Source organism: Drosophila innubila (genome assembly GCF_004354385.1).
Source record: "Drosophila innubila isolate TH190305 chromosome 3R unlocalized genomic scaffold, UK_Dinn_1.0 2_E_3R, whole genome shotgun sequence".
In the NCBI taxonomy this organism is placed as follows: Eukaryota; Metazoa; Arthropoda; class Insecta; order Diptera; family Drosophilidae; genus Drosophila; species Drosophila innubila.
Window position 1 is genome coordinate 27,534,477 of NW_022995380.1, and position 144,179 is coordinate 27,678,655.

Here is a 144,179-nt window from a genome sequence, read left to right on the forward strand (position 1 = left end):
TTTGCATTGTGCCGCCAGTTTGTTGTCTATTTTAATTTGTTTGCTTTTGTTATTGAGCTGTCCGTTGTTGCTTTTGTGTGTGGCATGTTTGATTTCATCTGTCACAGGTGCTTTTGGGGCTTCTTTTTTTTTTCTTTGGTTGCAACAGCTGTCCGTTCACAGCATTTGACTTTTACTTTACTTTGGCTGTTAATTGAAATTCATACAAGACACAGATCAAGATGTCACTGGCAGCAAACTAAGCTGCTGTCTGCTGTCAGCCCAACAATGTTCTTAATGCTATCAACAATGCTATCAATTTGGCCATGACAAACACAAAGGCACGCTCAATACTCATTTAGCAAATTTTTAATTTTTAGCTATAAGCATAAATATAAAAAACAGGATACGGAAACAAAAAAGTAGCCAGCAGCAGCTGCTGCTGTTTACGACGATGCTGCACTTTACATTTTACGAATAGATTGCAACTTTAACGTCATCATCATCATAAGAATGAGCAGAAGTAGAAGCAAGAGCAACAACATCGTCATCGTCATCGACATCGTCATCGACATCGATGTCGTCATCGGCAATAGCCTTTGCCTGGCACTTGGTAACTTTGTCTGGCATAAATAAAACGCTTCTGTGGGTCCAAGCCGGACAGCCATGGCCATAACTCTTTGTCCTGCTCAGCAGTTATTGAACATTTTCAATTACTTTCAGTTGAGAGCATAAATTTTTAATAATTTGAAACATGATAAAGGGAAATTAAAGGCGAAACTTGTCAAAAACGGCCAAGGAGCAAGAGCAAGAGCAACAGCAGCAACAGCAACAGCAACATCAGCAGCAGCAGCAACAGCAACAACAGCAACATCGACGGCAACATTGACGGCAAAAGCAAAAAGCGACCCACAAAGTGACGACTTCTGTGTCCGCTGTGTTTGGCTGGTTGCAAAGGCAGGGAGGATGTTACAGGGGGGAGGGGGGCGTGTCGTGCACGATGTTTTACCAAACTATTATAATTACGTTGGAAAGACAAAAATTTTAATAAATGATAACTTTTTTGTCGTCAGCGCGTCACAACTTATTAAAAGTATAACGCATAACGCGATAGGGGCCAAAGAAATGGTAAATGCGCTGGTGAAGATACAGGGGTAGAAGGGGAGCTGAAATGTTGCCAAGAAAATTTTTGTTATCAAAGTTTATAATGCGATGCGACGGATGGCACTGTTCCGTTTTGCTCCTGGTCACGGCTGCAACGTGAATAAGTAAATAGATATTTAAAATAAGTGGACATTATTTTGATGAAGTTGATCGAAATAAGTAAGGAAACTTAATGACGCAGCTATTATACAGAAATCAGGGACATTAATGATAATTTTTTTTTTTTTTTCATTTGAAAATATCATTCACTTCTAGTAACTGTAAAAAAAAACGTGAAATTTACCAAAATTTTCCTTTCTATGCAATTTTACCATGATTTTAATTATTTTACTCATAAAATAATCATTATTTTTGAGCAAAATAATAAAACTTAAAAAATAATCGTTATTTTTAAGAAAAAAAAAAAAAATAAATAGAACTCATGGCATAATGATTATTCCTAGAGTTTTATAAAACTCATAGCATTGTAATTATCTCTTTAATTAAATTTTTTTGAATCAAAAATAAAACTCAAGGTGTTATTTTTACTTTTTTTATAAGGAATGTATGGACAAAACTTATATAAATTCCTAGTCAGTAAACCATTTTTAAACTTAAAAAAAAATCAATAAAATTTGAAAACAATATTTCTAATTACAAAATTCTTAATTTAATTTTTTTTTTATAAATACAAAATAGCACCTTCAGTTTTATTTTTCATTCAAAAAAATAACACTCAAGAGATAATCTTTATTCTATGAGTTTTATTTTTTTGATCAAAAATAATGATTATTCCTGAGTTTTATATATTGCTCAAAAGTAAAATAATAAATCTTATGGAATAATGATTATTTTTTGAGTTTTATGATTAAACTTATAATGATTACAGCCCCTGACATAAATAAAATAAAAACATTTTTGAATCAAGTGAAAAACTGCTGATTTTGAAAGACGTACTCAGTAAACGTATGGAAGAAATTGCTAAAATAAAGCTACAATTCCCGCAAACCACAAACTGAACCTGTTCGCTTACCGCAATCCACTCTATCCCCGCCCTCTCACACACTCAAGCACATTCGACCACATTCATATATTTTTAAATATGGCAAAACATTTGGCCAACACATTTCTTGCCTTAAAATTTCTAAAATTGTACTTCGAGTGCTGACAAAATGGCAAAACTTTGCGACAAATTATAATGGCGGCCGCTGTGCACACTGAGAAATATATTTGAATTTAATTTTGAGACGTCTTTTGGGAGCTTTGAGGCAGCTGCAATGGCGACAACAGCTGTTGAGCTACTTTAACAGTCTGCTAGCTCATTAAGTTTTCCTACACACACACGCACACACTCACACACACACATTGCTTGCAATATAATGCGGCACACAAATAAATTTGTCACAGAAAATTTTGCAACTTTGTGTAATCCGTAGGGAATGAATGCGATGTTGGGCGCGACGACCATGGCCACCAAAGGCAACCGCAGCGCACAGAATCTAGAAATCAACGAGTTTATCTCATTAAAAAGTTATTTTCCGCAGCAGCTGCAAATACACACACACACACACACACAACACACACCGAGAATTATTCTGAAAGTCTTATCCTACACATGCCAAGACGAGAAAGCGTTCGAGAGAGAGAGAGAGAGAGAGAGTAGCGCTAGCATGTGTACTTAAAAGTGAAGGCAGGCAACGAAATATGTAAATCCACTTCATTTAATTTCGCATTTAGCCAAAATGCTAACAGTAAATGACAAATATTCTTGTTAAGAGGCATAAATGCAGCGGCAGCAGGAGAAAGGCAGTGGCAAAGAGGCAAGACTTTGACTTGGCGTCTGTCCAAAAATGTGGATTTCCCCGACCGGCAAAATCAGCCCAGTTTCTTGGTTGTCTTTGTTGTAGCATTTGTTGTTAGTGCAGCTCGACATACTTTGCCTCAAGTATTTCGAAACAGCGTCGCTTTGCCGCCAAAAAGACAAAGTACATTTCCGCTGGCAGTTTCCGGTTTCCGGTATTGTTTTGATGCCGTTATCGTTGCCACACTGATAAAAAAAATGTTTAATCTCGAAACTAGGAAGTTTGGTCTATAAAATGCGTTGAGAACATAAAATTCTTAAATTAAGAAAACACAACTTGGTCTTAAGAACATTTTAAATAAGACCAAGTTCTTATTTTAAGAGAAAATGTTTCGAAAATTAAAAAAAATAAATAAAAACAAATTATTATTTCTTTAAATTTATAATTTCTTTTTTTAATTTCAATTTATAAACATTTTATTCTGTGTTGGTAATTTTTAAAATGTTATTTTAATTTGTTACAAGTGGGATTCGAACCGCCGCCTACTGCTTAGCAACTGAAGCGGCTTCTCTAACCAGAGCGCCACGGGTCCCTTATTTGTTTTATACGATATGGTACATATTTATACTTTCCTAAAAATGTAAGATTTTTATTCATGTATCAAGAACTCTGATTTTAATTCTTAGTTTTAGTAATACGGTCTTAAAATGTTCTTATTTTAAGAACAAAATATTTAAGATGAATGTTCTTGATTTTAGAAGTTGTTCTTTTTTCAGTGTAGCCGCTTCGACAATACGACAATACGAGTACGTTGCATTAGGTTGTTGACGTACAAATCGAAGCATCGTATGGCAAATTAATATAGCTGAGTGCAACTACAAGTGAGAATTGCAAATTAAGTTAATAATCCACCACAATACATTGAACGTACATATGAGTACTTGAGATTGCTCCTGGCATTCAGTTTAATACTTCACGGTTTCATCAATTGTCATACTTGAATGTATGAATCAAAGTGGATCAAAAATCTGACCAGACGTTGTCTGTGTGATGGCATTGCTGTTGTCCATTTCAGAAAACATACAGAAATTTTGGTCAATATTTTTGCTCTGCTTTTGCTTTTGCTCTTGTGGGTTGGCCAGTTCAAAATCCTGTCGGTTACCTCCGTTGGCCTTGCATATGCATATGTCGTAGCATGAAATGCTTTTAGCCAGCCCTTTTTTTTATTTTTTTTTGAAGTGGCTTTCTCCATTTCTCTTTTTACTTAACAACAATAAAACGTGCTTACAACACACATAACCACAGACAAACTCTTTCTCTCTCTCACACACACACACACACACTTGTATCTTTGGTTTTAGCAACTAGATTTTAGTGTTTGTATCGGTTTTTCGTAATTTGGTCATCCATTAGATTTACCTTATGCTGCTTACTGCTGACTCTGTTTGGCATCGGCTTTTCCCGTCCATTTTCATTTCTCTCTTTGCAATTTGATTGCAATTTTCATTTTAGCATATTAAACCAAATCTATTTGTGATTGTTGTTGCAACTTGCGGCCTTTCAGCCTAAATACATCAGTATCCAATTTAATAGTTGAGATTGCAAGGATTTGATTGATTAATTTCTTGGTTCAACATTTATATTTCCTTTTAGTAAACTACCATAAATGCTTACACTTTTATTTTAACTTAATCATTTAAACCATTTTACTATCTTAAATTGCATGCATCATTTGCAAGGCAAACTCTTTGATAATTGTTAACTTGAGAGTTAGCTAACAGACCTTTCATTGGGATTTTCAATGGAAATCAAATTTCTTAGATGTATAACTCTGACCAATCCCTTGACCCATTGATCATTCAAATGTTACGCATCGCACAACATTTACAACTTCAATCTGACATTGGTAATTTGTCTTTCGTTGCTTTCGTTCACTTTTGTATTATTTACTAAAAACTTAAAGGGCTCAATAAAAGTGCCCAGGGATACGTGTGCTGCCTCTCCTTGATCCTTTGCAAACAAGCAAGCAAAAAAAGTAAGCCCAGAACCAAACTAGTCTTACTGGATGACGGACTGAATCACTGGGCGACATGCCAACATCAGTCCGAGTCCGTTTGTATATATGTATTGGTGTGTGTTGTGTTGTGCTTGTGTGTTTGTGTGTGTAGAAAGGTCAGCCTTTTATGTTTGTTTCGTATTTTGTTTATGCAAAAATTGCCAGAGCAATTTCATAATGGGTCAAAAGAGAAATCAACTTTTGTTGAAAGTGCTTTAAAATGCACGAGGACAACAACAACAACAACAACAATAGTGGCAGCAGTAGCAACAACAACAGCACTAACAACAAGAGGAAGAAAAATATAAAAGCAAGTGGGAAAGGCTATAGTCGAAATCCCGAGCAAAGGATACCCGTTACTTATTTCAATATTTATGAAAGTCCTTTATAGAAGTTACTAATTAATAAAAACTATTGCATACTTTTAGGTGATTGTCTTAAACTAATTACTTTATTATTTACTTTGGTGAGCTATTACTCCTGTTATACTTGTCCGATCTTGCTGCGGTTAAGTGAGATAATAGACATTATTAATGGACAACGTTATTTACCATAAAAACTGTATTATCCTAAAATCTGTGGGTGTGGTGGTTTTTCGCGATTTGTGGCAGCGCAAAGGGGCGTGGTCTAATTTTGAAAAAAATTTGATCTGCATGGGGTATATAGAAATCAGTGTGCCAAATTTGGTTACTCTATCTTTTTTAGTCTCGGAGATCCTTTTGTTTTTACAGACGAGCATACGGTTTTTCGCGATTAGCGGGGACGGAAAGAAACGTGTCAAGAATTTTGAGTCTGTAGGTGAAAGTTTGGCATCTCTATCTCTTATAGTCTCCGAGATATAGGCGCTCGCACAGACGGACAGACAGACAGACGGACAAACGGACATGACTCGACTCGGCTGTTGATGCTGATCTAGTATCTATATATACTTTATGGAGTCGGAGATACCTTCTTCTCCTTGCTACATACATTTAAACGAACACATTATACCCTTTTACTTATTTTTTAAGTAACGGGTATAAAAAGTAACAGGACATGCGCCTGATTGTTGCCAGGTCGTCGCTCAGTCCATTGACTAAATGGAGCGGATGTCAAAAACTAAAGTTGCAAATTTTTGGTACGCTTTTTGTTAGTGGCGAGGTCGAGGCACACACACACACACACACACACACACACACACACACACACACACTGTGAGCTACCCAGGCACGTCACTTGCATGCATCGTCGAGGATGTCGACAAGGACGACAACATTGTCCTGGCACTTAAGCAACCTTTCCAGGCGACGTCTCCTAACCGCCAATTGTTGTTTGGACGCCGGATCCGTTAGGTTCATTTCATTCCATTTCAGTTCGTTTCGTTTCGTTTCGTTTTTGGATTTGTTTGCTGCCCTCAGGAGATTTGCCTTTTGGCCCGTTTGCTGTTTGACCAATGAAGAGGTTTTCTTTCGGATTTGTTTAGCTTTGTCCGAACATGTCATGTCAGTTGACATAGTTGTACGCATAGTTTAATGCTTTTAATTTTTGACATTTCATTTGCCAAGTTTATATCACGCAGGCGGCAAAAACTATTTAATTGTCTGGTGTGAAAAGTTTTTGCAACTGCTTATGTGACAGTACCCATTTCCCACTCTCCAGTCACCATTGTAAGTCCTTTCCATTCAATTCGGAATTCTGTGGAGTGCTCTACTTTTTAGTAAATTGACTACAAATTTGCATGACTGAGGTTCTGTTTGGTTATTTGCTTGGATTCAATTCAATATCTTTTAAATCGAATAAACTCGTAGCTGCAAATGTAATGCATTTTCCATCACTATTTCCCTTGACATTTAAGGATGGCACTTGCCAATGCTCTATAAGGCTGTGAATGGTACAATTACTATGACATGAACTTGGGAATTGACCAAGTAGATACAAAAATAAGAATTTTCAAAGAACTTTTTAATTATTAACACTATTTTAAATAATTAAATTGGCTTGAATTGCAGTAGGTTTTTATTTTCTTGACATTTAATGATAGATTATGTCGATTCGCAATGCAAAAATGCCAGCAACTTTGGCAATTGACTAAGGAAAAATCCATAGTAATTAATTGACTTGATATCTCGAAGAGAATATATGCAGTCAATGTGGCAAAGATAGTTTCCATTTTGCCAACCATCCATCATGTTGCTGGCAAATACGTACTTGTACTTAAATAAGCATCTCATCATCCATTAGCGTAATCAACTCAAAGCTTAATTCATATTAAAAGCCAGGACAACTTCTTATATATGAGGCCAAGATGATTCGCAGCACAGCACAGTGTGTGCAACATTTTACTGTCACTTATGTGTGTCCACTTGTCACTTACCTGCTGCACAATCTGCACACGTACAGCGTGTTTATGGTACTATTAATATCCGCTGGTTGATTGGCTGGCCGGCCACAGAGGCCAACATGGTGGACTTGCCACACGTGGCGTGATCCTTCCACCAGTGAATTAAATTGTTGGCATTTCTCTTGTTTTCCATATTGGGAGCATTGTCTGTAATTTTTGTTTGTCAATCCCAGCAGCTTCAGTTATTTTGATTTCGGCGAGTCAGCATGGTGAATTATTGAAATAGCTTTTGGTTTCATGAAATGCAGCTACAATGAATGAAATGCACTCGAATTGGTTGTGTTTATTAATAACAGGTAATTAAAACGGTGAGACGAACCGTTAAGCCAATTAAGCGAACTCACAAATGAATATGCTCGTATATAAATTAAATCAAGTTAAAGTCAGATATGTATCTGATGATCTGCATTTGTAGTGCGTAGCTTTGATTAAACTGACTTGAAATAGTAGAAAATAGCTGAAAGGAATTGCGAAACTTTGTTGGCATTGCGTAATTGACTTGATGTTGTGCAACATTTGGCTGTCTCCTGTCTCTTTCCCCTTCACCATCTCCACCCCTGCCCATCTGCGGATCTTCCAATCTCCTGGTAGATCTGTGGCAAACAACTCTCCCCTTGCCAGGAGCTTCCATGTCATAGTTTTCTACGCTGTGCTAGTCAACTCAGCAATAGCTGACTTTACCTTATAACTTGGCTTCTTGTTCTCTCTTTTTATACCCGCTACTGAAAAAAATAAGTAAAAGGGTATATTGTGTTCGTTAGAATGTATGTAACAGGGAGAAGCAGACATCTGCAACCCTATAAAGTATATATATTCTTCATCAGCGTCAACAGCCGAGTCGATATAGCCATGTCCGTTTGTCCGTCTGGCCGTCTGTCCGTCTTCCCTTCGTGTGAGCGCTTGTATCTCAGAGACTATAAGAGCTAGAGCAACCAAATTTGACACACAGACTTCTAAAAGCAGGTCAAGTTTGTTTTAAATTTTTGACACGACCCCTTCCGTTCCGCGGAAAACCAACACAACCACCGCTTTTAAGACTTAAGACTATTTGTGTTAATGAGCGTTGTCTATTGTAATAGATCAACATTTCCTTAATTCAATAATTGATAGCTCTAAAACTACTGGTTTAAATCTTAGACTGTGTATGGATAAATTATAGATATAATCATTAGCTTTCAGAAAAAGTAAAGCTTTTGAATATTGCTTTTGGCATTCCCAAGTAATGATGACAAAAGTGGACGCACCTCTAAAAAACGGCAAGAGAAAAAAGCCAAATTTTGTTTTTTTTTTTTGTGGTTTTTATGTTGCCACCGTACAAAAACAAGACAAATTTTAAAAAATTCTAAAAAACAAAAAAAATATCTGCCTTTGAAAAAAAAAAAATGTTTTTTGTCGTACGGTGCCCCATATCTTTTCAAAAAAGTCCAAATTTGTTGCCAATTGTAATTATTATCTATCATCCTACTTAATCGCAACAGAATCTGTTAAACAGATAGCCGAAATTAGCTGTTTTCATTTTTAAGACAATTTATACTCCTAAAAGTATGTAACGGGTATTTCTGTAGTCGGGATATAGTCGACTATAGTCTTGTTGACTAGTTTTTTCTTTACTTTTTCTTTTGCTTGTTATTTTTTTGGCTTCTTCTGTTTTGGCGCTTACTTACGATAACTTTATGACGCTTATCGCTACAAATGTGCTTGTATCTGGGCACTCTGTGTGTATCTCTGTATCTTTATTTCGCCTGCAAGTACATTCCGCGCGCGCCACATAAAAGTAAAGTGTAGCCAAGTTGATGCAGCGAACCAGAGGGCAACATGGGGTGGGGGGCGGTGGGGGTAAGAGAAACAGGGCCAACTTGCTTCTAAGTAACTTATGCCATAATTTCGTTGCCAGCGCTTCCCGCGCGAATTCTTTATTTGCTGCTGCTTCGCAAAAAGGAGTCTGGCAAATATTATTTTTTATATTTATTTGAGTTTTTTTTGCGCCTTGCTTGCTTAATGCTTAATGTTTATTATGAATGTTACTCATGAGCGTATTTAGTTAATTTTATTTCACACAAGAGAAGTCAGCAAAAACCCAGGCAAAGCAACCCAACCACCTAATCCGCCCACATTGCCTAGTTGCGCCTCTTTTTTGGAGTTTTTGCATAGTCGGGCAGAGTAGAGAATGCTAGCTGAAAATTAAGTTGACGCCATCAACACTTCGCCAGTGTCTCTCTGAGTGTGTGCGTGTGTGTGTGTGTGTGTGTGTGTGTGTGTGTGTGTGTGTGTGAATGTGCGATGGCATCAACAAATTAGAAGTCAGTAAACCAGGCAAAAAGCAAAAAAGCAAAAAAAGCTAGCCGCTTATCTGCGTTAAGTAGATGAGAAAAGTTTTGTGCTGCGAATGTTGATAAGTTGAATTACATGTTGCCATATTTCCTTCAACGCAATGGCAAGAAGGGTGATTTTTGTTGGCTAACTTGGCTGCGAATCTGGACAGAAGCCAAATACATACTCGTGTACTTATACCCACTGTGCATACATATGCATTAATGGGTTTATGTGCCAGTTTTAACAAGGCATCTCCGCTCGGCAACTTAAACAGTTTTACGGCCAGTTGCGATGTTGACAGCATTAAATTGCTGACACTGTTGCCCAAATCTGCGCTCTACACTGCGTAAATGCAACCTGTCCAACATAGTTGCACTTGATAGGGTTATTCGCTGGGAACGTGCTCTCTAAAATGACCTTCAACCAAAATGAGTCTGCAGGGAATCTGCGTTACATCCCTCAATAAGATAAGGGGAAATCAAGAAAGTAATCTCGTATCTTAATTAGATTTAAGATACACTATATTTGAGACCATCGATGTTCTCAAGTTTCAGCAAGTTAGAATGGAAGCGAAGCAAAGTTAAAAATTGTAAATATTACGCATTCGCCACGTATGCTATAAGAACATTACTTACAAGTTACCGTTGCTAATTTATAAAAACACTACTGAAAAATTCCCATTCAGGGTTTTTAAACGTGCGTTTACTCGAGAATTTGCCGTTAATGTGTAACAAGCACTTGGTGCAAATTTAAATTAAGCTAAACTAATTGAGAAAAGCACGAGAGAGAGAGAGAGAGAAATGAACAAAAACAGTTTTATTTTTTTGTGTGGTTAGCTCAAAGCATTTGATACCATCGCTTGCCTGTTAAGTAGCGTTTGTTTGGATAGCGACTCTGCTTTCACCGCAACTTCACCTGAGAGGCTATTTTTTTACTTAATGAAATCAAAATATATGTTCCTGCTGCTTAGACCGTTGTTATCTGTGCAAAATGCGAACGATTTTGGCGCTTCTGCTGCTTGTTGCCAAGTCTAGATATTCCACTTTTATTTTTTCTTAGCTTTAAGAGAACTACAACAGAAGAATAGATTTAAATTTTCATTTTTTTTCAGAAGTGTTTGCTTGAAAAGTGCATTTAAAATGTGCTCTAAGCTTAATTCGAGATTCCACTACACACACACACACACACACAGAGACTCTTGACAGCGGAACGACAAATGCATTTGGTAAGAAAAGCTTTGGCCATGACTTTTGCTTTTGGTTCGTCAATCACCTTTTTATCTTGCAGGACATTACCAAGCAAACCGCAGAGCTTTGCTAGCATTATGTTCATGTCCTTCTACGAACGAGTGTTATATTTTTGTGTGTCGCGTGTGTGTGTGTGTGTGTGTGTGTGTAGTGTCCTTGTGTGCGCACAAATTTATTACAACCTTTGGGAATTCTTTTAAGTAGTTGCTCGATTCAAAATAATTTTCCATTTATCACTGTGATAACAAAACAGTTTTTCCTCTACCAAACGCGAAAATGGCCAAAATAACATCAGCAGTAACAACGACAACAACGACAACAAGAACAGTGCCAACATGCAGCATTATGAGCACGCCTGGTTTGCTTGCTTGGGGGCGTGGCACTGTCCAGGATTAAATAAAGTACTCTGCGCAAATCTTGCGCTTGTACTCGCAGCTATAGCAATCCAGGGAGTAAAGTTCTCTGCTCGTTAGGGTGTCTTGGCCTCGTTCCTTGACTTGCTGACGAGACGAACAGTGAACAAGGAGCTGGCTGCTCTAATGATAAATGCTGGGCAGCAGGTGATTTAAAATAATTTCAGTCAGCGTCTCGAACATTTTTGTTGTTTTGTTTTCAAATTTGTGAAATTTATGAGCTGCCGTTTGTCCCAAGCCCTCAAAAAAAGCAGAAACTGAGAGAGAGAGGGAATAAAGCCAAGGACAGAGAAACCACATGTTCGCAAAAAGAAACTTCAGTTTTGGTCGCGACACGTCTTTGCACTACCTCAACTTGATGCCACAAAGGAGGTTAGAGGCTAAAACTTTGCTTTTGCCATTCGGCCAACTCATTTACCACACTCGCTCGTTGCCAGTTTCTTTTGTGTGGACTTTTGGTGAGTTGATTTTATAAAGCGCATGGTCCAGGATACTGTAGCCGATGCCAAACGCTTGTCAGTGGCAGGGAGGCATTGAAACAAGGCTCAACATTGTGCACCGCAGGCTGCAATGTTCGTGGCTTCGTTGGCCCACAAAACTTTCATTTGTGTTCGAACCAACTTTGATGAGCTGCCTCTGTTGCCTCTGTTTGCCTCTGTTTGCCGTTGTTACTGCAGTGTTGGCCAAAAATTATGTGCTCGGCCCATTGAGCAGGCCGTGTTGCGCCATTAAGCAGAGAACGAGTCAGACAAAGAGAAGATGCCGTGTCCAGTCAACTAGTGAACTAGTCAGTCAGTCAGAGCGTCAAACAACCCGGCAACATAGTCAAGTGCATTTGCATAATTTGCTGCGCTGCGTAAAGTTTTTGCATATTGGCCAAGTTTTATGGCTTAGCCGGCTTGTTTATTTAGCCATCAATTATAAAGCTGGCCGTAGTACGAGTATATTGATTCTATATACTATATATGCACAGCTTTTAGTTGATGCTCAAGAACAGGTGTAGTGGCTGATGTAGCACGTGGGTCACTCAGTGATCGGCCAATTGGCAAATATTTGATATTTGGCCATGTGTATGTGTGGCTATCACTTGAGCAGCTTCATTGGCTACAACAATGAATGTCCTCGGTTTACTGAGTGCTTCAGTGGAGTGCTTGATAAATAGATTAAATGGCTGTGGAGTGGCGTTAAGCAGCAACTTGGCCTGTAAACGATACCCTTGTTTACCTTGCTCGCTGCCAAACTCATTCATATTGCGTTGTGCTTAGCTTGTTTCCTATGCAGATGGCTGTTTTGCCAGTCTGTCTGTGGGGGATGCTTCCACATTAAATTTAACGACATCGGAAACCGATCGAAATGTTGTTCGATAGTTGGCTTCGACTGTCGGCAACATTTGCATGCATACTTTAGGGGAATTAAGATGAATATATAAATACTATATTCGTGTATATGTACATTTTTACATAGTCGATATATATATATATAGAATTGTAAAAGTTTAGCATAAAGTTTGGGGCGCTTTGCATGAAAACTTGCAGTTTGCTAGTTGTCAGAGAATCGTGCAACATTCTTCTGGCTGCCTCAAAGTTTCTGTAAGCTGATAAGATTCTTTGCTTTAACGACTTAGTTTGCGGTCACTGTTCGCCACTTCACACACTTTACACGCTTCATCCCTTCATGCCCTTTATGCAGGTACAACTTGCATTGCTTTCTTCAGTAAGAAATTTCACATTTTATGCGTACACTCCTTCATTATAATTAAGAAAACAAAGTCTCATTTTCAACCTAAAGCAATAACGTCTAAACAAACATATATCTCGCAAATTTCCGAAGATTGTTAATCTGTTAATGTTTCAGTGAAAAAATATTGTAATCATTCTAAAGATAATTTGTAGAAAATCGGTCTGGTTTTTGACTTTACTGAATACAAACTCATTTTTTTGGGGTATGCTTGTGTTATTCGACCACATAAGAGATAGAGATACCAAATTTGGCACACAGATTTCTATAGACCACACGCAAGTCAAATTTGTTTTAAATTTTTCACACGCTCCTTTCCTCCCCAGAAATCGCGAAAAACCACCACAACCACAGTTTTTAAGATAATACAGTTTTTATGGTAATAAAGGTTATCTATTAACATTATCTATAATATCACTTAACCGCAGCAAGATCGGACAAGTAGAACGGGAGTAATAGCTAACCAAAGCTATGAGTAAAGTTATTATTTCAATACAATCGCCTAAAAGTATGCAGTAGTTTTTATTAAGTAGTAATTTCTTTAAAGTACTTTTGTATGTATATATTGAAATAAGTAACGGGCAACCTATGGTCGGGATATTGACTATAACCTTTGCCCACTTGTTTTGTATTTATTTGGAAGGAGAGTCGAAGATGGCACCTCAGTACATTCGCGGATATTACGACTATAGCCTTTTCGACTAGTTTTACACTTAATAAAGCAAAGCTATGCACTGTTTATTTGATTAACGATCTTGCCCTTGTCCCATCTACATCTAGCTTGAAACTATTGAATCCTTTCAGTGGCAGGACATTCGCAATGGAATGCGTGTTGGTGTCCTTAGTGCTGCTTTGTCCCAATTTCACCTGTGATGACGGTCACAGCTGTCGCACGTCGAGGTTGCACTCTGCGTGTGGTTGGTGCTTTCAATTAAAATTGCAACGTGCTCGTAACAACTTTTATTGAAATTACGCTTGCAGTTAGCTGCAGACAAACACACACACACACACCCGCACATACTCACTCATAGATATGCATATGTGAACAGTCAAACATGTCCATTTACAGAGCATACTTCATTGCAGTCCTTGGAGGACACATAACACAGACAAAGCTGTACTCTGCCATTTGTGGCAACCGCATCTAATGAAGCCCAAACACAAAGCTGTCTCATCAGGATATTCACGAGTTAAAGCGCAACAAATGAATGTTTTGTCATTGAAATTCCATACAATCATAGGTCAAAGGGGAAGAATTTTGGCATTGTGCCGTCAATTGCGATAAGAGATGTTTTGGATATTTGATTAATGTCATAGGGAAAATGGCTCTCCTAAACAGTCAAAAAGCGTGAAACAAAACCAACAATAGAACATCAACTGTGACAATAAAATGTTCCTTTCTTTCTATTCATGTATTCACATAATCCAAGATGAAAAATAGATTTTACCAAAAAATTTTACTGCGCAAAATGCTGACAAGGACATTCCGCCATACTGAGCTCAACATGCTGATGGTGGGCAGCTGGGCGGATGGGCAGCTGGGCGTGACCAGGCGGTCTATAGCCGGGACTGAGTAGTTGGTTGCCCGCCAGGGATGTTACATCAGCTAAATGGTTAAGCGCACTACTCCGAGTGTAAAAAAAAGGGCTACAGTTTTAGAAAAACAAAAAATTCGAAGCGACTTGCGACCGGCAACCGACGACAGCTCTGAACATTCATAGAACTGAATTTCGTGTTGCTTTCTCTGATTCGATTCCTCACTCGTTCTCTCAGCATTTTACTTTCACTTCCCTCGTTCTTGTCCGCTGACTTTGCTACATGACAATGAAAATCTGCATTGCTTTTATATGGCGGCCTTTTGATGCTCTTGATCTGTTTCTGTTAACCAAGGCTGCAAACCGGTTCTGAACCGAACCTCGAAGAACCGGTTCTGAACCGAACCTCGATGAACCGGTTCTGAACCGAACCTCGAATAACCGGTTCTGAACCGAACCTCGAATAACCGGTTCTGAACCGAACCTCGAAGAACCGGTTCGGTTCGGGTTTTTAAGCAGCCCGAACCGGATCATGAATTGAACCCCTGAAATTATTTATTTTGTGAACCCAAACCGTTTTCTAAAATAAATTCGGTTTGAGAAAAAAAATAATTACATAAATTTTATAGTTTTCTAATATTACGAAATTATTTGAGACTTCGGATTAAAAAAAGTCATATTTAAATCTTTACATAAATTTAATTTATCATCAAAATTTAATTTCTTTTTTTAAACAAATTTAATTAGTTCAAAATGTAGAAAAAAAGTATAACATTAAAAGTATTTAGTTGTATAAAAGTGAACCAAGGCTCGAACCCAAACCATGGGTTCAGGTGGTATGCAAACCAATTCGCGAACTGAACCGATGTCGTTCTCTATGGTTTAAACCACCGAACCGAACCTCTAACAAAATTTTGAAGGTTTGCAGCCTTGCTGTTAACTATGTAGTAATCTGTAGCATTAGTTTGTTAACAGTTAATTTTAGTTAGTCATGACTATATATCTAAATTTGTATTTTGATATTAATTAAAATTTTTTGTTTTTAGTAGGGTATTTGAACTTCGTTGGGTTTCAACTGAATTTGGCTGTCTGTTTTTCTTAGCTGCCGCTTCGATGCTTCGTTTGGAAATTGTCATTTTAGTATTCCGAATTCCCAGCTCTGCTGATTTTCTGCTGTCTCTGCAGTTTTCCAGTTTCCTTTTTTGCCCACTCTTCGTCTCTCACTCCACGTCTCTGTCTGCATTTGGTTTGGCATTGCTGAATTAAACCAATCACTACTATTTTCACACTTAACTTGCAATTTGCATAAAATATTACCCAAGACCCAACAGTCAAGCAGACGTTGTCGCTGGGGGAAAGCACTTCGGGTGGCGCTTTGTGGGTGTCTAAGTGGGATGGTGGAGGGGTGGTGCGGTGGTGCCAAGGGTTTTTTCACATGCTGTTTGGGGTTTGCAAATAAGTACGCAACCATTGACAGTTGCGTGCGAATTTCTTTTATTTCTTTATATGTATTTACAAACATACACAAGCTACACACACAAACAAATTCATCGATACATTGTGTTTAATTTTACTTTTTGCTTATATATTTATATTTTTTATATATTTTAAGGTACTGCCGAGTCCTTTAGAGCGCGAAAAACATTCCGTTTTTATTTAGTTTAATACAAAACGATGAAGTTTGAGTTGGAGAAGTGTATTTAAATAGTACACACTGATTTATTCACTGGGCGTGTGCACTCATTAGTGCGAATGTTGGCCAAAACTCAAAACTACGTAGCTTACAAGTAACTAAACGCAATTCGAGACGAACCATTACGCTACATTTAACAAATGGGTTAGACCCAACCAGGCCAGATGAGAGAAACGGCTTTGGCTTTAATGTGCGCCTTTGACGACCTCTGACAAAGGAGCTGAAGACTTTTAATGCCCGTTTTGCACATGTCCAAAACAGAGAAATAGTCCTCTTGCCCGGCAGTGTCATAGACAAAGGTAAAGTGCTTAGAAATCGGTAGAGAAAAAATGTGTAATAAGAAGGATTAAATAAAGTTAGGTCAAAGTGTACTTAGTAACTGTGGAACTGATGTAATTCTCAATCTGCTAAGTACTTATAAAGTGAAACATCGAGTTTATATTTCTGTAAGGAACCCAAACGAACTCTGTTTTAATAACTTTTAAGTGTGTTAATCAAGGCTACAAACCGGTAGAACCGGTTCGGTTCGAGTTCTTAAGCAGCCTGAAACGGATTATGAACCGAACCCTTAAAATTATTTACTTTGCGAACCCAAACCTAAGCTGAACCGCTTTCTAAAATATAAGGTTCGGTTCGAAAAAAAAAAATAATTACATAAATTTTATGGTTTTCTAATATGACGCAATTATTTGAGACTTCGGATTAAAATAAGTCATATTAAAATCTCCAAATAAATTAAGATTATCATCAAAATTTTATTTCTTTTCATATAAACAATTTTATAAGCTCTAAATGTAAAGAAAAATGTATAACAATACAAATATTTTATGCATGAAAATTAACCAAGGTTCAAACCCAAACTTTGGGTTCGGGGGAATGTAAACCAATTCACGAACCGAACCGATGTCTTGCTCTATAGCTCGAACCGCCGAACCGAACCTTTAACAAAATTTTGAAGGTTTGCAGCCTTGGTGTTAATGTAATAATATTTTATTTGTTCACAATCACATTAGATGTAATGATTGACATTATCTTATGCAAATGATCAAAAGTCGAGAGTTACATCAGCAGCACAATTGGCTTTGTTCTGTGTTGTTGCCGCCCCGTCAAAACACTCTAATACAAACATATAAACATAATACATGCATGCACTTACACTTAGCAAATACTTTGGCCAAACACATAATTTCGAGTATTTAACTAAAACAAACAGGGTGTAAAACATTTTATTGCATGTGATGTTCCCTTTTTCCTTTTTTCTGTCAGTTCTGCACATTTCTTTTTTGCTTGTTTTCACATTGCTTTCGCTTTGCATTTGAACAGTTGCACACTCGTACAGACAGAGACAAACAATCGGACATTCACACACACTCACACACACTCACATACACCCGCACAATATTTGCATTTCAGTCACTTGCACTTTTGACTGCTGCTTTTGCCCCTCAGCTAGACTGATCCTTTTACTCTGCTCTGTCCGCTGTCCTCAGTCTCTCAGTCTCTCACTCGTTTTTCACTTGGCACTTTAGCACATTTCCATTTGCAATTGTTATATCCTTCTTTGTGCTGTCTGTGTGTGAGTGTGTGTGCATGTAGGGTGCGTGCCCGAAGCATTTTGCTTTCTGGCATTTTATTTAAACAATATGCCGCTTAAAGAGCACGCGTAAATATTCATAAAAAAAAAACGCTTGGCATGCGGCTAATTAAAAGAGCTGTAAATTACGAGGGATGTGAGGCAACTAAATGCAAATGCAAATGTATAGGAAACTCAAACCTCAACCCAAACCCCAACCCGAACTTTGCCTAACCGTTGGGCGGCACTTGTGCGTGGCGTGGAACGGTCACCTTAATTAAAATGCACAATTTTGCACTTTTGGCCAACGCCGCGATGCGACGCGACGTTTGTGCTGCATTTGCATGAACAGCCCGCTTGCCGCTTGCCACCAAACGTTGCCAGCAATACCAACAACATGCACGGAGCCTTGGCGACTTCGCTTGCCACTGTCATGCAATTTATTTGCCAACTACTTTACACTTTTTGCATTTTGCAGCCGCTCTTAGTGTCCTCTTCACTTCTCGTATTGGGTTTCATTTTTTATGCACTCCTGCTCTTCCCTTTTGCTGATGGAATTTTGTTGCGGTCTGCGTTCATTTCGCGTATGAGCGAGCGGTACCCCCTTCTCCATCCGCTCGACTGTCAGGCATTCACAATTAAAAAGCTCAACACAAAAATATACATTGTCGCTTGATGGTCTGGCGAGCAAAACTCGGCACAGACCAGACAGAACAGTGCAACATCAGTTTGTCAGTCTGTTCACAGACTGTTGCAACTGTTTAACTGTTGTCTAATCAAGGTTTATAAGTCTTAGACTTCATTTAAGTCCAGAATTTGTCTTAGTTTTATGTCTTTATGTCAAAAATAATATAAATATTTAACTGTGATTTACTAAAAATTATTATAGGGTATCTTTTTGTCGTATACTCTAAAGTGTTGCCTCTTTAGGGTTCGCCTCTTTGGTTAGGCCCGAATATGACGTTGGTGCGCCATAAAATTGTAACGCTACTTTATGCGTTTTATGCTTTATGACCGCAAATGAGACACTATCTCCCTCCCCTTCCATCTCTCCCTTCTTCCCCTCTCTCACCCACTCACCATTAGGTGCAACTTTTATGCACACACACACATACATAGCATTTGATTATGGCACACTTGGCATTTGCCTCGGTTTAACAGTTTTTTTACTTGTGTTTTTGTGTTGCATAAATGCTGAAGTTTTTAATTTTAATTGTTAAAAGCTTTTTTGCTAGAAATGGTCAGGATACGCTGACTGCATTTCATTCGGTTCGCTTTCTCCCAGTTCTCTTCGCTGACTCGCACTCTCTCTCACTCTCACGCCTCGTCTTTGGCTATAAAATTCAGGCAACATTAATGCAATCACAGCTGCCCCAACAATTGAACTCCCCCCTTTGCCGTCTCTTTCTCTCTGCGTGTGCTTCCAGCTGGTGTCGCCCAATTCACATTTCCAAATGACGGTCAGTAGTGCGGCATGTGCAACATGTGCAACAGTTTTGTTCACTGATAAATTAAACAAAAGCACAGACCAACAGACGCGACCCAAGCCAATCCGCGAACAGTTAAAGCATTGCCTTCTTTGCAGGCCATAAACATTGCACATGAAGAGGTCCACCTGCCCACATCCCAGTGTCTGTTTGCCTGGGTAACTGGCTTATGCAATATTAAGCATACGCCACGACTGTCTGCCATTCATAGATAAATTGCCATTGCGTTTCATATGAAAAGTTATGGCACCTACAATTAAAATAGCGCGAATATGACAAAACACTTTAAAGCAAGGATCCTTTTTTAAATCGTGCCAATAAAAAGACTTAAAATAGTAAATCAAAACCAAAGAATCAAACCGAAACCAATAAAGGTTACGCTTTCGGTTCCGGTACGTTCCCACAAAACAATTTCGGTAAAAGGTTCTATTTCACTGTTCTTCCTTCCGGTACGTAACGGTTTACCAAATCAATTTTAAAACATTTTTAAATGATAAGGACAAGGATAGCAACTTTACAAGTCAAAATATTTATTTATTTACATGATTTTTTACATATATTTGAAAGGCTTCAGAATAAAGTTTAAAGTGTCGTTTTATACTAATTACGATATAAGGAGTTGATTAAAAGTAAAAACTTGAGATTTAAAACTTTGAATTTTCAAAATTTCAAAGGGAGGACCCTTACCATCACATAGAACCATGGCTTCGATAGTCGAAAAATAATAACATTTTCTAAATGATCAAATTTTAAATACAGAATTAATAAAGAGGCCAAACCATGATCAAAATAACATTCCGCTTGAAAATCGGCTAAGTTTTAGCAAAGTTATAAAAAATCAAAGATTTCGTAAAAATGTCAAGGGGTATGTATGGAAAATTGGATGATAGATAGCTTAGAATCGAAAATTTATCAAATTTTTTAGATGACAAAAATTTAAATGCAGAATGAATTTACAGGCCAAATCATGATCAAAATGATATTCCGCTTGAAAATCGGTTAAGTTTTAGAAAAGTTATGAGAGATCAAAGATTTCGAAAAAATGTCAAGGGGTATGTATGGAAAATTGGATGATAGATGGCTTAGAATCGAAGAATTATCAAATTTTTTAGATGACAAAAATTTAAATGCAGAACGAATTTACAGGCCAAATGATGATCAAAATGATATTCCGCTTGAAAATCGGTAAAGCTTTGCCAAAGTTATGACAGTTCGAAGTTGCTTAATTCCTGACCTAGCAACTTTACAAGTCAAAATATAACATAACAACTTTAGCACAAGCAAAGAATTAATTTGAGTAACGGGTTTTTATGGGTTACGGTGTTATTCCCTGATCAATACTAAATAATTTTCTTAAAATAATAAGCAATGATTTTATTAACTAATTAAATAATATTGTAAATAGGTTTAAAAATCATTATTTTTGTTATACGATAAATAATAAGTGAACTTAATACTTGTTGTACTGAAAGTCATTAAAACAAACAAATATTTAAACATTTTTCTTTAGTAAATATTAAATTTAAGCAGTCTATCAGCTGAACGATAAACTCTGCACAAAAGTCTTTACTTTTGAAACAACAATTACAAATTGATACGATTGCGTTTGCCTGCATAATTTACATATTTCCGTTTTTTTATGTACTATATACATATGTATATATTATTTCTTTTGTGTCCATATGGGAACACAGTCGCTCAGCCACTCGCTCAACAGGGGCCCGCTTACAAATTTTGTAATCCTTTAACGATGCCAACAACTTCCGCCATTTGCTTTTGCGCACGACTCCACGGGCGACTGCCGGGCTGCTGGGCTGCCTGACTGCCTGGTTGTGTCATTGTCTTGTGTTCTTGCGCCTCATCATGGCATAATTAATCTTCAAAAAATCATCAGTCGTCGCAGGCATTAATCTTTGTTAAAACGTTTCACGCAACTTTTAGTCCATTGTTACACATACGACGTGTGTGCCGCATACAAAACGAGTTTGAGAATGCTCTTGCTGCTTCCCTCATATCATAATTGTGTAGCATAGTTGCTGTTGCTATTGTTGTTGTAGTGTTTTGGCGTCGCTAAATATGAGTGCTTACATTCAAGCACACTTTGTTTTTTTTTGCTTAACAATTTCCTTGGTTAAAGACTTAAAGCTAACTGATTCAAACGAAATTTAAACACTTTATGAGCATATATGCTATATGTAATACATGAGTCTGAGTTTATGTGTGTGTGTATGTGGTATATACTCACTGAAAGAACCTGCAATGGAGTCAACTGAGTTCACTTCACTTGCAATGATAAATGATGGCCTCACATACTCGTAATGCAACTGCTGACAGCGTCAGGCTGCTTGGGAGCAAGGTATTGGCTGGTTGGGTGCTTGTTTGCACAAGTCGGTGTCCTTATAATAGAAAATAATGAATGATATGTTTCTGACACGTTGCCGCTGTCATTGTGCCCGTTCAATTTTACATTTTGCGTCATTTTATCGCGGCGCTTTAAGTTTCAGTGTCGACGCGTCTCGCGATTCGGCTATAACGAAAGGCATCTTTGGCATTGACACTGCCGACTGCTGACTGCTGACTACTGACAAAAAGCAACAAATACTTGCTAGCAGAAGTGGAAGCGACAACAGCAACAATAACAATAACAAAAAAAAAATAACAACAAAAGCTTGTGCTCTTCATCATGCTCAATTTGCGCGAATTGTGTTGTCTTGTCTTGTTTCATCTCGTACTCGTTTGTACCCCCTCTCCTTGCTGCTAGTCTGTGCGTCTGTCCGTCTGTCCGTCTGTCGGCCTGTCTGTCTGTTGCTCTGTTGTCTGCTCTGTTGTCAGTTGTCGGCTGTTGCTTGTCTTGTTTTCGGCTGCTCTTGATTTAAATATTTTTGACACTTGGATCCAGATAATTGCAAACATTAATCATTACTTAACAGCAACCATATCGAGCATATCTTGCCTTTCTTTATCCTGCCCCCTTTCACGCTCTCCTTTTGTTTAATCTCTTCCGCTTAAACCTTCCCTCTAGTTCTGTTTATTTTTTGTTATGACAATATTTATAATTTTTGTAGCATACTTTTAGGCACTTTTGGATTTGCTTGTTCTTAGTGCCGTTCTCATAGAGTAATATAATCCAAAAAGGCGTGTCAGACTTAAAAATTATATTTATTTTTGATCAACTTGAATCTATTCTGTAAACAGAATGGATTGAGTCATATTATTCTATAAGAAGCGCTCAATATCAACCTGACTCTGAAAGGGTATAAACTTTTTGGCCAACCGCTGATTTTTCTATTTTCTCGCCTATTTGTTTTGTTATATTAATAGAGATTTCCTTTTTTTTTTTTTTGGGGCTTTGATGGTTACCTAGTCATGGACAGAGGCTTGGCCACGCCCATGTAGCAATTAGGCATCTCTCTGTTCTTTTTTTTTTTTTTTTTTTTTTTTGAAGCACATCCATCCAAGTGCCAGCAATCTGTTTGGCGCTTCAATTGCCGCCTCGTCAATTTATCACCAAATCAATCAAAAGACTTAAGCACGTTGACTGTCGCTTGGTGCTGGTCTAGACTCCAGAATCCAGCATCCCGAATCCAGACTCCAGAGATGCTGCTGGCTGTCCTTTGCATGTGTGAAAAATGCTTTCAAATTGGGGGGCAAGAGGTCGCGCGGTGTCTCTCTCTGCCTTTGACCGTTTGCCGTGAAAATTTATTTGATTGTAGGCCATAAGCAACTGCTAATATGACACAGGCTGATTCCCTGCTCTTGATTTTGTGAAGCTGATGCGACAAACGTAGCTCACGTTGCTATTTGAACAGTCGATGTTCGGTTCAGTGACTAATGCTTGCTCTGTGTCACTGTGTGTGTGTGTGTGTGTGTGTTTGTATGGTTGTTTGGGCGTGTCTGGACCTTGAGCAGATACCGCTGCTGGTTTGGTTTTATGAACTGCCTGTGAAGTTGTGCACAGTTATTGGCACAGGGACACGCAATCTCAGCACTGATGCTCTCTGCTATGTTTGCTGGCCAAATTGCTTGTGATGAAGACAGTCAAGCGTCAATCAGTCAGTCGTTGGCTCCGACTCCGACTCTGGCACTGTCTCTGTCGCTCCATCTCCATCTCTGTCTGTGTTCCTGTCTCTGACATAGTCTATGTCTCGCTAGCCGTCTGCATGTCCTGCTCTGCTCCAACTGTGCGACTGTCCGGCTGTCCGTCTGTCCGGCTGTCTGTCAGTTAACATGCCTTTTGCGTTTGCCATCTCACAGCTCTCTGGATTTTTGGGGGCCATGGGCAAGGCAATGTCAGCCTCTCAGTCGCTTCGTCGAGAGATAATCACTTTGGGAAATTGCTCATGAATGATTTGTTGGCATAAATCAATTTGATTGATGAGCGTCAATATACTTATATGCCGCTTTGATGTGGGCAATTCCACAACTCGCACACACAGACAGACATACGGGCTGCCGTACAAACGTTACATACCTAAGTGTGTGTGTGTGGGTGATGCTCATAGGGCTTTTGTGTAGGCCAAATAATTGATCAATTAAGCATCAATTGCTTGGCTGCCCGAGCTGCGGGTCGACGTATTCAGCGGCCCTCAGCTGCAGCAGCAGCAGCAGCAGCACACTTAGTGGCCAATGTGGTGCAATGTGGTGGGGTCGATGATTTGGTGGGTTGGTTTGATGGGTTGAGGGGTAAAAGTTAAAACAGTTTCAGTGCAGAAGCAACAACAGCAGCACGCTCTATAAAACAAGAAGCTGGCGTTAACTTTCTGCTATTTCAACTTGAGTTGTTATGACACTTTTAATAACTTTATTATTGCATTTACATAGTAGCTGGGCATGCAAGCCACGCCTCTTTCAGACGCTTCGCCTTTCGTGCAACCAAACAACAAGCAAGTTGGCATCTTAAGTCTGTGTGTGTGTGTTGTCAACTTTCCTGCTCCTGCATATGCTGCAAGTTTACTCTATGTGTGTGTGTATATGCTTCTCTGCTGTCTATGCAATTAAAAGTTTAATATAATTAAATGGTTTTATGACTTTGACTGTGCACCGGGCGACAGTAGCTCCTTAAGCAGCTTTTGCAGTGTGGCTGCCTCTGTCGTTGGCTTCTGGCAATTGCCCCACGACACGTTTTTGAGGTCGCCAGTAAAGCTGTAAAGTCTGTAGCCGGTAAAGATGCCCCATAAGAAAACAGATAGACTGCAAATTGAACTTGCTTTTAGCTCAGCTTCTATCAAAGTGATTAAACCATCAAAGTTTGCACTCGACACGCAGCATTAACGCTTCGTCTTTGCTTAGGGACTGTAACTGCGATTCCCGTCTTCCCGTCTTCCCACTCCCCACTCCCCACTCTCCACCTCCGACTTTCGATTCCAAGTGCAGTCATCACTAGGTTGTGCACAAAGATGTCGATAATTACTTGGCCAGTGCGACATCAGCAGAAATTGGCTGACAGTAGTTACGGAGTCAGGACAAACGACACAGGACAAACGACACAGGACAAAGGACACAGGACATGGGACACCAGCGATGAGCAAAAAGATTTTGTCCAAATGTCGTCGCCACAAATCTCGTGTGACAGCTTCAACCGACAGCAGCATTCGGACCTGGGCGTTACTTATAAATGATACCAGCGAGCACGCCCCATTGACAAATACGAAATTGGACTAATTTATTTATGGCCAGCACATGTACATGTTACACTTAAATACAGGCTGCCAATTGGCCATCTACTAAGCCTTATCCTCTAATTTGAAATGTGTACATATAACTATAATACAAAACAATATACATATATATATATATATTTCTACATTGACTTAACTATTTTGCTCTATTATTTAGCGTTAAATACGGATTTAGCAGAATTAAGTGTAAGCACTTTCAATCGAAAACATATATGAATATATTCAACTTAAATATATATCATATTTAATTTATGTGTTATAATATTTAAAAAGCAAACATGACATTAATTTTGCATTTGAATTCAAGTGAAAAAAAATTTCAAATATAATTTGCTTTATTTATTTTGTTATTTTTTTGTATTTTAATTTATTTTAACTAGTTTTTACGGTTTTTAATTTTTTAATTTACTTTATTTATTTTTATTTTTTAATTTACTTTTTAATTTATTTTATTATCTATTTATTTTATTTTTTTAATTGTTTTTAAATTTATTTATTTTTGAAATACATTTTTTTATTTTAATAAATTTAAAAAGTTTTTAACTCTATTTAATTTTTTCCAGACTCTTCTCCTTAGCATGGCATAAAGTGGGTTTCGAACCCAGGCCTTTGAACTGAAAAAAGTTCCGTCTGTATCACGCCGGCCACTCTAACCATTAAACCACCGGACTTAAAATTAACGTTTTCCTATTTTTTGTCTAACAACGATGTACTAACCGGCTCCAATTCTATTTTAAAGTTTATTATATTTAATTTTAGTACGTTTTCTATTAAAATTTGACATCAATTCCAATACGATTTTTTTTAACTTTTCGCATATTTTTAATAAGTATGATTTAAATTTAAAAGAAATATGGTATTTTTAATTTGAAGTGTTTTTTTTTTGGTTTTAATATATTCCTAATAGCTCTGACGTTTAAGTAAGTTTTTTAGTTAAATTAAAGTTTATTATATTTAATTTTAATACGTTTTTTAGTTATATCAAAAATAATAAAATCAAATATGGTTATATTTGTTTTCACTATATGTTTTTTCTATTAGTGTTGGACATATGTAGTTAAATATCCTATATACTTATTATATATTTCTTATTTTATTATTTAATGCAAATCTTCCCTATAAATTATTTTTGTACTTACCAAAAAAAAAAAAATACATGTAATGCACATTTAACCACAATTTAAATTTTGTACTTGTTATAGAAATAACAGAAACATGCATAATACAAATTAATTGCCATCAACTCAAAAGTTCGTAGCAAAAACTTTCCGTCCGTTTGGACCATTTTCTTGTTGGCTCTAATGTTGAACCCGTCCGCCGCGTCGGTTTATGGTAAATTAGTAGCTCGTGGGCATTTTAATTGTGTTTGTAATGCGACGACTTTGACGCTGGTCAGACCCAGCGTAGTGGGAGTTGTGTGAGTTAAAAAATTAAATGAAAATGAATTCATTTGTACCCTTTTCAAAGCGCCATAAAAAATGATAACGAGCGACGCTTTGTAAGATGTGGCACGAGGCCCCAAAATGACTTAACTCATTTAATGCGCCTCTAATGGGATACAATTTAAATTTAATTGATTTGCCCGGCAAGCTTTTTATAACCGCAAAGAATTTCTCTAAATTAAAAATGCCTTTTTTATTTGTATTTGTATTTTTTTTATTTTTTGAGAAAAATGTGAAGCGCTTTAAAAGGCCATACAGATTAATTTATGTCTTATGCTTTGACTATTGATTAAATATGCACTGGAGCCGAGCCAAGTCGAGCTGACAACGATAGTGCTTCAAAAACCAGGAGCCTGACAACACTATGTTTTTCAGTGGCTCGCTGATTTATTGGTTTAATGCACCCGTGTGAGGCAGAGGCAGAGACAGAGGCAGAGGTCAGAGGGCAGCATGCAGCAGGCAGCGGGCACCTTGCCACCCGCATAAACATGGCGCAACAAACCGCAGCTGGATCGCATAGCTGCTGTTGGTGGCCATATCACCGAGACACCAACTGGCAACAATGGGAGCAACATTTGCCAGCCGCGAGGCGAACCTTTTGCTGCCCATAGCCATTTCTTAGCTTGGCAGCTAATTTATGTGCGCACGCCGCAAAGAAAATGCTGGCAAAAGGATACGTACTGCTAGTCCGTGGAGTAGAGAACAAGCAGCAAGGAGGCAGGAGCCAGGAGCCAGGAGCCAGCAGACGGAGGACGGCAGACAGGAGTTAGAAGCCAGCAGTCAGAAACCACTCGCCATTTTCATAGTGAGAATTATGCGAAATGTGGGAGAAGGAGGTGGTGGGACGCTTTCGTAAGGCGGCATCGCGCAAATGTCAGCGTGTATAAAAATTCGCATTTTAATATTTGCCAGTTAGCTGCGCAGCGTTGGCAGCTGATTTGCCAAAGAGCAACTCCACCCTATACTACACTGAAAAAAATATCAACTTTTAAAATCAAGAAAATTCATCTTAAATGTTTTTATTAATCTAAAATCTCTTAAAATCTTAATATGAGAATAAAATCTTAAATTGTTGGGAAAGTATAAATATGTACTATTTCATATGAAACTAATGGTGACCCCTTGACACTCTGTTTAGAGAAACTGCTATAACATTAACATTACTAATGGCCTATTTTAACGACAGCACATTTGACTCATTTGACGCCATTTTCATCATTTGGCCCGAATGTGGACTTCATTTCAGTACAAAATCCGAATGATCATTTAGGCACATTCATAATGAATGTGAAGATTTTTTGCCATTCGCCTCGGCGAATTTATGTATTTTTTTTATCGAACACGCGATGTTTATCGATAAGCTCGTGAAAAAAATGCAATTATCACTTTAACCAGCTGTTTTGTTCAATGAGTAAAATTTGCGCGAATTATAATTGCAAAATAGAAATTAAAATGTTACTTTTTCAGCTTTTATAATTTTTGCACAGAAATGGAACTGCTGATTTATATCGGGTGAATAGAAATTGTTTTAACAGTTTCACATTTGGTCGTGGAAATCCAAAAATCTGACACATTCAAATGTGAGCAAATGTGGCAAATGTGAGTGGCCGTGGAAATAGCCTATAAAACAGGATAGAATGTATATAAATTCAAAATGAAATGAACAAAAAAAAAATTATAAATATAAGAATTATTTTTTTTATTTTTTGATTTTAATTTTAAGAACATTTATTCTTATTTGAAATGTTCTTAAAACCAAATTGTGTTCTCTTAATTTAAGAGTTTTATGATCTCGACGCATTTTTTAGACCAATATTATTAGTTCTGAGACTAAAATTTTTATTTTAGAACATTTTTTTATGAGTGTACATAGCTCGAGCTGAAGGTCTTCGGGGTGGTCTCTTACACTCTGTCCCCCCGGTTATTTGCCAGCCATTTTATCTGTGCCCAACAGCTGGCGTTTGTTTGCGGTGCCGACGACATCGCGTGTTGACTTTTTGCGTCTGAGCCACCTTTCAACTGCAACTAATTTATTTTATTTGCAAGCCGGCGTTCTAGGTGAATATGATTCAAAACAAGCATTATATAATGTATTGCATGGTGCACAAAGGTGCACGCCGCTGCCTGCTGCACTTGATATTAAGTGCTGTGATCTCCAATGTTGTGGGCTGCCTAGGTGCGATTCTGCATCATCATCATGGACACGCTGTAAATGAGTTTTGTAATCTGCAAACAAATTGCATTATTCGTTGTGCCAGTGGCAGCCAAACAGAGCCAAACAGAGCCCCACCTGGAGAGCCGTTCGCACACTCAATGGCAACATGCCGAGCATCATGATGGTTTGCGAATTCTGAGCCTCCTTCAGCATCATCCGGAACATGTTGCGTTGCGAGCCGTTCAGTTCGTGCCAACTAATGCTGCAGATGCTTTCATAAACCTGGTCATACTGTCGTGGAGTAGACAGGAAGGAAATCGAATTAGTTTTTGGCTGTCGCATAGTTTGAGGCGCAGAACTAACAGCGTATTCAATTTTAGTGCCCACAACGCAGTAGACCAACATTTTGTAGCCACTGACCACAAAATAGATGACCGATATTAAATGGAATTCGCTGATGCTCACGCAAAAGGTGCACAGCATTGAGATGGCTGAGGACATCACCTGGCCGGCGATCAGGATGTGATATATATGGTCCACATTGTGACAGTATCTATGCAAAGTAGTTATTAATGCATTTTTATTTAAGTACACTGAAAAAAAAGAGCAGCTTCTAAAATCAAGAACATTCATCTTACATATTTTGTTTTTAAAATAAGATTATTCTAAGACCAAATTACTAAAACTAAGATAATTAATCTAAAAAATCTTAAAATCTTAATAAAAGAATAGAAATCTTAAATATTTAGGAAAGTATATAAAAATCTAAAATATTTAGGAAAGTATAAATAAATCTAAAAAATCTTAAAATCTTAATATAAGAATAAAAATCTTAATATTTAGGAAAGTATAAATAAATAAAATGGTAACACCGTGGTTAGAGAGTCCGCTTCAGTTGTGAAGCCGTAAGCCGTAAGCGGCGGTTCGAATCCCATTCGTAAAAATGTCAAAGACCATTTAAAAAAATTATTAAAAAAGAATAAAATGTAAATAAATCAATATTTAAAAATAAAAAAAATTATGAATATAAAAAATAATTTTTATTTATTTTATTTTTTGATTTTAATTTTTAGAACATTTATTCTTAAAATAAGAACTTAGTCTTATTTAAAATGTTCTTAAAATCAAGATGGGTTCTCTTAATTTTAGAATTTTATGTTCCCGACGCATTTTTTAGACCAAAAATCTTAGTTCTGTGACCAAAATCTTGATTTTAGAGCATTTTCTTTATCAGTGTATGGACTGATGGACTTACTCAGTCAACCACTGATGCCACTTGATTGATTCCAAGAGTCGCATTTGTGGTTCGCCGTATCCGTCTCCGTCTCCGTCAATTGTTGCACCTACCACGGCCGTGCGTCGTTTTTCTACCTTTTGGTCAAGTGCTGCGTTTAACTCGTCGGCTTTTACCTGTAAGATGTCGGAATAAGTGAGAATCTGCATCAGAGCGAGGCAGCCCATCAAATCGCCCGCATAAAACCCGACGCCAGCGATGAACATCGACACCAAGTGTGATAGATATGTGAAGGCGTAACCGTAGTTGTTGTCCAGGGGCACACCTGGCAGCTCGTACTGTACGATTGTGACGCGAGTGCCATTGTAGATGAGCAAGATTAAAGGCACAAGGCACATGACCAGGTAGGAGACAATGTAACCAAAGCGAATCATTTTCAATATATCAAGCAGTCGATCAATGCCCAAATTGAGAGCCTTACAATAAGCCGCATTCCGTTGCTCGTAGTTCTCAAACAGTTGCCGAGTGTTGATCATCAGACGCCTTATTTCCGGTTGCCTTAATACGATGGTAACGATCTCAGTGGACCCATTCAACATGCCCCCCATCATAATGCTGGCCTTTAAGCACTCGGTCCAACTGATCTCCGCCTGCCTGATCATCCAGTGGACACTGAAAATGCCGTAGCACGTAACGGCAATGACTGTGATCCAGGTGCGATAGTTGAATTTCAAGCGAGAATTTAAAATATCAAATCCAATGAGTTTCATGCAATAGTTCATGTTCTTCGTTAGCTTCTGATATCGCTGAGATGGCTTCATGTTGACTATTTTCTCTGTACTCCTATCTGAGGACTTTGCTGAAAGGACTTTTATATGCCGCCGAGTAAAGCATGTGCTAATTATTGTTGTTGTTGTTGTTGTCTTGCCAATGATAATTGCATGAAAGTGTAATTAATGCTGAAATTAATGCGAAACGAGTACTTTGCAGCTGTCTTTTGTCCCATGGCCAAAGGACAATATACATTGTGCATGCAAGGTCGAGCCAGAAAATCAATGGACCAATTGGATTCAGTTGTCGACCATGGATTCCTTACATATGCCAATAATCTACGTATAAATGCTGTAATTGCTTAATTTGCACTTAAGACCTATTATTGATATTTTATTATAATTACTTTATTTACTTCACAAAGTTGAAGTTGACAAACTTATGTTGTCTGTCAATATTCTCTTGTATATTCAAGTAAGCTAGTGTATATGGGATTTGTAATTAAACAAGACTAAAAAAAACATGCAAATAATAATAAATTACCTTTAGAATGGCAAAGTCGTTGATCACTTCACTCCCAGCTATTGTTCCTACTGTTGATTTTATTAAAACAACACAAGCAATAACGATGCACTTAATTACATCTGCATTATTATAACGTTAAAATAGTTATTATTACATTAACCAAGCGCCGACGCATCGCATTTATATAAAATGCGCATTAAAATATGGCTTGAATGCAGTTATTATGGCCAGAAACAAAATGCTGTAAGAATTGTAAGGAAGTGAGAAAGTGGCATTTCAAAAATAAATTAAAATTTTATGTCCATGTGCGATAAATTTTATGTTTTGCCCAGAAGAAACGAGAAAACTTTTTGAACAGTGACCACAATTAATGCATGTTTTATAGAGATGATCACATTTATTACTTATGCCAACAGTAATTACTTGCTTCGAGTTTATTCGAGCTAAAAACCAATATCAGACTGAATACAATGCTCTTAGAGAGCATACAAAATTTGTAATTTTCGTTTTACTATATTACGATGACACATGTGACATTACATTAAGTTAAATGCTTTTATCAATTCATAAAAATGTAGCTGATATTATGTTGAATACATATTACGTATACGCATCGTTGTCACACGTTGAATGCGCTTTGTTATTTAGTGAAACCCTTCGGCCATTATTCGTTCCACACACACACACACATCACTATATTTCTACGGCACTTCATTGTGCTCTCATCATTATTAATTTCCAAGCTATAAATTTCACTTTGCCACATTCCTAAAGGCCAATTTCTAACACAGAGTGCTGGGTTCTGTCTTGTCTTGGCTTCGGTTCGACTCACTCACCTTTTTCCACGCTCCAATGGGTTTGGTGGGGAGTGGGGGGGAGGGAGTTTATTCTATTTTGTCAGTGATGTTTTGTTATTCTGACCGATAGTACTCCTTCTTTCAGTCTTCGCTTAGACGCTATGCTGCATCTTTTGTTTATGCCGCACAATGGTGTTGCCGCAGGTTTTTAGTGCCTGCCATTGTGTTGTGTCTCTCTCTCTCTTCTGCTCGAGCCCATAAAATGCAATGGAATTTCATATAGCACCATTGTATATGTAAGCACTTAGGTTCATGTGTGTGTGTGTGTGTGTATCGCAGCTGGGTTAATGCTTTGTATAATATGCTTAAACATTTTTCGTTGCGGCACGTAAAAAATGCAAGCCAAACTTTGCAGCAACACACACAGACACACACACACACACAGACATACTCAAATGAATGTACAACTGTGTGTGTGTGTGTATATAATATGCATATATGTGCTCGTCTTTGAGTATATTCTTGCAAGTGTGTGTTTATTAATATCAATAAAGTGTATGTCACTGCATTTGATGTTTAATCAATTGAAAATTCAAGTGTGTCTATGTGTATGTCTGTGTGTATATACATATATGCATGTACTTACAACGCAAATCGAGTCAATTGTTTGGCCTTAGACCTGAGCTCACCTCCTGCTGATCCTTGAGCTGCTTGACTTCCGCATCTGGCGACTGTTTGCCCAGCACAAACTGCCGCCTAGTGCGGCAATCTTCAAGGTGCTTAGGATAAAACATTATCCGGATTCCAATGTGCGTATGCGGCTTTGACTTTGTCGGCACACCTACAGCTACAACTACAACTACAACTACAGCTACACCTACACATGCAGATAGATGCTTGACTCACTTTAATGGAAATCTATCGTTCAGCTTGACTTCGTCCTTTTGCATAGGCGTTGGCTGCTTTTGTGACTTGTTGAAGCGTTTGCCATGAAAGAGGAATAAAAATGACAATATTGACGCTGCAACGCAGGCCAACAACACATGCACACGCACGACTACACACACACACACACACACACACACATGCAAAGCAACAGAGTGAGAGAGAGTGGGAGTGAGATGGAATAGAAAGGAAGGAAGTCTGCTGATGCGAGCAGCTCTTTGCCACATGACGTTATTGTAAGGCGCTTTCAATGCGTGGTGTGTGTGTGTGTGTGTGTGTGCACTGATAAAAAAAATGTTCTAAAATCAAGATTTTGGTCTCAGAACTAAGATTTTTGGTCTAAAAAATGCGTCGAGAACATCAAATTCTTGAATTAAGAGAACACATCTTGATTTTAAGAACATTTTAAATAAGACCAAGTTCTTATTTTAAGAATAAATGTTCTTAAAATTAAAATCAAAAAATAAAATAAATTAAAAATTATTTTTTATATTTATATATTTTTTATCTTTAAATTTTGATTTATTTATATCTTATTCTGTTTCAGTAATTTTATAAATGTTATTTTAATTTGTTACGAGGGGGATTCGAACCGCCACCTACTGCTTCACAACTGAAGCGGCCTCTCTAACCAGAGCGCCACGAGTCCACCATTTGCTTGATACGAAATAGTACCTATTTATACTTTCCCAACAATTTAAGATTTTTATTCTTATATTAAGATTTTAATATTTTTTAGATTAATAATCTTAGTTTTAGTAATTTTGTCTTAAAATAATCTTATTTTAAGAACAAAATATTTAAGATGAATATTCTTGATTTTAGAACTTGGTCTTTTTTTTCAGTGTGTGTGTGTGAGTGTTTTTGTTGTTAGCATTGTATTGAAACTTCCTTTAATGGTTTCCGGTTATCATTTTTGGCGTTACCCGCTTTGCAGCAACTCTCTCTCTCTCTCGCTCTCTATCTGACTCTATGGCGCTGTCTCTTTCGCTTTGTGCTGCGTGTCAATAAAGATTAAGCGCATTGTTCTTTGCTGATTCCTTTCGTCATGCAAAGAAATTAATATTCGCAATCCATTATGTTTCTAATAACAATCCATATGCACACACACACGCACACACACACACGCACACACACACGCACACACATACAGCACAGCCTGCAAAAATAATTCAAACAAAAGGGCAATTTTTAATAACCTTAATGGGCAGCTTTAAGCCTTAAAGTCGCTGCTAGCTGGTGCTTTTGAAGCTTAACCACAGTCCAACTGACCCTCTTTTTAATACTTTATCAACATTCACACTCACATTCATACCTAACCCACCCAACCACCCACTCACATATACGTAATCAATCAATTTAACGCTTTAAGCTTTTGACAAATATTCGCAGGCAGCAAAGGCAACTGCCGCACAATCTTTTAAAGAGTCGCTATCTCTCTGTCTCTCTCTCTCTCTCTGTCTCTGTTTGTCTCTCTCTTTCTTACACACTGATACACTGATAAAAAAAATGTTCTAAAATCAAGATTTTGGTCTCAGAACTAAGATTTTTGGTCTAAAAAATGCGTCGAGAACATCAAATTCTTGAATTAAGAGAACACATCTTGATTTTAAGAACATTTTAAATAAGACCAAGTTCTTATTTTAAGAATAAATGTTCTTAAAATTAAAATCAAAAAATAAAATAAATGAAAATTATTTTTTATATTTATATTTTATTTATTTTTAAATTTTGATTTATTTATATTTTATTCTGTTTAAGAAATTTTATAAATGTTATTTTAATTTGTTACGAGTGGGATTCGAACCGCCGCCTACTGCTTCACAACTTTAGCGGCCTCTCTAACCAGAGCGCCACGCGCCATCATTTCATACGAAATAGTACCTATTTATACTTTCCTAACAATTTAAGATTTTTATTCCTATATTAAGATTTTAAGATTTTTAAAATTAATAATCTTAGTTTTAGTAATTTGGTCTTAAAATAATCTTATTTTAAGAACAAAATATTTAAGATGAATGTTCTTGATTTTAGAAGTTGGTCTTTTTTTTCAGTGTACATACATCCAATCCTATGTTCAATGATACATGATTCCCCCTTCCCGACTGCCCGTCGTCGGCTAATGATGACAAATTTTTTATGGGCGTTATGAGCAACATTGCGCTGCGCTGCTCCAAAGTGCACGGGCTGGCACATGGGATCATTGAGAGTCCTGCCATTGTCACAGTGCCATTCTCCCTTCCATTCTCAGGCAATACCATTCCATTCTGCCCGTGGGCTCTTTATTAATTTGACAGCATCAACAGGGGCTGCCCAACTCGACTCTCCACTCGCATCGACTCGACTCGACTGGACTCGACTCTGCACGCTAATGATTGAAATGAACTCCATGTCATGTCTGGTCTTAGGCAAAAGCCAGCGTCCAACGAGTAACGCCTTCCTTTCATCCAACAGCTTGATTGATGGTTATCACTCACTGGATTCACTGCTCCTACTCCTCCCCCTCCTCCTCCTCCTCCTTCTCCCTTCTGCAGCAGTTAACGTCGCCCTCAGATTAAATGCTGTAGGTGTGTCATAACTTTTTGTTCCTTTGCCTCTGTCGCTGTCGCTTTCTCTGCCTCTTCCTGTCATTTATTGTATTGCTCTTTTGTTGCGCTTGAATTGCCTGTCCAACTGTCCTCTTGTCAGCTCCTGGTCTCCCAGTGGCCGCTAAGTATAGAAAGTAAAAATCAAATCCAAAAATAGCTATGACAATCATTACACATCGGTCATGTTTAAAAGCAAATAAGGCCAATTAAAAAATGCAAATACGGCTAAATAAGACAGGCGTGTATGATGAATGATTTTTAAGTGCTACACTCTAAGATATCCTTGACCTTTCGAATGACTCAACTTTTCACAGTCATTCTCAAACATCTTTGAATGCACAAATCAGAGGAACATCAATTTTAATGTAAAGTATGGTCTAAGATATATTTAAATCAAGGCTGTAAGCCTCCAAAATTTGGTTAAAGTTTCGGTTCGGCGGTTCAAACCATAGAGCAAGACATCGGTTCGGTTCGCGATTTGGTTTGTTGTTATTTGATTCAATTTCATACAAATTATATTTATAATGTTATACAATTTTCTCTACATTTTAAATTAATAAATTTTTTTTTCCAAATGGAAATCAAATTTTGTTTGTATTTCAAATTTATTTGAAGATTTAAATATGCCTTTTTTTAATCCAAAGTCTCAAATAATTGCATAATATTAGAAAGCCATAAAATTTATGTAATAATTTTTTTTTGAACCGAACCTTTTATTTTAGAAAGCGGCTCGTGTTTAAGATCCAGTTCAGGCTGCTTAAAAACCCGAACCAAACCGGTTTTACGAGGTTCTGTTCAGAACCGGTTTGCAGCCTTGGTTTAAATAAAAAGCATACTCTCATCAACTGTCAAACAATTATTATGTTTCAGCTATTATTATATTTATATTATTTTGCTTTCAGTCAAGTATTTGCTCCAAGCACATTCCATTGAACAGTCTGCGGAAATGGCATCGTTTAGCTGCCTCCGTCTATCAGTTAGCAGCTTTGTGGCCAGCTCGCTTGTGCGTGTGTGTGTGTGTGTGTGTGTGTGTGTGTGTGTGTGTAATGAGCGCCAAGATATTTTTAAATCCCAGACCATGCTGGGCCGCGACTCACCTGCTCACCCCCAGCCAAACTGGCCGACATCTCACGACCCATTTGTCGGGGGCGTTGTGAAAATTCCCACTCACTAAAAAGTCAAAATCTCAAACAATTGTAGGCCACAAACGATGCCTGCGGCTAAAACAACAACAAAGTCTTGTAATCTTTATGAAAAGAGTAAAAGTACCGCACAAAACGAGCAGAAAGAGTGAGAGAGAGAGGGAGAGTGCGCTCAATTCCAATGCGAGTCAAGCTCAAGGGAAATTTACTCTTTTACTTAAGGGGAATTTCTGCTGAATGGAAGCGAGTATAAGAGTTCTTTGGAAAACACAAGGGAACTAACTGTGGGACATTTCGCTAGAGGGAATTGTAATTTGAAAACGATTTAACGGAAGAGGCGTTAATTTGGCAACAGCTTTGCACTTGTTGCCAATTCATAAATACAGATGACAATGATGACAATGCATCAAAGTAATTCGCTGACTTAAAGTCTGCATATCAGTAGTGAATATTTAATTAAAATGATTTTTATTATTTTCTTTTTATAACGGCTAACGAGTAGACGGTAATGGGCAATGGACGCCAAACGGAAGCGGAAAAATGAGATTTATGATGTGCACAATGGGCAGAAGTGAGTGAATTGTGGAGATGTGGGACAGTTACAGGTGCTGACGCCGGTACAGGTCGGTAGGGGTCGGTAGGGGTCGGTAGAGGTCGGATGGGTGGGGGGAGAGTTCTGGTGTTTATATACAAATGTGTATAAATAAAAGTATCTGTGTGCATGCCATAAATGCTATATGAATTATTAAAATAAAAGTAAAACGGAAACATAACAAAGGTTCAGCAACATTTATGACAGGAAAACGCGAAACGCGTAGCCCAAAATACAACAACAACAACAACAACACTGCCACAAAGAGATTGCCGTGGCACGCATCTAAAACGAGATATGCCACGCCGGAAATAAGCGCCGTATATACATAGTAGCCAAAATGTTCACACACATATAGACACATAAGCACATACACACACACACACACACATATAGTGTTTACACACTGCCAATTTAAGATCCCCTATAAGTAGGCTTCATTTAGCAAGCAAACGAGAGGCAAAGCAGAACCAAAAACAAAAAAAAAACAATACAAAAAACACATTTTTGAGACTGGCTGACTATGAGATACCCAGCAGCATAAACTGCTCACTTCTTCTTCCTTTATCCTATACTTTTTGAGTAATTCCTGATCTAAATTTGATTTCTATTTTTATCTTTTATTTTTCGGCCTATTTATTTCTAAATAACTTTTTACTCATTTTTTATTTATGTATATAATTTATTTATAGTTTAAACTGTTTAGTTTTCAATAGATAATTGTTTACTAATAGAGTTTCAATGTATATTTTGATCTGTTCAGCTTTTAATTTACGTTTGCAAATAATTTTCTTTGTTTAACTTAAAATCGGAGTTTCTAATTTAATTTTTAACTTAAAATCTTTTATTTATTTATTTATTGCTGTGCATTATTTTCCCTTCTTATTTTACATTCATTAAAGGTATATATAATCCCACAAAAAAAACCTCTACACGAGGTAAAAGTCTAGTGACGAAAGCAATTTCTAGCCCCAAAATTTCTGATATCCAATTTTGTGACGAACAAAATTAAGTTTAATCTAAAAATTTTAAATAAAAATATAAATTAATAAAAAAAAGGCGAAAATTGGCATTCGGCACTGCGCAAAAAGTAATTTTTATGTACAAAAAAGCTCACCTATTTTGCTCAGTGCACAATGCCAATTTTCACTTTATTTTATTAATTTATATTTTTGTTGAAAATTTTTAGATTAAACTTAATTTTGTTCGTCACAAAATTGGATATCAGAAATTTTGGTTTTACATTCATTTAAGCTATATATAATATCAATTTTTACAGAGTTTAGAATTTTTTTTACAACCGATATATTTATTTTACTTATTAATTTCTTTTTATAATGTTGATAACGTTTATTATAAAAAATTTTGTTTTTCACAATTTTACATATATTTTTGCGACTGCTTTAAGTCGAGGTTAAATAAAATAAAATATGTTTATAATAAAAAAAACATTTTTTAGCAAGTTTTGGTATCTTCCATGGTTTTTTTACTTCTCTACAGGGCATATTAAATTGGCAGGCTGTACAGGCCGACTAAATACGCCAGGTTGCTTCCTGCTGTTCCTGTAGTTGTAGTTGCTGTTGTTGTTGTTGTTGTTGTTATTGCTGCCAAAGTTAAATACAAATATGCATGTAAACAGGCAACTACTTAAGCAGCTTGCCCCGCCCATATTATGACCCCACCCTTGAAATCCCCACCCCCTTCGATGTCTGCCTGTTCTGGCAGTGTATTAATGTTCATTGAAGCGATCAAAATCAAGTCGACTAAGGCTAATGCCACGCACATTTTTTGCTCGATCCTGTGAACTTTTGCTTGTTATTTGCAATTTGCTTTCACAACAACAACAGCAACAACAACAAGTACAATCGAGAATAGCAGCAGATTCTGATTTTATACTACTCTGTATGTGTGTGCAGGCAGTTTTGTTTGTTTTTCCCCATCCTCTTTCGATTTTTTAAGGTCGTTTACAGCAAACATTTCGTCGAAGGCAGTGAGAGATTGAGGGAATTTGAGGATTGGGCAAATGTCTGTTATTATTATGGGGCATGTTGTTAACTACCCATACGCAAAGCTCACATTTTGTTCTTGTTGTTGTGGTGCAGGTTTTAGCATAAAACGGATTTGGGAAATCGCTCGGAAGAAATATAATCAAAATTGTTTTCAAATGACTTACAATTGCTTGGCGAGTGTGTGTGTGTGTGTGTGTGTGTGTGCTCGTCCAGAAACAGGCGTAATTATGCTCTTTGGGGTGTTAACTGTCAGCCAATCGGCATCCGTTGGCTGCACCCGTAATTTAAGCCACGCTATTGCCGTTGACAACTAGAAAAATTGCCTTTTTATGGCCATTGCTTGTTGGTGGCGATCCTGGCGGATATAACGGGTCCAACTCCGCCCTATTGGAATGTGTCCACTCCGCTCAACAACTGGAGCTTATATACTATTTTTGGTATGCGTTGAGTTAATAGCAAAGCGTGGAAATACCAAGCGACTTTTGTTATTTCGCAGACCAGGGCCAAAAGGGAGGGAGGAAGTCGCAACTCCATTGGCAATTACTTTTAGTGCCATTGTTTGTCCTGTGCTTCGCTTTGCACACTTTCTAGATCTAATATACGATATTAACTATTGGCCTCGAATCATCATGGAGAGCACCGATAAATATAGAAGCCACTACAGTCAGAGACTTAAGTCTTTTACCTATATATGGAGTACTGAAAATCAAGGCTGCGAACCGGTTCTGAAAATAAAAGGTTCGGTTAAAAAAAAAAAATTTTACATACATTATATGGGTTTCTAATATTACGCAATTATTTGAGACTTTGGATAAAAAAAAATCATATTAAAATCTTCTTAATTATAATCAAAATTTGATTTCTTTAGAAAAAAAAAATTGTGTGGTCCCGTGGCTCAAATGTCGCCGACCTATCACATAACTAACACTCCAGTTTGAAAAATAACTGGGTTCGAACCCTGCCATGTTAAAAAATCTGTAACTTACCTGTTCTGTAAATTCTTGAATTTGCACTGAAAATGCTTTTAGAAGCATGTAGCTTGCTCAAAATATAAATAGAATGTATCAAAAATGAAATATAAAAATTTTATTAGTTCAAAATGTATAACAATACAAATATATTTATTTGTATGAAATTAAACCAAGGTTCGAACCTTGAGCCTTGAGTTCAGAGGGTATATAAACCAGTTCGCTAACCGAACCGATGCTTGCTTTATGGTTCGAACCGCCAAGCCGAACCTTCAGCAAAGATTTGAAGCTTTGTTTAAATAATTATTTATTTTTTTCTTTGCGCTCGTAATTATTTGCATACTTGTTATTGCAAACAGACAAGTTTTATTCAATATTTGATTCAATTGCATATCAAGAGTTCCTTTATTGATTCAATCGAACGAACGAACGTTTCTTTACTGTTTCCTTCTTGAATACTCCTCTCTCCATCTCTTATTCGAGCCATGTCATTTTCAATATTTTATGACGGCTGCCATTGAACTCTCTATAAAGAGCACATAAATTTGCCAAATGTAGCCAATGTATTGGCCAAAAAGTGCCGCGAAACTGGACAACGCCGTTCGTTTCTTGAGATGCCGTTCAGCAATGCAGCAAAATGTTGTAGAGAATTGCTGCCGTACTCGTTGCCACTGCTCGACTGTCCTCGTTCTTGGCATAAAGGGCAGCGGAGACAAAAAAAAAAACTACGTACACATCATCATTGTCAATTGCCCGGATGTGGGCCAGTTTCAGTTGCAGGGAAACTGGGAGCTGGGAACTGGAATCGGGAATGGAAAAGGGAGCAAGCGAGCAATCGCTGCTGCTGTATTCATTGTTGCCACGTAATTGCATTTCGCTATCGCAGATATTTATAGCTACACTCGGTCAAGAGCAGCTCCAGCCAATGGCCAATAGCTGGCAGCCAGTTGCCAGTTGCCAGTTGCTCCGAGAGTGGCCATACTTGGCAGCAACAGATTTTTTTGTTCACAGCAAATGCGGTCAACCGCAAAAGCGCAGCAGCATCAGCAGTAGAAGCGGGAACAGGAGCAGGAACAGAAACAGGAGCTGGAGCAGGAGCACCGCCAAAGTCGTTACAAGGATAAGGGATAAGGGCGTTAGAGCGCATTGCTACTCGAATCATCTGTTGTTGTTATTTTTGCTGCTGCTGCTGCTGCTTCTGGTGTTGGGCATTAGTCCTGGCCAGGCAAATAAAAATAAGCAATGACTGGCCACGCTTTGTCATTGCTGTTGTTGCCGGACTTTTTTTTTTTCTTTCTTGTGATCATCATGGAACACATTGAACAGCAGCGAGTACTGAGTACTGAGTACTGTACATTGTCATTGCATTTCGCAGACAGGAGCCATACAAGTTGAATACAACTATTTTTTTGTGCTGCTCTTGCCACTTATGTATACCAAAGGCACTTGCCAATTGCAGCGCATTAGTGGCCTCCTTTAACAATGGCCGGCAGAGGCCAATTTTTATTGAAAGAGGCGTCATCATTCTCGAGAAGCCCGATTGAATGACGGCATGTGCTCTGGATTGTTGCCTGTTGTGCCAGTGATAAGCCAAGTCTCAGCTTTAATCCCGCAAAAAATTGAATGCAGTTAACTCAACGCTACGACTACATATCAGAGGAGCAAACCGTAGGAATTATCTGTTTCGGTACACTCCAAAACAACTATAACAAGTTAATTTTTCAAAAAATTTTAAAATGTTAGTGTTTTTTTTTATATTGATAAAGAAATATACAATTGATTAACAGCTAAAATTTGAGTTTTAACACCTATAAAGTATAAGACACCATTAATTTTTTTGTAATAAATCATGTGAAATTGAACAAAAATTTGCACTTGTAAAGTGGCTAAATCCGAAGTCTGGCCAACTTCAAACTGTCATAACTTGATCAAAACTAAACCGATTGTCAAATTGAATGTCATTTTGATCATGATTTGGCCTCTTAATACATTCTGCATTTAAATTTTATTAAATTCTTAAAAAAAAATATTTTCCTCTAGATTCTACTAGATATTGATTTCGATGCTAAGGGTCCCCCCTTTGAAATTTCGAAAATTCCAAATTTTAAATCTCAAGTTTTCACTTTTAATCAACTCCTTATATCGAAATTAGTATAAAACAACACTTTAAACTTGATTTTGAGACCTTTCATTTTCTTGTAAAAAATCATGTGAAATTGAACAAAAATTTGGACTTGTAAACTGGCTAAATCCGCAGTCTGATCAACTTCAAACTGTCATAACTTGATCAAAACTGAACCGATTTTCAAGTGGAATGTCATTTTGATCATGATTTGGCATTTTAATTCATTCTGCATTTAAATTTTATTAAGTTCTTAAAAAAAAATGTTTTCCCCTAGATTCTACTAGGTATTGATTTCGATGCTAAGGGTCCCCCCTTTGAAATTTCGAAAATTTAAAATTTTAAATCTCAAGTTTTCACTTTTAATCAACTCCTTATATCGTAATTAGTATAAAACAACACTTTAAACTTGATTCTGAAACCTTTCATTTTTTTGTAAAAAATCATGTGAAATTGAACAAAAATTTTGACTTGTATAGTGGCTAAATCCGCAGTCTGACCAACTTCAAACTGTCATAACTTGATCAAAACTGAACCGATTTTCAAGCGAAATGTCATTTTAGTCTTGATTTGGCCTCTTAATACATTCTGCATTTAAATATTTTAAAATTCGTCAAAAAATTTATTTTTGTTTTCGGTTTGATTCCCTGAATGAAACTATTTGTTTCGGTTAAAGTCTTTGGTACCGTTTTCAGTATTATTGCCTGGTACATATGTTTGTTTGAATAAATGATAATTGAATTAATAATTACATCATAAATAAAATATCAATTAAATTGAATAAATCTATTAAAGACATTGTTAAATGGTCCTAAAGTTTCTGTCCTTTCGATGCACATTCGACTGAAATGAAAATTTGACCTCTGCTGGCTGTTACAGTGTGCAATTGGTGTATAAATTTGGCACACAAACATTCAAACACACTCGTCCAAGCATGTAAATGTTATTGCAAGCATAATTTCCTTGGCTTCCGAGTGTGTGAGTGTGTGTGTGTGTATTGTACTTGTTGTTGTTGTTGCTGTTGTTGTTGCAGTTGCAGTTTTTGCACGTTACACGTTACACGAGCCATTTGCAGTGGAAACTACATGCGACTGCATTGCGGCAGTTGCTGTTGCCGCTTCGAGCAAAAGAGCTAGAGTCACGGTAATTGCTAGTACACCGTTGCTCTGTTTGCCAGCAGAGGCCAAGTTAGTTTTAGGTAAAAATTTCTAAAAATAACAATGAATAATTTACATTTGGCCAAGTGAAGCACTGTTACGAGTACGTGTATACTCGTACAGTAGCAGCTGGCAATGGGAAAAGTATGTGTCGCCTGTCAAAATAATAAATGCGAGTACGAGAGGGCAAAGGATATGTTGACCAAAGGCCGTTATTGCTCTTGGGTTTTCTTCTACTGCTGCTGCTACTGCTTCTGCTAGCTGATGTTGTTGTTGTTGTAGCTGTTGTTGTTGTAGCTGTTGTTGTAGCTGTTGTTGTAGCTGTTGTTGTAGCTGTTGTTGTAGCTGTTGTTGTAGCTGTTGTCATTAGCCGTTGTGCAAATAATTTACTTTACCACATTCACTTCGATAACTAACCATTGTGATGTTGCTCCTGCTGCTGTCTGGCTGCCATTATAGCCACTGTCACCCATACTGAACGGAGGATCGCACAAAGGACACCGCACACAGCACTCACTAATATCTGTGTGTGTGTCTATGTATGTGTGTGAGTTGGTTTGGAACTGCTTCTTACACTCCCTCTGCCATTCACTCCCGCTTGTTTCACTTATTGATTTCAATTAACATGCAACAGCATGTCTCTTTTGTGTATAAGTTTACACACACACAAACACACACACACACACAGATACACACACGCACAAGCGTAGATAGAGGCTGCATTGTTGTGGACTCGTGCTGCATGCAACATTTACTCGATGTCGTCGCTGTTGGCATCGTCTGCTGCTTTTCAATCTTTTCGTAGGCTAATGTTACACTTGTGCATCGTTACAATTTTGCAGTATCGAAAGGGTCTGTCTATATATAAATGGATGCCATATGCTGGATGCGAGAGGTCACTGCTGTTTCTCTTCTTTCAATAATTATCAATTTGTGTGTCTGTCTCTCTCTCTATCTCTGTCTCTGTCTGTGTATGTGTGCATAGATTTTGGTATACTTTGTTTATTTACTTGTTTTTTGGTTTCAGGCATTTTGCTGCTATTTGCTAGGCAAACAGTGCGTATGCGTACTGTGTTGTACAGTGTTAGGTTGTGTTGTGTTGTGTTGTGGTTGTTTGCTCTTACTGCTCAGTAAATTGTCCATTAAAGTTGGACTATAAATTGTGGGCCTAGCCTTTGACAAACTCGATACTAAGAGCCTTAAGCCGTACAGTTGCAGTATTCGAAAGTTGTTCAACTGATTTAAATATTTGTTTTATGTTTGTTGTACTATTGTTACTATTTCGGGTAACAAATGCCAGTGCATTTGGCCATGTCCAATTTGAATGTATAGTGAAATCGCTAGCATTTGGCAATTTAGAAATATTGCACTTTAAGTCGACTTATTTTAAATAAATACGCTGCATTTATACTTTATTTATATTTTATTAAACTTAAAATGTAAATTGCAATTATTTACATTACATTACATATACTTATGTTCCTGGTTGTGTGTGTATTTATTTACTTTTTTTTTAACATTTGGTTAATAAGTTAAATTTGACTTTGCTTGGAATTTGGTCTGTATCATTTACGACTTTCGGGCTTATATAAATGCTAATGAAGCCAAATATCTATTTGGCATACAATAGCCAGTTTCCAGTGGACTTGTGGTTTGCACTTATTTACCGTAATTAAAGGAAATGTCTTGAATATATTTTTCAGGTTTAGTTTGTATGTTCTTTCAAGCCATTGTCTTGTTAACTCCTATTGTAACTTGCCTGTTTCATTTTCTTTGATATTTAATTGAAGGTTTTCAGTATTTTTAAGGCTTCTCCTCAATGTATCTATGTTTGTTCAGTCTTTAAAGTCAACTGTTTAACAATATAAGAGTATTTCTTAATATTCTTTGTGTGGCAAGCCTTTAAAACCCGCTGGTATGGCGGCTCTTTCTGTTTTTTTTTGCTCTCGTCTGTGCACCATGCGTCCACGATTCTGGCATCCCAGCTGGCATGGCTTTTGTGTGCTGATTTTGTATTTTTAAAAGCCCAGTTTTTTTAATGCTTTGAGGTCTACATCACCATAGTAATCCTCGCTATAAACAAGAAATACAAGATATTAAAAAATATATATGCATGCGTTAAAGTAAATGTGTTTTGTTTTTTTTTTTCTCCCTGCGTATACGTAATATTAACAAGACGTAATGATCTTTGCTCTGGATTTGCTTTGATTTGCTTAATTAATCTTTTTGAATGCTGTTTTGCTTTGACTGTCACGCTTGCGGATTAACGGACCCGTGAATGACCGTTGTGTGTATTTGTGTGTTTGTGTAAAAGAAGAGAGCATAAAAAAATAGTGACTGTATTTGGTTATCAAGTCAAAGTTGCACGAATCATAGTGGCTGGGAGATGCTTTTAAGAGTTTTCAGAATGCCACCCTATTCTGATTGCTATTTTTTTTTTTTTTTATTATAAAGTTATGTTCCTTTGCGGGCTACTAAATCAACAAAGAAATTTTTATGAAAACCATAATTAAAAATAATTTTGTTAAAAACTTGTTGGAAGCGAGATGAGGGCTAATGAAAGAGCAACTACCACACAAGCGTTTGTGCCATTGCTGGCTGAATAGAATAGCAAGGGAGAGGCAACAGGACATCAAGGATTAAAAGGAGCTGCTCTTTGTTTCCTGACATCCCGCAGTGGCAACAACATCAACTGCTATGGCCACAACTAACATACACTCGGACATACACATAAACTATGGGTCTGGGTATGGGGAATGAGCAAATTGCCTTTAAAACGCAGAGCACAAGGACAAGGACGAGAACGTGATGTCAGGCAGCAGCAGGACATACTCATATATGTTGAGCTTCATACAAAATGCGCGATGTGGCAAATGACAAAAAGCGCAAAGCTATTAAATTAAATTCAATTAAATGGAATTGACCAAAAACATTGAGTCAATGTGTGTCATGTAAGATACGCAAGATGTTAAGTAATTATATTAGTTTTTTTTTTTTGTTTTTAGACTGTTTATAAACCCAAATATAATCTCGCTGTATCATAGATATATGAAATGCTTTATATAGTATAAGTCTGCTGCAGCATTTGCTTTACACTGTGCTCGCTGTGCGTTTATATCATTAAAATTAATTAGAGTCAAAACGTTAAAAGGATTTTCATAGCCAGCACAGCAGCTGAAGGTAGTCGGACAGAAAGCGCTTAGCCTGGTTATTATCCATCAGAAGCAGGAGTTCTGGTTGACCTCAGGACATGGTTCTGCTTCCATCTTTATACCAAAACAGTTATTGTTGCTACACTCAGAAAAAAATCAAGATTTCCATCCTTAAACAGGCGATATTCAAGTACAAGCAGTCTAAAATGTTGTCTAAGTTCAAAATTTATAAAGTTGAGAACAATAATTATTTAAAATTCGGTTTTCGCAAGTACGGAAAACTTAAAATAAGATTTTTCGGGGATAATTTGGGTACGTTTTGGGTTTAGTTCAAGTCTGTATAAATTTAAAACATACGATTTTAAGTACACAAAAATCTTGAGCTGAATTCAAAAGGTACTTGTAACTTGTATAAAACATTGTCAAAATTAATTAATTTTAATATTAAAACATACCCTAGTATGTAAACTAAAATTAAGCAAAATAGCTAAATTAAACAGAAATATTCCAAAATGTACTTGTTTTTAGTACGAAACGTTCTTATTTTTAACTTCCTTTCAATCTTAAAAAAATATATATATCAAGTAAAAAAAAAATCCTAAGATAGTTTAGTACAAATAACTCTCTTGTTTCTGGAGGTATCTTAACGAGACTGACGGATTATATATTTGCCATGGTCTTAAATATTCTGACTAAGTTTGGGTAAAATCGGACTACTATATCGGACAGCTGCCATAGGAATGGGCAGTCAGAATTCTAAAATTAAAATCGATTCATACTTAATTCCAGATTTTTAGTACACAGCAATCTTAAAATTTTAAGAACGAAACGATATAATTTCAAGTACGGTCGTACCTAATTTTCGGATGGCATATTTTTCTGAGTGTACTGGATGGACAGTTGTATAACTTTGCTTAATCATTTTTGTTTATAAAACACTTTTATGTGCTCTCTCCATCACTTCGTCACCATTCCCAGCACTGATCAAATCTGCTAACCTCAGTCAGTGCTCAGTGCTTGTATTGCTGACAGGGCAAAGTAGTCGCTGCAACTGCAGATGCTTGCAGCAACTTTTAATTGGAGATTGCTCACTCACAGTGCAACAACAACAACAACAACTGCAGAGCTGTGTAAAGCAGGTGAAAGGAAAAGATGACGAAGAGCGGTTTACAAATGTGTGCTGTTGTTGTTGTCAGGATTTACGTCTCTCTCTTTCTCTCTCTCTCTCTCCTTCCCTTTCTTTTTTTCTGTGTGTATAAACTGTTTCTGTTACCGCACTCTAAGTAGACCAACAGCAACAAGCAGCAATTGCGCCAAGTACGAATTATGTGCATGTCGACCACTTTGTGCTAATTTTCCAAAATGTTGTAGTCCTTTGCGCGGGTTTTCATGCATTTCCCGGCAAGCTTAACCCACACAAATACACACACAACACACACACAGAGAAAGACTAAGACTGAGGCATGCAACAACACACAGCATTGCTGGAAATGTCCTTTCAACGCTTAGGCAACTTGTGCAACGCCTGCGCCTTGAGTTTTGTATAGTTTTATAATTTTTATTTAATTAGTTTTAAAACTTTTTCAAAAATGTGGCTGTGTGGGTGTACTCACACACACACACACACGCACACACACAGACACATACGCACACACAATCATTCACAAAAGTCAATGTGAAACTAGGAAAAGTAAAGTTTGTCGGCTTTTATGATATAGCATCGTCGTACCGCATCCCATCAGAATTTCTATTGCTGGTACCATTAGCGAGGTACCACTGCCCACGTGGTAGTACCCATACCAATACCCGTACCGTTCATTGTGCGCTTGTATGTGTACATGTGTATGTGTGTGCTGCTTGGTTCTGCCTGCAATTGTGTTGATAATTTGAAAATTCATTTAAAGTTTTTGTATCGCGTTTTTGTTTATAGAATCTAATGAATAATTAACAAAGTTCTTGTGCATTTCAAAAGATGTCAACGACGTCGACAACATTGGCAAAGACTTCCTGGGCGGTCGAAAAGGCTGCCAACTTTTCATTTGCGACAAATATGGCTGGCGTCGCAAAGTTTTCTGTTTACTTATTATTTACAGACTCTACGACTTCACACAAAAAGTCAGCCAAGAAGTAGCACAAGAACACACTTCGGAAAACCCCCCACCCCCATATCCCCCATTTCCAGTGCCATTCTCAGTACCAGCCTCTTTCCGAAATACCCCAATGGCAAAAATTATAAATAATTTACGAGTGTTTACAACTTTGCTATTTGCTGCGCGTACTTTTGCCAGCCGTGAAGCCCCAAAAATTGTTTGACATTTAGTTGCATAAATAGAGCTTTAAATCGTGGGTCTGGCTAAGCTTTGACTATGTGCTGATTGCTTTCCCTTTCAGAGTACGTTTTAAGACATGTTAGTTATAAAAATGATGCAGAAATAACGATATAGATTCATAGCAATTAGTTTGGTAGACAGAGAGACAAATTAGTAGAGCTTTAGTAGGTATGTAAAAGAAAGAATAAGAATGATAGATTATTTTACTATTTTTTTATACTCAACATTAAGGATTCTGACTGTTCCAACCTGTCGATAAACATGTTTCAAAAAAATAGACTTGTTTTTTTTTTTAGGTTTTTGTGTATATTTTTTGTTTTTATGTATAAAATAAAATTATAAGCTTATAAACAAAGATCACTTAAATGTAAAAATCTCTCAATTTTACTCTTCAATACGAAAGATTTTTTTCTCTCTCCTCGATGTTATTTTCTGTTTTTATTTGATTACAGTTTTTTTTTTTTTTTTTGTATTTGGCCCTGAATGGACTTTAGATTTTGAATTTGGAAAACAGAAACCAAGAGATTCATATCAACAATTTGACTCATGTTTGGAAAGAGCAAAGCAAATACGAAAATTTCAGGGCATTGAACTGATATGATTAAGTTTGTTGATTTTGAGGCTGGCTGAGTATATAAATTTTGTTAGGTGACTTTGTGAAGTGAGAGTAGGAAAGTTGGGCAAAGGAATTGAGTTGATATATTTGTTGTAATTGTAGTTGTTTTGTTTTGTTTTGTTTGTTGTTGTTATTTTCATCTCAATCTTGTTATAGTATTTGCTGTTGTAGTTTAGTTATTGTTGTTGTTTGTTTGTTGTTATTATGTTTATGAGGTGGCAGCTTTGGTTTTTTGCGCGTTCTTAGTGCGACCTTCAGTGTTCAATCCAGCTAGAAGCTCGCTTTTGCGGATGCTCTTCAGATCCAGATCACCATAGTAGTCTTCGCTGCAATTGTAAAGGGACGAGGTAAAGAGATATGTGAGAATAGGCCAAGAGATATGTATGTAAATGTGTGTCAAAGCGTGTTCATGTGAATAGTTAAGAGTGAAAGAATGCAACAGAGCTGATTAGTGATTTTTAAAAGAGATTCTGCAAGAGGTCAAAGGTCAGTGGTCTGTGATCTGTAATCTGTAATCTGTAATCTGTGGTGCAAGCGTGGCAATAACTCAAACTCAATCAGCGCTCCCAAGCAAGCAAAGCAAAACCCAGGTGCTAATATTGTGTATACTACATATTGATAATTGCAATTGATGAACTTACCAGCCGGGAACATCCTCGGGATCCTCGCAGTTACCAGTGCCGTCGCTATCGCCAATCTTGAACACAGTGCCAATGGGGCAGCCATACTCACGGGCAACACCCTCCAAGCAGATGTAATACTTGCGGCAATCCTCGGGATGTGCGTGACGTGAGAAGGAGCCAGTATTGGCCAGCTCACCAGCAGCAGGGCAGGCAAAACCGTTGGCAACCTCTGTAAATGTGAGAGATTAGTTGGTTGCAAAAACACTCCTCTCTGCTGTCCCGAACCTACCTTCGTTCTTGCACTCGGGCACCTGATCGGCCCACATGCAGACACGAGCTTCACGATCGTAGGCCAGACCGGGTGAGCACTGATATCTGGATGGTTCGCCGTTCCAGCAGTTCCAGAACACATCGCACTTGTTCTCATCGGGGAAGATGCCGTACAAGCGAGAACAGTGTGGTGTAGTTATTGGTGGTTCTGCATAGTAAAAATACAAATTTATAAGCAACCTTTACAACAGCAACATTCTATTTTAGCAATCTCTGTATTAGCAACTTTTTTGAATTCAAATATTGAATACAAGCAACTAGTATTGTTTTTTTTTTTATTAGAATTCTATACTTTCATAAGATGGAAAAATAAAAACAGAAAAAGGATTTCTTTAAAAAAAAAAAAATTTTTATAAATGGCAAGATGACAAGAAATCATCAGAGTTATGCAGAAGGTTTAATATACATAACCTTAACACCAACAGAATCTTCTTTTTGCAATGAATCAAAGAAAAACTGTTTTTATAGACCTAATTGATATTATTTTTAATAAATAAAACTTCTTAGTTATTTTTATGTCGTAAAACGCATTAAATTTAAAACTTATACTCTTTTTTTTTCTATATAAGCAACTTTTTGTATATAGGAAACTTTTTTTTTCATAATAGGTTTAGGTGAGTTGCTTGTATAGAATGTTTACTGTATATATACATTGTATATACATTAGACACACTAGACAATTACCCAACTCTGACTATTTTTAATAAATAAAACTTCTTAGTAATCTTTATGTCTCAAAACGGATTAAATTAAAAATTTAAACTCCATTTCCTTTATTATATAAGCAACTTTTTCTATATAGGAAACTTTTTTTTAAAAATTGTTTTATGTGAGTTGCTTGTATAGAATATATCGTATATATATCGTGTATATATTAATTAGCCGTCATTCCCTAATTATGCAATCTGAATTCTAGACACTTACCCAACTCTGTGCGTTCACCGCACTCCACGTTGTGCAGATAGTCGCAGTTCTCCGTTAGGTATTTGGAGTCCGTAGCATCAAAGGCGAGTCCATTGCCGCAGGTCTTGAGCTCGGAGACGCCATTGTCGCACTTCCAGTATTTATCGCAGGAGGTCTCATGTGGATAGAAGCCAAAGTCATCGGGGCATTTGAAGCTCTGTTGGGCCACGGCTGCAAATCAATAGACGAGAGATGAGAAATGGCAAATTGGTCACATGTGTAAATTCAAATACAACACAATGCACTTTCCAATTAATTGAAACGCATGTGTTGATCTAATTGTGCATCATTTATAAGCTGCACACACAACTAGTTCCCACGGTTGCGGCTAAAAATGTGCGAAATGGGGCACATAATAATAATAGGCCCCACAGTGCCAATGGGCAATAACTCAAATGGGCAACATTTGCTGGCCATGTTGTAATTGCATGGCTTAAACAATTGCCAGCGGGCGGGCACTTGTTAAATGTATGCGTATGGATTTGTATTCGAGTACTTATATACTCTATATATATATATGGGTTTGATGTGCACAACAATTTGTCATCTTGGCCAAAAGGCATTCACTTTAAAAAGTCGCATGTCTGCCAATAAATCTTGTTGGCAACTTTCAACTCAAGAGACCCGAGATTCACAAGATACACACACATACACGTACATGCATATATGCAGAAGGACAGCAAGACAAACGGCATACATACAGACATACATACATAGCTATGTTTATATGTTAAGCGTTGACAGCTCAGGGCCAACTGCATTTACTTTTTGCACAGCTTTTTTTTTTTTTTTTTTTTTTTTGGCGATGAAATTACAGCGTCACCAACACCGCCAACAATATCGACAGCGACAGCGACAGCGACATCCACACCGATGCCAAACCCTGTGGCAGAGTTGAAGCACCTGAAACGTGCCACCAAGGACTAATCGCTGCCTCTCACTTCTGTACATCTGCCCACTCACTCTCTCTCTCTCTCACTCTCTCTCTCTTCTTGGGTCGCACTGAGTTGTAGTGCAACCGCAAAGCGTAACGAACTAAATTGCATTTATACACCTACTCGTAACTAATGTGGTATTTCACTGGGTTGCAATGCATTTTATTTAATTTCGTTTAATTTTGTTGCATTTCAAATCGAAATCAAATGTCAGCAGGCAACAAATAATTATCCAAGTGTGTAACACAGCAACCATTTCTGTTGAAATAAACAAAATACAAAACACATGACCCCGTAACCGATCCCAATCCCAATCCCGATTCCGATCCCGACCTGGCCTATTCGCTGTGTGATAATCTAATTGCAAAGCCGCAAAACTGCGGTCACACTTCAAATGCTCAATCAAAAGTGAGCTGCATTGCTGTGAGCCTGCCCTTCCCGCCATTCCCTTATCAGCCATCTAAGCGCATCAACGGTCACCGCAAAAACAACAACAACAACAACAACAACTGGCAAAAACACAAACAAAAACAAAATATTAGCCCCCTACCTGGGCCAAAGCAGCTCTTGCATAAACGACGTGTAATTTCACGTTGTGTGAACTAATCAAATATCAAAAAATGAGTATGTTGTGCACAGTCTAAAAATCAAAATCGTTGGCGCTCATAAAATATTTGGTTGCATTTAATTAAAAACGTTGATTTTACTATGGAATTTATTTTTTTTATGTACATTGCTATAATTTGCCGCTCAATATTATTCTCACTTTCATTTAGCCCGTATCAGCCAGTTAGTCAATTGAATGTGATAAAAACATTGGGTTTTTATATATTTTTTTTCAGCATTCTGTCTTTGTTGTTGTTCTATGTTTATAATGCAGATATTGCTTTAAATTGCAAATTGTTTAAATATATTTCAGTATTTATTTTCAATTTACAATAAAAAAAATAAACAAGTTTAATAGGGCAAGCAAAATGATATAGGAAAAATATATAAAATTAAATTATATTATTTTTAGTCATAAGAAAAATGAACAAAATAAAATTATATTATTTTTAGTCATTTAATAATGTAAGAAAAATATATAAAATAAAATTATATTATTTTTACTCATTTAATAACATAAGAAAACAGAATAAAATCAAATTAAATTACTTTTAGTCATTTAATAATGTAAGAAAAATGAATAAAATACAATTATATTATTTTAAGTCATTTAATAATGTAAAAAAAATAAATAAAATAAAATTATATTATTTTAAGTCATTTAATAAGGTAAAAAATATAAATAAAATCAAATTAAATTATTTTTACTCATTTAATAATGCATGAAAAATAAATAAAATACAATTATATTATTTTAAGTCATTTAATAATGCAAGAAAAATAAATAAAATAAAATTCTATTATTTTAAGTCATTTAATAATGTAAAAAAAAATTAAGATCAAATTAAATTATTTTTACTCATTTCATAATGCAAGAAAAATGAATAAAATAAAATTATATTATTTTTAGTCATTTAATAATGCAAGAAAAATAAATAAAATCAAATGATATTATTTTTGGCCATTTAATAACATAAGAAAAATGAATAAAATCAAATTAAATTACTTTTAGTCATTTAATGGTTCATTTAGTGGATTTATTAGCAGTCGGAGTCTAGCCAGCAATGCTCAGGTGTGCTACCAAACAAACATTTCAAACAGCCAGTACTTTCAAGCACTTAGGAACACACACATGTACATGTACACACAACATTTAACAACTAACAAACAAAACCAACTCTCAGAGTGTACAAGCCAACAGTTATAATAATTTAGTTTTGTTGCAGCCACCAAAGCAGCGCACAAAAAGCGCATTCCCCTTAAACGGGAATGGAAAAGGGAATGGGAGTGGAAATGAGAAAGGGAATGGGAATGGGAATGGCAATTGGCATAGGTATGGGTATGGTTATGGGTACTGCCAGCGGCGGCAACTCTGGCAACTCTGGCAACTCTGGCAGCCACAGCAGCAGACCGCAACACTAATGCGCTTACATATGTATGTACATAGCTTTCCTGTGTTGCAGCTATGCCCACAGTGATGATTACATTAAGTTATGTACATAAGTATGTCACTGTGTGTGTGTGTGTGTGTGAGTGTTCGTATGTTTGCTTTTGTCGCGCAGTGTAAATACCACATGTTAACTAAACAATTGCCTCCGGCCAGAAGTTGCAGGCTAGCCAATAGTTATTACTAACCGCTGGACTAACTGGGCGTATACGCAATAAATTGTTGCACTACAGAAACACAGACGGAACCCATCTAAAAAAAAAACTAATCGAATTGACATTAAAGATGGCTAATATCAATATCTAACTAGTAATCGAATTAAGTATAAATATTTCCTTGATTTTGATTGACTTAAAACAACCTTGGCTCAAACTGATGTCATTTGAAATTCTCTAGAATATTTAAGCTGTTAATTAATTCGTTCTAGAAGCAGTCTGCTAAATGAAAACGAAAGCATAACAGTTTCTAGGGAGTGAGGTTTCTGGAAACCGGTTAAACGAGAACAGGCAACAGGCACTTACACTAAACAACTCGGTTGTGGCTAAGATCGCTTGTGGATTGTTCTTTACGACGGTTTCAACCGGCACACCTTTAACTATTTTAGTGTTTTCTGATCCATTCACATGACAATCTCATAAATTAACAGCTTTAGTTAGACAGATTGCCGCATGTTGCATGTTGTTTAATTTGCTGTTTGCAATAATTGTTTTATCTATCAATTTAGCGCGCTTAATTACGTTTTTTTCTTATGCTGCCATATTGCGTAAACAATACAATTGGTGTATGTATTTGTGCATTTAAATAATACATTTTTATTGACATTTTAACAGTAAAACCGCCAATTGTATTGGTCTTGTCGGTTGAATGAGCATCATTGCCACTCTGTTGGATGTTGGAAGTTGGATGTTGCTGTTATTGTTGTTATTGCTGTTTATCTACTGCTGTTCATCCGGTCCGTCCATTAACATAATCATTTAATTAACCAAAACTGTACACATGCACATACTAATTATATACTGGATAAAGCGACTCATAATGCAGCAAAGGAAAAAAGAAAAATGAATTAATTTATGTTTCACCTAAATGACAGACATTGTCAAGATGCAAATATAAAAAAATAAATTAATTATTTAACTTGAACAACAATTTGCAGCTACATTATTTATTAACAACAATGCAAAGTGATATGTGATATTTACATGGCAGCACATTATAATAACTATGGCCAATTAATTCTCAATTGTCAAGAGAGTATGTTTGTAATTCAATAAATGCTACTTAAAACTCTGCTATCAAATTACTAGCATAAACGGTCTATGCTCCGAAATGTATGGTTATCATTGATATCATTCATCAGTGCTGTCATTCATGACGTTTCTCCTTGCTAGATCCCTAACATGTCTCCTTGGCTACGTGCCTGCAAAATATCATGACAAATAATGGCAAATTTGCATTTGCATTTCATGTCATGCAGTCGGCGCAACAGTGACTCATAAATTTGAATATCAACAGCACAGCGAGCATTGAACTCCGGCTAGATGTGTACACACTGTACAGTGTGTGCACACTCCCACCAAGTGCTTGCAATTCCAGTGAAAAACACTTGAGGCAACTGCTAGGACTTGTTTTCTAGACCTCTGTCTATACTATATATGTATATATGTATTCGTTTTCAGACTCATAATCGTTAACAGCAATAGCTGCAATCACAGCTTTTTCTAGCAACCAACTCACAATAGGTGTCTGTGGCACTTGTAACTATCTATCATTTGCTTGTGGCAAACTTTGTTGCTGTTGTTGTTGTAGTTGTTGCCATTGTTGTCTGTTCGTGGCAGAGCCAAGACATCGCCATATAAATCAAGAAAATTGCTGACATTTAAGCACGTTTCATTTCATTTCATTTCGCTTCATTTCGTTTCGTTTCGTTGGTTTGGGTTCTAGACTGGATTGATATTTACACAGCAACAACAACAACTGTTTAACAGCATTTCCGCTTAATGTTGTTGCTGTCTTGGTCGTTACCAAAAACAGTTGCTCCCTTTACATTGTATACATATTCGCATATAGCCAGGCAACGTAATGATATTTAAATATTTACCTACATTGCTGGCGGCATGCAACGTATGTAGGTTAATCTGCGTTTGAATTGTTTGCCTATTGTTGGCTGTTGTTGCTGCTTGTTGTTGCTGCTGTTGTTGTGGTTGAAAGGTAGCGCGTGCAGCGTATGCGTCATCATACTGAAATCCCCAATAGTTTTTGAGCAATAAATCCGTTTAGCCTCAGAGTTATAGATTTATTTTCAAATTTACCGCATCGACGACAGTCTGAGTAGGCGCCAAAAATAGCTGCCACCAAAAGTGGCATGCAAATTGACTTTCGAGAAGCGTCAGCGCATTTTAGAGTTGTGTTTTGTTGCTCTACCTCCTAACAAATTCACACACACACACACATTTAAACGTATCTGACCCCATAAATCAGCACAGATACCCAGTGTATGTGTGTGTGTTTGTTTTTTTTTTAAACTCCTAATGCAACCTATAACAGGCCGCGCAGCTGTATGTGTTGGCCATTTCATTTGATTTTGTTGCCACAAAATAAAAACTTTTCAAGCGTTACTTGCTGTTGTTGTTGTTGCTGTTATTGTTGTGGTGTGGCAATAACAAAATGGCAAAATATACATGCATATATTGTTTGTATTTGCTACGCTTTTTACTGCCACTGTTGCTGCTTGATACTAAACCGCAGCAACAGCAGCCAATGCAAAAAAAAATAAAGAAAATATTTGTTATTTTTTAACACAAAAAGAAAAATAGTAGCAACTAAAAAAGTCGCGCAACGCAACCAAATGCGGAAATTTATTGTGTTTTTCGTCGCTTTTCGGAAATCTTTTGAACGCTTAAATTGTTTATTGCTGTGATTAGCATGTTTGCGGCAACATTTGTGGGCCCAGCTTCAGCTTCACTTGGTCCAAGTGTTTGCTTATTTGGGCCGCCTTTGGGTTTGCCATTCAAGCCGAACAAGTGATGTTGCATAATTTATGCCAACAGCAATAGTAACAGCAGCAATAATAGCAACGACAACAGTAGCAACATCGGCAACAAGCAACTTGAACTTGACAATGCGCTGCATTCGTTGTTTAGGCCCATTAAATGTTTATGCGGCCAACTCAGTTGTTAAGTTTAATAACTTTAAAATTGTTGGCAATTAAAAATAAGCAGCGAAATTGCCTTGCGGCCAAACAAAAATGCATAACACGCAATTAGCTAGCGGGCAAAGCAAATTTATTTTCAGTGTGTTGTGAGTTGAATAACCAAAAATCAAAAATAACGTCAACAACATGACGGCAACTCACTTTGATGGAACAGTTAAAACGAGTTTTATTAATGGGTAATTGGGCGCGGCGACATACTTAAGATTCCTGTGCCTAACCCTCTCTCTTATCTTTCAATTAGCCGGCATAACTTAAATATATATTGTTGGCAATTTAATAAATAGAAAAAAAATACCTTTCAATGTCAATGTCAAAATGTGAGCGTAGAAAATATGATTGGATATGATATTGATGCCCAGATCCAAGTATAATATTTAAATATTATATATTTATAATATTTAAAGTTACAACAAACTCGACAGCAACAAGATCAGCATTAGCAACATTTGATTGTGAAACTTAAGCTGAAACTAAACAGAGCAACCAAGCCGAACCAGACAAACTCTGTTGCAACTTCTTGCACTTTTAAAGGCGTCGCCGTCGATGAGGTAATGAAATCGAAACGAACCAATAGATAGAGATACAGCACCAGCTATAGATACAGATACGAATACGAATACGAGTGTATGGGGCACTAAAAATGCAAGTAAACGTGTCGGGTTGCTGCACAACATGGTCGATCTATTGGCTGGCTGACTGTCCGGCTGTCTGACTGTCCGGCTGTCTGGCAGTCGAGGTCTGGCGTCGATTACGCTTATGGTTTGCATTTGGATATGTTGGCTTTTTTTTTCCGCCTTCTATTGCAGTAAAAGTGGGGCAAGCTGGGTGATAGTTGATCATTTTGTTGCACAAGCAGCGCTTAATGTTATAACACTCTCGATTCGAACACATTTTAACACTGTTGCTGTTGCTCTTTGTGTTGCATTTCAAGTGTCCTTCAATGAGTTGCAACTCGTTGATTACGCAAGCGGAAAAACAGTTTTCTCTCTCCTTATATTATTGTCGATCTCGTTGTCGTTGTCGTTGTCGATGTTATTATTGTTGTTTAGGTATCATCAAATAACTATCAAGTAATACATACCGGCTCCGAATAATGCCACAAACACAACTAAAAATTTCTTCATTGTTTTTGCGGTTTTTTATTTGTGTGTATTTGGTGATTTGTTTATAGCGTTTATAGCCGTCGTTAGTTGTTGTTGTTGTTGCTGTTGCTGGTAGTGCTGGTGACGAAACGTAACCGAATCTGAGCGGGGGGGCGGACGGTTCAGCACTTGAACAATGAACAAAACTTGACTGCGCACCACTTGGACCGACGACTTGAACTGTGTGTGGCTGTGGCTGGTGCGGGAGCTTTTTATACCGCTGCGCACGCGCACAAGCCGCGAACAATCCACACGACGCGACGCTGGCGTCAACGGCGCCGCGGCTGACGCTGACGCCGATGCCGACGCCGGCAGCGCAGTTCATGCAACGGTACAAGCGCAGTAAAGCTAGGCTCATAGCAGTCAGCTTTGCTGTAGCTCACATTCACATTCACATTCTCCCTCTCACTCTGTCTCTTTTATGCTTTCCTGCTCACTCTTTGTCTATTTATCTGTCTCTCTCTCTCTCTATCTCTCTGTAAGTGTAATTGTCAGCGTCGCTTTTAACTGTAGTTGCTTGTTTTGTATGCAAGCAGCGAACTGTCGCCGGCAGCAGCGTCAGCAGCGCTGCCAGCGTCAACGTCTGCGTCCAAAAATCTTAACATTGTTGTAGCTGGGGCCTTAAACCATTCGTCAATTGATCTGCGGCTTTATGTTTTGCATTTTGAGGCGGGGGTTGCAAATGGAATTTTTGACTGAAAGTTTAGATCAATGTGTGTGTGTGTGTGCGTGTGTGTGTGTGTGTGTGTGCGTGTGTAAACAGGCAGCACAACTAGCATCAAATTTGTGTTATTGCTGTTGATGTTGTTGACGCTTTAAGCTAATTATGGCTTGAGATTTCGTTCAAGTGCCGACCTGAGGGCACGGCACTTTCTACACAGAAAAAAAATACATTCAAAATTAAAAAACTTGTTTTTAGTTTGAATTTTGTAAGTATGTATTCAGGATAAAATTTCTAAATTAGAATAAAACGTAGATAAAATGGCAACGTTTTAAAAAAAATCGATATTAAATAAGTCAAAGCAGCCTAAATTATTTGATCTAACTGAAAACAAATATTACAGAGCGCCAAAAATGAAAATATTGTTGAGAAAAACCGGGCTTGATTTAAGTATTTCATATTTTGTTTATTAGAATCCGGGATTAGCGTATTTCTGACACCGCATTGATTTGATTTTAGCCCGAAATGCCGAATTTTTATTTCTGTGTACCTAGCCAAAAAGCAAAATTCATAGTTGAACTTCAGCTCATTGTGTATGTATATGTGTGCCTTTATGTGGGTGTGTATCTTTGTGTGTGTGTGTGTGTGCTGTGCCTGAGTCATGCGACTGGCATTTTTGCCAACGTCTCTAGGCGTAAGCGTATTGCGTATACGCCACGTTGTCTGTGTTCTTGGTTGTCTGGTTGACTGAGAGCCTTATTAAAATGAAATCAGCGCAATTAATATGTTTTCTTAATGTATGGCAAAAGCAATGTGATGGTCAACCGGTGACCGGCAATGTAAGCAATTGAAATAATGCCGCCAGCGTGCATAAACAAATACGCATTCAACTGGCTGGCTGGCATTAAAAACAGGCCGTCAACTGTCGATGCGTGCAAGTAAAAGGTAGGCCAGCGAGTTGTAGTTGCAGTTGCAGTTGTTGCAGTTGTTGTTGTGGCAGCAACCACTATTAAAACTGACCCAGCACGGCGGTCAACGGCAGCCACTCGAACGGCACCGTTGTCGTATTTAAAAAAAATGGCTGCAATATGTGTGCAATTAAATGCAAGAAATGTGATTCAAGGTTTCGGAATGCAGGAAGAATATGAAATTACAGACAGAGACGGCCAGAACAATTACAACAGCAACTGAAACTGAGACTTTAACTGAAACAGAGACAGAGTGAATAGTTGAGCTGACATGTCTTGACTTGACTTGGCCAGGTATTTGCAGTGTTATTGAAGTGGTCTCTAGAAAACTTGAGGCTGCCCACAACGCCAGACAACGAACCAGTTTTAGAAGTGCAAAAAAAAAAACGACAGCAGCAACAACAACAATAAACACAAACTAAGCTACCTTGTCAGTTATGCTTTCGCTTTCAATAGCTACTGCAAAATGCATGAGCTGTTGCCGCTGCTGCACTCTAGTTAAATATGCAACCACACATACTTATTAAATAAAAAAAAAAACAAAAAAAAAAGGACAGGTTATGGCCGCTGAAATGTTGCCTTTTATTTTTTATTTATTTAAAAAAATTGTTGTACTTTGCAGGAGCTAAGAGTGAACATTTTTAGGGTTTGTTTGGCTAGCCCAAAACTGTTAAACTTGTTTTGCCATGCAGCTGTCAGTTGTGTGGTTTTGTTTTAGATTTGCTTTTGGCCGGGTTTCTATTCGGGTTTTGGCTTGGTATTTTGGGGATTGTGCTGCCGCCGTGTTTAAGGCGGTTCCAATCAAAATTGAATGCCAAATTGTGTCAAAAATTCTCTTGCAGCCAAGTCGCTGTTTATGTCTAAGTAGTAAATAGTAAATCAGTTGGCCAACCGCTTGTTCATAGTAATTTGTAGACAAGAAATTAAAAGTATTTGAAAAATGCAAAAATTGCATCAGAGCGCCGCACACTTTGTGTGCACAGATTGTGAGCACTGGTTTTTAATTGTTGACTTTTGTGGCCCATTTGTGGGTGGGTGCGGCGTTGACGTCAGCTTCAGCGTCAGCGTCTGAGTTGCTGCCACGTCGCCGTCGCATGTGCAACGCGGAAGAAAAGTTGTTTGGCCTGGCCTACTCACTTGCCACCTCATTCCGTTCACCCTGTTGAATGCATGCCATTTGTATGCTATCTGATTCGTCGCACACCCATGCAGTAAATACCACATGTGTGTGTGTGTGTTTGGTGTGTGTGTGTCGCTTTCAATTAAGCAAAGACCAACGACTTGGCCAGTAGTTTTAGTAACTGTCTGATTTGGCTCTGCGAGTTCTTAACTCGTTTTTAGCAAGTGCATTTCGAAACGGTAATTTGTCGTTAACTGTAGCTGCGGCAAGTTCGTGAGTGGAATCTTTTGTTCCTCATTGTTTGGCACCTGAAGCTAAGAATCCGTTAAAACTGTTTTTTTTATTAAATTTTACTGCATTTAACTTCAGCTTTGAGTTATATAGATACTTTGGAAATTGACTAGCCGGTAGGCCAAGTGTCTAGCAAATTGTAAATAGATTTCAGAAAAATTAAGGTTATATGCAAATATGTAAATTATTTGCATAATTATCAACAAGGTTTTGCAATGTAATCATTTTAAAGGACGCAACATGAACACTTTTTTTTTAATTTTTCTTAAATTAAATTCATTAGTCACAACTACATTTTCACATATTGATTCTTATGCATATATATTTATTTCAGTTTTTAATCTATTTTATTTTATTTGGATCACATATTGATTTTTATGTAAAACATGTTTATAGTACATTCTATCTATTTTATTTTATTTTATTTTAATTTTTGCATACGAAGTGGTGTTATATCTTTTTCTAAAGCTTCTTTTATTTTTTAATTCATATTTTTTTGTATTTTTTTTTTGTATATTTTATGTTTTTTAAATGCATAGTTTATTTAATTTTGTATTTTGGTTGCAATTAAATTTAAATTCTATTAAAGAAACATTTAATAACAGTGTAGTAAAAAAAGAAAATTTTCTCATTCTTATCATTTTCTATTGTTACTTTCATTTTTTAATTTACATTATTTTGAATTTTTTTTACATTTTATGTTTTTTAAATGTATAGTTTATTTAATTTCGGATTTTGTTTGCAATTATAATTACATTCTATTAAAGAAACATTTAATAAAAGTGTAGTAAGGAAAGTAAATTATTCTCATTCTTATCTTTTTCTATTGCTACTTTTATTTTTTAATTTATATAATTTTGTATTTTTTTTGTATATTTTATTTATAATTAAATTCTATTAAAGAAACATTTAATAAAAGTGTAGTAAGGAAAGGGAATTTTTTTAATTTTTATACCATTTACAAAATAAACAAGTAAGAGGGTACATTGTGTTCTTTGCTTTTAAATTACTTATATTGATAGCAGTGTAAGATTCCCTTCACAAATAAATGCGTCTTTTTAGCGACAACTATTTAAGTAAGTTTAGTATGTTTCCTTCTAATTTTCCCCTCAGAAAGTGCAACATTAAGTGAAACCTTTGAGTTCATATAAAATTGCACTTCGATCTGCAAAGTTGTGGTGCTCTATTCAAACGTAACGGCATGATTTCTATGTATTGAACAATACTATTTCACATTTCTCATTTCACAGTTCACAGTTTTCATTTATTAACTAATTTCGGATTTACGTAATCCCCAAAGTGTTCAGGCCTCAACGACGCTGTTTACACGCAACCACAGTCGAGGTCAATGATCAGTGAAATTTACTTTCAAAAAACAAATCTGCTTTTCAGCTTTTCTGTTGACTGAAAAGCGCTCAGCTTGAGCGGAAGCCTAAGCGTTATTTAGATTAATTTGTAGGTAATATCGAATGCCGAAAAACAAGCCAAAAATATTAATGATATTTCTATCTAAGAGATCATTTGTAATGTGGCTCAGCTTTTGACCAGCTTGTTGAAAGAGTAGAGTCATTATAATCACCATCATTATCATTGTCTGCCTACAACTACATACTTAGGTGTGATGGTATGTAAAGATATCCATTAGACGTCTATAGTAAAGCCCCAACCCAATCAAATCACGACAATGGGGCGCTGCATTTTACCACACTTGAAATCGCAATATAATGAATACATCTGCATAATTAATTCCCACTAACGAAGATGTTGAGTTAATGAGTTGGATGGATGTTTTGCACCAAAATTGAAGGCAACACAGACGCGCAGGTTGTTGACTTATTCGTCTCCATCTTCGTCTTCTTCTTCGTGTACGCCTTTATTGTTAATTTCTGGGAGTAAGTTGAGCCCACTTTCAGTTTCAATGCGCCATTGTCTATGCACTTGGTAACAGCTGTCACATCAAGCGGTGCCGCATTTAAGCCATTTGCCACACAGATCTATTTTTAATGATGGTCATTTTGAGGACTTGATATTTGCTTAACATTTGGCACAACAAACTTACCATCATTTTCAATTTGGCAAATGAAGCGTTGTTTTAAATCGCCACTGATGTACTTTTAATTATTTATTTGGAAATGTACTTAATTATTCAAAAATAAGTGTATCTTGTGCACTTATCGTCAACGTCCTGCAGCTTCTACCAGATTAAGACTCTAAATAATCCAAGGTTGACTTATTGTTATCTGATAATCGTGTGGCTTTTATCAGAGGTGCTGCAGTTTCATTTAATGGATTCAACATGCACGAATCGAATCGATTTCAGCTCATTTCTCACCATTAAATATGCATTGTTTTTTGCGTCAGCCGAACGCGCCTTGCCAAAAACTAGGTTATAACCTTGAAATATACAAAAGAAACGTTGAACATTTCAAAGTTATCAATAAATTCATGGCACAGCGACACAAAGGGGACATCGTATCAAAAGAAAGCCACACAAACCGAGCTAGAAGAGACAAAAAAAAAAAAACAAATAAATAAATATATTTAAATCCATGCTAAGCTTCATTAAAATGCTAAACATTTGAAGTCACAGTTGCCGTTGCGCAATACCACTAAAAGATATTTCAAAAGGCCGGGAAACAGCTTAGATTATTGCATTTGAAATTGCCAAAGGTCAGGCGGCATCATAACGGTGCAGCAAGCGCATCCCAGACAATCTATGTGTTAGTCTTTGGCCGTGTCAACACCATCATCAACATCATCACAATCATCATCATCGTCATCATCTGCGTTGTTGCTACATACGACGCCTGCGTGGCGACTTAAAGTTGTTTGGCAACAACAAACCGAATGACAATTAACTATATAACGAAAAAAAAATTTGTACAAATTGACAACGGCCGCTGTGAGAGTGAAAGAAGAGAGGAAACAAGCCGAAAAACTGGATTTATAATTTCAATGGCCAAACACGCAAGAAACCAAGCCAAGGTCACCACAAAGCAGCGAAGCTGCGAAAGAAATTGTGGAATAATTGGACGACTATTAACGTGGCTTGTCTCTCTGCCATTCAGGATTGCTCACAGAATCACTTTGTGAGACTTGTTGTAACATGTACACTTGCAATTATCGAGACGGTAGCACATGTTGCTGATAATGATGATAATGATGTTTGCCGAAGATGAAGATGAAGATCTTCGCATTCGCAGAAGTGACTGCGACGTGTTAAACATGTTTTCAGCGCTCTGAAATCCGGTTGCTCAAAAATGCGTAAAGTGGGACGATGTCGCTCCTTTGCAAATATTGCAAACAGCAATAACAACACTCGCTATTATTATTAAATGCCCGACAAGTGGCCGGGCAAAATGCCAAAATACAAAAACATCAAATCAATTAACAACAGCACAGAAATGTTCAATCCAACGATCGCAGCTCTCATATTAATATTGCTGTTGTTGTTGTCGTTGATGATTTTTTTTTTTTTTTTTTTTTTTTTGGCTGTTGCTGTCTATTTGTTGTGGCCTCATTGGGCAGGTGTTGATCAATACCAATAAAAATGCAACTAGCTGGGGACTGGCCCATTGCGTAAATTGAAGCATCAGCTTCAGTTTCGAGTTGTGCCACACCCCACCCTATAAAATGATCACAATGAGAATAAGTTGCCACAGCAGTTGCCGCAACTTTTAGGTGTTGCGTAAGCGAGGCCTAAACTTGAACTACATTGCGGACAGCTGATAATGCTTATCGCCTGTAATGTGAACTTGAGTTAGCCCGAAATGGGTTATCAACGAGCAAGTAGCGAACTCATGTCTCAAAATTCATAAATTCATGTTGCTACGAATTTGGCAGCTAGTTAGTATTTGTTGGCACCTAGAACTGGAAAGCAATTTACAAACATGCGTCTGCTGCTGCTGCTGCTGGCAGCATGCCTCTGGATGACAGTGGTAAGAACAGACAATGATGCAGACAAAAACAAAAATGTTAACTCTTAACTAACAGGCTGTGAGCTCTACGATGTTGCAAGGCGAACAGCGCAGCATTCAGAAATGTCTGCAGAACTTTGGCGGACTTAATGCGGCGAATGCGGAGCGTCTGCAACGGTACACACAGTGGTCGGACAGCTATGAGGAAGTGCCCTGCTTTACGCAGTGTTATCTGCTTGAAATGTTTGACTTCTATCACGATCAGGCGGGCTTCGACGAGCGTCGCATTAAGCAGCACTTCGGAGCTGCCGTCTACGAGGCTTGCAGTGAGCGTTTGAAGCTGGGCGACCTCAAGCAGAGCAGCTGTGAGCATGCCTATGCGGGCTTTCACTGCATTGTCAGCGTGAGTGTGATAAGAGATAAGCGATGAGCGATAAGCGAGCAGTGACCTTTTAAACTGATTACATTTGCAGCTGGAAAATGATCCGTTCATATTGATTGAGAACATGCAAAATGCGACGCGTGCTGCCAAGTCCGCCATGAAGAAATGCCTGCAGCAGATGGACCAAGTGGAGTGGAATCGACTTGGCGACTACGCGCGCTTTCCGGTCACCGAGCCCATACCCTGTTTCACGCGCTGCTTCATCTCCGAGCTGCAGCTGTTCGATGAGCGCACTCGACGCTGGCGTGTGCCCGCCATGCGGCAGGCTTTGGGGGTGCCACTTGTGGGCGCCCATGTGGCTGGTTGCGCCCAGCGTCGTGGTCGCAATCCCTGCTCAACCATGTACCAGCAGTTTACCTGCTTTGTGCTGGCCATTTAGTAGTCATAAGTTACATTTACAATACACACAATCAGCGCCGTTGCTACGAAAAGTTGCTCCCGGGGCAATTTTTTTTTAGCAACACATTTTTTAAGCAAATAAACAAAACAAAGATAATTCCTTCAAAAACATATTAAATTGACAACTGCAGTGTCAAAAATTTTTACTAAAATTAATTAAATGTAACTACAATAAAAATTTATAACATTTTATAATTAGCTAGTTAGCAGTTTGAACACTTTTATCTCCGAGACTATTCGAGTTAGAGGAACCAAATTGGGTGACAATACTCTTAGGATGTTGACCTATCGGAAGTTAATTTTAAAATTTGGCCAGGACCACGTCAGCCCTTGTTTTTTTTTAGTTAAATCAAATATTTGAGACTTCTTTGACTTTTAAAGTGCTAAGTCGTTGCCATTTAAACCGCATATTGTCAGAATTTAACAATACCATCCTGAATACATACTTTAAAAATACATGATAAAATTAAGAATTTTAAACTTTAATTTTATAATGGTTTGCTTTCTCTAAAATTGTAAAATTGATTTAAGGTCCACCAAATTGAGGTAATTAATTGTTAGCTTTTATGAAAGCAAAATCATAAATTACTTTACCCATATTTTGGAGATATTCGATTGATAGTCTCTGCTTAGTCTCTCTTGTAAGAGATCGTAAGTGGTTCAAATTCATTTGAAGTTTGCTAAATAAACGATGTACTAATGCTGATGTGATGTGAATCGTTTAAAAATCGTTGTCAAATTCATTGTATGCTTTTCAAGTTCACTGTCCAATTTGGATTTAGTGTTAAAGTCCTGTTTATTAATTCAAATCATCAGAAACAATAAAAAGTGCCTCAAATCTCAATTTTAGTTGCTAAATGATGGGGTCGATTGATTCTAAAAATGGAATTCGAAATGTAGCAGTTTCTGGTATGGTTTTGCTATCATCTGCAGCCACATATTAAAATTGTTTTCGCACTTTTCGCTGTTTGATTTATTTAATCTCAGGCCCAACCCCTAAAATTTTTTCTAAGCTCAAACTCTTTTTGAAATATTGGCGCCCCTAATATCTTAGCGCCCGGGGCGATTGTCCCCCTTGCCCCCCCCTCGAAACGGCGCTGCACACAATGTTGCAGCTTGGACAGCTAAAACTAAACTAGTTTAATTTGTTGCTTGTTGTGGTTGTTGTTGTTGCAGATTGCCATTATGTAGCTCCCAGCAGAGATACTCTGCGTACATCCAGGCGCACTTGTTGCCAGCCAGACTTCGCTGCTCCTGGCTAAGACGGCAGCCACTGTAATCCGGCTGCAGATCCTGTCGGCTGGGGCCAAAGGCTTGCTGCCAATTTAACAGCTGCCAATTGCCGGCCTCGTCATAGAAGTGCAATGCATCAGCGAAGCATTGAAACAGACAGGGAATGGATTCCTTTGAGCTGAGTTTGCTGTACTGCAGCAGCTGCACATTGGTGGCATTCAGCTTGCTGGTGCACTGCAGCAATGTGCTGATGCTGTTGCCGGCATGCAGCTCCGCCTGCTTGAGGCAACGCAGACCACGATGCGCATAGCTGCAACCGTCTCGAGATTTGCGGTGCAACTCGTAGTTGCAATAGTTGTAGATGTCAGCGCCCAGCTCGTCGACCAGTCGCTGCTTATGCCACTTGTTGGCCTCAATGTCGAACCAGCCCTTCTCGCTGGCCAGACAGCGCATCAGACATGGCACCTCCTCGCTGGTCCACTCGGCATAGCGCAACAGCTTGGCCAGATCGCTGCCAATGCGTTCGGGTGTGCTGAGCTCATGCAGGCATTTGTCCAGTATGTGTGCATCAGCTGTTAAATCAGCCAGAGTCTGTGAAATTTGTGAGTTTGTGAATTGAAATTCATTGGTTAAATGCCACTCGAAAACGCACCATGCCACAAAATGCCAACAAGATGATAAGCAGACGCATCTTGACACTCGGAATGAACAGTCTCAACTGCTGAGCGTCAGACACTGCCTGCCACATGACATGCAACTCGGCTTATCAGCAGCGCCTTGAGATAAGGCCAATGATCGCGAGTTCAACGAATGCTAAATGCAAAGATTGTGTATGGAAGTACCACAAGTACCACAAGTTCCACTCTCTGTTTCATTTCAAGACTGCATTTTATTCAACATAATAATAAACAACTTAATTAACCATAGATCATGCGCACCACTTGGCGATTGATGGGCAGCCAGCAGGAGAAGACACGATGGGCCCAGGTGCACACATCCGACTCCGCCTCATTGTGATCGATGCATTTCTCCAGTCCATGACGCACTTTCTCCGCATTCTTGAAGTTGTTGTACGTGAACTGTGTTATCATTGCATTCTCCAGGAATCCCTTGCGATCCGCAAAGAGTCCCATTTTCTCCACAAAGCACTTCACATAGCACTTGGTGTGACGATGCTCGGGAAACTCGTAATTCAGGAACTTCTCGTAAATGTCATCGGGCACTTGATTATCCACACGGCACTCCTCGTGCGCCTCCACAGCATCATCATGCGTGCGAATCTGAAACTTGGCGGTCACCTGCAACATAAAACAGCAAAGGACTGTCACATGAAAGCCCAAGGACAAGTGAGTTGGCTACAATTACCTGGGCAACGGCCACAGCAGCCACTGCAACGCCAAGTAAAAAGCTGTAGAGTTTCATTTTATCGGATGCTGACTTGACTTGACTGACTTCTGGCAGGGCTCGTGTGCGAATGTGCCAAGCGACTAAGTCGCACCAAGATTTTCCATAATTTGTATGCAGCCAATCGGCGCTGCCAGCTCTCAAGCCAGATAAATAAAAAAAAAAAAAAAAAAAAAAAATATTTATATATGTACAAAAAAAGCGAAACCAAGACGCTGGCTGAAAGCAGAGTAAATAACATGCCAAACCCGTTGCGAACTGGGCTGGATTGTCCAATGCTGCAAGTGGTGCGGTGGGGACAGCATTGCACAGTGGTCGATTCTGCTTAACTGGGTGGCAATAATACAAAATTAAAAATTTTAATTTTGTTGATATTCTTTATTTTCTTGCAAACTAACACTCCGTCAATATTTATTCTAGTGTTCACATATATTTCCTATCGATAATCAAGCAGTCGTGAGCGTGCAAAACTTACGATAGTTTTCTGCCCATATCTGAATTCATATTCGCGCTTTTTTAATGTTTTCATAATTTTATTGAAATAATTGTTAAACATTAACAAAGTTGGTATGTATTTAATAAAAAAAATATTCGTGTGTTCTGTACATGTATGTATTAGTGGTAAATTGATGTAGAACTTAACATTTGTTTAGAGTATTTTCTGACCAACACACCCGAGACTTTCTTGGAACAGAATCCTTATACCTTATTATTTCTTATTAATTCCTTATGTGTTTCTTACTATGCTCCTTAGTGCATTGTCCAGTGCCAAAATGATCTGCTACTTTATGCTCATCTTGAATATGTTCCGATTTAAAAAGCACGCGTATTTTCACAAAGGAAGAGGTCAAGAAACTGATAGAAAATATCGTCGAATAATTATTGTTAGTACCTATTTTTCATCTTCATATTTTTTTTTACTCTAAATAATTTAATAAACAATTCTAAAGTATTAAAAAAATAAAATCTTTTAAATTTTTTAAAAAAAATGTTTTTTTTATTTTAAAAATAAAAAAAAGATCAAGAAACTGATAGAAAATATCGGCGAATAATTATTTTTAAACACCTTTTTTCTTCTTCATATTTTTTTTACTCTAAATAATTTAATAAACAATTCTAAAGTATTAAAAAATAAAATCTATTAATTTTTTTTGAAAATATTTTTTTTATTTTAAAAGTAAAAAATATAATTGTAGTAAAATTGGCTTCGATTATTTACAAATTTATAAAAATATAAAAAAAAAATATTATATTTTTAGTTTGCAAGCTATTAATAAATGCTTGACAGATTGACAAAATCGACCACTGTGCGGTGGTGTTGGCGGTGGTGCTGCTGCTGGCTGGCTGGTTGTGCCTGTGGTGCTTGGCGGTACCCTTGCGTCAGTTTGCTCTTAAAAAACGAGTAAGTGAAGCAGCGACGTCTGCGAAACTAGTTTGGGCTTGGGTTTGGGTCTGAGTTTGCTTTTGTTGGGACGGCTTCGCTGTCAACAGCATTGTTGGGACGCGTTGGCTTAACTGGATTATATAATCGACGTTAACGCTGACGCCGACGTCGACGTTGACGTCGCAGTCGCAGTCGACGACGACTGCGTTGGCGATTTAGTGCAGTGGTTACGTTTTGTTTAAGCCAATTAAACGATTTGTTTTTGTGCCACAAAATTCACTTGGCCTGTGCCACACATTTATGGCGCCCAGATGTTGTTGTAGTTGTTGTTCTTGTTGTTTTTTGAAAAATGTGTGTATTTTGGTTGTTTTTTTTGCAGCCATTTTACTACGGCAAATTCTAACACCTCGTCGTCGGCAGTTTGCCGCACACTTCCGCACTGAAAATGGTGGCCTGGTTCGCTCACTGGCAGCCATTTTAACCTGCCACATAGCGGTGCAGTGAAATAGAGAGAAAAAAGAATACGAAAATAAATACGACTATATTGTTTGTTTACTTTTCGTTTTTTTTTTTTTTTATTTTATGTCGCGCGACTGCAGACCCCAAATAAATTAAATAAATTATTCAATTGAATTTATTTATTACCAACCATTTTGGTGGCCCAGCGGACTTTTGCATTTGTGTAATTAACGGCAGGTGGTGAAAAATGCACAGATTGCCAGCATTCCAGAATTGTTGTCCAGGTTGACGGTTGTCAGTAACGCTGCCTTGGGATTCTTTTCCGAATGCACATATACATAGGCGTAGAGTTACAAAGGAACCGAGTTACCAGGCAACCATTTTAGTCAGATAAATAGATAAAGATTGTAAGCTATTATATGAACGCTTTGGGTCTCAGCCTCTGTTTTTTGGCTGGCACTCAAAATATAAAGGTTGAAAAATATATGAATATCTGCTTTTCATTTTGCGTGCTACAATTTTATGTTGAACCAAACCCCAACTGTTCTAATGGCCACCATTTTCAGTCAACTTTTAACCTTTGATGCCATAAATTGAACAAACTGCTGCCACCAATGGCTCACACCAAGAGAAGTGTATAATATTTATATAACAATTCAGAAATATTTGCAATACACTTTACGACTGAATTTTTTGTGAAGCTATTTATTGAAAATTCTAATATGTGAAATATTAAAATATTATATTTAATTGAATTTTGTTAGTATTGAAAACTCTTATATGTTTAATGTAACAAAATTAAATTTAATTGAATTTTGTAAGTTTTACAAATATTTAGTTTCTGAGAGCTTGTTCAACATTTTTTATAATGTGATGTGATGTTTAAAAATGTTATTTTCGTTTTTAATAAGAATTGTGAAACTATACTTTAAACATCAAAGTAAGTGCTTAATTACAATTGAGAGCTAATAATAACAATAAAATATTGCCGGACCTTTTATAAAGTTGAAAAATATTATATATTTTGAAAGTTGTGTCTTTTGGCTGACACTAGGTGGATTTATTAATGTCAATATGTCAATATCACAAGCAACTACCGACAAAAAACTTGGCAAAGAACATTTAATAATTGATTGGGTGAATCGTTTCTGTTAGCTTAATAGATTGCAATTCTTGAAGTTTAAAGCTTTTAACATTGTTAGACTTTGGTAAAAGTATCTCAACAAGCCAAAAGCATAAAGTAAACATCATAGAATTTCATTGTTGTTCCATGGTGCACTACAAAAAAAAAAAAACCAAGTCCCAGTGCAATTAAAAAAACAAATTCCAAAAAAGTTACATGCAAAACTACACGGTGCTTTGTGTTGGTTTGCATGTCAGGGTTTTGTTTTGTTGTTGTTGTCTCTTTGTTTTGTTTTTTTATTTTTTTTGTAGCAGAAACCAAATGCAAATTCAATTGCACGTCGTATGCATGCTGGCTGTGTGCCACAGGATATCCGACTGGCAGCCATTTTAGGCATATCGAAATCCTTGACCAGCAGCGACAGCCAAAACTTAACATTAAAATTGCAAGGCTTTTGCAAGGCCTGGAAACTAGCAATAGCTGCACTGAAACAACAAGCAACTACAACAGCAACAACAACAATAACAACAAACAACAATCACACTTGCTGGAGAAAACACTTATGGAGTTTTGCAATTTTTAGGTCTTGTTTTCTTCAACGTCTATAAATCACAAATTGAGCTTCATTACTTCCCAAACGCCTATTCCTGTTTCCATGCCTGTCCCTCTCTCTGTCTCTCTCTCTCTCTATATATATATATATCTGTTCCTTTTCTGTCGCTGCCTCTGTATTTGGCTCGTATATTATGAGCTCATATTAAAACATTTTACACACAATTTCGTTGCAGTCGCCTGGTGAGCCTGCGGTCTGCCTGCCTGGTCCAGTCATGAATTATTATGCACCTAGGCGTATACGCAATGTTTAATTTTCAACTCGAGCTGCAGAGCGCGCGCGCTACACACACATAAATTCTACGGCCGCCGACAAACGACTTGTTCAATTTCTCTATATTTTTGCGGCCTTCCTTTGCCAAAGAAGACTTACAATCACCATTGCCAGAGCAAGAAAATATGTTCGAGTTTGCTAAGGAGCAGGCACAATTTTTTGTGTTTTGTGTTTTTTGTTTTTACTTTTCAGAATTTTTTTATGCAACTCTCGCCGCTTGCCTAGAAACTGATGCAGGCCAGCCACGTACACATGTCGAGAAGTAACTGCAGTCGAGCCAGCGAGGTTACCGATCCATTGCCATTGCTGTTGCATTTGCCTTTGCCTTTGCCCAGTGGCATTGTTGCTCTGCTAGTTGTGGTGGTCATTGCCCATCACCATCATCATCATCATCATCAACAGCGACGCAGCAGCAAAAATTTCAGCCATTTGTCCTGCATGCTTGCGGCATAAAAATATGCCAGGGCCAGCATTTTCATGCGGGTCATCTACTCTCAGCTACAGTTCCCAGTCTCCCAGTTCCCAGTCTCCCAGTTTCCTAGTTCCTGCTTCAACTTGCAGCATTTGAAAGTCATGTGCCGCCTTCCAGCGTCCATCGTCCATCGTCCATCGTCTATCGTCTGTTGTCCTATGTCTGGTGTCCACTGGGCGTTGCTTGTGTGGCAGAGAGTTTTGCACTTTTTGGCCAGCTTCTCAGTCTCTTCAATTTGGCTAGTCTGGCTGGGCCGCAGCCGGATTCAGAGCCTGCAAAAATCACACAAATAAAAAATACTGCTTGTTGGCCCAGCATGTAGTGTAAGTGGGAGGAAGGGGGTTGTAGCCGACAGTACGTTTAGCAAATGGACTCTGGCCTCAAATGCTGCTGGCACTTTCACAAAACATTTGAAATACAAATAAAAATCTGCATCATGTGTGTGTGTGTGGACGAGACGAAAGCTGCAGCTGGAAAGCATTTCAAATGCAAAATAAAATTTCATTTTGTTTTACTTTTCAGTTGGTCAGAGCAGCCCCTTACACCCTACACTTTACACCCTATATCCTACACCCTATACCCTAAATTCTACACCCGCAATCCGCAGCATTGTCTGCAAGTTGAACATGTTTGTTTACGCTTCATCATGTCGTCGTTAGTTGCTGCTTGCTGCTTGCTGCCTGCCAGAGTTGCCAGCTCTCTGTGCTGGTCAGGCGTCTGCACCATTGACACGATGACATTTTAATATGGCTCGTAACTTTTGTTTAGCTTAGACGACCAGCCTTCCCCACACCCCACTTACCTAGCTTCTTCACCAAGTGTCTTCACATTGACGTCGTCATTGCTGTTTAGCTCGTTGGAAGTTTGTGCTGATTTTTTTATTTTTTTTTTTGTTGCTTCTTACGTGCGTGTCATCAAGCAGCGCCAAGTGATTTGTATAAAGATTGAGATATACTCTATATGTACATAAGATAAAGCAGCAGCTGCTGCTTGATAGCAAAGACCGTTAATTCCATTCAATTCAATTCAATTCAATTTGATGCAATTTTATTAAATAATTTCCTATGCTTTCCACTGAGTAGGTTCCTTTTATTTAGGTAAATTGCTGTCTGATTTGTATTGAATTGAAATCCAAAGGTAATGTAGTGCATAAAATCAGAGTCATGCAGACATATATACATAACACGTATACACCACACCCACTGTACTGTACTATGGGTCGTATTGCACAGCCAGCACCTTTCGCCTGCTATGCATTCAATTTTTCATTACTCATGCTTCAATCAATCACAAAAATACGATTTTATTTCATTTTCATGCGTATTATAAGCGCTGATATTCACATTTCTTTTACAGCTCACATGTCGCGCACTCTGTTCGCTCGGTTCGGTTTGCTGGAGAGTGAGGCTGCATGTGTCGTGGCAACATGTGGTATGCGCAATATGCTTTGCATATTGCCAATCCAGCTGCCAACGTGAGTGTGCTTGTGTGTGTGTGCACAAATTGAAATTTATATTAATTTAAATGGGCAATTAAGCGGCAGCTATTTGAAAAGGTTTTTTGCATAAGCTGCGCCTTTACCAACGCCCAAAACGATGCGCTATAAAAATCGAAAAATCGAACCAGTGCCTGAATTTGTTGCCAATGTTGTGCTGTATCATCCAGTCGAAAGTCAGAGCGATTAAATATTAACATATACCTAATGAGATGAAAATCTGGTGAAGCAAATCAGCAAAAGCGATACAAAGTAAAGTAAAGTCTTAATTTAAAGCTAGTGGGCCGGTGCTACAGTCGAGCATACTCGACTGTCAGGACCCCGTTCTTACTATGGCAAAAACTAATAATGGAAAAAATTAAAGAATGTCTAGTTAACTTAAATGTATATTCTATCAGATTGGTTACGATGTCTCATAAAACATAAAAGATTTTCATACTAAGACTTGATTTTCACCCGATCGGTCCTATGATAGCTGAATGAAATAGTGATCTGGTTTGAACCAACATTGGACAGGATATATAAAACCAAGTTATATGCTTATTGTATCAGTTTGATTACGATATCTCATAAAACCATAAAGTTTTTCATACTAAAACTTGATTTTCGACCGATTGTTCCTATGGGCGCTATATGATATAGTGGTCCGATTTGAACCAACTTTGGACAGGATATATAAAACCAAGTAATATGCTTGTTGCATCAGTTTGGTTACAATATCTCATTAAACAAAAAAGTTCTTCATACTAATACTTGATTTTCAACCGATTGTTCCTATGGGCGCTATATGATGTAGTGGTCAGATTAAAAAAAGAAACAAACTTGATCTGCCTGCAATATTGAGGAATCTACATACCAAATTTGATGTCACTAGCTTTTAAATTGTTCTTATAAAGGGGTCGTGGCCGAATTTTGAAATAAACTTGATCTTGATCTGCAATATAGGGGAGGCAACATACCAAGTTTGGTGTCTCTAGCTCTTATAGTCTCTGAGATCTAGGTGTTCATACAGACGGACGGACAGACAGACAGACAGACAGACAGACAGACAGACAGACAGACAGACAGACAGACCGACAGACAGACAGACAGACAGACAGACAGACAGACAGACAGACAGACAGACAGACAGACAGACAGACAGACAGACAGACAGACAGACAGACAGACAGACAGACAGACAGACAGACAGACAGACGGACATTGCTATATCGACTTGGCTATTGATGCTGATCAAGAATACGCACATATTCGTTAAAACAAACCCAGTAGACCCCTGTACTTTTTTTTAAGTACGGGGTCTAAAAATACAATATTATTGAAATAAAAAATAGAATTTAATGTATAGTTGTTAATTGTTTTTTTTTAGACATAAACAACAAGCAGATACACTTTAATGCTCAGAAATACCCACTGATGCCTATCAGAACCTTTCTCAATCCGGCAATCATTCAATGTTGTGATGTCAACGTTCCTTCCATTCGCATATCTTGTATCGGCAACTAAGTAAACTCCATTAGCAGCTGAGCCCCTGGCAAGTGTGCCCCTTTCCGCCGCCTGCTGTCAAAGCGAACATCAACTGACGTGTCGATCACTATTTTTGATGCTCTCGCTCCCACACAGGCAGAAGTGGGAACGTTAAAGACAGGCACGGGCATGGGCACAGTTTTTGGCATTGTTGTCGCCGCATCGACAACGCCTTTTGTGATTGGAATATAAAATAAGCAACAATATATTGTGCGACGACGACGACGACGACGACAATAGCGATGAATCTGTGAAAGATACTGTGGCAACAGGGCATTGGCAACGACACAAATCAAACGCATCTGCTGGTGAATTCGTCAGACAGCTGCTGCGAATTTCAAAAGAAGTCGCAAGTGTCAGAACATTTTGGCTCTAGTATCTTTCAATGTGTGTGTGTGTATCTGTATCTGTATCTGCAACTGTAACTGTATCTGTAACTGTGTATGCGTACACATTTCTCAATTGATGACGGCTGTTTAGTAATTACGTGACGTTTTTGACAAAATTTTGATTCCCAACGTGATTTGCAGACGACCATAACTGTAGACTGATGTGCGGCATGCTCCCAGAATTGGAACAAACGCCTCAACTTTATGGCTTTAATGCATTTCTATTAACGGTTTAGCTTGGCTACAACCATCACCAATGCCACATGCTGACCCAGTTCGTCAATGGAATCGACAAATACACGTACATTCGCGCCAAGCGGACAAATGACCAGCCTAACGAACAGTCGAGAGGTTATCAACCCAATGCATTGACACATTTTTGGCTTACGGCCAGCCAAATGCAGAATTTTGAGCTGCGCCTTCACAAATTATTATTTATGCAGTTAACTAAAAGCAAACACACACACACACACATACACACCTACACAATTATATACTATGTCGAATATAATTGGTCTCTTCCTGCCACCGAATGTTGCATTTCTGTTGCTGTTGTTGTCGCTTGGTTTATTTTAATGTCATTATGCTAATTTTACAGTTCGATTGAATCGAACTACCAGAAAAAAAAGGTAAAGTGAATGAATTGGTGAACTGGCAAGTGAATGGCAGGCTGGCATCTCTGTTGTTGTTGTTGCTGTTGTGGTTCCTGTTGATGTTGTTGATGATGTTGTTGTCGCTAATGTCGCATTGATGTTATGTATTCTCTACTCGATGCCTGCATTTGACATTTTGCTCATTGCTTTCTTGCAAATGTTGTTGATATTTTTGCACGCCTGTTTAGCTTTCAATAAAAATCGTTGAATAATCAGCAGCAGCAGCAGCAGCAACAGCAACAACAGCAGCAACAGCAGCAACAGCATTCAAAGGTTCAATGTGTGGAAGAAGAAAGCGTATTGCGAATTTTGTGCGACTTGATTTGCGTGATGTGCATACTGTCAAGACGATGCCTGACAAAAACTGCTGTCCGTACTTTGTATTATATAAGATTGCAAATGTTATGGTATTTTCAAGCACTATATAAATAACAAGAGTGTGTGTCTTAAACGCTTAAAATGGAAAGGGCGAAAGTCAAAGACGAACGAGATTAAACGGAAAATGTGTAAATGGGGTGAACGGAGTCATTAGTGGGTGAATCGGACGGAATGTGTAGAGAGACAGCTTTTAACTAAATACCATTCAGAAAAAAAACTGTCAATTTAAATTTATTTATTTAATTTATTTATTAATTAATAAATTAATAAATTAATTAATTAATTTATTTATTTATTCATTTATTTATTTATTTATTTCTTTCTTTCTTTATTTATTAATTTATTTATTTATTTATTTATTTATTTATTTATTTATTTACTTATTTATTTATTAATTTATTTATTTATTTTTTTAATTACTTATTTATTTATTTATTTATTTATTTATTTATTTATTTATTTATTTATTTATTTATTTATTTATTTATTTATTTATTTATTTATTTATTTATTTATTTATTTATTTATTTATTTATTTATTTATTTATTTATTTATTTATTTATTTATTTATTTATTTATTTTTTTTTTTTTTTTTTTTTCTTTATTTATTTATATATATATTTATTTACTAATTTATTTATGCACGACTAAAAGCAATCGGCAAAGAAAAAGATTACTAAGTATAAAAATTAAATTAAGAATTAAAAATAAAATCAATATTAAATATAAATCATGAACTGTAAAGAAAAAATTAAAATAAGATCTGGAGTATGCTAAAATTAAAAACAAACCAACATTTGTTGCAAGAATTAGGGATAAAACCCAGAAAAACCTTATCACACCAATAAAAATTAGTGTTGGTTTTAGTAAAAGTATTAAAATTCGACTAGTACAATGTAATATAAAAAGTTATTAGTATTAGTCAGGTCAGGTTATGCTTATCTATTCACTTTCTTGATCAAATACTTTAAAGAATTATAATTAAGTTTATTCATCCATAGAATCAAATCTACATCGTAAACTCTAGCAACATGGTCAGCGGTAAAATCAAGTAACGATTCAACACTTTTATTTTATACAAAAAGTGTGTACAAAAAGAGAAAACCAAAATTACCCCCACCACTTATAACATACTGTCCTCCTTCCTGCAAGTAAGCAGCACAATTTTCAACAATTTCGAGAGCTTGACCCAAAGCATTTAGTGCTTAACAGGAAAATAGGCAAAACGTGCCGGGCATAAGTGAAAATTTCTAGGCAGCACCATATTAGATGTTGCCCAGACCATATTTAAAAAACCAAAAGCCAGCAAAGTCACAGATTGTTGTTGTTGTTGCTGTTGTTGTTGTTGATATTGTTGTTTGCAGCTTAGCTGAGCTGCTGTTGCCAGTTGCCAGTTAATAAACTAAAACCGGTAACATCAAATGCCGCTGGCTGTTGTCGTACCAGTGTCTGGCATGTTAGCTGGATGAGCGGATAGCTCCGGCAATAGCACTTGCAACAGTATGAATAGAAAAAAAAAGGTCAGACGTCCAGAGATGACTTGGTTGGTATTTGATTGGGCTTAAACTGGGTTCGGTGCGCTATTGAATTCGTAGCAGATTATCGCAATTTGTGACAATTTGTGCGTTGCAATATTCCTTAGGTTTCGGCAGGCAAAACCGAAGTCAAGTCAAGGTTCAATGCACCGAGGGCACTGCATTAACTGTAAAATGTAGCCATGTTGAGACGCCAGCAGCTGCCAATTAACTGTAAATGTCACGGGCTCACTTCGAGCCATTAATCATAATTAGTTATGGCATACGACAGCAACAACAACAAGCAACAAGCAACACCAAAGTGGTCATTGATATGCAAACAATTAGAGTTGATTTGTATAGGCGATTCGAGTTCAAATTTAAGCATAAGTCGAGTTTAAGTGGCAACATAGCAAAGCGCTATTGTTGAAAGTTTCAAAGTTTGTTCAACAATTAGCAAAATGTAGCTCAAAGGTTTTAAGGGATTGTTGTTCGGTTGTTTCACTTATTTTTATTATTGTTATGCATCTACGTAACGCAAATGAGTTAACAACAGCGAAAAGGAAAGCAATAATGGTGCACATAACCGGCTCTGGATTTGAAACGATTCACTTTGCTCAAAGACAGAGACAGAGACAATTCAAGCAACGCGGCGTATGCGTAATGTGTGTGAGTTGTGATGCTTTGTTTAACCCTTTCGAGAAGTTATCTAATCCAATTAGGAGCTGTCGCAGCATTAAAGTTTTCGAGCGCAACATTGCGTAAATTGTACAATGGGCGTGGCACAAGGCAACGGCAAATGTTTTGGCACACAAATTGTTGTTGTTGTAGCTGCTGCTGCTGCTCTCGATTAAGTTTCGAGCGCCAACTGACAAAATTCGTTATAAAATTGCAATGCAATGGACGTTGGCAGCAAACATTTTAAACAATTATAAAACTTGTTTTACGCTTCACAAAACTACACAAAAAAATAGAAAAGCAAAAGAAAAATTGCTGCAACTGCAACGGCAGCAGCAACAATTTGCCATCAAATGCGCCGCAGCTGTCAAGTGCAGCGACGCCCGTCTTCCTTTTCCCGCTATGATTTGATATTGTTTTGTTTTAGATTTTGGTATTTTTGTGTTTTTAGGAAATGACCCGATTCGGATTTCACTAAAATCTTTTCACAAATCAACGCTGTTCATTTTATTCAACTTAACCAGCTATAAAATTGATTTTTTAACACTCTATTGCAGTAGGTCATGAACCGAAATGAAATCTTTCTTAGCACATGTTTTTAGTATAAACAACATTGCTTTGTATTTATTTTAAGCCAAGCATTCGATTTGTTTCAACGTAATTAAACAATTGTTTTTTTTTTCAAAAAATGTCACATCGATCCGTTGAAGATGGTAAACTAATGGCTGTCATAGGCGACGAGGTTTGAACATTTTTAGAGTATGCAGCTTTAGTTTATGTAAGTTATTTCTGCAGGACACCTGCATAGGATTTTTGCTTGGCGGCATTGGGGAAATTAACGAGCAGCGACAATCCAACTTTATGGTCGTGGAGAAGGGTAAAGGGTAACCAATGTTACCAGTAGCTTGACACTGTTTAAATTCCTTTTCAGATACTAGTACGACTGAAATTGATGATTGCTTTAAGCGTTTTGTGGCACGCAATGATATAGCCATTATAATGATCAATCAGATCTATGCAGACAGGATACGCTCGACAATCGATAAGCATTTGCTGCCTGTGCCCACTGTGCTGGAAATACCCTCAAAGGAGCAGGCATACGATTCAAGCAAGGATTCAATACTAAAGCGAGCGCAGGTAAGTGTTAAATATGAAATATAAAAATATACTTTAATACAAGTTAAACCTTATCTAGGGCATATTGAAGCCAGCTGGACGGCATCGTCAGTTCCAGAAATTTTAAGAAATCTTTAACATTACTTATGAGCATTTTCAAATAAAATTTGCATAGCTTATGGCAGCAGCTTTGGAATGCTTTCGACATTGTTACAAACTTGATGGCACAATTGATTTGAAAACTTTCAAAATATAGGAAAAGAAAAAAAAAACGAGCACCACAAAAATTTCATGCAACTTTTCAAGTTTGCGTTTTAAGGAAATTGCCAAAAAAAAAAATAAAGAAATATATATAAAAAAAAAGATATCACCATAACAAAAATCTGAAGAAAAGTAGCATTGCTCGTTGAACGTTGCACTGGCAACCGCAACAACAGCACCACCAATAACAAAAGTAACAACAAAGTGAGCGAAAACGATACAAATAAGCGCTGAAAATGCCAATACATGGCAGAATGCAAGTGGAAAACAAAAGCACAAGAAGAAGAACGCAACAAGGCACAACAAAAGTACCAGAAAACTCTTGAAAAGACAGCGCACATTGATACAATTTACGTTGCAAGACTTGAAACTCTGCTTAAAAAGGTGGTGCAGCGGGGAAAGAGTGGAAAGAGGGGGAAGAGGGGGCAGAGGGGCAGAGTGTCAGGAGCGGAGCGCTTAGCGCAACAAAAGCATGCGAAAACAATATTTGCGCAAAGTATTTTACAGCAAACTTTTCGCACCAAGAAGTTAACAAAAAGGCATTCAAGAAGTTGCGACAAGTTCGTCTTTTAGAAGGCCTAGCTGTAGCAGCTGAGGGCGTGGCTGGTTCAAGTCGGTTGCTGGTGCCGCCCAAAAGTAGACAACGCCATTAAGCGCTCAATTCGAGTCGATGCCTGCAAGTATGCAACGATAAATCGCACTGTTAATAAATGCACATTCGCCCACTGATGTCTCTATTGAAATTTAATGAGCCATGCAATTTGAGAGCATCGAATTGGCTGGCTGTCAAAAACCAGCACTGCAGGTACAAAATTCGGACAACAAAATGGCGTGCAACATTTTGGGGCCTAATTAACCACAGGGCTGACACAGTCACTTCCCCCAATTTCAAAGCGATGCACATTGCGTATACGTAATCGCATTTCGTTTGATCTGCCAAATGCATTCGACAACTCAACTGTAAACGCCACAAACCTGCAGTGAACGTAACCAAAATGTGAGTAGATTGAAAGTCCATTTCACAAAGCAGCAAACAGGACTTGAGTCCACTATTTTATCAGGTGTTTTCCATTAATTGAAGCTATGTAATCATTACTACAGCTAATACATATGTTTAACATTTTTGTAATGCAATATTATGAGATCAATTTAATTTTTGTAAACTCATAGTATATTTTTTATTTTTAGTTGTAGTTCATATTAATGGCATTTAGTATTACAAATCAATTATTTTATTTAATTACTCTTACGTGGCCAACGGGCTTCGAATTGTTTCTTTTCTTGTTATATAAACATCTGGATCGATGTCATTTTTAATTAAAATACGAGTACAAGTCGTTGTGCAATGCATTGTTGCAGTCATATACAGTTCTTTAAATGACATCAATTGGCTGGTTGAAGGAAAAAGAGAGTTTAAAAGTGCTGCGAGTGGAAGGGAGATGCAGAACTTTTGACATACGACGACAAGTCTGGAGAGAAAGAAGAATTACAGAAGGGAAAACTAAATAAATAAGTGAATGACAAAAGTCGAGCCAGTTGCATTGGCTGCAGCAAAACTTTTGCACGAGGCTGCGTAAAAAATAAATAAATAAAATATTTGAAAAAGTAGTTTTGAATTCTCATGACAGCGCTTAAAAACAAGCAGCTGAATGCAATTTGAAAATGGGAGAATGAAATGTTATTATAAAGAGGCTGGCGATAACAAACACTGAGACAGACAACAAAGCCAATGTAAATGAGATGCATAGCCGTAAAAAGATCTGAACAGCTGGAGCAGTACATCAAGTGTTAATTGAAACTGGCAACTGAAAGCGGAGCACAAAGACAGAAACCACATTTTTGGCATTCCAATTTTAATGAACTTGGTTGGATCTCTGTTTATAATGGAAGTATTTTCATTAAATTATTTTTCTTGTATTGACCAACAACTGCTTGCAATATTCTGAATGCAAATTAACAAATGAAATTGCTTCAACGTTAAATTAACAGACAGCTGGCAACTACAATGCAAGACAATGGATGAGCAACTAACGTTCTCGTCTCGAAAATTATTGGATTTGGGGCGTTGGTTGCTTCAATCAGCTGCACAGACACACAGGCACAAAAGACGCCCACATACACTTAGACAATTGAAGGCACTTGACACTGTGGCAGAACGACCTGCACAACTGGATGTGCTCGAAAACAAAGTTAATTAAATGATCTGATCTCCATTATTCCCAAGTGCTAATCTCAATTACAAAATTGAAATGAGCAAAGCACACGAGTAGCACACTGGACACACATACACACACACACACACACAAACACACACACAAACACACACATTGCGACTGATACATATACAGACTCTGGGGATTTTCAACCTTTCCTTCCTCCCACATTGACAAACATACGAATGTAAGAAACTTGGCCAAAATGTAACTCGAATGTCAAAGAAAACATAGAAAGGAAAGTGAATTGAACTCAGTAGATTGAAGTGCAACAGAGAAGCTAGAATCGGGCAAAAAGACAGTCTGAGTACACTGAAAAAAAGGACAACTTCTAAAATGAAGAACATTCTTCTTAAATATTTTGTTTTTAATATAAGATTAATTTAAGACCAAATTACTAAAACTAAGATTATTAATTTTAAAAATCTTAAGCTCTTAATGTAAGAAAAAAAATCTTAAATTGTTAGGCAAGTATAAATAGGTACTATTTTGTATGAAACAAATGGTGGCACCGTGGTTAAAGAGACCGCTTCAGTTGTGAAGCAGTAGGCGGCGGTTCGAATCCCACTCGTTACAAATTAAAATAACATTTATAAAATTACTTAAACACAATAAAATGAAAACAAATCAAAATTTAAAAATAAAAATAATTATAAAAATAAAAAAAAAATTTTTTATTTATTTTATTTTTTGATTTTAATTTTAAGAACATTTATTTCTAAAATAATAACTTGGTCTTATTTAAAAAGTTCTTAAAATATAGATGTGCTCTCTTAATTGAAGAATTTTTATTCTCGACGTATTTTTTAGACCAAAAATCTTAGTTTTGAGACCAAAGTCTTGATTTTAGAACATTTTTTTTTATCAGTGTATGGTTCGGCTTTACATATGTTGAGGCGTGGTGTGATATGGTATGCCATATATAGTAGTATGGTAGCAATGCAATCGGCACAGCACAAAGCGATTCATTAACAATTGCAAATTGGTATCAATTCATGACAGACATTCAAATGTTTCTCTGCCTTCGTGTATGGCATTGCAGAGCATATACACACACACACTCACAAATATATATATATATATATGTATATATATGTGCACATATGCGTATGAGCACAGTTGAACTTAATTCTCCGAATCACTGAGCTAAACAAAATCATTGAAACTGCCATTGTCTGAGCACTGAGAGTGTGAGAGTGAAGAGTGGAGAGTGAAGAGTGAAGAGGCAAACTGATGATGATATTGGCATGGCGTATTATTAGGAGTATTGAGGACTTGGTGCTGTCAATAGCGTTATAGTATTGTTCTAGGCATGACACAGACATTCAAATTGTGCGTTTAATTAGCTAAAGCAGCGACAGAGGTAATGGACAACTACAGGTAAACGGAGATGACTTCATTGCACTGCCTGGAGTACTGAGTACTGAGTATTGAGTATCGAGTATCTGCATCTAATTAATTAGTTTGAATTTAAATTAAGTCGATGTCATCAATGACTGCGTCGACAAGAATGTCGATGTCCTTACGATTGGAAGACTTGATTGGAGGCGTGTCTGTTTGTCGAAGTTGGCCATCACTTTACCTAATTTGTATTCAAAACACAGAGCAGCAGCAACAACAACATCAGACACTGCTGTGCCGTTACAATTACAGTTACATTTGATTGAATGAGTCCCGCTATGATAACCCCTCACTGCCTTTTACATCACAGCCAGCGATTAGACATTCGAGCTGATTTTAGCTGTGACGCTTAGTTTGGGTTTCCAAATTAATTGGTATTGAGCAAAGCGATGTTTTGATCGGATTAAGAAATAAAACAATTATACGAGACAAGAACATTGATATATTGCATTTAATTGCATTATTCCATTTGTTGTTGTTTGTGGATTAATATTATAATTATTGAGTTCACTTCTAAACGTTGCAAATGAATATCGGATTATAAATTATTTCAAAGATTATTACGCAAGGCCTTTCTACCTGTGATACAGTGATTTTCTGCCTGCCATATTCGCATTTGTGGTGCAAACGGAAACCACCCACAAACGCTCCACTAATTTGCCGAGCACTTTGAGTGCACCACGAACACAACAGTTAGACAACTGCCAACAATTCCTTTGTTGTCTCTACAACCACATTGCAGTTTTGGTCTACTTCATATGCATAACAAATGCATGGCTTTTGTATTGTGATACTCGGGAGTCAAAGCCGCAAAGCACAAAAAAATAAAATAATATACAATTGAAATGCTAAAAATTCCAAAAAATAAAATATAAAATAAAAACCAAAGTAAATGCAATTGTATATATAAATATAGATACAAATATATACAAATAACCATTATAAATAGTTAGTGAAATGAAAGAGGAAACTATTTAGCTTCAGACTGTGTGCAGCAACACTAAAATGTTCAAGTCGCTGGCCAAAAAAAAAATGTATATAAAAATGCCTGTGGAAAAGTACTAAACACACACACACATGCACAGAGAAAGGAAATAAAGTTACACTTGCACACACACAAACACACACACACACACACGTGTATAACAATAAAATGGCGGCAAGCCGCCGACGCCATCATTTTTGGGGTAATGCAAAATTACGTTATAACGGCATAAATTTAAATAAATGCCGGTCTCGGGATTTTTATGCATTTTTACCGCATAACAAATACTTGTGCTGGCCCATGCTATCGCTCTAATGCGCCTCTGTAGCCCAGGCCACCTTACACACACCTACATATCCACACACACACACCCACACACACACCCTCCCATACAGCAACATGCCATTTACCTTTACCTACACTGAAAAAAAAGACCAACTTCTAAAATCAAGAACATTCATCTTAAATATTTTATTCTTAAAATAAGATTATTTTAAGACCAAATTACTAAAACTAAGATTATTAATCTAAAAAATCTTAAAATCTTAATATAAGAATAAAAATCTTAAATTGTTGGGAAAGTATAAATAGGTACTATTTCGTATCAAGCAAATGATGGCACCGTGGCGCTCTGGTTAGAGAGGCCGCTTCAGTAGAGAAGCAGTAGGCGGCGGTTCGAATCCCCCTCGTAACAAATTAAAATAACATTTATAAAATTACTTCAACAGAATAAAATATTAAATAAATCAAAATTTAAAAATAAATAAATTATAAATATAAAAAATAATTTTCATTTATTTTATTTTTTGATTTTAATTTTAAGAACATTTATTCTTAAAATAAGAACTTGGTCTTATTTAAAATGTTCTTAAAATCAAGATGTGTTCTCTTAATTCAAGAATTTGATGTTCTCGACGCATTTTTTTGACCAAAAATCTTAGTTCTGAGACCAAAATCTTGATTTTAGAACATTTTTTTTATCAGTGTACCTTGGCTGCTGTCGCTTCTGCTGCTGCAGCATTTTCACTAGTGAAATTTCCTTCCGTTTTCATTGGTGCACCCGGCTAGAGGTTGCCAAGTCACATGGTCGGGTGTGGAGAGGTACATAGAACCGCTGCCTGTTATTTGTATGCCCCTAAAATTATGCAAAGTAATCCTGTCTGCTACACTGGCCGCTCAAAGTTCTCATTCCGCGCCGATACTTGCAATTGTTAAGGTAATAAGCGGTTTTAAGTGCAAGCTGCACCTGTCTTCAGAGTCAGTCTACAGTCCACAGTCCTCAGTCTTCTGGCTTGGTCGCGTCTGTTGCATAACCAAATATTTGGCCACCTTAAGCGACAGGCATCGGCTGCAGCAGTGCAACAGAAACTTGGCCAATTAAATGGCTAGCCGTAAGCGAAACTCTGACTCTGTCTCAGTCTCAGTATCAGTCTCAATTCTATACATCCAGCTGCAGTATTTCCCTGCTCTGTAGCTGTGCGCACTGACCGCCCCCAATCCCGCTCCTACTCCAGTCTCTGCCCCTGTCTCTTCCCCTGTCTCTTCCCCTGCCCACCGGATGTGGCAGCGCCATGCTTTTCGGTTTACGTAGTAAATTAACTTCCGTTTTATTTGTAAGATTTCCTTTCGCTCTGCTCGTCGTTCGTTTGCCTTTTTTTCTGCGCCACCAATTCAGCCCTGTCCCTGTCCCTGGTCGGAGTGCTTTTGTTACATTACTTTTGGCTGTGGGAGCTACGGGTTTGGCTGCTTGGCTGCTGCTTTTGTATATTTTTAAGCGCTTTTTCATTCAATTTGCGAAATTGAAGTGGGAATTGAGAAATAAATTCCGTTCCGTGTGTTTCGCCTGGCACTGCGAATCTGATACCAGATCCAAGTCTCGACTACAACTCTGGCACTTTGCGTGTTTGCACACGAGTGCAACGGATGTGGCCAAGGCCTCCGAATCGAGTCGAGTCGACTGGGCGGAATTAGGTGAAATGCAAACGTTTTACTTAATGAAATAATTGAGGCATCTGAAGGTCGGCAACGACCGACAGTACTGTCCGGAAATGGGAGCATTTAAATGCGGCATAAAGCGCATTTCCGTTTGCTGTCCAGTCCTCTATCTCTCTCTCTCTCTCTCTTTCTCTTTATTTCTTAAACTATCTTTCAATCTATGCTCCACTTTTAGTCGCTCTTGAAATGTCCGTTCACAAAGATAAATAGCTGCGGCTTCAGTGAGTCCAAATGCAAATTTTAAGCTTGACATTTATGCAAACGGAGAATGGAAGCAAAAGGAAAGGACACGCGATATTTTGATATCGCTTAGTCTCGGTCGCTTATCTCAAATAAAGTAGCAGAATCACACAAAAATCAATACACCTCACTGAAAAAAAGACCAACTTTTAAAATCAAGAACATTTATTTGAAATATTTTGTTTTTAATATAAGAACATTTTAAGTCGATATTACTAACTTGAGAATAAAAATCTTAAATTGTTAGGAAAATATAAATATGTACTATTTCATATGTAACAAAAGTTCTCCCCGTGGCGCTCTGGTTAGAGAAACCGCTTTAGTTGTGAAGCAGTTGGCGCCGGTTCGAATCCCACTCGAACAAGACCAAGGCTGCAAACCTCTAAAATTTTGTTAAAGGTTCGGTTTGGCGGTTCGAGCCATAGAGCCAGACATCGGTTTGGTTCGCGAATTGGTTTATATACCCCCTAAGCCAAAGGTTTGGGTTCGAACCTTGGTTCAATTTCATACAAAAAAATATTTGTATTGACATTTTGAACTAATAAAATTTTTTTTTTAAGAAATCAAATTTTGATGATAATTTAAATTTATTTGAAGAGTTAAATATGACTTATTTTAATCCGAAGTCTCAAATAATTGCGTAATATTAGAAAACCATAAAATGTCTGTAATTATTTTTTTTTCGAGCCGAACCTTTTGTTTTAGAAACCGGTTCGGCTAAGGTTCAGGCTCGCAAAGTAAATAATTTCAAGGGTTCGGTTCATGATCCGGTTCAGCCTACTTAAAATGCCGAACCGAACCGGTTCTACGAGGCTCGGTTCAGAACCGGTTTGCAGCCTTGACCAAGACAGAATAAAATGTATATAAAATCAAAATTATAAATTAAATTTAAAAATCATTTTTAATTTTTTTAATTTTGGTTCTTAAATTAAAGAACATTTATTCTTAAAATAAGAAATGCTCTCAAAACAAAGATGTGTTTTCTTAATCTAAGAATTTTATGTTCTCGACGCATTTTTTAGACCAAAATTTTTTGTTTTGAGACCAAAATCTTGATTATAGAACATTGTTTTTATTAGTGTATGAGTTGCCGCCTAGTAAGCCGTGAACTCATGTGACCACTCATTTAATCGGTCATGTCTGTTACCTGCTTATCACAAGTGCGCTGTCTTCAATCTATTTGAGTATTGGCCTTTTTTTTACTTCAGAGAGTCGGGCAGCTAAGATACAGTCCCCCCCTGTCACCCCAAGCATTTTCAATTTGTATTAAAAGCTTTTTTTCATGAAGCGAAGCGAAGGGGAGTGTTTAGCTTAACATATGCATTAAGAAAAGAAATCTGCTCCTCAATTTTCCGCACTCTGTCTACCTCACTCTTTCTCTCAGCATTGCTCTCAATGTTATCGTCCAATTTGGGTTGATAATTTCACGGTTTGTTGACAACTCAGGTGGACAAAACATTGTGTGTCCGTCCATTGCTTTTACTGCTTCTACTGACTGACCTCGGCTCGACCATTGGCTCGTCTGGTTCATCGCAATGCGAGTAATGCTCTTGAGTGCTCTGACTCTCACTCTGACTCTGGAGCTGATTCTGTCCCCTATCCAGATGCCATTGTCATGACATTTACATGCACTACTGACTGCCATTAAGTACTAAGTCCTAGCTATGCAACCATACCAAATCATCTGAGCAAGTGAGACTGAGACACAAAGCAACTGCTGTTTGAAAAGACTTTACTTTGAGTCAAGCATCCGAATTTCGCCTCAAATGATTGCCTTGTCAATTGGTTTATGGCTCAGTGTGCCGGTAAATGTATTTGGACCCACTATTCACTCAATATTCAATGGCTTGCTATGAATAGCCCTTAAGGACTCTACTGAATCACAGACAGAATTAAGAGAAAGTGAGCGATTATTTAGTGGGTATGAGAAATCTACATTATTAACTACAACACTGAACTCTAATAATTGCCGGAATTGGATTAGTTAACAGTGTAAGACAGTTGATCCAACAATTTTAAGTATTCTGCGACTTCTAGCAGTGCTCGTAAACTTCCATATAAATACGAGTAAATCAAGTTCCCAGAAATGTTTATATACTTTCCCTTGCCAAATGACCAATGCGTCCGTTTCCGATATCTCATTACAAGAGCAACATTTTTATTTAAACCGATTGAGTGATTTATTGTAATTTATTTCATTTAAATCGTTTGTCTGACACAAACGCAGCGCAGCGCAGCTCAATAAAAAAGGCAACCCACATAGAGTCAACCGAGCCACCAGCCGCCAACAGACGAGCCGAAAAAAGCGTGAAATTTACAATACATTTTACAGTTGGCGGTGGAGCACGCACCGTTGCCCAGGACAAGCGGGACGAGGGGCAATACCCGGCCCAGGACATCGCTCGTTGTACGCATTTAAATGTTGGAGAGCAAAAAAAAAAAAATAAAACACAAGCAGAACATTGACGTCGCTCCGCTTCGCTGCTGACGGGCCGATGATCTGTCGCAGGCCGACACTTCAGCTGGCTACTGCTACTCTCTACCCTGTAGCGAGTTGTCAAACGGGTGTAATACTTACAGGGCAATGCAAGTGTTTCAGATGGTCTACTTATGTATATCCAATTCTAGGGTGTCTTCTCGTCGAGCTGTCTGCATTCTTTCATTCATTTTGGCCCTGTTTTGTTGCTTATTTTTGCGTGCTCAGTTCAGTTGCTTTCGCTTGTATTGACTTCATTTTAAATTGGCGGTTAAATCTGTTTGAAATTGTCACGCAATCACACACCAACACACTAACACACACACACACAACATTCAGAGCCAGACATCAGTATACACACACACACACAGAGACACACTCACTGCTTGGGTCTCTGCTTGGCAGCTTGGTCGGCTGCTGATTTTAGTGATTTTACTTTTGCGTTCGTTTTGTATTGCATACTTTCGTGCGCTCTCTCGACAGCGACGCCAACTGCGACGTCGACGGCGACAGCAACAGCACTCGGCGCAATCAACGCAACGAGGCATTAATTTGTTGTACACTGTGACATAATTGGGTGACAGTGCGGCAAAAAACAAGTTGTGGGCCAGTATTTTCAGAGAGCGAGGCGCCTCTTTCTTCTCCTCCTGCTCCACCTGCTCCGCCTGCTCCGCCTGCTCCTGCTGCTTTTCATGCAACTGGCCCCAGTCACATTGCTCGCTTTTGATATAGCATTCAAGTTTATTAGCCTATGAACAATTTGTTAGGTGTGCGCTTTTCTCTTGGCATTGCATTCAAATTTTAATTAATGCAGTCACACCTCGACATTTCCATTCCCATTCCCCATTGCCAACCCAGTTGCAACACTTCCAGCAGTTGCTGCTGTTCTCATAGTTTTTAGGCCAAGTCAAAATAGATTTTGACAACTCAGGCTGCAGCAAGAACTGCAGCTGTTTGCCACTGAAATTCCTCTTTGCATACGTCAGTCAGTTCTACTTTGTGGAACACCAAATGCAAAGGTACAACTCTGACCCTGACTTCAATTTGGCCTGCCTCGTACTCTGGTTCCATTTGGAGTTTGCTCACAGCAAAAATGTTGGCAAACCGCAACAACATTCTTATGTTATGCCGCTGGCTGCCGCTCTTGCCCTTTGACCATTGGCCAGACGCAACGTTGTGGTTGCTGGGGTCTCGTTTGAGAGCCAACCAAAGACATATATTCTCTTGTGTTTCTCACTTCATATTTTTTAATTTGCGTCTGGCACTCTTTCTGTTCATGAAAGAACCAAGACTCCTGCCTCTTGTGCATTTCAGTCTGGCCAAAATGAGTCAATTTCAGTCATGCCTTTGCCAACATAATTATAAAGCTCGTAGGAATCGAATGCAATCGAAGCTTCTGATTTATTTCCTTTCATATTCAAATGTGTGAAATATTAAAATTTGCAAGTTGTACTTTCCTTTCAAAAGGAATCGATTGACAGCACTTGCTAATTGCACAAATTTTTAAAAAGAAAAATATATGAGTAGCAGCACAAAGTAAAAACCCCAATTATTGACATCCATTGAAAATGTGTACTTTTTAAAATGATTTTCTTGGATATTTTTTAATTTTAATAAGTACTGCAAATTTACACTTTATGAAAGCATGCGCCCACTTTAACAGCTGTTATTTTAACATTGGACTGTTATATTAACATTTCTGGTATGTAGCATAACAGTTTGATGTATTTATTAATGTATTAAATGATGTATTTATATATATAAGTTAATACTTGGGATAAATGAATTAATGCAAAAAAAAAAAACGACCCATTCTGCATCTGTTAATTTCTTAAGATCAAAGTGGAATAAGCGAGATTTTATTAACAAATCACAAAAATGAATTATTGTTGATGAAAATGTATATTCCCTGTCCTAATAAAATTTCCACAGAGAGCTCACATAGAACTTCAAGTGGATTATAGTACTTATTTAAATGTTTATTTTCGTACCTATTTATTATTGGTTATTGAAATTAAAATCAGCGCAAAAAACCACAATAGAATTCTGAATATTGTGAAATTTACACACATTAATCGGAAGTGGGTGTGCGATAGTGTGTGTGCGTGTGTGTGTGTGTGTGTGTGTGTAGAAGAGTGGCTGCGGGCACTTAGCGATGAAACAATAGCCAATAAAGTGCATGAAAAACTAATTGAAAATTTTGTACAACAAAATTGAAGTACAAACAATGCGAACCAAAAGTGCATATTAAAAATATGCCGTAAATCGGCCAGCTATATACCCATAACAATTTCAACAACAATAACGTTTCTCAGTTAAGTAAATACAAAGAGAGCAGCAACACTTATATCAGCAACAACAACAACAACAGCAACAACAACAACAGCAACAACAGCAACAACAACAGCAGCTTCACGACACGAATTAAAAATTAATAAAATGCATAACTTGGTTGCACATTTTATTTACATGTAATAAATAAATGATTGAAATTCCATAATTATGTAGGTGTAAAAAGAGCAAAAATGTGGAAAAGCGCGTCAAACGGATGCAGCATACAGAACATTTTAATTGTTGCCATACTCATTGGTTAAACATTTGATAGTTATTTTTATGTTTTTTTTCCAATCACTTGTGTGTGCGTACTGCGCAGCTGCCGAGCTAAGCAGTGCCAACGGAAACCGGAAACCGGAAGTGGCGAACGCCATTTGTGACTGCCGCCAAAAGTGTGTATAAATCAGCCTTGGAAAGTGCCATTGTCTGGCTGTCAATGCAACCCGACAGATCGGACCGGACCTTATCGGCAGCAGGGTTCATACTGTTGGGCGTAATTGTTTAACCACGGACTTGTGCTTTAACAGCATGTTATTGAAAAGTAACAACATCAGCACTAACAGCAACAGCAACAACAACGACAACGACATGCATTACTGATATACACTACATATATACAATCATTATGATGATAACAACACTCACAGCAACAACAACAGCATCCACTGCATTGACCCCCGTGTCGTGAGCGCAACAATTGAAAATTCAATTAAAAGTCTTTATTAAAATAAAATGCGCTATAAACTCGCTGCGGCCACGCCCACACGCCCACATGCCCAGACGCCCTTCTGTGCTCTGATCTCCGCTCGCATGGAAGCACTTGGTGGTCGTGCCTTTTATGCCCACCTGCTGTGGCACGACACACGCCAGCCCCCGCCGCCCTGCCAGCCACGCCTTCCAGCCTCCTCGATTGACCCAAACGCTGTGCTGTGGTTTTTTTTCCGTATCTGAAGCGATGCAAAGTTAATTTGGGTTTGTTGTTGCCAATTTTAAATGGTGGTTATTATTGTTATTGTTGTTGTTGTTGTTGTTGTTGATTCGGTTTGGTTTGCTCGTAAGTGATTTTAATTAATTTAAATTCGAATTAAAGCGGTTTGTCCGATTAAAACTCAAAAACTGCAACACTGATCGGCACCACAATTAAAATTTAACAAAATTGCATTTATACAAATTGTGCATAATTTAAATCGGCAATCAAATGATATATAAATAATGGCTGCAGGTCATTTTATTAATTGGCCGTGCAAACAAATACAATATTCAAAATAATAAATTCGGCTTTTAATAAGCTCTGACAATGGATTTAAGCTTTCAGCTGGAATTTTAAGCTGCGAAGCAGGTCAAGTATCGTAATAGTAAATTTCAATCAAATTATTAAAGCATATCATAATATAATTAGCAGTATAAGTAAATTAGAATTTGATTTAATTTAATAAAATATTCACTTTGATTTGTCATGATTTTTTAGTGCATCTCTATATCCTAGCACTATGGCGTCTAATTTATCTGCCTCGATTCGTTGCAAACTTCACGACTAACTTATTATACTATCTGCTGGTTCAATGGATTTGCACAGCGCAGCTCAAAGCTCCGGCTAAGTCGTTGTTATTGCATTCACAAGATAAATGATGCTCCCATCCCGTTGCCATTACGGTAGTCTGGCAGCTGGTACAGCTTGGATCCTTCGTGCAGTGCCAAGGTAAACAAACATCTCGGATTAACAGTGGACGCTGGTCAGTGGGACAGTCCAGGCATTGGGTTAGTAGTTAGAGCAGGACATGGCTATTAGAGTGGAGTGAAAATGACTTTTTTTTTATTTTCGAAAACAATACAGTTAAATTAATTAACCACAATCAAAAATAACATGCCTTCTTTATACATTGCACACATTCCAAAAGAACGTGTCCGCCGTAAATGTACTATTTTTTATTTTCGAAAACAATACAGGTACTTGTATTTCACAATTTTATAACTGGTACTGGTACCTACTATGGTGCTAGGCTATTTTACAACATTTTCACAATCATATTATTAAATTAATCAACCTCAACCAAAAATAACATGCCTTCTTTATACATTGCACACATTCCAAGAGAACGTGTTTGCCTCAAATGTAACTGATTTTTACTAATTTTGTTATGCTTAAAAATTCTGTAAGTCTGATATTTTTACACCGATTTTAACAGTTGATATGGTTTTCGAAAGTTAACAGTTAGGGCTAACTAAGAAAAATAATATTTGATTTTTAAATCATCAGATTTTGGGCTTAAATCACAGTTTTGTCGGATTTTTTGAGCTTTTGACCGATTTCTCAAAGTTGATCTTCGATGCGCAAGCTAAGAATGACCTCCAAAAAAATTGATTTTTTTTTACAGCTTTTGCTTTTATAACGTATCATCCATTAATGAAAAAAAAAAAAAAAAATGTGATATTCACTCCACCCTATTGGCCATGGACGTGCTGTTGCTGTCGCGCACAGTGCGCCAGTGTGACTGTGTGTGTGTGTGTGTGTGTTTGCAGTACACACCTTGCACTTGGCCGAGCGCCCAAAGTTGTTTACACTTTTGAAGGCAGCACATAAGAGGCATGACAAAACACGAGGCAAACAAAACTAAAGCTGTAAATAGTGGACCAGTAGCAGGACCAGAGACCATCCCAGAGTTAAAAAACGCACCAGCAACGAAAACTTCAGCCAAAGCTACAGTCCTCCATTAGCAGCGGGCAGTCACCAACGTGGACGGAGGCTGCTTGACCAAACTAACTAAAGTTGACTAAAAGCAGTTTACGGCAAAAGGCGTGGATGTGGATGTGGATGTGGATGTGTACGTGCAAGGCGCACGTGTACGTGTATTTGGCACTTGGCCATTGTTACCTTTGGCTTTGTCTCTCCATCTTTGCTCTGTGACTGAGTGACTATGTGTGTATGTTTGTGTGTGTGTGGACTTTAAGACTGGCTAAGCAAGCTTTTGTGGTGCAGAGTTAAACAAGAAAGTGGCCAAGTCACAGTCAGCACAGTCAGGTGTCAGGCAGTCGACGTCCTTTGAATGGCAGGCAACCTAAAACAAAGGACTACCTAGCATAATCAGCACTCTGCAGTCGCGTTTTGGCCAACGCCATTGCCATGGCAATATTGCATTTATAATTTCGCCAAAACGCCACAGAATGAATGGAGTCAAAGGATTGCAAGGATTGTTGTTTTCTTGCGTAGCCATTAGACAGCTCCTGGCAGCGTTTCCGCCACCGCAACAAGACTTTAGACAAGTTTTCACGGCTGGCTAAAGGCGGCTCTGATACAACGCGACTCAAACCAACTGAGGCGGACCAGAACTGATGCCTAGACTACCGTCGAGGGGTAATAGAAATGTTCATTTCGTTGTTTTATGCCTATTTACGCTTCTAACAGGACATCCGGCAAAACGGGGCTACAACTTAAGCGGCTGCTCGACTCCTGCTACCCTGTTTGATATTTCTCACACGCTCCAATTACATACTACCATATAAAGCTCCCACTTATTCAACCTAACCCAACCCAAGCCTATTTCCACTTGGCTCTGCAAAATAATAGCGTGCCAAAGAGCTACTTCATCGTTCAGCGGAAGTGATTGAAGGTGTGCCGTTGTATGAGTGCCCTCACATGTGTGTGTGTGTGTGAGAGTGTGAGTGTTGGTATTTTCGCATACAAAAGTGCCAGGCCATTGCTGAACTTTGAGTGCAGGTCGCTTGGGTCGCTTGAGTCGCTTAGGCCGCATACATTATACTCGTAGAAGCAGCCCCGACTCGACCCCGGATCGGGGTGACGTTTTGATTTCTTAGGTGCTGCTCGTAGCATACGAGTATACCGACAAGCTAGACGACCGGTAGCCAAAGTGCTAAACTATGTTGCCCGGCTTTTGAGTGTGGTCCTGGCACCTTTTTTGCAACCTTATTCTACGCACTGCCAAGCATTGCATATGTGTGTGTGTGTGTGTGCGTGTGTGTGTTGTGTGTGTGTGTGTGTGTATATCGACGACGACAAACGTTTTCAATTAGCAGTTCATGAATTTTTAAGCCATTAATGAAATATGCAAAAGGCATTTTAAATACGGTTACATGTTCCTCTGACTATATGTGTGTGTTAGTGTGTGTGTGTGTGTGTGTGTGTGGGTGAAAGTGAAAGTCCTAGCATATACGCTACAAGGTATGCAATGTCAAATGGCTGCAATTTTACGTTGCAAAGCAAAACCGCAGGAAAAGCAGCCACGTCAACCGGAAGCTCCTTCGATTGGCAACGACTTCCGCTTGACACGTTAGCTAAACAAGCTGTCGTTCTGCATATTGCTGTCGTTGTTGCTGTTGTTGTTGTTGCATCGTTTGACATGCCGAAATTGCGTTGGCACATAATTAACGCTCTGGCTGCTCAGCTCGAAATGCAACTGCGACTGACAACAATTACAAATGTAATAAATGTAACGGCAAAGTGCAATTGCTGTTGCCGTTGTGTTGACAACTTCAAAAGTCAACGAACTACATGCTAAGCAAAGCCACACACATACACACACAGACACCTACACACCTGCATACATTTGCACCTCTGCGCTGAGTTTCCTATTTAGAAGTTGCTCGAGTGTTGCTGCTGTTGCTGTTGTTGCTGCCGAGGCGGCACTGCAGCAATTGGTGCATATGTGTGGTTTAGTATACACACATACATACACACATACATACACACATACATACACGTGTGGTCGTGTGCTTGTGTGCACCGAGTCATACAATTTCATTTACATATTTGTGCTCGTTCTTCGCCCAGACAAGGAGTACGACGAAGTCGACTTTTTCTTTATGTAACATTTGTGTTTGGTTTTGGTTCCTGCGGTTTGTTTTTGTAGCCTTTCTCTCCTTCAGTGTGTTGTGGCTTTTCTACACACAGAACTTGCCACCACACACACACACACACACACACTTACACACACAGCGCTCATTTCATTTAAATTTTAATTTTAATTGTCGAAAAATGCCATACAGTACCATTGAGAACTTGGCACAGTCTCTTCGTCCCGCACTCCTCGCTCTGTTGCCTTTAAAAACTCGAAGAGCAGGCCAAGCGGCAGATTTCTTTGGGCGCAAATTTAATTCAAATTAAAGCCAAGCTCGAAGGCTAACAGGAAAACTATGCCATACTGACATGAGACTGCAAATACCGCATTCCTTTGCTTCCAGACAACAAGATTGAACAAAGCGAAAGCAACTTCCCGTATAAGCATGTGTGTGCTTACATATACACGCATATACACACATATGTACATGCCTGTATATGGCTTTTAAATTGCAGAATTTAATTAAATTTACTTCAAGTACTGTTGATTGCATGCTTTGATAATTCTAAAGCCAAATATTTAATACTCGCACAACACTGTTATATTACTCAATTTCAATAAGTATATTCATTCAACTTAAGCTGTTATTCATCGAGAATTATTACACCAAGCTTAATTGAAAATAATTGTACCGAAAATGAGAAATACGTGCTGATAATATTATAGCCTAAACTAACGTAGAATACACATATAAAGTATATGCTTCTCCCTAACTAAACTTAATCAGTATAAGCTGTAAATATATAGAGCATATTATTTGTATTCGGCGTTTAAATATAACACACGTAGTTTTCTGCTTTTAATAAATATAAAATGTTACTGCAAAATAACAATTTGCCAAGCATTAAATAAGGAAAAGGAAAGTAAAAGTAAATTTGAATGCAGAATAAATTATGATGCCAAACCATGATCATAATGATGTTCCGCTTGAAAATCGGTAAATTTTTGCCAAAATTATGATAGTTCTTAGTTGCTCAAGCCTCTAACCTAGCAACTTTACAAGTCAAAATATTTCTATATTTTGACATTATTTTTTACAAAAAATTGAATGGTCTCAGAATCAAGTTTTAAGTGTCGTTTTATACTAATTCCGATATAAGGAGTTGATAAAAAACTAAAATTTGAATACAAATTGAATATAGAGGCCAAACCATGATCAAAATGACATTCCGTTTGAAAATCGGTTAAGTTTTAGAAAAGTTATGAAAGATCAAAGATTTCGTAAAAATGTCAAGGGGTATGTATGGAAAATTGGATGATAGATGGCTTAGAATCGAAAAATTACCAAATTTTTTAGATGACAAAAATTTAAATGCAGAATGAATTAAGAGACCAAATCATGATCAAAATGACATTCCGTTTGAAAATCGGTTAAGTTTTAGAAAAGTTATGAGAGATCAAAGATTTCGAAAAAATGTCAAGGGGTATGTATGGAAAATTGGATGATAGATGGCTTAGAATCGAAAAATTATCAAATTTTTTAGATGACAAAAATTTTAATGTAGAATGAATATAGAGGCCAAATCATGATCAAAGTGACATTCCGCTTGAAAATCGGTTAAGTATTAGAAAAGTTATGAGAGATCAAAGATTTCGAAAAAATGTCAAGGGGTATGTATGGAAAATTGGATGATAGATGGCTTAGAATCGAAAAATTATCAAATTTTTTAGATGACAAAAATTTAAATGCAGAATGAATTAAGAGACCGAATCATGATCAAAATGACATTCCGTTTGAAAATCGGTTAAGTTTTAGAAAAGTTATGAGAGATCAAAGATTTCGAAAAAATGTCAAGGGGTATGTATGGAAAATTGGATGATAGATGGCTTAGAATCGAAAAATTATCAAATTTTTTAGATGACAAAAATTTTAATGTAGAATGAATATAGATGCCAAATCATGATCAAAATGACATTCCGTTTGAAAATCGGTTAAGTTTTAGAAAAGTTATGAAAGATCAAAGATTTCGTAAAAATGTCAAGGGGTATGTATGGAAAATTGGATGATAGATGGCTTAGAATCGAAAAATTATCAAATTTTTTAGATGACAAAAATTTTAATGTAGAATGAATATAGAGGCCAAATCATGATCAAAGTGACATTCCGCTTGAAAATCGGTTAAGTTTTAGAAAAGTTATGAGAGATCAAAGATTTCGAAAAAATGTCAAGGGGTATGTATGGAAAATTGGATGATAGATGGCTTAGAATCGAAAAATTATCAAATTTTTTAGATGACAAAAATTTAAATGCAGAATGATTATAGAGGCCAAATCATGATCAAAATGACATTCCGTTTGAAAATCGGTTAAGTTTTTCCAAAGTTATGACAGTTCGAAGTTGCTCAAGCCCATGACATAGAAACTTTACAAGTCAAAATATTTCTTAATTTTGACATGATTTCTTACAAGAAAATTTAAGGCATCAGAATCAAGTTTATAGTGTCGTTTTATACTAATTACGATATAAGGAGTTGATTAAAAGTAGTAACTTGAGACTTATAATTTTAAATTTTCAAAATTTCAAAGGGGGGACAATTACCATTAACGTGAAACCATGACTATGATGGTCGAAAAATAATCAATTTTTCTAAATGCAATTTAAATGGAGTATGTATAAAGAGACCGAATCATGATCAAAATGGCATTCCGATTGAAAATCTGATCAGTTTTCGTCAAGTTATGACAGTTGGAAATTTGTCAACTCTTTGACCTAGCAACTTTACCAAAACCGTATTGGTACCAGCGTTTCGGTTTTCGGTTCTTTAAAGAGAATTAATTTTAGTTGCGCTTTCAGTTCTTTTACTAAAAAAATGAAACGGTTAACGGTTAACGATTCCTATACCGGTTACGTTGTTATTCACTGGTCTTATCATATTAATAAAATTAAGAACTGCTCAATAGTTTAACAGTAAGTCTTTAAAATCCTATAGTAAAGCCAAAAAAAGACCTTTTGGCCGACAGACACTGTGTAAAGAATAATGAATATTACATTCAAATTGTAGAAGTGCCACTTAGGCACGCGCACACATAGAGGGACACATAGAGGGGCACATAGAGGGAGACATAGAGGGAGACATAGAGGGAGACATAGAGGGAGACATAGAGGGACACAGAGAGACACTGAGTACCCGCCTCCGTATGTTGTGGGGTGTGTGTATGTGTGTTAGTGGGTGTTACTTCTACATCTTCATACTTATGTTGCAAAAGTCAGGCAACTTGCATAATGCCTCTTCTAGCCATGTTTATGCCACTTTATGCAAAAATAATTGCACAATTAGTTTGAAGCTGCCAGTTGCCGGGTGTTAGGTGTTGGTTGTCGGGTGTTAGATGTTGGATGTTAGATGTTGGATGCCTGGTGCCGGTTGTTGGGTTCCTGCTGCCTCTTGGTTGGTGCAACCTGTGCTTGTGTACATGTCTACATGTGTACTTTGGTTGCCTCGTTGTTGATGCCGCACATTGTGAAATTGGTTCAACACTGCGCCGCCGGCAAGGTGACGCCAAGCAGCGGCCGCACATCACCTGCTCGACCTGTGGAGACGCCGTGCTCACACACCCTTGCAGCCAGTGCCTCACTCTGCTCATTAGCAAGAGTTCTGAATGCTATTACAGCGTCATCTACTCCTCAGCTCCTCAGCTACCCAGTTCTTTAGCTCTCTGGCTCTCTCTAGCTTCTTAGCTCCTACTGATCCTTTTTCCTTTTCTCGCTGTTTGTACACATGTGCATAAGTGCAATGCAAACACACATTCACACACATTTACACACACAAACTAAAGCACTTACAAACACATACATAGAACACTGAGATACCCTAGGCACTTTACTTTTTGCGCACTCGTTGGGTTTTTGCCTTGTTCCATTCACAACAAGTACAATAACAATGCAGGAAAAAGACAAAACGCTTCAAATTGGTCAGATTAGCCTGAAATTTTGGCATTGCTCGGTCGGTGGCAGCCATTTGACATTTGCCGAATTACCTGCGCATTACCAAGCTAAAAGTGCATCTGAGTCAGTTTTAGAACTATTAAGTTTTTCTTTTGATTTCGAGTCCTTTCTTTAGGAGTGTCACTTAATTAGTTGACTTAGCATTTTACAGTTGTAGTTCCCAAAATAGAGGAGAGTCAACTGTGCGACAGATATAAACCCAATATTATGACATCAGTCAAAACTTAGATTTGCATTTATCTCAGGTTTTATGTTAGGTTTTTTTTCTGAAAAAATAGCTGGAGTTTGCTGTTGATATTTCTTAAATATTGCTTAAAGTACAGTTGGTTATAAAAAAACTTTGGTAAACCTTATTTTTAGTTCCCTTAAAAGCGCCCATAGGACACCCTTTACTTATTTCAATATATATAAAAGTACTATAAAGAAATTACTACATAACAAAAACTACTGCATACTTTTAGGTGATTGTATTGAAATATTAGCTTTTGTAATAACTTTGGTCAGCTATTACTTCCGTTCTACTTGTCCGATCTTGCTGCGGTTAAGTTATATAATAGATAACGTTAATAGATAACGTTTATTACCATAAAAACTGTATTATCTTAAAAACTGCGGGTGTGGTGATTTTTCGCGATTTGCTGGGGCGGAAGAAGGCATATCAAAAATTTAAAACAAACCTAATCCAGGCGTTCACATTTAAATTTAAATTTATTTTTAAATTTAAATTCATAGCATCAGACAGTCATTAAATTTACCACAAATTACTAGCAGAAGAGTATTCTGAACATTCCCAAAACGATTGCACTCACCTCAATGAGACACACAATCAATAGTTGAAATTAACTAATCAATTGATTGATATTAATCAACACTGCCATGCAAATACGGATCATTAACAGCTCTTGCCATTCCAAATCAATAATCGTATTAATTACAAAATGAGGTATTCGACTTACCCAAACAGAATTGAGCTTATTGTAAGGCTTTTGTCAACACACTTGAAATTTGAGATGTCAGTGGCATGGTTGAGTACTATGAGGTGAACTTCTCTAAGGGATTTCGTTTGGCCTTCTGAGCAGTTGTCAACAGGCAACGAGTCTGACATGGCACTTATGGAATCAATTTGCGTAATATTTTCCATTACAGCAGGTCGAACACACACACAGACACACACACATAGACATCCATAAGCACATAGAAAGATACTTGCACACACAGATACACACACTCAGAAAAGTCCTTCAGATATGCATAGGGACAGACATTGGTTTGTTTTGTGTCAATCTCGTTCGCATGTGCTTGTGGCTGTTTGTAATTACTTTAAATTGATATAAACACTTTTGAAATGAAATCGATCTAAGCTTCTTGTTAACAGATTAACATGTGCACACCCGCACACACATAAGAGTGTGTGTGTGTGTGTGGCTTGCAGTTTACAATTATTATTTATACCCACAATGTATATAGATATGAAAGCTATACACAGATCTTTGCCGCCCACTGTGTCTGGCAAGCTGAACTCATGACTGTGGTTTGATAAGATTTTACAGTGTGAGTGCGTATGTGTGTGTGTGTGTGCGTGTGTGTGGGTGTGTGGCATACAAGTAATCCTTGAAACATGTTTTTGATTTGCAATTTAATCAAGATAATCAAGTTTTATGTGTTTTAAGAAAATTGAAAGTGTGCCTTGTGCCATGTTAAACATTGTTTGCTTTTGTTGCTGTTGCTGTTGCTGTCGACTGCCTCTAGCATTTAACTGTAATCTTTAAATCGTCCATTATAAATATTATTAAATGCGATTTAATAGCTACCCATTACTTGCCACTTCTCCAGAAATTACAGCTCAGCCTGTGCGTTAGCATTAAAGGCATTGTGGGATTTGCGGTACTTCGAGAGCTGCGGCAATTAGTTCGAGTCGGCAAACTTTGGCCCAGATGCTCATTTTTGTGGCATTTGCAACGGGTCACAATTTTCACACATTGCCCAAGTGGCAAGCAATTTGGATGGCATTACTTTTCATCGAAATGTAAAAGTTTTTCATATTTTTCCACTTGACAAAGTCTTTATGCATCTTGCAAAATAGTTTTATGTCCGTGAGGAAAGCGCAAAACTTTGGTTATCCTAGAAAATAGCACGCCCCTTTTCATGCTCCATACTCCATACTCCACACTTCACATTCTGGGGCTGCCCTTTCAATAACCATTCAATTCACCATCTGCATTTCCACTCCCCCCCATTTCGTCTGCTGCAATTGCAGTTGATGGCTTTGATTTTATTCGTGGATGCACTTTTCTTGTTGGCTGCCCCATGTTCTGATGTTCTGGATGGGCACTGGCGCATCCATTGTGTGTTGTGGCTGTCCCTTTATGTGTTGCATACTACTGCTGCTGCTGGTGCTGCGTGCTTTTATTATTAATATTTCTTTTCTGCGTTATTATTTATTGCTGCTGAAAAATGTTTAGCCACAACTCAGGGCAAAACTTGACTGCAACTTCGACAGAAGACAAATTTTATTTTCCTCTCTACGCGCACTGACTTTCTTTCTTCGCCTTATTGTGTTGGCCAGGTCATTATGTGAACTGATGCTGATGGAATTCCCAGTGCTGAGCTGCGTACCAATGCACTTATCGGCTAAGCTTTTAGCCAACGACCAACGCGGCGTATGCGTAACTCTTTAGCTGACGTAACGCGATTACGTGCTACTCATGCCAATCAGCAACAACATCAAATCAGTGAGAAATTTGTGGCATATGTAAATAGAAAATTTATCAAACTAAATTCACAACATGTTTGTTGTCAATTTCAAGCAGAATTCAAGCCAAAAGGTTCAGACTGTAGCCTATTAAGGGACAAGGCCCAAAGCTAACATCAAATACACGCACCAAAGCAATCGGCAAACACCAATCTAGACACACTTCTACCCCTGCCCCTGCCACACACACATTGCCATCTGCTTTTGCACATTGGCAGCTAATATCGTTTAATATACAAGTTTGGGTTGTTTGGGACGTTAGAATGGACGGCTGGACAATATGGCTGGCTAATTCAGGCGCTGGATTGGTTAGCCAAATCTCAAGGCGCACATCATCGTGTGTGTGCCACGCCCACAGCCAGTGCCCAGGCTAGGCACACACACACACATTTTGCATAAATCAAACAAGCAAATCGGCATGTAAACAACAATTTTTGCCAATTCAATTGAATTTCCAGTTAGAGATGTGAAACTGAAACCCAAACCCAAGGACGCCCCCAAGAGTAGGCACAATCCGTACAATTTTGGCAACAGCACGACACACGTGCCAGTCAGCGCAACAACAACAACAATCGAATTACAACAACAACAACAATAGCACGCACACTCAATTATTTGCTAAAAGCTTATGTAAACGCCTTCGTGTCAAGGGATTTTATTAACTGTTTCTTTGCGCCTGGCTTCAGGTGGTCTCGACCAAATTTTCAAACTAGCACACCTACACACACCCACAGAGATCCCAGAAACACACACATGCACATGTATATAATGACAGTTGAAAATTTGCACACAAATCGCTTGGCTGCTGAGAAGCGTCCTAGATAAAAATCGCAACAGAACAAGGCAGAAGAAAACGAACAAGAATTCAATACAAAGAAATTGAAAAATGCTACAGAATGAATCAAAGTGAAAAACGAATGTGCGAAACGTAACGGCAGCCAAAGAAAATCCGTCTAACCGTCTGTCCGTCTAACCGTCTGTCCGTCTATCCGTCTGTCCGTCCGTCCGCCTGTTCTTCTGTATGCTGGGTACTCCCGCTAGACCTTTCCCTGTGTGTGTATTGCGTCCGCCTAACGAGCAAATCGTGTTCAATAAATATTTGCCAGTCAGCCAAAGAGTTAAACAGAGAAAGACTGAACAACATATAGTGTAAAGAGCAGGCCGAGAGAGAGCAAGAGAGAGAGGGAAAGCGAGACAAGACATGCGGGCAGGTGATCCTGAAGGGCGCATCAGAAGCAATGGAAATCCAAACTCCAACTGGAATCCGCTCCCAAACTGTCCGACAGCTAATACTCGTACTGCCGAGCATTTTGGAGGGCAGCAGCATTCGGGGACTTTTTGGCGTGTCTGCATCTGCATCTGGGTACGTAATACGTATTCGCATCTATGAAATATTCATTCATTTACAACTCCCAAATGAGAATTGACTCTGCAGCGGCTGCCGTTGCGGTTGCTCGCAAGTCGCGCTTCAAACTCAATTTATGAGCGCCCGGTGTGTGCTTTAATAGTTCGCAGCTGAATTAATTGACTGCAGGGTAGCAGATGGGTCGGGGTGTTGCTATAGGCACTGAGCAAGGATACGCATTTATATTTAACCATATATCTTTTACTTACCATTAAAATAATTTAATCAAAATGCTGTTTACCCAGCCAAAGACACACACACACACCCACACACACACACACGCACTCACAAGTTGAAAGGCAAACTTTCGATAAGAGCAAACGGTTTTTGCGAGTCCGCTTCAAGTATCTATAGATTGTGTGTATGTGTGTGTGAATCAGATAAAACGCATAAATTTTAATCAATTGTTTACTTACTTTTAGCCGCACTTTTCCCTTTTTGATTTTATTTACTGCGTGCAACTTGTGAATTGTTTAGCACTCTTGTCCCAAAACCGAGGGTATTACAACTATCTGTTGACAATGGCTATGATAATGAAACAATGCAATGATAACAACAAAAAGCTACTCTATTTGATTGAGAGTCGCCAAATATTTAAGAAATATCAAAAGGTTTTTAATAGGCATAATGTTGAAAGTTTTATTTATTTATTTATTAATACTCGACTAAAAGCAAAAAAATATATTTAGATAATAAAATAAGACTTAAAATTATATTAAGAATTCAAAATTAAAATTAATAGTAAATTAAAATATGAACTGAAATGAGAATAAGAATTATAATTACGTCTGGGTTAAAAAAAAATTATAATTGATCCAACATTTGTTGTAAGAATTGTGAAATACCCTGAAAAACCCAATCAGATCAAGAGAAAAAAAAAACCCGATAAATCTTTGATCCGATGGTCTTTTTTTTTCCATAGAACATCAAAGAACTTTATCCTGTAGATGGATTTGAACCAAGTTTATTTTATTTATTTATTGTCAAGCTATAAGCAGCCGACACTTAACTATACAGTTAAATTAACAAATAAATTAAAATATTACTGTGTAATGTAAATGTAAATATAAATATCAGAGTTATAAAATATAAATTTGTGTCATCGGAAAACTGCCTTAAATAAAAAGTGTACCAAATGTAATTAATTTTGTTGATTTTATTGTACACAGTATGTATATGTGATACTTGGAAATATCGTAAGATGAGTATTCAGTCTTCTGTGTGGTGCAGTCTTCAAAATAGAAGACACATCCACATTTCGTATCCGAGCTGATTGTAACAAAGTCAGATTAAAACTTATGCACACTCTGAAAGCGTTGAAGTCTCTAGTTGACTGGACTATTCCATAATGTGAGCTATGTTAGTTTTATGGTAGACACCAGAATAGAATAGAGCAGTTGTTGCTGCCATAGCAACAACAACAACAACATTAGCTACAGCAACAACAACATTAGCTACAACAACAATAGCTAGTATGTATGACAATAAAAAATGTAACTAAGCGTCGCTGGTGGCGGGGCCAAGCATTGTGAATGCTTTATGAGCCTTAGGAGTGCCATAATTTTCACTTAATAATCCGTTGAGTAGCTGGCCGTGATTTGTAGCCCAGCCCAGTAACAGTAATGAGCTGTAGCCATGGTAAAGGGCGTTAAATGGGCGTGGCGGAAGGTTGTGGCAAAACAATTTCAAAGTTTTTGTCGAAAACATAATGTGTTCCTAATTTTATTTGTCGCCAATTGGGAGCGCAGACACACACATACACACACACACACACACACATACACACACAAACACACACACATACACAGAGAGACAAATTTGTAGTGCGCGACAAAACACCTGCGCCAAAAAGTATGCAGTATTAGGAATAAGCTCCATTGCTTTGGTTACATATTAGAGGCACTGCCGGAAAGTATGCCAAAAATAATAATGCACACAGAAGCTGAAAAGCAACAACAACAACAACAACAACATGAGCTACAACATGAGCAACAACAAGATATTTAATGACCGAAATGCACATGAAATTGCGCGCATAAACTAATTACGGCGGATAAAGTTAACAATGGCAGCTACGAAGCTACGGAGCTACGGAGGCAGTGTGGCTTTAAAAGGTTTAACTGCCAGCAGTTGGGCCAGGCAGTCAGCAGCCATTTTGTGGAGCGCGGAATGCGGAACTCAAGCTCGGCGACAGCTCCTGGCTGCCCGTCCTGCCCGTCCTGTCAGCCTGCCCGTCCTGTCAGCCTGCCAGTCCTGCTGTGGCCACAAGCCGCTCAGCGTCGATGCTGCCGTTTGCCAGCATTACCGGCATTTACAATATTTATTTTAATATTGCACGTTTTTTGGCAGTCACCCAAATGGGCCACCCCCCGCCGTCGCCATACTCCAGCCCACAGTGGTCGATTTTCCCTAAATGGCAGGCAGTAATACAAAATTAAAAATTTTAATTTTGTTGATATTCATTATTTTCTTACAAACTTACAATCCGCCAATATTTATTCCAGTATTCAAATATTTTTCCTATCGATAGTCAAGCAGTCGTGAGCGTGCAAAACTTACGATAGTTTTCTGCCCATACCTGAATTAATTTTCGCGCCTTTTTAATGTGTGTTTGCATGGCACTGTAAAAATTTTTGTTTTCATAATTTTATTGAAATAATTGTTAAACTTGAACGAAGTTGTTATTTATTTAATAAAAAAATATTCGTGTGTTTTGTACTTGTATGTATTAATGGTAAATTGATGTGGAACTTAACATTTCATTTAAAGTATTGTGACTTACATACCCGAGATTTTCGTGGAATAGAACTTGTGATAAAAATAAAAAATAAAAAAATTGTCTTGCGATATTTACAAAATTATAAAAATTAAAAAAAAAATTACTTCTTTAGTTTTCAAATTATTAATTATTGCTTTCCAGATTGACAGTGGAATAAAACTTGTGATAAAAATAAAAAATAAAAAAATTGTGGTAAAATTGGCTTGTATTATTTACAAATTTATACAAGTTTCAAAAAATAATATTACATATTATGTGCGCAAGTTATTAATTATTGCTTGCCAGATTGACAGAATCGACCACTGTGCCGCCCTCAGGCCATAGCTCATACCCCTTTTCGGTGCCCCTGCCTCCGCCACTTTGTGTGTTATTGTGCCAAATTGTTTATGAAAAATTGCGTATGACGACGTCGACGACGACGACGACGACGATGGAAATGCCGATGGCGTCGGCGGCGCTGTTGGCGCATAAATCAAGTTGCCTTGGCTGAGGATTTGGGCCAGTCATTTGGTGGTTCGCTCGACGGGTCGCTCGGTGGCTCTCTGCCTGGTAATTACAATGTAGCCGCCTGTGAATTTAACGATCCGGGGCCAGTGCTAACAGTCGCCAACAAGCAAATGCGGAAACAGAACAATTTTAACAGCACCCCGCTGATGCTGAAGAAGCAAGGGTTGCTGCTGGCTCAGGGTCAGCTGGCCTGGTCAGTTGGCTGGTCAGATTGCCCAGCCGTCCAGTTGGCCAGTTGGCCAAATGGCCAGTTGACCAGTTGACCAGTTGGTCGGTGCGTGTGGGCGGCAACTTAACAAAAGTGTGAGCCAAGTGGAAAATAACATTTAAAAACGCCATAACAATAACTAACAAAGACACCAAAAGCAAATGGCAATGGCAAATGGAACAGCCGGACTGGAGAACTGGCAAACTGGGAAACTGGCAAACTGGAGACCGAAGGCTCAAAGGCTGAGGGCAGGCCGACAGAAATTAAATGGCGCGAGAAAATTGCACGGTCAGTGTGGAGTCAGAGTGAAGCAGGTTTACATAATTGCCAACAGAAAAGGCATAGATGAAGATAGAAAGAAAGAGGGTAGAAGGGGTAAATGGGGAGAAAGATATGCTGGAAACACAAGCAAACTGCTGTTTGTATTCGCCACTCAGAGTAATTCTAATAAAATTAAAAAAAAGCTGCAAGAACTAAAAGTATTTCTGGATTATTAACAAAACAAACTGTTACCTTGTATAAGCTGCAGAGTGGATAAATATATAACAAATCGAAATAATTATTAATTATCAATTTGTTAAGAAAAACAATACAAAAATATTTAATACAAAAAAGAATGTATTTACCTTTGATACTATTTACTACTTAGAGCTATAGCTAGACATGTTTAGTTAGTATTTTAATCATTCTTTTTGACTAAGTTAAGCTGAACTTAAAACTAATTGGTTACACAAAATGAAAGTAATGCACTAAAATGCTATATGCGTATGTTAGATGATCCACAGTGATCTCAGTGATCCACAGTGATCTCAGCAGTTGTGACACTTGACCAATCCCACCTCATCGCAGTTCATGCATTTAAGCGCCACAAATTCCGCCGTAAAGTGATTGCGATGCACCGACTTCTTTGAGCCATTGCAGGACGGACATGGTAACAGTCGATAGCCACCGCAGGTCTGGCAGGTATAGTTGCTGGCAATGGACTTGTAGGGCTTGAGAAGCTGTCGCAGCTCTCCCGACTCGTTCATCCGCTCCACAGTGTCGGCATCGCCAATGTGCTGACCCTCCACATACAGCTGAGGCACTCGGATTTGTGAGGTCTGCATACGCTGTCGCATTTCCGCTTGATACTCGACGCTCATGAAGACGTCTCGCTCCTCGAACTTGACCAGCAGAGTGCGCAGAATCTGTTTCACATTGGCACATTTGGTATAGGTGTCTCGAATGACGCCCATGCTGGTTGTGTAGAGCACCACCTTGCCCAGATCTTTCTCCTTGTAGCACTGCAAAATGCGAAATAGTAGAAAAATGAAAAGAAAAAGATTAGTGGCAGTTCCAGTTCCAGTTCTCCAAGTCTGTGTTGTGTCTGTGTTGCTGCCAGCTTGAAAAGCAGGTCGCCAAAAAGCTTGAAATTGGCACAGAATTCGCCACATCGAGCTGATTTTGGCTTCTGCAACGGTCATGGTCATGGACTAAGCCTGAAAGAATGGGGCGAGACCAAATGGAAAAGGCTGGCAAAGAAAAAACTAAGAACAAATGAGTCTGACAACCATAAAACAATACCACAACCAAATATAATCTCTACAACAAAGCGACATTTTCAGCTTTCATTGCCCAATGAAATGGGGTCCATACTCAAAATGGGAGTATTGTCAGGTAAGTAAGAGAAATCTTCGAATAAAAGAATAACAAAAACATTTAAATTGTTGGAATGTGTAATCGTGATCGTTAACAACTTCTGAAACTGTACAACTTGTTGGGTTCATTAGCTCTTGGCTCTGTCTTCTCACGTCTTTCTCACGTAACCGAACAACTCTGCATGTCACTCAAAATCCTATTAATCAATTCAATTAAGCAATAATGGAAAAACTGCTAGTCAATTGACAGCAGTTGCCTCGAATACACACATATATACACACACACACAATGGAAACGACATTTGACGTTTTTCCGACTATTTATGATGGCTTATTTTGTAAGGCTGATGTCGAACCGGTTTGGGTTCACTCATTCCATTTGACAATTAACATTTCCGTTAGTTGGCCAACTTTGGTGGCGTCTGCTTTGGCTAATGAACCGCTTTCAGCCAACCAGCAACTGATATCAATGAACTGTGCAAGTGCAACCGCTGTCTTGGAGCACTCAGAGACTCAGAGAAAGACATTGTGAACCGGTGTAACGAGAATTTGCCAGCAAACAAAATCTACAAAAATTCGAGATTATAGTACAGAGCGACACAGCATTAGTTGCTGATGAAATTTAAGATTAATGCATTTTGTCAACAGCAGGGAATAAAAATATATATTTTTCACATGAAAAACAAGCGGAAAAAGCTATATTCGAGATACCGACCATAGGATACCCGTTACTTTTTTCAATATATATAAAAGTAATTTAAAGAAATTACTACCTAATAAAAACTACTGCATACTTTTAGGTGATTTAATTGAAATAATAACTTTATATATAACTTTGGTTAGCTATTACACCCGTTCTATTTGTCCGATCTTGCTGCGGCTAACTGATATTATAGATAATATTAATAGATAACGTTAATTACCATAAAAACTGAATTATTTCAAAAACTGTGGGTGTGGTGGTTTTTCGCGATTTGCGGTGGCGTCAGGAGGCGTGTCAAAAATTTAAAACAGACTTGACCTGCATGGAGTCTATAGAAGTCTGTGTGCTAAATTTGGTATCTCTATCTCTTATAGTCCCTCAGATCTAGGCGCTCACACGGACGACAGACGGACAGACGGCCAGACGGGCAAACGGACAGACAGACATGACTTTATCGACTCGGCTGTTGATCGGAGATGCCTGCTTCTCCCTGTTACAAACATTTTCAACACACTTAATATACCCTTTTACTTATTTTTTAAGTAACGGGTATAAAAATGTATATGAAAAGTTCAAAGACTCGAACCACTAGCCAAATCTACAAGTCGTCTAAACAAGATGCGGTCAAAAGGAAAGTCAACTTTTCAACTGAGTGAACGTCGTCGCCTGGCGGTTTTTCCCACTCCATTTCAATTGTCCCTGTTGCTGGGGAAAACTCATTCCCCTAACAGAGCCTGATTAACGCTCTGCTTTGACTGCTGCCTGATGTCAACACGGCCTCAACCTGTGTTTTTTTTTATTTTCCAAAAACACTAACAATTAACACACGTGATTTGCACGGCTAACCTCGCAGCAGTTTGATATTTTTGTTCGGTTTTTGGCTAATGTCAAGCTGCAACCACAACGGCAACAGCAACAATAACAACAACAACAGCAACTGTGGCTGCTGCATGAATTGGTAAAAAGAGAAAGCAGGTCACTTGTATGGCCAGCCAGCTAACAGTCAGTTGGAGTGATTGGCAATCGAACAGTTGAGCAACAAACTTCGAGATAGAGACTAATGCCAATGCCAACAAAAGTCGCTGTATATTGTCAATGTGGTTGTTATTGTTATTGTTACTGTTGCTTCTCGAAGGTGACAAAATGAAGGCAATGTGTTTAGTGCGTCTTCTGTGGAAACACATCCAATTTGGCAGCCATCAAGTAACAGATTGCTCTAATTAAAGCTTAAAGCAAAATCGAAGGGAGCGCTTTAAGATTTCGATTTCAGTCAAGAAAGCAAATGAAAAAAAAAAAAACAATGGTCAGCATTTTCACTTTCGATATATGATTGCTCGGTTTGTATGAGTCGAGTTGACTACATTATAATTAGCAGCAGCATCTCACATTTGTTATTGTTATGCAGATGATGTTCAATGTGTCCGCATTGTTAGCCTCAAGCTTCTCGGCTTCTTTAGACGGGCATATTTGCATGTGGGCCGCTATAAAGCCATAAAACATTTCGTTTCTTTGGCATTTGGCTAAATTATGCTGATCTGCTGCTCTAAACATTCCATCAAATTCATCAAGGCAAGTCAAGCTCTGTGGCTTCGAAAGTGAAAAGTAAAACGAGCGAACCAACAACGGCAATAACAAACAACAAACAAACAAAATAAAACAAAACAATTAAACTGATCTTAAATCTGAACATTAAAATAGATAAAGGGAAATTTCGTGGTCTTTCTTGGAAGAGAAATGCGCGCACCTGACTAACCTAATAATAAAAGTTAAAGAGCATAAAAAGCTCTCGAAAATCATAATCATCTGCATTGGAAATTAACATAAAATAGATGAGTTGATTTTGATGCTTGATAACATAAATGTAACTGTTGTTTTCATATCTTTAATGATCATTAAAACCTGATTGGCTTTGGCCATCTGAGTCAATTAAAATTGCGGAAATAGTTCAAGTCAAATCATTTTAATTTTATTTGCATTTCAAATGAGATCTTAGTACACGCCTCATAGAAAATGCTGATTATTTCTTTTAACTTTTCTCACTTTCTATGATTAACTGTTGCTTCAGTTTTCTAACTGGACAATCTTGAGATGCCATTAGTCACTCAACAGCAAACCAAACTACATATTTATCTATGGAGACAAAAACAAAAAAGCTACACGCCGATATCTACATAAATAAGCTAAAGCCTAGCGTCAGCTCTGAGAGTGTCGACAAAATAAGCCACTTAACGGTTTTCATTATATATACTCTATAATTGCAGTAGAAACACACACACACACAAACCACATACTAATGGGAACCCATACAGAAAAAGACGCTGAACACGGAGGTAGTCAGAGTTGTAGACTCGCAGACTCGCAACTCATTAGATTACGAGCAAAATGAGTGGAGCTAAAGGCGACGAGACATAAATACCAAATGTGAAATGATAGATATTGAAAAGCAACAACCACAGCAACAACCACAGCAACAACAACAACAACACAATAACAGTATATACAGCAAACGGCAATCGCAATTGTTTTGCTAGCACTTTCTCCTGTGAAGCGTGCAGTGCAATTGTAAACAATCCGCACATCACAAGATGCGCACTTGGAGATTGCATAATTTGGCCAGCTAGTGACTTAATAAAAGGTACAAGATACATGTCTTTGTGTGGGGAAGCAGAAGCGTGGGAAAGGGCAAGACTACGTAACAACTGCAACAGTCTGTAACTAGTCTGTAACTAGCTAAAAGTACACTGATAAAAAAAAATGTTCTAAAATCAAGACTTTGGTCTCAAAACTAGGATTTTTGGTCTCAAAAAATGCGTCCAGAACATAAAATTTTTAAATTAAGAGAACACATCTTGGTTTTGAGAACATTCTAATTAAGACCAAGTTCTTAATTTAAGAATAAATGTGTTCCCTTTTTAACAAAATTGGCAAAAAGTTTTACCCGTAAGTTTTAAATTGCAATTGATTTTTATTTTGATAAAAAAAATATAAAAATCAGAAGTGATTATATGTGATTTTAATTTTTTTTTTACTCAAAAATAATCATTATCAATAAATTTAAATCATAGCGATAATGCAAAGATTTCATGAAAACGATCATTTTGGTGTTTTTCTATTTCTTGTATCTTTCTTCCTTGTCGTTGACTATTTGAATTTCAAAAAAAAAAACGAAAATGCTCATAATTTGTTATCTCTGAATTTTATAAGTGCTATTTTAATTTGTTCCGAGTGGGCTTCGAACCGGCGCCTACTGCTTTACTTTTGAAGCGGCTTCTCTATCCAGAGAGCCACGATTTATAATTTTTTTCATATGAAAAAGTACAAATTTATACTTTCCTAACAGTTTAAGATTTTTATTCTTGCATTAAGAACTTTGATTTTATAGATTTTATTCTTAGTCTTAGTAATATGGTCTTAAAATGTTCTTATTTCAAGAAAAAAATCTTTAAGATGCATTTTCTTGATTTTAGAAGTTGGTCTTTTTTTTTGTTCAGTGTAGCTGTAGGTAGCTGCAACTTACCTTGGCATTTGGCTGCTGTTGCAGCTGCAAGAACGTGGCTATTCCATTGCGCACACGATTCTTAACGCCGCGCACGGTTCCCTTCGCTGAGCGTATGGTTGACTGTGTGGAGCTGGCGCTGCTCCGCACATCCCGATAGCCGGCGAACACGTCGTGCTGCTCATGTTCCGTTAATCGTGCCAGCTCCCCTTGTCCCTCGCCATGTCGCGCAAAGCTGCTGAAGTTCTCGTGCTCGTTTATGTGAAAGCTGTAGTATTGATCGTCGGCATATTTGTAGTTGTTGCTGGAGCGGTTGTTGATGCTGCTGCTGTTGTTGCTGCTGCTGATGTTGCTGTTGCTGTTGGCAGGCAGCGACGAGGCTGTTGCCTCGTGAATGTCCAATGGCTCCTCACCGGTTTGCACAAAGTTGGCTCGCTGCACAGCCGCCCGCAGCTCCTCGATGCTCTCCTCGTTAAGCGACTCGCGCGATAAGCGATGTGACGAACGCGACAACTGTGACGAATGCGACAACGGCGACGACGACTGCAACTCCGCCTCGACTGGCGCTGCCAGCGGCATTGAGTGCCGGTTTAACGGCTTGTCCTTGACCTCTGGGGGGCTGGTGAACTGTACCACGTACTCGGCACTACGTCGATCCCGTATATCCCGCAGCAGCGAGTCGGGCAGCAGGGCGCCGAGCATGCGCAACGACTTGTGACGCTGACGGAGTTGACCGCTGGGCTTGGATGCCGCTTGACGCACATACTCCGTGCTGCTGCAGTTGAGTGAGTCGGAGTTCAATGAGGATGGCTCGCTCTCCTCGCTGTCGTCGGTGAGCATTAGGGCTGGCTGCACTGGGCCGCTGTTGCTCTCGAGATCGCTGCCATTGCCGCTGTCCGCCGTCTCGCAATGTGTTGCATATTTGTGGTACTGTTGCATGTAACAGTTGGCTGGGCTGTCGGCAACAGCTGCTGCTGGCAGCGTGGGCGTGGCTGCCTTTTGCACAACCATTGTAGAAAAACACTTTAAATGCTGCTGCAATTGCCAGATACTTTTGGCTAGCACTATAACACTTGTTGCTCACTCTTCTCCACCGTCTACAGTCTTCAGTCTGTGGCTTTGTTTATTTCTTTGTTGAATGCAATGCGTTCACTGACTTTGTCGGCCGTTGCACCCGTCCTCGCATGTCTTTATGCTTCAGCTCTTGTCGCTAGACTGCGATGTGTTTTTCCCGCAGCTCTAACAAAGCTGCCGCGATCCAAGCAGTCAAACAACCAAACAGACAAACAGTTAAGCAGTAAATGAAATAGCCATCCAAAGCAAGACTCTGATCGTCTCTCGCTCTCACTCTCTCATTTCTCATTTCTCGCATTTCTCATTTCACCTAGTTATGCGGCATTCAGCGTGCAGCTGAGATTCAGCAAACGCTGACTGCTGCTTTCTTTTTGAGCCAAGCCAAGAGATTAGACCCAATGCAGAGGGAACGGGTATTCCATTAGGCGCGCATTATTAAATTTGGCAATTTAGCGCCCGACTCTGTTTTGAAATTGTTGGCCATTAGCGACTTAGAAGCTTCGGGCCGGCACAATATCTTGCCAATGACTTGCCAACGATTATGTCAAGACCAACTTTGCTAAGAATAGCACAACAGATGGTTTCTCGGTCTTTAAAGAATACCAAATTGTTCAATTTGATGAGGATTGTCGTGATGAGGAAAGCGCTTCTGGGTTAATGGACTTTTCTGCATTCGCCACTCTTTAGACCAACATCGTTTTGGCAGAAAGCAAGTCACACTAACATATGCTGAAAGCTTCCTATTTCTATATAAAAGTGTTATTCGATAAGTGCTAAATATAAAATATAATACAAATATTTCTAAACGATGTTGCGTTTGTATTACGAAATGTAATCTTATACGTTTTATTTTAAAAATTACAATATAAAGTCTATATATGCAATATAAAATACAAATAGATAAATAATACTAAAGTATTTTTAATTTTTACTGATTAAGTTACAATAAATGATTTATTTTGAGTTATACTTTACAACTCAAGGAATAATCATTATCTTTTAGCAAAAAAAAAACATAAAACTTGTAAAATATCGATTGTTGTTGATAATAAAATCAGAATTTGAAATTTTAGTTTTATTTTTGAGCAATGGAAATCATTATCTTTGTGTAATAATGGAACAATCTTTATTTTATAAATTTTCTATTATTTTCTTGGTTAAAAAAAATGGATAATTGTTAAAATTTCAAAGTATAACTCAATTTAATTATTTTTATTTATTATAAATTAATAAAAAAAATTGTAATTCTGTAAATTATGGCAAAAATTATAAGATAAACCTCAAAGAAGATTGTTGGTATATTTGAAATAATCTTTATTTTAAATATTCTATTATTTTCATGGTTAAAAAAATCGATTATTGCTAAAATTTTAAAGTATAAATCAATTTAATTATTCTTTTTTATTATAAATTAATAAAAAAAATCGTAATTCTGTATATTATGGTAAAAATTGACAGATTAACCTCAATGAAGATTGTTAGTATATTTCACGCTCTTTCTAACTTACTATGAGTAAATGATTCAAAAAAATCATTATCTACATGTAAAATCATTAGTTACAGACACTGGTTTTTATAAAAGTTGTGATATATTTTCTTCTTAATCTAATATTATTCAATTAATTGGTTTAACAATTATTAGCTAAAGTTAACTTAAAGTGTAGTCACAGCCTGATGATTGTTTTTTTATTAATACTCATATTAAACTTCCGGAATTTATATTCTAGATCAGATGATACTTGAGAATGAGTTACGCTTATTCACGCTTCATGAGTTGAAGACAAAAGTCGTTATCAATATTGCAGCTTATCTCTAAATGCGTATTTTTTTGGCATTTTTTCGCTGAATGAACCGTATGTCGAGCAATTATTGGCCGGATATTAGAGAATTTTCACAGCTGAAAGCACGAAATTCATTCAGCTATAAAAATGTGCAAGTGATTGGCGTGGCACTTCAACGGAGATAGTAAGTATTTAAAGGTAGTTACATTTATTGATATGGCATGAAGCAGACAACAGAATGCGAATGCTGTAAGAGCAGCAGACAGAAGATGAGGCAAAGCAAAGTTGAAAATGTACATAATCAGTTTGTAGAAGTGCGGAAAAGATAAAGATATTCATAGTACACACTACTCGTAAGTTATAAACTTTTCAACAACTTGTGCAGCAGCAACAACAACAACAACAATAACTTGAAGAACAACAATCAACCACACAATCAATGCAATTGCTAAGTTCGCTGCAAACTGCGGTGACTGCGACAAGTTCGACGAGTTCGACGATTGCGGCGACTGCGTCTTATCTGGAATCTCGTGGCGTTGCCGAATTTAGCCAGAAATCACGTAGCAGGTGCCACAACGAAATTCTTATGTGGCCGCATAAGACAATGCAATCTAATTCACTTATCGAAAACGCCAACGAAAACGAAAACTTCTAAGATATCAATAATCAAATGCTATGATAGATGATCAAATTAATGACTACACTGAAAAAAAAGACCAAGTTCTAAAATCAAGAACATTCATCTTAAATATTTTGTTCTTAAAATAAGATTATTTTAAGACCAAATTACTAATACTTAGATTATTAATCTAAAAAATCTTAAAATCTTAATATAGGAATAAATATCATAAATTGTTAGGAAAGTATAAATAGCTACTATTTCGTATCAAACAAATGATGGCACCGTGGCGCTCTGGTTAGAGAGGCCGCTTTAGTTGTGAAGCAGTAGGCAGGCGGCGGTTCGAATCCCACTCGTAACAAATTAAAATAACATTTATAAAATTACTAAAACAGAATAAAATATAAATAAATCAAAATTTAAAAATAAAAAAAATATAAATAAATATAAAAAATAATTTTCATTTATTTTATTTTTTGATTTTAATTTTAAAAACATTTATTCTTAAAATAAGAACTTGGTCTTATTTAAAATGTTCTTAAAATCAAGATGTGTTCTCTTAATTCAAGAATTTTATGTTCTCGACGCATTTTTTAGACCATAAATCTTAGTTCTGAGACCAAAATCTTGATTTTAGAACATTTTTTTTATCAGTGTACAAATGCGAGCAAAACTGACTGCAATAGAACAGATTCAGTGAGTTTTGCTTGCAACGTGATAATCACGTGTTGTGATAACAATAAAAATAATAGTAATGAGAGTGATTCAATCTTTGATAACTGCATTGTCGTTCACGCTTTTGTATAAAAGAACCCAATGCGTTTCCAGTAGCATTTAGTGTTTCAGAGCACAACAAGAACATGAGTTGGACTGGAAGACAAGTGAAGCTCGGCTTTTGGCTGTTGGCGCTTCTAAATGTTGCTATGGGATTGGATCATGAGACAATGCTCTGTTCCAATGATAATACGCCCATGTGTGCGCGCAGTGGAAAGGAGTATTTGTTATTTAAAAACGAATGCGATTTGAGGAAGGCTCAACGTGAGAATCTGATGAATGGACCGTTGTGTAAGTCGTAGGGAACTCTTTAGGAGAATTAATGATGACACTTCCTACTCTTGCAGTCGATGTAGCCCTGCAAAACTGTGTGCCAAGCTGTGAATTTGAGTGCAATGACAGATTCCAGCCCATTTGCGGTGTCAGTGTGCTCACTGGCGAGCGAAAGAACTTCAGGAATCGCTGTGAAATGGCACGAACCGCGTGCTACTCGAAGTCCGACTGGCTGCTGTACAAATGGGGCGTGTGTCCGTCTAACAAGGGTCAAGCCAAGCTGCCTGCGCACACTGTGCTCGTGGGTCAGCGCAAGCGAGGTCAACCTGTACCCTGTACGAAAGTGTATCGTCCTGTTTGTGCCAGCTACGCGGGCGTCAAGTCCACCTTCGCCAACGAGTGTCTGGTCAATGCCGAGAACATTAGGACTGGAAGGAGTACGCACTATGCGGTGTTTTTTGGCCACAGCAACTAAACAACAACTTTTCCATCTTGCAGACTGGCGTGTCGTCTCCGAGGGTTTGTGTGGCGAGGACAGCATTAAAATGAAGCACAGTCGCAAATACAAGCCAAAGTATAACAAGCCCAAGGTGGACATGGAGCGCAGCAAGCGCAGTCATAAGCAGCTCAATCAGCTGGACGACTTTGAGCTGTCGGCGGATGCAGTGGAGATCTTTGCACCCTCCACATTTCACACGCAGTTCATCAGCAATTCGGGCACCATGGAGAAGAGCTACTCGCTGCCCGCCCGGCGACCAGACATGGCCGCGACATCCAAGCACCGCAATGAACAGCTGGACAGACTGGTCACACTGGACACACAGGAGACACCGAAGAGTGGAAAAGCCTGCGTGTTCAGTAATGAACCTGTCTGTGGCAGCTTCAATGGCGAGAGTCGCACGTTCCCCAATGTGTGTGCCTTGATGGAGTACAGTCAGGCTGTGGGCAATGGTAAGCACTGAAGCGTAATGGCTTAAAGCACCAACTTTATTTAAATTCCACACACACAGCCTGGACCATTTTACACGACGGCACTTGTCGACGCTGCGATAAGCCCTGTCCCACTGTCTATAGTCCGATTTGCGCGAATCGCAATGGCATTAACTATACCATCATCAATGATTGCTACCTGGAACGAGTGCGCTGCAAGGATCCCAACAGCGGTAAGCTCCACTGCTTTTGTCGCTTCACTTTACCTGACTTATAGCCACTTTTGTTTTTAACAGACTGGAAGATCGCACACAAAGGCGAGTGCGCACATCTCAACGAGGAAGTGTCCCAGAGCATTCTTAAACCCACTCAGAAACCCTTGTCTCGCATTCCTTCCATGCTCTATACAGATAAGAAGCGAGAGAACACAGAATCCACCACTCAAAAGTCAAGAGCAAGAACTCCTCTGCCAAGTCCCGTAAAGGCAACTTCAATTCCACGTCGGCTAATAAAAAAACTCCGACGTCCCACGCCAACACCAAAGGATTTGAGTAATCGCAAGATACGCAAAATTGAGTCTGTGGGTTTTGACAGTTACGATCCAAATATGGCAAGCTGGGATCCACAACCCAAGCAGTGGGCTACAAAAGATAACTGGCTGATGCGACAAAATCTAGACGATGTCAAAAACAAGTTCAACAAGAAGCCCAACTCGAAGAAGGAAAAGTATCCACATTTCAGTTGGCCAATAACAGCGACTGCATCCACACAGCTGCACTTTACAACAGCTGCATCCACAACAACTGCATCCACAACAACTGCATCCACAACAACAGCATCCACAACAACTGCATCCACAACAGCTGCATCCACTTCAGCAACCATAAACACGCTTGATGGCATAGACAAATCAGAGTTATACAATATTATCTTGAAATCTGATGAAAAAACCTTTGACAAAGCTGAGACTGACTCCGAAGCTTTCTTTGAGGTGGAAACAAGAACAAAAGTAGCTGAAACTAACGAGACAGATTCCACTATCCGATCCACAACTTCCTTAGCTACCACATCAACTGTTCCTGCAGACACCACAACGTCAATGGCCTTAACAACTACCACTTTAACTACACCCACAACCACAGATGTGGTAGAAGAAACCACAACAATGTTAACCACCACAACGCAGCCAGAAGAGTCTACTCTCAGTGTGAGCACTATAATTGATGAAGGAGCAACAAAAGTTGCTGATCAAAGCACAACACAGGAAACAGTAGAAACAACAACAGCAGAGAGTGCAACCACAACAACAACACCAACAACAACAACAACAATTGCAAGCGATATGTCTACAATATCTAACCTGGACTATATGGTAGATGAGATGAGGAATCAGGACGAACAATCCTCAATTTACGGTCTCGATAAGAATTCGTTGATCATGCGATTGCTGCGTGCAAGAAGCAGTAAAAACATGATACTTTAATTTCTCTGTTGAATATTATTTATTTTTTTATACAGCCAGTGATTAAAATGATCACATTTATTTAAACTAATTTATTGTACAAATTGTGTAATTGTTAATAATCTTATTTAATTAAACTGTTAAAATTTAATTTAAAATACGCGCCATGTTTAACTTGAAAGCTTAGAAAATTTGGGAATTTGTAGACTTGGCAAAAGCCACACTTTTTCTCCATTTATCGAATTTGGTTTTACGGCTAAAATATCAACTAAGTTAGCTTATTTCATAACCATTTTGATGTCACCAACAAATTATGCAAGTGCTCCACCTATGAACAAATTTTTTAATCACATTATTTCGACGGTCAATGTACACACTTAGCAGTTTCACTAGCCACGTCCGACATAAAATGAATTGTACCCAACTTTATCTAAGACAAACTTAACGAGTAGTTTATAGCATTACTCCACACTTATTGTACTCCTCACTGACCGTAAGCAAAGACACAAGCCACAAATAATTCTAGCAAAAGAAAATAAACAAAAAAATCGAGAAAATTCGAACAAAAATTCTGCAAAAATGTTAAAAATTCTAGCTTAAAATTAATATTTGGAAAAAAAGGAACAAAATTTCAGAATACACATTTTCATAAATGTACTTATTTTTTTAAGTAAAATATATCAAGCCTGATCGGAAATATTTACCGAGTGGGCAAGCTTCGGCTTCAGGCGCTGTTTGGCGTCGGTTGAATTTTTGATCGCTAGGTGGTGCCTTATATTTCAAACTGTCATAACTTGATCAATTCTGATACGATTTTCAAGCGGAGTCATTTTGATCATGATTTGGCCTCTAAATTCATTCTGCATTTAAATGTTGTTCATTTAGAAAATTTTATTATTTTCGACCAAGATTTGATTTCGATGCTAAGGGTCCCCCCTTTGAAATTTCGAAAATTCAAAAATTTAAATCTCAAGTTTTCACTTTTAATCAACTAATAAATTAGTAATTAGTATAAAACAACACTTTAAACTTGATTCTGAGACCTTTCATTTTTTTGTAAAAAATCATGTGAAATTTCACAAAAATTTTGACTTGTAAAGTGGCTAAAACCGCAGTCTGACCAACTTCAAACTGTCATAACTTGATCAAAACTGAACCGATTTTCAAGTGGAATGTAATTTTGGTCTTGATTTTGCCTCTAAATTCAATCTGCATTTAAATATTATTAAATTAAAAAAAAAAATATTTTCCTCTAGATTCTACTAGGTATTGATTTCGATGCTAAGGGTCCCCCCTTTGAAATTTCGAAATTTCAAAATATTAAATCTCAAGTTTTCACTTTTAATCAACTTTTTATATCGTAATTAGTGTAGAACTACACTTTAAACTTGATTCTGAGACCTTTGAATTTTTTGTAAAAAATCATGAAGAATTCGATAAAAATTTTGACTTGTAAAGTGACTAAATCCGCAGTCTGACCAACTTCAAACTGTCATAGCATGATCAAAACTGAACCGATTTTCAAGTGGAATGTCATTTTAGTTTTGATTTGGCCTCTTTATTTATTATGCATTTAAATTTATTAAATTCTTAAAAAAAAATAAATATTTTTCTCTAGATTCTACTAGTAACTAGATATTGAACTCGATGCTAAGGGTAAAAAAAATGTCATTATGATTTAATTGTCAAACGGATATTTCACTTTTATCACTGCCTAGTGGAAAATATTAATAAATCTTGACGCAGATATTTATTAAAGTGCCACACAAAACACTTCATTGACGGAGTAACGATCCTGACCAAGTACCTACACAACAGCACAGCTAATTTCAGTAGACTTCGACTTCGACCTTGCCATTGAATTTAATTACTGATTTTAATAGCCAGGCCAATTAAACGCACATTAGCAGCAAATTTCACTGCTGTCCGAAAGCCAAAACCATTTTAATGGTCAACGGACAGTGGCGGAAACAGTAATAAGCCTCTGGCCGGTCAATCTAATAAAGTGTCTATCCGGTTGTGTGTTTCAAGTCAATGCATGTACTCGGTCCTCTCCGCTCAGCTCTCTTCTCTCAGCTCCTGGCTTCAATTTGTTTAATCGATGGCATCGGACGCTTGTAAAAGTCGTTTTGGGCGGTCGCAGACATCCTCCGGTTCGGTTTGGAATACCTCGTGCTTTAATATTCAGCCATCACAATGGCAATCACAATCGACTTGGATCTGGAGCCAATCATCATCATCGTTGTCTAAGTCAAGTGGCTCAGCTCAAATAATTATATTTTGTGGCTGGCTAAATGCAATGTTTACAACAATTGCGGCTAAACTTTCTACACATTGTTGCGCTTGATCTTCTGCTTTTTAATTAGGGATTTCCCTCGTATTCTATCCATGTACCTGCAGTGTATGGAGTGTGCTGGTCCAGCTAGTGTATCACGAATTACATCATCAATATTAATGGCTCAACTAATTAATTAACTGTATGTCGAAGTGATGGCTGAGAATGCGACTGCAAGCTACAAGCTGCAGGCTACACAAGTTGCCCCCATGTTGCATGCCAAGAAGCTGTCGACAATGTGCGCCAATTGTTACTTTCACTGGTCAATAATGCAACAGGGGCAACTGCAGCACAGATCACAATTTCTGTGGCAACAACAACAACAACTTTCGCGTGCTACGTTTGCAGCATTGCAATTAAGATGGTCAAAGCACCGACTCCGACTTGTACTCCGACTCGAAGTCACACACAGAAGCTGTTATAATTTGCAACAATTCGAAGCACACTTTTTCGTTCAACTATGTAAATTGCACATTACAATCATGCATGCATGGATATATGTATATATATGCATATGTATGCACATATATGTACAATGGGTAGACATCATTTATGTATGTATCACATCGCATGGGTTAATCTCACTTAACTGCATTCGCACTTATTCTGATTGGTATCATTTACAACGCGGCAGCCGCAAGCCAGATTCGATTATTGTTAGCCAAGGCCTGAATGGCGCCAAGGCGTATCTATCAGACACATGGGATTCACTTTCGTTTGCGTTACACTGATAAAAAAAATGTTCGAAAATCAAGATTTTGGTCTCATAACTAAGATTTTTGGTCGAGAACATAAAATTCTCAAATTTAGAGAACACATCTTGATTTTAAGAACATTTTAAATAAAACCACGCTCTTATTTTAAGAATAAATGTTCTTAGAATAAAAATTAAAAAATAAAATAAATAAAAATTATTTTTTTTTTATATATATAATTTTTTTTATTTAAAAAAAACTAAATAAAAATTATTTTATTTTTATATTTATAATTTTTTTTATTTTAAAAATACAAATAAAATAAAAAAAAAATTTTTTTTTTATATTTATAATTTTTTTTATTTTTAAATCTTGATTTATTTACAATTTTTGTCTGTTTTAGTAATTTTTTTTAAATTTGTTACGAGGGGGATTCGAACCGCCGCCTACTGTTTCACAACTGAAGCTGCTTCTGTAACCAGAGCGCCACGGGTCCACTGTCTGTTTTATATGAAATAGTACATATTTATGCTTTCCTAACAATTTAAGATTTTTATTCCAATATTAAGATTTTAAGATTATTTAGATTAATAATATTAGTTTTAGTAATTTGTACTTAAAATAATCTTATTTTAAGAACAAAATTTTAAAGATGAATTTTCTTGATTGTAGAAGTTGGTCTTTTTTTTCAGTGTATCGTTAGAGTTTTGTGGCTTTTGCTTTCAGTCACACGCTGCGAGAAGGCGAAAAAGCGAAAAGGCGGTCGCTTGGTCATAATCCCGACGCTGCGTTGTTGTTCGCGATTCAATTTTCTTGCCGCTTTGCTCGTTCAATGATCGCTAGCTTGAAACCAGCTTCGACTTTGACCCAGAAAGCAACGCACTGGCATTGACTTTGACTGCGACTTTGACTGCGACTCTGACTTCGTTTTGGCTTCGTCTTTGCATGCAGCTGCAGCCGAGCAGGAATCGCAATTCCGGTGCTGTGCATGCTGCATGAGCATTAGATGCCGATGTGGCAGCCAGCTCTTTGGATACAATGCGGTTGCCACTTTGTGATAAAAGGAGTACACAGGCGCCTTCAGTTTCCATTTGTGTTTCACTCGGCCAGCCGTGCGGTGGTGTTGGCAGCTCAGCAAACGCGAAAGTGTCTTGGACTTGTCAAACTCTTATCAATAAAAATCAATCAAAAGCAACAATTGCAACATGTGGCCATGGCATTGGAGTATTGCTGTATCTGTCTGTTTGGCACTGGTGCTGCACCATAGCGATGCACAGGAGCTACTTGCCACAGCGTTGCCTGCAGCAACTTCAACCTCAACCTTGCCACAGTCCAGTGTCCACTCGGATGCAGCGAGATCTGCAGCACGTGCTGGTGGCTCTTTAGTTGCTCACAGTGATGTCTACATTGCACGCAATCAAAGGGAATGCTTTGAGACGCGCAATCTAGTGTCCTGCATTAAGTACAGGGCATCGAAGCTCATTTGGAAACTGGCCACCAACGGCATGGGCTTCTTTCCCAATGAGTATGAGCGGCAGCTGGAGAAACCACGCTGGCTGAGACTTGTGCAGCTGGGTGAGCCGTCCGATGAGATTGTGGTGTTCAATGATGCCAAGAGTCTGGAAGGTAGGTTCAGTCGGACAGACGAGTCAACTGGTTGAGTACCGACCGGTCAAATGGGAAATGGGAGATGGGAGATGGGAAAGTGACTATCCAAGGCGATTAATAGCGACATTTTATGCATATGCACACACGGCGCATTCCGTCAGAGGATGGCCCGGGGAAGCTTTCTCGTTATTGTTCAATCTGAACAATCTAATTTGAAGCAGACAGGTTTCAGCTACTCGATGCTGCTTCATTTACCACTTTTGTTTGCACAGCAAATTAAGTATACGCAATCCAAGCTGAAAATCCATGCTTTTTAATTGCGATAAACATTGCCTGATATTTACCACACGCATAATTAATTAAATTCATCGGAAATCCAAATACTTTGCGTATTGTTTATGGTTATAAATAAATAACAGCTCTTTCTTGGCCCTAATTGCGTACTCTGTACATTTTTTTTTTTTTTTGTTATTTGTGGCAGGGGACAATGAGTTCATTCGCATTTTCAAGTTCCTCAAGCGATCCATGGAGACCTTCGGACGCAATCATGGAGTGCAGCTGGCATTGCCCACGGGCACAGGTGCGAGGGTTGTGGATGAGACAGGTAAGTTTATTAAACGCCTAATTAAATGCTCTAAATAATGTTTCGTTTAATGCAGAAGCTCGTTTACATAAAAAGAAGAGGAAATTGCTCATCATTTTACCGCTGATTATATTGATGAAAATAGCCCACTTAAAGATGACCATGGTCACATTGCTGTTGGGAGTGCTGGGCATGAATGTGCTGTTGGTGGGCGGTACTGGCTGGCTAATACACTATCTTAAGTACAAGACTCTGTGCAAGATACACCCACATTTGGTGCAATCCCACTCGCATGTCTACGACTCCGATCCGGCGGAATACTCCCAGTTCCTGGGCAGCAGCTTCTCCAACAGCTACAATCCATCCAGTCCGCATGAGGTCAACGTCAATGGCTACAGCAAAGACTGGGCCACGAGTAAGGCATACAACGGCTATAACTATTTGGACACCATTAGCAAGCGGACTCAGTGAAGCCAGACTTTCAGCTAGAGAGCGATTCGTGCCAGGGATGATTCCGTGCGTGGTCCTAGTAAAAATTGTCATCATCAACGTTTTTATTCTTGCTTTAGTTTAATATCATAATTTAGGTTACGCAACTATTTAATAAATTATATGTTCGCAACAGTTGATCAAATATTTTGCCAACCCCGCACATGAGAGCGGATATAAAGACCACCCACCTCCAAAGCGAGTGCTGTGAAGTGCTCTGAGGTTGGTCGGCGTCTCCGCCGTGTGTTTACTTCCACCTTATCAGCGCTACACTATTGTTTACCTAACAATTTGCGTTCGCCACCAAAAAAATATAAAAAGTGGAAGACTACAGTCGAGCGATACCCTGTTCCCAGGTACTGTATACTAAAAGTTGTTTTTAGACCGACTGTTCCTATGACAGCTATAAGATATACGAATCCGATCTGTACCAAATTTGGTCAGGGTAAATAACACCAATTTAAATGCAAATTCTATCAGTTTGGTTAAGATATCTCAAAAAACAAAAAACATTTACGTACTAAGACTTGATTTTCGACTGAGCGTTTCTGTGGCAGCTATACGATATAGTGGTCCGATTTGAACTAAATTTGGGCAGGATATGTAATACCAGCTAAGATGTATATTGTGTCAGATTGGTTGAGATATCCCAAAGTACCAAGAAGTTTTTAATATTAAAACTTAATTTTCGATCTATTGGTCCTATGGCAGCTATATGATATAGAGGTCCGATCCAAAAATAAAAACAAACTTGATCTGCGTACGGTATCCAGAAACCTACATACCAAGTTTGAAGTCTCTAGCTCTTACGGTCTCTGAGATTGACGCGTTCAAACAGACGGACGGACAGACGGACAGACAGACAGACAGACAGACAGACAGACAGACGGACATGGCTAATCGACTCGGCTGTTGATCTTGATCAAGAATATATATACTTTGAGGTGTCTGCCATGCCCCCTTTTGCCTGTTACATACATTCTGCCAAACACATTAAACCCTTTTTTTGCCCATTTTCAATAAGCTCAGGGTATAAAAAGTGCCCCACCAAGACACAAATCTGTGGCAGCAGTGTACGAAAATCAATATGTTTATATCGACGAGTATCTTTGCATGTATCTGTGCCTGGTAAAACATACTCGTACATACTGGCTAATAGGCCAACAAACCCAGAGGCCAACAGGCTGGCTATCATCTGGCTACATATGTAAACGATTTAGTTGAACAAATATGATTTAGAAGGTGGTGGCATTGATTGGATCACTGTCCGTCACAAACCACAGAGTACATTAAACTCTACTCGTATTCACTTCTGTTATTCTTCTGTTTGCATCCATTTATGGCCCACATCAAAAGCTGGCTAAGCGTCCAGCAAACATCCGCGATAAGCGTCCAATGTGGCAAGCGAACATGTTTAATGATTCGGAGAAGCAGCTAAATTTACTTCGCTATCTAATTTCAAGAATATAACCATATGGACCCAACAGGAAGGTCTAAGAATTTCAAATGCAAATAACCTAAACAAAACTTTAAATTCACTTATTCAAGTTTTCTTCGATTTCCAAACTATTATCGACTGTTAGAATTCAAGCCTAATATTTCACTTTTTTCGATTTATTATATGTCAGAGAATAAATTCAGAATAAGTTGTGGTCTAAATTGATCAAATACCCATTAAAACTTACCTATTCATAGTGCGTTACTTTGTTAAGAATATTCAGTATATCAAGACACAGTTTATTATTTAAAATAAAAAGGATTTATGCAGATATGCAAGAATAATACAATTTAGATACTTTACTCCACTGTACTCGGCAGCTGACATAAGCTTTTTTGGCAGTACAACCCCTATGAGTGCTGATAAGAAAGCTCCACACAGCTGTTGGCCCCAAAACAATGTGAAAAGCATTCGTTTTTCGTCTGTCAGAGTGCGCAGCGCGTTTAGTTGAAACTTCGGGCTCACACAGCGTATACGCAACGAGCGGTTTTCGGTGCTTCTGAGCAGATTCAATGTCATAACTATAAAACTTAGGACTGTGAGCCAAAAGCCAACAGATGGTCGCCGGCTGTGCACTCGTCAAGTTATCGGGATCGAAATAAGCAAACATTAAAGTTATTAAAGTCTTCTGAATAATTCGAGCAACCGAAAAAAAAAGAATTTAATATTTATTTCGAGCGCTGGCGAATAATATACAATTTATTTTGCTGAGGCGACCATAGAATGCCGTAAAAGAATCACTTCACAAATCAAAAGGTAACAAACCTCAAAGTGTGAAAAATACTTGTGTTTGTTTTTGCATACGCCGCCATTAAAATGGATATTGAAGGCGTGAAATTTTCATAGAGGCAGTGTGGCTCGCGGATATCTGCTAATAATAAGCCGGACGCCGCCTTTCCATATGTGAATTCTGTTTGTGTATTTGTATTTGTGCCTCAACCTAATGCGAAATCTGTCAAAAAAGTGCAGTGTAATTTGATGGGATAGTAGAAGCAAATCTTTATCAAGAGATTGTAACAGGCTACTTAAATTCACTTTATAGAAAACTCGTTACTAAAAACTACAATACGTTTAATAAAAAAAAAAAAAAAAACAAACCAGCCAAAGGAAATTATAACTTAATCAAAATAATATTTAAGTGCTAAATTAAAATTGAATGGTACTTAATAATTGGCAAATCACGGAAGTGTGTGCGATTGTTTTGAAATGAGAAAATGCTTTTATTGAGCGGAAGTTTTCGTTAATAAGAACTGAAAGCAGTTTGCTCAACGGAAAATTATTATAATTCGGGCAAAGTGTAAACACACAATTTCATTTAATTTATTACAACTTTCACGTGAACAAATTATAAAATGGCTTTAATCTTTATTACTGTGCACGACACGTGAAATTCACGCAGCATGTTTAATATAAAGTTTAAAATTGATTTATAAATTAAAACAATTAATTCGATTTAAAAAAAAAAAAGTTAAAAAAATGTGATATCAGAAATGATTTGTAATTAGTGTACTCCTTTTACCCATATTCACCCCAATTGAAAATGAGTTAATAATTGCGTTATATTTTGGTATCTCTATTTTTAATTGATGTTGAGTGTAACTGTCATCCAGATTGACACTCTTATAAGCTAAATAAGCTGCAAAATCAGCGCGTGCTTATTTTAATTAAAATATAACTTCATGGTTTATTTTATATGGCTGTCAGGCATTTGTTGAGATTTTGAACATAGTGGTAAACATATTTTTAAGTGGGATACTTAGAGTTATGCATATTAAAGTGCGTCGGTTTGTATGGTCAAAAAAAATTAAAAAATTAAAAATTCTAAATTAAATATTCCAAATTCGTAATCTACAGTCAATTCTAAGGTGTTTTCATCAAGAAACTATAGCACTAAAATCAATTCCTAGTCCCCGCTCTTTGAATTGAAATTTTGATTTATTTTCATGAAATTTTTAGCATGCATTATTTGCTTATCTTTAGTCTTTTTAATCCGATTTTGGCAAGATTGGTATCGAAACTCTTGTTAGGACCAGGACTTTCAAATCAAGGAGTTATTGTCCTTAAAACATAATTTACGTCCATAAAAGAACTAAAAAGTTAACATTTTTGAACTCAAAAAGCGGAATCTAGGAATTCATTTTGGAACTTTGGTTTCTTGGTGAAAATTGTACGCATTTGGGTTGCTATTTTTTTTATTTTAAATCGATGCATTCTAATGCATATATATAATTCAATGCGAGGTTCCCACTGAGCACTGCACTAAGCGAAACAGAAAATGAATGGATTTGTTCAAGTACTTAGTAAATTTTAAAATGCGATCACTTAACACACAAGTGCTATTCAGTGTATTGCATTTAAAAGGGTATGCAAGCATATCGTCAGGAATAAAGGCTAAGGACATTAAGTCAATTCCCTAGCGTGCATTTTAAGGTGCAAGTTAAATAAGCTAACAGCCAGCAACTTCACTCGCAGATAGAAATAAATTAACAGATTCAGGAACAATAATATAAAAATATCTGCAAACAAAGCACAACAGACACAGAGAACAAAACTGAAACCTGAAACCTGCAATAAAGTTAGCAGGTAAATGTATGTGTGGGGAGTAATTGCAATGTAAATAGTATAAATGTCATCTCAAGAAGCCATTACAAAGTATATGTCAACTCGAAATGAAATTACATTCAGGTTCCAGCTTTCCTCTAAAAAGAAAAGTTTCGTTTTCTGATATTTGTTTGTTTGTTTACGTGCGTTGTGTTTCTTGAAAGGGAAACCTAATAGACTTAAGCATATGGATGTTGAAACCACTTCATTTTACATTTATAGAGCATCGCTCAAATTAACTGAGAATGATAAAGGGATGTATCTCCGAGTTATTTAGCCAACAGACATCAACTTTACTCAGCTAAACAAATGAAAATAGTAAAATGTTTATAAGCTTATTCGTTTAACTGAATGCATTAATATTCTGAATAACTCATTTTTTGTTAGTTGGTATTTCAAGAAATCTTGGCAAATTGTGTGCTCTAAAAAAATTTGGTTTTTTTTGCATCATATTCTACCAGCTTATCTATGAATCTTTTTAAACCATCTTGCCAAAATCCTGTTTATGAGCACAACTGGTGAATATCTATATTTTTTGCTCACTCAAACATTAGCTCCACATAATAAAATATTGATTAATTTCTCATCTATGGCCTTTAAGAATCGTAGAGCACTTTAAGGCATTTGAGAAGAGCAATAACGCTGTAATAATAGAATCCGCTTAATGGCAACACGACAGAGCTGAAATAAATTACAGAAAAACAGATGAAAATAAAATGGGTTGAAGCTGGTCGTTCGTTTTTTTATGGGAGGTATTTATATTCTATATCACGCTGTTAACTGTGGTTGGTGGAAATGTAAATGCACCCACGCGGAGAAACTGACTATTTGTGGCGAATCTTGACAGCTTGAAAATTATTCAAATTCATGACAAGTTCCATGAGCTTGAGGCTGCTTTACATAATTTACTTGTCGTCAACTTTGTGGAAAAGCCATTCTGCCAATGCCCAATGAGATGCTGAAAAGTAACAGTAATAAATTTATCCAACAACTCGAATCGTTTCAGTTCCTCTACAAAAGGAACATGAAAACTAAATTTAAACTTTGTCGCTATTGGATGTGATTTTCATGTACTAAATCAGAGACAGTGTTTCTGCTTTTATAAATTTATAATTTTTTTAGCAGCAATGGGTCAAATTTCTTTTCAAACTTTCTATTGTTTTGTATTCTGTCTTTGGTGCACAATTTCTTTTTTTTTTGCCATTAAAAATAAAATATTTGTAAGTTTAAATTGAAGCTGAAACTCTTACTAACATTGGACAATTGAGTTTGAGAATTTTCAATTGTTTTGTATCAAAAAACGGAGCACAAGAAGAGCTTCAATTAAGCCAAATATCTTTACAATCCTATCTGCTGCTCGTATGCCTGGATGACAGCTGTAAGAGAGTAGATTCTCTTGATTTATGGGCAACACATTAATTGCAGCAGCTGAATGTGAAGCATACTTTAGGGATCGAATTGAATGTTTTCTGTGCCATCTCTGCTTCTGCTCATGCTCTTTTATTGACACTGACAAATACGCGCTCAATTTGTGAATAAAGCAATTGTCGTCATTTATAAAGCAACTGCACAATAGGTATATTCAAGTCTGTTTACGACTGTCTAGTAACAAGTCTTCGTGCAGAGAAGTGTCTCTCTCTTCTGCCAAGTCAGGTGTGTTCCAGAAATCTCTAGAGATTTTAAATAGAAATGTTTTTGAAAACAACTGTTCGAAATGTTGGTGCTCCTTAGATGTCAGATATTAAATCTTTTCGAACAATTTTTTTTGTATTTTTAATCAATTTTAAAGATATTTTAGTTCAATTTAATAAACTTAAAATCTCTCAAATTTCTTTTAGCCAATTGAAAGCAATGGTTTCTTTTTTCAGGAACACCTCAATAACTTTTGGGTTTCTTTAGCGCTGTTATAAATTTGTAGAACACACCTGTATACAAAATTAAAAAAAAAATCTGAAGAAAAATGTCATTCTTGTTATTCAAAAGCTTTTCTAGGCTAATAGAAACTAATTTAAACAAATAACTTAATAACTTTAAAGCATCTCTGAACAGCGAGAATAGTGCTCTACATCATCATAAAAAATATGATAATTATTCTAGACGAATTTGTTTGAAATTAGACTGTATTTTTCAGAGTAAGAAGTGGAAGTGTATTTTTGTGTTTGATTATTAAGATATTGGGAATTATATTAGTCGTTTTATTTAAAGGTTTGCAGTCTGTAAATTTAAGTAAAGTTACTGAAAATTTTAAGTTTATCTGCTTCAAAAAATAAACAATATCAGTTTCGGTGAAATTTATTTGTGTACTGTCTGATAAGTAGGAAGTGAACAGGCAACCAAAGTACTGTCTATCCTACTGAAACTATGGCGTAAAAATTTGAACTCAATTTTTATACAGCCAAAGTACACATAAAAAGATACTTCGTATAAGCCAACTGACTGACACTGCACGCATTCAAGTAAGCAATATTTTTAAGGGTATATTTTTATTAGGCAGTTTCAGCTAAATTTAGGGTCTTAAATCACGCATGAGAATGGATAACTGACATACACGCAATTCAATATATTGCCGGCTTTTGGAAATATTTAAATGAACAGACAGTTTATTTCTCATCAGCTATTCAGCATGAATTGGACAACGCCCAGTGTGGCCACTTCGGATGAGATATTTAAAGAAATTGCGAGCCAAAGTAACTTTGATTTAATTGGAGAGCGTCGACATCTGGCGAATTATCAAAAGCTGTTTCCAAATTACAACATTAACGGCAACAACAACAGCTATAACAATATCAACGAAACGGAAACCGACAGCAGCAAGATCAACACAATGATGTTCCTAAACAGCACCAACAACGAGAGCAACGCCATTCCGTCGAACATGGATCCATTACTTATGGAGCAGTATCTACACAATCGTGCCATTGAGAGTCCATGGTATCACCTGTTAATCGCAATGTACAGTGTGCTGATTGTGTTCGGTGCCATAGGAAACATTATGGTGGTCATTGCGGTGGTGCGTAAACCAATAATGCGCACCGCCCGCAACCTCTTCATCCTCAACCTGGCCATATCGGGTGAGTGGGCTTTTCCAAAAGCGTCATTTAACTTGATTTCACTTTTAAGGCATCTTCTTGTTGGCCATTTACAGACCTGCTTTTATGCCTGGTTACCATGCCGTTGACTCTAATGGAAATTCTATCGAAATTCTGGCCATACGGCTCGTGTGCCATCCTGTGCAAAACGATTGCCATGCTGCAGGCTCTGAGCATTTTTGTATCGACCATATCCATAACGGCAATTGCTTTTGACAGATATCAGGTTGGTGGTGCTTTTTTAAATTATTATTGGAATAAATTTATTTATTTTGTTGTTAGGGTATTGGAATAAAATAATGCAGGAACTGCAAGTAATAGTTTTGAATTAAAAAAAAATTGAATACTAAACTACTTTTTAAAAAATAAACTGAATAAAAATTATTTTTAAGTTTTATGATAAAAAATTAAAAATAATTATAAATTTTAATTCTTATAATAAAAAGTAAAAATAATTATCAATTTCAATTTTTATTATAAAAATCATAAATACAAATTTTTAAGTCAATTTTTATCATAAAAATTGAATAATAAAAACCAATACCTTAAATATCCTTGAAAGTCCTTTAAATTCATATGAAAAGCATTGAGTCAAACACCATAAATATTTTTAGATTTTGGAAATACGTCACTTGGTTCAAAGGATATTTACATTCAATTTTTATTTAATTCTTATCTTTCAATTTGTATAATAGAAATTGAAAAATACTTTATATTTTTAATTTTTTAAAATCAATTAAATTTAAATAAATTAATTATTAATAATTATTTTTAATTTTTAAAATAAAAATTGAAATTAGTATTAATTTTTCAACTTTTTTATACAAATCAGATCATAATTTTAATTTTAAAAATTATAACTGTTACGGTAACTGAAATAATGTAACTTTAAGCTATCGTTGTTAATTATGTGTCAATTCAATGATTATTTCATCGCAGGTAATCGTTTATCCCACAAGAGATTGCCTGCAGTTTGTGGGAGCAGTCACCATATTGGCTGGAATTTGGATACTCGCTCTGGTCTTGGCCTCACCTTTGTTAATTTACAAGGAGTTGATAAACAGAGATATTCCGCCGTTACTGCAAAAACTCGGTGTTCCACACACGATATCGTACTGCATTGAGGATTGGCCCCTGAACGAAGGTCGCTTCTATTACTCGATCTTTTCGCTGTGCGTGCAGTACCTGGTGCCCATATTGATAGTATCGGTGGCGTATTTTGGCATCTATAACAAGCTAAAGAGCCGCATCACCGTCGTCGCCGTGCAGAGCTCGTCGCAGAGGAAAGTGGAGCGGGGCAGACGAATGAAGCGCACGAATCGGCTGCTGATAAGCATTGCCGTTATATTCGGGGTGTCATGGCTGCCACTGAACTTTTTCAATCTGTATGCGGACATGCAACATCCGTCGGCGGTGACACAGAGAATGCTTGTGGCATATGCCATATGCCATATGATCGGCATGAGCTCGGCCTGCTCCAATCCGCTGCTCTATGGATGGCTCAATGATAACTTCCGTAAAGAATTTCAAGAACTATTGTGTCGTTGCACTGAATCCACTAATGTTGCTCTCCATGGTCACACGACAGGCAGTAACGTGCAGGCAGCGGCAACGCGTCGTCGACGCAAGCATGATGCCAAAGGTGAACTGCAGCTCTTAAGCAATCGAGGTTGTGTCGACGGCGATGCTTGTGGTGATGGTGATGGTGATTGCACTGGCGGTGGCGTCAGCATCGCAGCCACCGAATTTAACACAAGACAAACTGTCAACGGAACACGCAGTGCAGTGACGGAGTCTGTGGTACTAACGGAGAATCCGATGCCAACGGAGATGACCACGCTGGTGCCGCGGTAAAGCTTATCACAATACTAAACACGTTATCTACAAGTATAGTCCAATGTCATAAACATGGAGATTGCAACGTCTTGCAGTCTTTAGCTGGACTTTAGTTTGGAGCCCAGTAGATTTGCATGCCTGAATTTAGAGTAGCTATTTACAGCTACAAGTTGCATGCAGTATTATTTTATTCCTATGTTCTTGACATCGCATCATGTATATGTATGTATGTGTCTGTGTGTCTATGTGTGTGTGCGGCTGTGTAACTTGATTTGTCATCGTGTAAAGTAATTCAACATTTATGCACAATTACAGTTTGCAACAATACTAAAATTGGCAATTTACGTAGTTGAAGCGTACTTCAATGAAACCTACTCTCTCCTAGGCCCAATGCAACTCAAACTTGGCTCTAAGCAACCAAAGGAACAACCCAGAGAACCACTATGAGAACTCTTCAATTATTCAAATGTAAATTTACTTTTAATTTAGCAACTTATAAATTAAACGAGTAAGCTAAAATGATGACTGAATGAAAGCAAAGCTGAGTTACATTTAAGTTATAAAAATAAAAATGATATTTACTTAAGTAGTTGGTAAATGCATGTACATATGAACAGATTGTGTATCTAAAATTAAATTATCTTTAACAACCCATGAAATAAAACGCATGTGTATAATTACGCTACTTGAGCGATAAGTAAAAATTGTTCAAGTACTGTGATTTAATTGAATGAGCCCTTCAATTAAATTTCGGGTAATTGATATAAACACACAACTTTACAGCATTCAAAATACATAAATAATCGAATAAATAAATTAATGTTCCTACTTAAAGTACGCTTCATAACTGTAATTCTGAGATCTTCGCTTGTGCAATACAGAGTATAATCGAATATTCCAATTCTTTTATACTCTGTTTGCACTCTTTAAATATATAAAAAAAAAAACATCCACTTAAGTTATTAATTGGTTAAGTAAACATGTGCAGCTTTTAAAAGCGCTGTAAATTTGTCCATAGCTTAAATGTCTCTGTGTTTGTTATGTGTGTTAAATTGTCGAAACTTCACTTTTAAATCTCCAATAATTAATTTTGGTTTAAGTTTCTTGTCAGTGTCTGAGAACTGTAAAGCAACTGAACCAACGAAATAAATTACAATAATAAATCAAATAAATGGTTTGATAAAGAGTTTATTTGTATTATTTTGTGTTAAATCACACAGTGTAAATAAGTGAAATACTAATTAAAGTAAGTATTACCAGCTGATGGATTTGTTGAAGAGAGCTCTTATATTGGTCTTCAACATTTCAAGCAAAAATAAACCAAGCCGACTTACATTTTTATTACTGAGTGTTGGAGATGTCTTCTTCTCCATAAATCCATTTTATTTCATTACACGGTAAGAGGGAAGTTGACCAAGCAAGTTCGTGACATGACTAGTCACACCTGCTACACACATAACCTTTAACCTTCGACAGCCCTTTAAAGATGTTGCTGCTGCTTCTGTTAATGTTGTGACAGAGAGCCGAGTAGACCCGTTGAGAGCAATGGCCCATTAAATGGCTCAAATGTGTGCCCACTGTGATTATGCGAACATATAAATACTTACGAGCAGTTGAGTATAAGTCAGTCATATGAATTCTTATGTGTCTACTTTGAGGAAAACGAGAGCAACTGGTTTTATATGGCCACAGTCACGTCCGCTGTTCTGTTTTTGAGCCAACATGGAAATGAGGAAATGTGAAAATGTGGCTCATCAATCAGAATCACTTGAGATCAAGAAAGTGACTCAACCACATTCAATTAAAGTCAAAGTTAGCTAATGACACGTCGAAAATGATTGTTTTATTACAAATGCGCCGTGTGTAATGTCTTAATAATGCAGTCAAAGTAGATTACCACCCAGCGAGAAGAGACATCATCATCTCCGTGTGACTTGAATGTGACCGATGACACACTAAAAAAATGTGAGAGGTTCCCACAGCGTGAACAAATTTAATTAAAGTTTTCTTTGATGAATTGGGAAAGGTGTGCGACTTGCTGGCCAGCTATGACTACAACATTTAAATTAGACTTATTTCTAATTTTAAGAATAAATGTTCTTAAAATTAAAATCAAAAAATAAAATATTTAAAAAATGATTTTTTAAGTTTATAATTTTTATTTTTTTTTTATACCCTGTGCCCATTAAAAATGGGCAAAAAAGGGTATAATGTGTTTGGCAGAATGTATGTAACAGGCAGAAGGAGGGGTGGCAGACCCCCCAAAGTATATATATTCTTGATCAGGATCAACAGCCGAGTCGATCTAGCCCTGTCCGTCTGTCTGTCCGTCTGTCCGTCTGTCCGTCTGTCCGTCTGTCCGTCTGTCCGTCTGTCCGTCTGTTTGAACGCGTCGATCTCAGATACTATAATTGCTAGAGACTTCAAATTTGTTATGTAGGTTCCTGGATACCATACGCAGGTCAAGTTTGTTTCCAATTTTTGATGCCACGCCCCCTTCGCCCACAAATTGAATAAAAACGATTTACAGGCGCAATTTTTGACATAGCACTCCCTAACTGAACAATCAGTTGAGAAGTATGCGTATTTAACGACCCTGAAAATTTCAAAGCGATTGACCCATAAATAAAGAAGTTATTTCGAAATTTAGATTTAGTTGAATAATTACATTTGCATGGCAAATCAAACGTGCGAGCGAGACAGCATGTTCACGTTTATATGCAAGGCGCGCACAAACACAGTAAGAAATAGTACCAATTTTCTTTTGGGCTTCGATTTCAAGTACTATATGACCTAGAGACTTCAAATTTGTTATGTAGGTTCCTGAATACCATACGCAGGTCAAGTTTGTTTCCAATTTTAGATGCCACGCCCCCTTCGCCCACAAATTGCACCAAACGATTTACAGGCGCAATTTTTGACATAGCACTCCCTAACTGAACAATCAGTTGAGAAGTATGCGTATTAAACGACCCTGAAAATTTCAAAGCGATTGACCCATAAATAGCGAAGTTATTTCGGAATTTACATTTAATTCAATAATTACATTTGCATGGCAAATCAAACGTGCGAGCGAGACAGCATGTAGACGTTTGTATGCAAGGCGCGCACAAAGACAGAACGAATTAGTACCAATTTTTTTTTTGGGTAACAAATAAGAATCGAGCGATATGCAAAAATATTATCGATATCATGTAATGAAAATGTTAATGTATAATTTATGTATATACAAATACGCAATTTAATTAAAATATAATTGTATGTATGTTAATATATAAATATGTATTTTTGCATGGCAAAATCCCTATGACGTCACAATTTTCAAGTTAGTCGGGCAGAAGCTGATAGCTATGCATGAAATTGCATGAGAGAGAAAGCGATCAGTTTGCAACACTACTTTTGCATCTTTGCCGAGCACTGAAAGCTGCAAAACAATAATTTTAATTACTTATATTTCCGATTTCTCACACATATATATAATAAGTATATGCTTATTATCATTCTAAAAATTAACTTAACATTTTCCGCTTTAAAAATCTCATAAAATTAGACATTGTCTTTTATTTCAAATTTCGCGCGCACTGCAGCAGCCTTTGGCAGGCTCGAATTTGTTGCGTGAGAGGGAGAGAGTGAGAGAGGAAAATGTGTGCTGCCAGAATGCCAGAATGTAGTTTGTGGCTACTCTTGACACACTCTACATCGATTCCGAGCGATTACGATTACGATTTGCGATTTATCAATTTCTAATTAATATTTAATACGTTTAATATAATACCGAGTGATATATTAGTTCAGTGGTGCATTAACAACGTAGTCTGCAGTGATAAACACAGTGATTAAGAAAGCCGACAGTTGTTCATAGTTTCGCGTGTGTCATTTTTCTGTAATACATATATATATGTATGTACATATGTAGAGTGCGCGCGCGAGTTTAAGTGTGAACTATCGGTGTCGGTATCGGTGTCGGTATCGGTTGTGTTCTCTTGTGCTGCGACCATTGAACTAATAATTATCGCCAGTTATAAGAACGAGAGATATATTAGTTCAATGGTCCATTAATAACATAGTGTAGTGATTTAATAAAGCAGAGCTCCGCGCGTGCAAATACATGTACATATGTATGTATGTATATGTAGTGTGCGCGCGTGAATTTGCTTTAGTCCGTTACGCATTCTGTGTACATTGAGTGAGAGCGCTTGAGTGCAAATATCGGTATCGGTATCGGTTGTGTTTTTCTTGAGCTGTGACCATTGAGCTGATGATCGCAAGTTATATATTTAATTAATAATTTATTTAATATTTATATTTATCAAATTTTATTATTTTATTATTATTATTTTATTATTATTATAAAATTAATAATATTTTTGTTAATATTAATAAATTTTAATAATTATTGTTATATTTTGGAAATATAATAGCAATTATTATTATTTTGCTAATATAGTACCAATTATTATTATTACTTTTTATCACATTTTATTTATTTTAATATTTGATATATTTTCATATTTAATTTTTATATTTTTCAAATTGTATATTTAATAATAATAATAATATTTTTAATATTAATAAATTTGAATAATTATTATTATATTCAGGAAATATAATAGCAATTATTATTATTTTGCTAATATAATATCAATTATTATTATTATAATTTATTACAATTTTATTTATTTTAATATTTTATATATTTTCGTATTTAATATATTTTTTATATATATATATATATACTATCATTTGTACATAATTATTATAATATTTTATTAAAATGCCAAGGCAGAAAAGATTGTCAGCTTCCGCTAGGTCTAGGAGACAACAAAATAGAAACAATTTAAATAGGTCAGATTTAGAGTACGCTGAGCGCGAGAGGCAAGATAACGCTTTATCTCAAAGAGAGCGTAGGGAAAATGATGAATATGGTCATGTTCAAAGGATTAGAGACAATACAAGACATCAACTTAGAAGAAGTAATAGAATACTCGCAGTTTCTGATCAGGCAGCTAATACTTCGCAACACCAGTTGCACAGACAAGTCCCAGAATTTCGGGAAAGAGAAAGGCAAAGCGACAGTTTAGCACATGCTGCTCGTCGGGCTGATACTCCAGTTAGAGAATTGGAGCAAGCAGCTAATACTTTGCAACACCAGATGCACAGACAAGTCCCAGAATTTCGGGAAAGAGAAAGGCAAAGCGACAGTTTAGCACATGCTGCTCGTCGGGCTGATACTCAGTTAGAGAATTGGAGCAAGCAGCTAATACTTTGCAACACCAGATGCACAGACAAGTCCCAGAATTTCGGGAAAGAGAAAGGCAAAGCGACAGTTTAGCACATGCTGCTCGTCGGGCTGAGACTCCAGTTAGAGAATTGGAGCAAGCAGCTAATACTTTGCAACACCAGATGCACAGACTAGATCTAGAATTTCGGGAAAGAGAAAGGCAAAGCGACAGTTTAGCACATGCTGCTCGTCGGGCTGATACTCCAGTTAGAGAATTGGAGCAAGCAGCTAATACTTTGCAACACCAGATGCACAGACAAGTCCCAGAATTTCGGGAAAGAGAAAGGCAAAGCGACAGTTTAGCACATGCTGCTCGTCGGGCTGATACTCCAGTTAGAGAATTGGAGCAAGCAGCTAATACTTTGCAACACCAGATGCACAGACAAGTCCCAGAATTTCGGGAAAGAGAAAGGCAAAGCGACAGTTTAGCACATGCTGCTCGTCGGGCTGATACTCAGTTAGAGAATTGGAGCAAGCAGCTAATACTTTGCAACACCAGATGCACAGACAAGTCCCAGAATTTCGGGAAAGAGAAAGGCAAAGCGACAGTTTAGCACATGCTGCTCGTCGGGCTGATACTCCAGTTAGAGAATTGGAGCAAGCAGCTAATACTTTGCAACACCAGATGCACAGACAAGTCCCAGAATTTCGGGAAAGAGAACGAGAAGAAGACAGAGCTCGGCGGTCTTCACAGCGTCAAGATTTGAATAGAAGAATTTTAGAAAATGAAAGGGATAGAAGTCAAAGGGCTGTAGTTAGAAGTAATCGCATTCGCAGGATTATAGAGCAAACAAGTAATACAAATGCTAGGCGTAGTGCTCGAATACTAGCAAGACAGCGGGTCATTGACGCCAATTTGAGTGTATCGCATAGAGTAAGTCAGTATAGAAGCAACAGTCAAAATAGAGCAGAAGAGAATAGGAGAAATGCAACACGAAATAGGCAACACCGCGCAAATATCCCTCCAGAAGATAGAGAATCTCAGCGTAGAAACAATAGTTTAAATAAAATGATAACCAAATTTAACAAAAGCGTAAAGAATGGGCCCACTCACATTTGTTTTTGCTGCAAGGGGTTATGGTTTAAAAAAAATATGACAAAACTCTCTCGTGCAACTATTGAAAGCAATTTTGTGCCTCCAAATAGTTCAAATTTCTTAAATCTTGCATCTGAATCCCCAACGGATAACAAATATAGCTTTTGCAAGACTTGCAGTACAGACATTCAAAAAGGCAAAAAACCAAGAGCTTCAATAGCAAATGGCCTTGATTTTCCAAAGCTTCATGAAAGTTTGATAGGCTTAACGCCGTTAGAAGAAAGACTTATTTCTCCACGTCTTCCTTTTATGACAATTAAGTCTTTGGGATATGGTCGCCAAAATGCTATTAAAGGAGCTGTGGTAAATGTGCCAATTCAAGTGGCCAATGTTGTAACGTTACTTCCAAGAGCGTTTGATCAAGCTGAGGTAATTCAACTACACTTGAAACGGAAATTGGAATACAACCATGATTTTATGGCTGAAACCATCAGACCTTTCAAAATTTTTGAAGCAATCCGGTTTCTAAAGAACACAGAGCTGTATATGAAACACCATGTCACTGTTAATGAACAGTGGTTGTCCACGTTTCCAAATAATGATACGGCTGTTCCTTTTGTAGCATCACCTGATGATAGCAACTTAGTTACAGAATTGCTTGAACGATCTGCACGATCTA

General features: G+C 37.5%; 9 protein-coding genes across 11 annotated transcripts; 5 read left to right on the plus strand and 4 right to left on the minus strand.

The window, feature by feature from the left end:
* Positions 1–28,650: 28,650 nt before the first annotated feature.
* Positions 28,651–30,688, minus strand: LOC117789502 (putative odorant receptor 83c). Its single transcript, XM_034628533.1, has 3 exons — positions 29,889–30,688; positions 28,769–29,186; positions 28,651–28,704 (listed from the first exon to the last, which is right to left on the minus strand). The coding sequence occupies exons 1-3, from the start codon at positions 30,686–30,688 to the stop codon at positions 28,651–28,653; spliced, it is 1,272 nt and encodes a 423-aa protein (XP_034484424.1).
* Positions 30,689–44,999: 14,311 nt separating this feature from the next.
* LOC117791513 (protein obstructor-E) lies at positions 45,000–59,005 on the minus strand. Of its 2 annotated transcripts, XM_034631294.1 has the most exons (6): positions 58,923–58,999; positions 58,778–58,889; positions 51,459–51,668; positions 50,494–50,682; positions 50,223–50,433; positions 49,440–49,907 (listed from the first exon to the last, which is right to left on the minus strand). In XM_034631294.1, the coding sequence occupies exons 2-6, from the start codon at positions 58,818–58,820 to the stop codon at positions 49,790–49,792; spliced, it is 771 nt and encodes a 256-aa protein (XP_034487185.1). In that variant the 5' UTR covers positions 58,821–58,889; positions 58,923–58,999; the 3' UTR covers positions 49,440–49,789. The 2 variants fall into 2 exon arrangements, with proteins under 2 accessions (XP_034487186.1, XP_034487185.1); XM_034631295.1 differs by lacking the exon at positions 49,440–49,907 and adding an exon at positions 45,000–45,556 and having other exon boundaries at positions 58,778–59,005.
* Positions 59,006–65,741: 6,736 nt separating this feature from the next.
* On the plus strand, positions 65,742–66,652 carry LOC117791019. Its single transcript, XM_034630647.1, has 3 exons — positions 65,742–65,816; positions 65,872–66,198; positions 66,269–66,652. Exons 1-3 carry the CDS (start codon positions 65,769–65,771, stop codon positions 66,614–66,616), a joined length of 723 nt encoding a protein of 240 aa, XP_034486538.1. The 5' UTR covers positions 65,742–65,768; the 3' UTR covers positions 66,617–66,652.
* A 942-nt stretch (positions 66,653–67,594) lies between these two features.
* On the minus strand, positions 67,595–69,306 carry LOC117790301. The gene is given in 3 exon segments (XM_034629710.1): positions 67,595–68,462; positions 68,801–69,221; positions 69,223–69,306. Coding segments are annotated over 3 exon segments (1,176 nt in total). The 5' UTR covers positions 69,292–69,306; the 3' UTR covers positions 67,595–67,776.
* An 11,574-nt stretch (positions 69,307–80,880) lies between these two features.
* On the plus strand, positions 80,881–81,894 carry LOC117791056 (V-type proton ATPase subunit F). Its single transcript, XM_034630686.1, has 4 exons — positions 80,881–80,974; positions 81,028–81,109; positions 81,164–81,369; positions 81,428–81,894. Exons 1-4 carry the CDS (start codon positions 80,921–80,923, stop codon positions 81,473–81,475), a joined length of 390 nt encoding a protein of 129 aa, XP_034486577.1. The 5' UTR covers positions 80,881–80,920; the 3' UTR covers positions 81,476–81,894.
* Positions 81,895–110,430: 28,536 nt separating this feature from the next.
* On the minus strand, positions 110,431–116,547 carry LOC117789503 (glutaredoxin domain-containing cysteine-rich protein CG31559). Its single transcript, XM_034628534.1, has 3 exons — positions 116,098–116,547; positions 115,558–116,049; positions 110,431–110,983 (listed from the first exon to the last, which is right to left on the minus strand). Exons 1-3 carry the CDS (start codon positions 116,545–116,547, stop codon positions 110,510–110,512), a joined length of 1,416 nt encoding a protein of 471 aa, XP_034484425.1. The 3' UTR covers positions 110,431–110,509.
* A 3,302-nt stretch (positions 116,548–119,849) lies between these two features.
* Positions 119,850–122,502, plus strand: LOC117789504. Its single transcript, XM_034628535.1, has 5 exons — positions 119,850–120,075; positions 120,132–120,494; positions 120,556–121,008; positions 121,068–121,220; positions 121,284–122,502. Exons 1-5 carry the CDS (start codon positions 119,871–119,873, stop codon positions 122,468–122,470), a joined length of 2,361 nt encoding a protein of 786 aa, XP_034484426.1. The 5' UTR covers positions 119,850–119,870; the 3' UTR covers positions 122,471–122,502.
* A 4,182-nt stretch (positions 122,503–126,684) lies between these two features.
* Positions 126,685–128,214, plus strand: LOC117789505. The gene is made up of 3 exons (XM_034628536.1): positions 126,685–127,105; positions 127,569–127,691; positions 127,747–128,214. The coding sequence occupies exons 1-3, from the start codon at positions 126,685–126,687 to the stop codon at positions 128,139–128,141; spliced, it is 939 nt and encodes a 312-aa protein (XP_034484427.1). The 3' UTR covers positions 128,142–128,214.
* Positions 128,215–130,141: 1,927 nt separating this feature from the next.
* LOC117790672 (neuropeptide F receptor) lies at positions 130,142–138,369 on the plus strand. 2 transcript variants are annotated; one of them, XM_034630179.1, is made up of 5 exons: positions 130,142–130,413; positions 134,873–135,329; positions 135,404–135,573; positions 136,287–137,197; positions 137,499–138,369. In XM_034630179.1, the coding sequence occupies exons 2-5, from the start codon at positions 134,882–134,884 to the stop codon at positions 137,512–137,514; spliced, it is 1,545 nt and encodes a 514-aa protein (XP_034486070.1). In that variant the 5' UTR covers positions 130,142–130,413; positions 134,873–134,881; the 3' UTR covers positions 137,515–138,369. The 2 variants fall into 2 exon arrangements, with proteins under 2 accessions (XP_034486070.1, XP_034486071.1); XM_034630180.1 differs by lacking the exon at positions 137,499–138,369 and having other exon boundaries at positions 136,287–137,201.
* The last annotated feature ends 5,810 nt before the right edge of the window (positions 138,370–144,179 follow it).

Coding starts and splice junctions, on each gene's coding strand:
- LOC117791056 (XM_034630686.1), top strand. CDS start 80,921: ATGTCACATCGATCCGTTGAAGATGGTAAACTAATGGCTGTCATAGGC. Junction 80,975..81,027: donor TGGCTGTCATAGGCGACGAG/GTTTGAACATTT, acceptor TTATTTCTGCAG/GACACCTGCATAGGATTTTT. Junction 81,110..81,163: donor CTTTATGGTCGTGGAGAAGG/GTAAAGGGTAAC, acceptor ATTCCTTTTCAG/ATACTAGTACGACTGAAATT.
- LOC117789503 (XM_034628534.1), bottom strand. CDS start 116,547: ATGGTTGTGCAAAAGGCAGCCACGCCCACGCTGCCAGCAGCAGCTGTT. Junction 116,050..116,097: donor CAATGCCGCTGGCAGCGCCA/GTCGAGGCGGAG, acceptor CATTCGTCACAG/TTGTCGCGTTCGTCACATCG. Junction 110,984..115,557: donor AACAGCAGCCAAATGCCAAG/GTAAGTTGCAGC, acceptor CGCATTTTGCAG/TGCTACAAGGAGAAAGATCT.
- LOC117791513 (XM_034631294.1), bottom strand. CDS start 58,820: ATGAAGAAATTTTTAGTTGTGTTTGTGGCATTATTCGGAGCCG. Junction 50,683..51,458: donor CGGTGAACGCACAGAGTTGG/GTAAGTGTCTAG, acceptor TTTACTATGCAG/AACCACCAATAACTACACCA. Junction 49,908..50,222: donor CCCGAGGATGTTCCCGGCTG/GTAAGTTCATCA, acceptor TTACAATTGCAG/CGAAGACTACTATGGTGATC.
- LOC117789504 (XM_034628535.1), top strand. CDS start 119,871: ATGAGTTGGACTGGAAGACAAGTGAAGCTCGGCTTTTGGCTGTTGGCG. Junction 120,076..120,131: donor TCTGATGAATGGACCGTTGT/GTAAGTCGTAGG, acceptor CTACTCTTGCAG/TCGATGTAGCCCTGCAAAAC. Junction 120,495..120,555: donor GAACATTAGGACTGGAAGGA/GTACGCACTATG, acceptor TCCATCTTGCAG/ACTGGCGTGTCGTCTCCGAG.
- LOC117789502 (XM_034628533.1), bottom strand. CDS start 30,688: ATGAAGCCATCTCAGCGATATCAGAAGCTAACGAAGAACATGAACTAT. Junction 29,187..29,888: donor TGGCATCAGTGGTTGACTGA/GTAAGTCCATCA, acceptor TACTTTGCATAG/ATACTGTCACAATGTGGACC. Junction 28,705..28,768: donor GTGTGCGAACGGCTCTCCAG/GTGGGGCTCTGT, acceptor ATTTGTTTGCAG/ATTACAAAACTCATTTACAG.
- LOC117789505 (XM_034628536.1), top strand. CDS start 126,685: ATGTGGCCATGGCATTGGAGTATTGCTGTATCTGTCTGTTTGGCACTG. Junction 127,106..127,568: donor TGATGCCAAGAGTCTGGAAG/GTAGGTTCAGTC, acceptor TATTTGTGGCAG/GGGACAATGAGTTCATTCGC. Junction 127,692..127,746: donor GAGGGTTGTGGATGAGACAG/GTAAGTTTATTA, acceptor CGTTTAATGCAG/AAGCTCGTTTACATAAAAAG.
- LOC117790672 (XM_034630179.1), top strand. CDS start 134,882: ATGAATTGGACAACGCCCAGTGTGGCCACTTCGGATGAGATATTTAAA. Junction 135,330..135,403: donor CCTCAACCTGGCCATATCGG/GTGAGTGGGCTT, acceptor GGCCATTTACAG/ACCTGCTTTTATGCCTGGTT. Junction 135,574..136,286: donor TTGCTTTTGACAGATATCAG/GTTGGTGGTGCT, acceptor ATTTCATCGCAG/GTAATCGTTTATCCCACAAG.
- LOC117791019 (XM_034630647.1), top strand. CDS start 65,769: ATGCGTCTGCTGCTGCTGCTGCTGGCAGCATGCCTCTGGATGACAGTG. Junction 65,817..65,871: donor CATGCCTCTGGATGACAGTG/GTAAGAACAGAC, acceptor CTTAACTAACAG/GCTGTGAGCTCTACGATGTT. Junction 66,199..66,268: donor GCTTTCACTGCATTGTCAGC/GTGAGTGTGATA, acceptor TTACATTTGCAG/CTGGAAAATGATCCGTTCAT.